The sequence below is a fragment of the Carcharhinus amblyrhynchos genome, chromosome 8 (genome assembly GCF_965287045.1).
Source record: "Carcharhinus amblyrhynchos chromosome 8, sCarAmb.v2.hapA, whole genome shotgun sequence".
NCBI lineage: Eukaryota > Metazoa > Chordata > Chondrichthyes > Carcharhiniformes > Carcharhinidae > Carcharhinus > Carcharhinus amblyrhynchos.
The window spans coordinates 71147078-71291256 of NC_137331.1; the positions used below are offsets into that span (position 1 = coordinate 71147078).

The 144179-nt window shown below is 42.1% G+C and overlaps 2 protein-coding genes, 2 non-coding genes and 1 pseudogene across 5 annotated transcripts in view; 1 reads left to right on the forward strand and 4 right to left on the reverse strand.

Moving 5' to 3' along the window:
* Nucleotides 1-25489: 25489 nt before the first annotated feature.
* On the reverse strand, nt 25490-112310 carry LOC145347037 (chloride channel protein C-like). Its single transcript, XM_080194941.1, has 16 exons — nt 112072-112310; nt 105925-106054; nt 104504-104584; nt 103695-103870; nt 92988-93080; nt 91359-91602; nt 89734-89928; nt 85374-85462; nt 79779-79918; nt 78715-78886; nt 74353-74524; nt 62476-62642; nt 39882-40061; nt 34251-34344; nt 30175-30267; nt 25490-25708 (listed from the first exon to the last, which is right to left on the reverse strand). The coding sequence occupies exons 1-16, from the start codon at nt 112308-112310 to the stop codon at nt 25490-25492; spliced, it is 2484 nt and encodes an 827-aa protein (XP_080051067.1).
* LOC145347166 (U2 spliceosomal RNA) lies at nt 69632-69830 on the reverse strand. Its single transcript, XR_013887812.1, has one exon. It is a non-coding gene; the product is annotated as a U2 spliceosomal RNA (small nuclear RNA).
* On the forward strand, nt 79941-83983 carry LOC145346919 (protein CDV3 homolog; annotated as a pseudogene).
* On the reverse strand, nt 110384-110575 carry LOC145347152 (U2 spliceosomal RNA). Its single transcript, XR_013887801.1, has one exon. It is a non-coding gene; the product is annotated as a U2 spliceosomal RNA (small nuclear RNA).
* Nucleotides 112311-131067: 18757 nt separating the features above from the next.
* ube2v2 (ubiquitin-conjugating enzyme E2 variant 2) overlaps nt 131068-144179 on the reverse strand; it is a 20846-nt gene continuing 7734 nt past the window's right edge. Inside the window, exons 1-4 of one of the 2 annotated variants that reach the window (XM_080194238.1) lie at nt 141358-141777; nt 138217-138356; nt 137227-137352; nt 131068-132365 (exon numbers count right to left, since the gene is read on the reverse strand). In XM_080194238.1, coding sequence (XP_080050364.1) covers nt 132219-132365; nt 137227-137352; nt 138217-138356; nt 141358-141457 — 513 coding nt within the window. In that variant the 5' untranslated portion in view covers nt 141458-141777 and the 3' untranslated portion in view covers nt 131068-132218. Of the gene's footprint in view, nt 132366-137226; nt 137353-138216; nt 138357-141357; nt 141778-144179 lie in introns of those variants that run through there. The other variant, XM_080194239.1, reaches the window with a different exon arrangement.

Below are 144179 nucleotides of genomic sequence, written 5' to 3' on the forward strand. Positions count from 1 at the left end.
AACACTGCATGCTGTGCAAAAACCATTAAACTTTCAATCATTGTCTTGTTAGACTGCGCTATCAAATTAAATGAAAGCCAAGTTTTTCAAACAAAAGCAGAGGATTTCATTTGAGCTCTCTAGCCAGCGCTCCGAAAGTTAGTGGCATTTACTACCAAATAAACCTATTGGACTTTAACCTGGTGTTGTAAGACTTCTTACTTCTTTCAAAACCTGACACTAAATTTGCTTATGACAAGGAGCATGCCACAGGGAAAATAAATCATTCTTCTCAGGGAAGAATGTATCCTTTAGACCAGATATTAGAGCAGGACTTCAATGGTGATCTGTGGGAAAGTGCCTGTCTTATTTATTCAGTTGGAGAATCAGGCAGCACTAATAGCGCTGAAGTCCTGGGGAAAGCCATTTCCTGGCAGCGTCTACACTGTTGCCCCATGGACAGAGACTGCAGTCACCTAACTGTAAAACCTCAGTGATGCTGTCATGTTGACACCAATGTTAAGAATTTTAAAAAAACCCAAGTTGCGTCCATTTCACCTGGTGTCCTTACAAAAAAATACAATGCATGCAACTAATTTTGGGGTGATAGAGTTTCCTGTAAAGAGTTCAGATAAATTTCAGTAGGAAGCATGGTATTTAAAATCTGAAAACTTTGTTTTCTTTAGAAATGAACAGCAGGCACAGTTTGCAAAGACGATGTGTGCAAGTGGCAGGATTACATCACCGAACCAACACACATCAGGCAGAAGAAGCTGGAACAGATATCTACGTTTGCTTATTTCCCAGATTAGATTCCCACAATTTTCCAGACTAAATTGTTTCATAAGTCTAAGCTGCCTCCCAGTGTGGTAAAACTAAACTACATCAGCCACATCACCCAACACCAACCTAACCTGCAGATCTTTATCTAAGCTAACTGTACTAATTCTCTCAAGCTCCTGCCAGGAATACTATCTGCTCTCCAATGAGTCACTGTTGCAGTTAAAAAGTCAGTTCAGATAGCTGAGCAAATGAGTACAGATGTTGAGAAACAAAGATTTCTCTTTTTAAGGCCACTCTAAACATTTGCCAGATATCAAATGTACAAAGCTCAGGGATACAGAAAAGGGATCACATTCTGAATGCCCAATCTGTGCTGGGATCTCAGCCAGGCTAGCAGTCAGGGACATTATTGGTCTCTCTAACTCTGATTGAGATACGTGAAAATTCAGGCAGCATTCCCATTCTTGATGGCTATCTGCTGTTCTCTGCTGGAAATTGCATGTGTGGATGTCACATGGACAGGATCATCTTTAGCTCTGCCCCTGTGGTCAAACAGTCTGTCAGCATTCATGGAGAATGGCCATTTGGACAAAGTATCTGAGGCCAGCACCAATGGAGCTATTGCACAGTAATACACATCAGCATCTTGTGGGAAGGGAGGAGGAGAGAAAATTACAGGGTGGGAAAATGCTTGAAATTATTTGTTCCTGCCATGCAAAACAGCAAAGAAATATAAACATAACTACTGCAAGAAGAATGAAAATCACAAGTAAGAAACTGACACATCTGGATCAATTTCAACTTGCAGTTTACATCCTCACTTAACCCTCATCCTACATTTAATAATTCCATTAAATACTGATGTCAGAATGAAGCAGACATTTTCTCACACCAGTAAGTCTAACCACCAATCCACACCTTTGCATATTCCCCTACTCCCCTTTATCTCACTTTGTTCCATCCCCTCATCTCCCATTTAAATTTTCACCTTCTACAGTTCACCTTACTACCATTAAAAAAATGCTCACTGAGATGTATTTTACTACTTTCATTCTTCAGCCTATGCCATCCTCTGTGATTACAGCCTCCATCACAACTCATCATGCCCTCTCTCCTCTGAGTTCATTGACTTAATCCCCTTAATATCATCTTCCATTAAAACTCCTCTCTCCATGTTCAAGGTCACCCCTCAAACTTGCCATCTCATGTGGCCTTGCTGCTCTCATTGTTTCAATCACAGCTAAGGATCATTTCTGAGCATTTCCTTGTATGACTCGCCATCAACATCCTCCCCTTCCTGACTAATCCCATTTCCTTCTATGTACACCCGTGAAAAATCTTCCTCAAAGCATTTAAACTGGCACTTTCAAATTTCCAACAGGCCCTTCATTCACTACATTTCTGCAGCTGCTGATCTGCGCAGTCACTTCGTCATTTTCTCAGCCTGACTTGCACCTTTGATGACCTAATCCCCAGTAAAACCATTGCTCTTGCTCATTCTGGCTGCCCCTCCTTAGGTGGAGATGCTGGCGTTGGACTGGGGTAAACACAGTAAGAATTCTCACAACACTGGGTTAAAGTCCAAAAGGTTTATTTGGTAGCAAATGCCACTAGCTTTCGGACCGCTGCTCGGGCTAAAGGCACAACCTCAGGCTAAAGGGACGATCCTTTTAAACAGAGATGAGGAGGAATTTCTTCAGCAAAAAAAATGGTAAATCTGTGGAACTCTTTGCCACAGAAGGCTGTGGAGGGAAGGTATTTGAGTGTCTTTAACACAGAGATAGGTAGGTTCTTGATTAATAAGGGGATCAGGGGTTATGGGGAAAAGGCAGGAAAATGGGGATGAGAAAAAAATCAGCCATGAATTAATGGCAGAGCAGACTTGATGGGCCGAGTGGCCTAATTCTGCTCCTATGTCTTATGATCTTATGGTCATCTGTCAAAACTGTTCACTATTCCTGGATCACTCTATGATGCAAAGATACTCCTTTTCCATGCTGCAAAGCCTTTTCTGATGGCCCGTTTCCCCGTGTTCTCCACCCTCACCTCCGACAACAACTGTGGGAATTTCATGGACTTCTTTGTCTGCTAATCTGCTACCTTTGCTACTTCCCTCCTTCCCCCTCACTCACCAGGTCAGGCATCTTAAGGTTTTCCTGCCATACCTTTAATCACTTTTCCCTATTTCCTCTCCTATTTCTACTGTATCTCCAAGTTCAGCTTGTCCATGAGACCCATCCCTTACTCCCTCGAGAGCTCCAAGTTTTTAAGTGTCCAGATCACCAACAACCTGTTCTGGTTTCCGCACCACCAACCCCCCCTCCGCACCGCCCCCCCCCACCCCCCCCACTCCATGCTGACACTATAGTTAAGAAAGCCCACTAATGCCTCTGCTTTCTCAGAAAACTAAGGAAATTTGGCATGTCACTATGACTGTCACCAATTTTTACAGATACACCATAGAAAGCATTCTTTCTGGTTATTTCACAGTTTGGTATGGCTCCTGCTATGCCCAAGGCCGCAATAAACTACAAAGGGTTGTGAATGTAGCCCAATCCATCACGCAACCCAGCCTCCCATCCATTGAACATAAGAACATAAGAAATAGGAGCAGGAGTAGGCCATCCAGCCCTTCGAGCCTGCCCCGCCAAATCCCCCATAACTACGGCCGTCCCATTCCTGCACGCCGCACTTATTTGCGCGTTAACATCCCGCCCCATCTCCAGATCATTATTCGGGGGCCTATAGACGACACCCACCAGCGTCTTCCTCCCTTTGCTGTTCCTAATCTCCACCCACAACGATTCCACCCTCTGCTCCTTGGCTCCAATATCATCCCTTGCTACCACCGTGATGCTATCCTTAATCAGCAGAGCTACGCCCCCTGCTTTTCCCTCCTGTCTATCCTTCCTAAACACTTGATAGCCCTGTACATTCAGCTCCCAGTCCCTGTCACCCTGCAGCCACGTCTCTGTAATGGCCACCAGATCGTATCCATTTGTGTCGATCTGCGCCATCAGCTCATCCACTTTATTCCGAATGCTTCGTGCATTCAGATAAAGTGCTTTCATCCCAGCCTTCACCTGGACCCTATTTGCCGCAACGCCACCAACTATACTCACGCCCCCTACTCCCTCTATTATTGGGACATCCTCGGCCTCTTCCCTTACATGTACACTCTCCTTAACTTTACACCTCGTAAGGTCACCTACCCTCACACCCTCCCCCCCCTAATTAGTTTAAAGCCCTGTCTACAGTCCTCTTTACTCGATTCGCCAGCACTCTGGTCCCAGCACGGTTCAGACCAACCCCATCCCTCCCGAACAGGTCCCACCTACCCCAATACTGGTGCCAATGCCCCATAAATTCAAACCCATTCCTCCCACACCAATCCCTGAGCCACCCATTCACTTCCTTAATCCTGTCAACCCTACGCCCATCTGCACACGGTTCAGGCAGTAGCCCAGAGATAACCACCTTGTCGGTTCTACTTTTTAATTCCATTCCCAGCTTTTCATACTCTCTCCCCAGATCCTCAGTCTGCATTTTGCTTACGTCGCCGGCACCCACATGTACCACAACGACCGGATTTTCACCCTCCCACTCCAGGTTCCTCTGTAGCCCAGCTGCGACATCCTGTACCCGAGCACCAGGCAGACAACTCTGTTTAAAATTCACACTGCCTCGGCCAGCATAATTAAGGACCCCGCGCATCCCAGACATTCTCTCTTCCACCTTCTTCTGTCAGGAGAAAGATACAAAAGTCTGAGGTCATGTACAAACCGACTCAAGAACAGCTTCTTCCCTGCTGCTGTCAGACTTTTGAATGGACTTACCTTATATTAAGTTGATCTTTCTCTACACCTTAGCTAAGACTGTAACACTACATTCTGCACTCTCTTGTTTCCTTCTCTATGATCTGTATGCTTTGTCTGTGAGGTTGCAAGAAACAATACTTTTCATTGTATGTTAATACATTTGACAATAGTAAATCGAATCAAATGGGGTGGCACGGTAGCACAGTGGTTAGCACTGCTGCTTCACAACTCCAGCGACCTGAGTCACTGGCTGTGTAGAGTTTGCACATTCTCCCTGTGTCTGTGTGGGTTTCCTCCCACAGTCCAAAGATGTGCGGGCTAGGTTGATTGGCCATTGTAAATTGCCCCTTAGTGTCCCGGGATGCATAGGTTAGAAGGATTAGTGGGTAAATATGGAGGGATATGGGGATAGGGTCTGGGGTGGGATTGTGATTGGTGCAAACTTGATGGGCTGAATGGCCTCTTGCTGCGCTGTAGAATTCTATGATTCTATGAAATCAAATTTTCCCACCAAACTGCTGGCTGTTCAACATATTCTTGGCTTCTATTTGATGTTAGCTGATATTGTTAATGGTTCTCTTGCCTCGGTACCACACCCTCTCTTTCATATCTAACATTGTCACTCACTTCTCAAAAAGCCTACCCTTAGTCCCTTGGTCCTTGCAGACTACCACAACATCTCTTTCCTCACTTTTGTCTCTAAAGTCCTTGAACATGTTATCACTTCTAAATCCGTATCCATCTTTCCCAGGATTCCATGTTTGAATCCACCCCGCCACAAGTCAGCTTTCTGCTTCTGCCACAGGACTGAAATGTGCCTTGTCAAAGAGTCAGAGAATTTCCTTTGCAACTGTGATTGTGATAAACTACCCTTCTTCATCCTTCTTAATTTTGCTACAGCCTTTGACACATCATCCTATACCAGTGTCTCTCCTGCGGCATGCAGTTGGACACAACTGCACTCACCTGGTTTCATTTTCATCTTTCAAGTTTTACTAAAGCATCACTTGCTCCCATATTGTTTATTCTTGTCGCCGCCACCCACCTTCCGCCCCACCATATGCTGCTCCTCTGTAATATCATCCAACATCAAGATCCAAAGTTACACTAACAACATTCAGCTCTTCCTCACGACCGTCTCTCATGACCCCTCTACTGTCACACAAGATTTCTCACACTGTGGGCAAGATTTTCTGACCACATTTGCCCCAATGCCGGAGAATCCTGTCCAAGGCTAATGAGTCATTGCATGGTCCATGTCCCACCCGCTATGATTCCCGTGGTGGCAGGACAAGAAAATTCGGGCTTGCACATCTGCAATCAAGTACTGGATGAATGGAAATCTTCTACAACTAAATATTGGCACATTAAACCACTTCTGTCCCTGCCATTGTCACAAACTGTCACATGTTCAAATGGCAGATGGTAGAATTTAAATTTAGTTCATTTTAATAAAAGAACATCTGTGTTGAAAGCTTGTCTCAGTAAGGTTGACCATGAAACTATAATCAATTGTTGCTAAAAATTCATTTGGCTCACTAGTGCCTTTGAGGGATGGAAATCTGCCATCCTTATCTGATCTGGCCTACATATGACTGCAGACCTATGGCCATGTGTTTGACTCTTAACTGTTCTCCATCATAATAATTTGGGCTACAAATGCTGGCCTTGCTTGGAGCTGCTTACATCACCTGATGAATAAAAACAATCTCCCTTTGTTAGGCACCGACTCTCTTTCCCTGGGAACTGTCTGAAACTGAACCAGGCTGTTCACAATCTTTGCATTGCATTTGACCCCAAGGTGAACTTCCAACCCATACCAGCACTATCACTAAAAGTGCCTGTTTAGAACACATAGAACATTACAGCACAGTACAGGCCCTTCGGCCCTCAATGTTGTGCCAAGCTATGTCCAATCCCAAGATCAAGCTATCTCATTGCGTACTTCCATAATATCCCCCAATTCCAACTCTGTCACAGCTCATCTGAGAGCTGAAACCTTCACCTATGTCTTTGTTACTGTGAGTATGCCAAAACTCTCTTGGCTGACTCCTCATTATATATGTGACATAAACTTGACTCCAAAGCTCCATTGGTCATATCCTAACTCATACAAGTCCCATTCACTCATCAAATTGAAGCTAAAGTTCATTTATTAGTCACAAATAGGCTTATATTAACATTGCAATGAAGTTACTGTGAGAATCCATTAGTCACCATACTCTGGCACTTGTTTGGGTACACTAAGGGAGAACTTAGCATGGCCAATGCACCTAACTGGCACATCTTTCAGACGAAACCAGGGCATCCGGAGGAAACCCACGCAGACAAGGGAAGAAGGTGCAGACTCCACACAGACAGTGACCCAAGCTGGGAATCGAACCAAGGTCCCTGGTGCTGTAAGGTTGCAGAGCCAACCACTGTGCCACCATGCCACCCCATCTGCCCTGAAGATATCTGCACAACTTCAGTCCTGGCCTTTTGTGCATCCCTGACTGAAATCACTTCACCATTGGTGGTCAGACGTTCAGCTGCCTCAGCCCTAAGTGCTACAATTCCCTCCTACACCTCTCCACCTCTCCACCTCTCTTTAGGACAGACCTTAAAACTTATCCATTTGACAAAGTTTTTGGGCATCTTATTATTATTCAGCAACAAATTTTGTATGTTAATACTCCTGTGAAGTGTCTTGTGATGATTTAGTATAATAAAGGTGGGTGGGGGGGGGGTGGGTGGAATGTTGGGGGGAAGGGGGGCGGGGTGGGGGATGATGATGATGATGGCATAGTGGTAATGTCGCTGGACAAGTAATACAAAGACCCAGAGCAGGTTAATGGTTTGAAGACATGTGTTCAAATCCCACCACGGCAGTTAGTGGAATTTGAATTTGGTTATTAAATCTGGCTAATCTCAGTAATAGTGAATATAAAACTCTCATTGATTGTCATTAAAAACAATCTGGTTCATCAATGTCCTTTAGGGAAGGAGATCTTCCACTCTTATCTGGCCTGTCCACATGGGACTCCAGACCCACAATGTTGTTGTGCTTTACAACCCTCTGAAGTGGCTTAGCAAGTGACGCAGTTCAATGGCAATTAGGGATCGGCAACAGATGCTGGCCTTTCTAGTGATGCCCACATCCCATGGAGGAATAAAAAAGGTACTAAATAAATATAAGCTGCTTTTGTAGTTGTAAAGAACAAGAATTACTCAGAGTAAAGGGACATGTATGCCAGATTTATCACAATAAGTGAATTATTTAATTCTAACATCAACATAGACAGGGAGACCAGAGGAAAACATTGGTCACTGATAGTGAGTAGTTTATCCAAGAAAACAACAATTTTTAATTAAGTTTTATTCAATGACTCAGATAGAAATAGGACAGCTTACATAGGCGTTGAGAAAGGGAGAATTCAAACAGGATTTCCGACAGGAAGCATTCTGCCCTGTGGTGGTGGTAGCAGGAAGGGTGTTGGGGAGGAGCGGGGAGCAGTGGCTGGGAGGCAGGAAAACCCGGCATGGAGGAAGATTCCATCCCAACATCAGAGACCTTTTTATGTGAAAGGGCAGCTAATGTCAGGGGAGTTTATGGAATCATCCATATGGGAGGATTGGGCCTGCTCCCATCATCTAGCACCATAAACATCCAGAGCCACTCCAACAAATCTAAAGTCCTATTGTCCGGCTACCCATAGCCTGGGCCCAGGCCCATCCCAACCCTGGTCCTGAGCAGACAGAACTACAGTCAGGAAGCTGAACATATGACCCTGAGGAGCAGAAGACAGATTGAGACCAATGTTGTAAAGGTTGTTTGATGCTAATGGAGAGTTCTGGAGGTTTGTATGGTTGAACATAAACCATTTATTGTTAATCCACAACTATGTACATATCTAAGATACTGACATGCCTGGATGCGGTCACCATGCTAGGTCTTCCCAGCCTCTACCCCACAGACCATCTACTATTCTGTGACTCACTACACCCCTATGTGGACGACGTTGTATTCCAGTCACATATTAAACTTTACTCTGCTCAACATCTTTATCCTCCATCCCCTCCAGGCCTCTATCCAAATACATTTACAAAACAATCTTTACTTGCAATCTGTGCCCCGCTCCCGCTCAAGTCTCTGACTTTATACATTCAGAATGGTTTGAAAATATGATCATTCTTCTAGATCTCATTCTGTCACATTTGTAGAAAGTGCTTTGAGTTGACTGTTGGTTTAATGTTGACGTTGTTGTATTCGGTGTGTTTCTGGTCCTTGGTTATTTCCATTTGATTCTTTTTGTATTCCTTGGAATTGTGTCTATCTTTATTATTAACATCAAGTCTGCTTTGTTTGGACTCTGTGTGTTTCTTCTGTTCCATCTGAAGGGAATCTGAACTCCATTCATTCTTGGGGTGGACATAAATTTTCCTTTTCCGTGAGGTCCATCATGTTATTCCTGGAAGTTGACATTTCAAAAATGGTCTCTTCTTTTCAACTTCACCCAACAACTCAATGGTTCTCAGTATGTTGAAGGCATTCTGTGCTTTTTCTTCTAGTTCCTTGAAGTTCAGTGTCAGAGTTACATTTTCTGATCCTCTTTGCTGTCTTTTCTTTCTCTGGGCAGTATTTTAATATTTTTTGTTTAAGTGCTGGGCGGACTTGAAACTGGGAGAGTTTCAGATCCATATTTTGGGTGTATTTTTAGCCCACACTCCCCCCGCACCCCCCCCCCCCCACCCGCCCCCACACACCCTCATACACACTCTGCATACAAAATTTTGAGCAAGACTGTTGCTCACTGCAGAAGCCTGTGGGTGGGGCTTAATGCACCCAAAAGTCTGGGGGCATTGCCCAGGTGTCAGGGTGGCACTGCCAGTCTGGCACTGCCCAAGATTCACCAGCCCCCCTTGTCCTTGGCCTCCCCAGGGGGCCTCAATGGCCTCCCATTCCACCAGCAAGGCCAAGTTGACTCCTCATGAGGACCATGTCTATTCTTCGCTGGTGAGAACCTTTCCCACTGAGGTCATAAAGGTGGGCGAGCCCAGACGATTGAGCGCCGGGCTTGCTAATGACATGTAAATGCTTCTGTAAATAAATTTCAATATATTAACCTGCCTCTCATCTATTTTTGGCAAGAGGCTGACCAAAAACAAGTGCAACATGATGGTAAAATCTGCAGTACAGCTTTGCACTTGTTCTTCATTTTGGTTTCACTGTTGGCCATTCTTGTCTCCAGCAAAATCTAAACTTGTTTCACTTCTGTCTTTGTGCTACCCATGATTTCATTATCCACTTGCAGCTACAAACATTCTATAACTTTTCCTTTCAATGGCTCCTCTTTTTTATTCAGTTGGTTCTTGAGCTCTTCAGTTTCTTTCTTGTACCTCTTGCCTTCCTCCTGAATTTCTGAATATTGCTGAATCTTTTCTCCAAACTAGTACTTCAGTCTGTTTAAGGTGACATCAAATTCATTTTGCTTTTCTCTGAAAATTTCCTGAGGAGCAAGCGTAGACCCAAAGGAATCTTCAACATTTTTTTCTTTTCTCTGCAAAGCTCAATTGCTTCATCTTTAATTTTATTGTATTTCAGCCAAGTTTCCTTAAGTTTCTTCTGCTGTTCTTCCACATTCTGCTGTTCACAAGTCTTCATCTTTTTATGCTGTTTGCAGTTGATCGTAAAGGACAATCAGCTGTTCTTTCAACTGTTTATTTTCTTGTTGCCCTCTTGCCAATCCACTTTGCACTTCAATGCATTACTTTGTTGCTACTGATAGCTCAAATGCTGTTTTTGTTGAAGTAGAATTCAACATCTTTTTAGCTCCTCATACTGCTCCAGGGCTATGTGTTGATTCTTCAAAGACTCTTTCATGGCAGTGACATCTTTGAGTATCTTCTCCAGCTGCTGTTGTGCTTTGCTGTACTTTTGGTTGTGTTCCTTCAACTTAGCTTTGATACAAATGTTTTTCTGTTAAATAGCTTAATTTTTCTTTTTGCAGGTTTTGTTTCCTTTGGGTTATCTCAAATAACTTTCTTTTATTCACAGCCAGCTCCACACTACCACCTGCTGTTGCAATTCGAGTAACGTGTCAGCCGTTTCAACAAACTCTATATTTGAGCGTTTTGACTACTTCTGCACTAAATTCTTCAGTTCATGCACATCATTATGCTGACATGGTCTGTGATTATCTTCTGGCTTGCATGATTTTGTCACCTCCTAGCCCTGGGGTATCAAGCCTCTCTCACCTGGACGTATTTTGTCACACTTGATCTGAAGTCTTCTGTCTCCCATTGTAGTTTATTGGGAGTGTTCTAGACATTCTTTTAAGGTCTGCACTCTCCATAGGAGTGATATTAAAATTTTTATCAAGGACTTTTAATACCTCACCAAAGATGGTTGAGAATTCATCTTTGTTTTAGGATACTTCATCTGCAATTACAACAACAATGGATTAATTTGCACTTCTTTTGATTTCTTAATACTGAGGTATTTCTGTAATCTAAGAATTTTCTTTTCCGAGACTCACAATTTTGGGTCTACTTTGGTCCTTGACTAAGTCTAGAAGTTTCAGCTTTAATTTTCTATCCATGGATTTTTTTTGTAACAGGTGAGTACCATTTTAATTTTTTTTTCAAGATTGGTCCACAGCAGTAGTTTTCTTTTCCTTTCTGTGCTTCTTCCCAAACTTTGTCAGTTTCAGTGCATTCATGGGCTTTTTCTTTCTCTTTTAAACCTTATTAACTGCGCCAGAAATTCCTGAACAGTGAGTGTGACACCTGTTTGATTCTTAAAGCAGAGAAATATCCTGGAAAGAGATTTTTTTTCTGCCTTTTTTAAAATTTCTTATTTCAATTCAGCTCAGCTTCGTTACATTGCAATACCAGCTGAGACCTTCACTGCAGCCCTCCTCCAGCTGCACTCTGGATGCACTGATCCTGATGGCTGTCTACTTTTAAAAGTACAGCTTTTTTATTGTATTTTCTTTGCTCACCCTACTGTGATTTGGCTTCGTCTCTTGACTCTGCTTTTATGTACGGTCTTCTTTTCATCTGCACAGTGGATTATTCTATATTTTCAGCCTTTTTTCCTTTTTATTTGACCATTGTGATTTGGCTATGTCCTTTGACTTTGCCTCCACATCCAATCAGGCCTGGCTTTTCATCTGCACAGTGAATTTGTTTGCTGCCTTTCAACCTTTTTCTCCTGTTTTGAATTTTGAACTAGCTAGGTTCCTTGACCCTGTGTTCAATCAGGTCTGCCAATGAACATCCTCATGTCCCAGTAGAGTCCTTCAATCTCCACATCTATAATGCAGTTTTTTATTTAGACACTTTCCAGCTGTGTCTTCAATTTATTTTTGGACAATCTCCAACTGTCTTCAATTTAGGCACACTGCTCTCAGGAACTAAAAAGCAGGACTTCTAGCATAGTAATCTCAGGGTTACTCCCCATGCCACATACTAGTGAGGCTTGGAACAGGGAGATAGTACAGTTGAACACATGGCTAAAGAGCTGGTGTCGGAGGGAGAGCTTTAGATATATGGATCACTGGGATGTTTTCTGGGGAAGGCTGGACCTGTAAAGGAGAAGAGGTTGCATCTGATCTGGAAGAGCGCCAATATCCTGGGCGGAAGGTTTGCCAATGCTGTTTGGGACTAGCGTGGCAGGGGAGTAAGAACCAGAACAGCAGGCCAATAAGTGTAGGGACTGGGGAATAAAGTGAGACTGAGATAAACATAACAGAGAGTAAGAGTAGGCAGAGGGATGCTGCGGGGCTCGGTGGGACTGGAGTTCTGGAGTGTATTTGTTTCAATGTATAACAGGTAAGGCAGATGAACTGAAAGCCTGAATTGCTGCATGGAATTACAATGGTGTTGCAATTACAGAACCATGGTCAAAGGAGGGACAGGACTAGCAGCTTAACATTCCAGGATATCGTCGATTTCGAAAGAACAGAAGGGGAAATAAAAGGACTATGGGTGTTGCATAGCTGATTAGAGAGCACATCACAGCTGCGTTGAGGTAGGACACATTGGAGGGATCTTGTAGGGAGGCATTACAGGTGGAACTCAGGAATAAGAAGAGTGAAATCACAATGTTGGGAGTGTACACAGGAGACAGAGGAGCAGGTGTGTAGTCAGGTACTGAAAAGGTTTGGTAAAAGCAGGGTAGTTGTGGTGGGTGACTTTAACTTCCCCCATATTGGCTAGGATTCCCTTACAACCAGGGGCTCGGATGGAAAGCAATTTGTTAGATGTGTCCAAGAGGGCTTTTGATACAGTATGTTAACAATCAACCAGGGAGGGAGCCATACTAGACTTGGTATTGGGGAATGAGCCAGGCCAGGTGATCAAGGTTTCAGTGGGGGAGGATTTTGGGATAGCCACCATAATTCCATAAAATTTCAGGTAGTCATGGATAAGAATAAGATGGCCCTTGGATGAGAGTGCTAAATTGGGCGAAAGCAAATTACATCCAAATTAGATGAGAACTGGTGAATTTAGATTGGGAGCAGCTGTTTGAGGGCAAATCCACATCTGGCATGTGGAAGGCTTTTAAAAGCCAGTTGATTGAAGTGCAGGACAAGAATGTCCCCGTAAAACTAAAGGGTAGAAATGGCAGGATTCAGGAACTATGGATGACAAGGGAAATTGTAAGCTTAGTCAAAAGGAAAAAGGAAGCTTATGATAGGTCTAGGCATCTAAAAACTGACAAAGTCCTTGAAAAGTATAGTGAAAATAGGAAGGAATTAAATGTGGAATTAGAGAGCTAAAAGGGGCCATAAAATGTCTTTAGCAAACAAGGTCAAGGAGAATCCCAAGGCTTCTTATGCATATATTAAGAGCAAGAGGGTAGCAACAGAAAGAGTAGGCCCACTCAAGGACAATGGAGGGAAGTTATATGTGGAGCCACAGGAAGTGAGTGAGAGCCTTAGTACTTTGTATCACTATTCTCTAAGGAGAAAGACATGAAGGATATTGAGGTCAGTAATAGATGTGTGAACACTCTGGAGAATGTCAATATACCGAAGGAGGTAGTGTTGAGTATTCTAAATTGCATTAAGGTAGGCAAGTCCCTGGGGCCAGACGGGATCTATCCCAGGTTACTTCAGGAGGCAAGGGAAGAAATAGTTGGGCCTTCACAAATATCTTCATATCCTCTTTGACCACAGATGAGGTTCCAGAGGACTGGAGAATAACCAATGTTGTTCCCTTGTTTAAGAAAGGAAGTGGGGATAATCCAGGAAATTATAAGTCAGTGTGCCTGACATAAGTGGTGAGGAAGCTTTTGGAGAATGTAACAAGATACAGGATATTTGCACATTTGGAAGAAAATGGACTAGTAAGTTTCAGGCAAAATGATTTTGTCTGGAGAAGGTCATGTCTCACCAACTTGATTGAGTTTTTTGAAGAGGTGACGAAGATAATTGATGAGGGAAGGGCTGTGGATGTAGTTTATATGGACTTTAGTAAAGTGTTTGACAAGGTCCCACATGGCAGATTGATACCAAAACTAAAATTACATGGGATTTGGGGTAGGCTGGCAAGAGAGGTACAGAATTGTAATGCATTTTGGTCATAGGACACAATAAGTAGCGGTGAAAGGATGCTTTCAGAATGGAGATCTGTAGCTAGTGGTGTTCCGCAAGGATCAGTGCTGGTACCTCTGTTGTTTGTCGCATATATAAATGATCTGCAGGAAAGTGTGGGAGGTCTGATTAATAAGTTTGTAAATGACACAAAGATTGGTGGAGTTGCCAATAGTGCCAGCGATTTTCAAAGGATACCACAGGATATATATAGATAGATTGGAGACATGGGCACAGAAATGGCAGATGGATTTTAATATGAACAAATGCGAGGTGAGGCATTTTGGGGGATCAAATTTAGGTGTGAATTCTAGGAACATTTACATACTGTAGGATCTGGGCATGTAAGTGCACAATTCCCTAAAAGTGGCAACATAGGTAATCAAGGTGATTAAGAAACCATATGTCATGTTGCAGCTAGACAAAACCTTGATTAGGCCACATTTGGAGTACTATGTGTAGTTCTGGGTACCACACCACCAGAATGACATTGAGGCTTTGGAGAGCGTGCAAAGGAGATTCACCAGGATGTTGCCTGGTCTTGAGAGCATTGGCAATGAGGAGAAGTTGAATAAACTAGGATTGTTTTCACTGGAAAGGCAGAAGCTGAGGGGAAACCTGATAGGGGTTGACAAAATTATGAGAGGCATAGACAGGGTGGAAAGCTGGGAGTCTTCTTCCAAGGGAGGAAGTGCAAGGGAAGTTTCTCATGCAGAGAGTGGTGAGTGCCTGGAACGTGCTGCCGGAGGAGGTGGTGGAAGCAGGCACATTAGTACCAATTAAGAGGTATCTGGATGGGCACATGAATAGTGAGGGAATAAAAGGATACTGACCGAGTAAGGACAGAAGTTTGTTTTGAGTTTAGTTAGGGCATCATGATTGGCACAGGCTTGGAGGGTCGAAGGGCCAGTTTGAGCTGTTCTTTTCTTTGTTTTTTTTTGTCATGGTTCAGTTACTCCATTTCTTTATGCTTTCAGATTCTGGGTTCCTTCTCCAACTTCTCTGGGGTTTCAAAGCCCATCCTTCACTGTCACCATATTGTAAAGATTGTTTGGTGTTTCACAGAGAGATCTGGAGCTTGTATGGTTGAACATATTCCATTGAGTGGAATGCAAAAGATCAACAAAGGAAGGAACAAAAATATAAAGAATAGAAGGAAAAAAGAATGGGAAGGAAAGAGAATCACAAGCCAGAAAATGATTTTTTAATTTTCATTACAAAGGACAGAATTCTCCCCCAAAAAATTTAAATGTTGAATTTGTGGGAAAACTGGAATAATTGATGCTTTTTTTTTCAGTGTGAGTCCACACTAGAATCTCCCACAGTCTGTGCACTGCAGAGGCCACCAGCGCAAATATTATTAAAGTTCAGGGGTTGGGGACCTATTCCTACCCAGGATGCTGACGGTTCCGGAAGTCCTGAACTGTCAGCCTCCTTTTGCTGACTAGCTCAATTGTTGGCCAGCTCGATTGCTGACCAGCCCAGGACCCCCACAGCGCTGCCTCCCCAATCCCCCCACAGCCTGATCATGGACACCCCCCCAACCATTTCTGGGCCAGCCTTGACAGCCCCCCTTCGGCAGACTGCATCAGAAATCCAGCACTGGGAAACGCTAGCACGGTGTGAATGTTTGCAGGAACCCCATGAATCACCCTGCACATGATTCTCTCAGCCACTGCGCTAATAAATCAATGCAGCAAGATGGGAGAATCGCCCCCAAAATATTTTGCAAGAGTTTTCGATCTATGGATACATAATTTTTTTTTAATTCATTTTATAGGTTGTGGGAATCACTGGCTAGGCCAGTATTCATTGCCTATCCTTGTGGTGGTGAGCTGCTCCCTTGAACCACTGCAGTTTCTGACGTGTAAGTACACTCCCAATGACAAGAAAGGCACTAAATCAGGATGGTGAGTGGTTTGGAGGGGAACCTTCAGGTGGTGGTGTTGTCAGACATCTGCTACTCTTGTCCTTCTAAATGGTGGGAAGAAGGACATCGCAGGGTCGACAAGGCTGGGTTTGCTGCTGTCATTTCCGGTGCCTACGTCAATGCTGGATGGTCTGTCCAGTTTCATTACGTTGTGTTTTCTTCACAGAAGTTGAATACAACTGAGTGGTTTGCTAAGCCATTTCAGAGGGCATTTAAGAGTCAGTCACATTGCTGTGGATCTAGTCACATGTAGGCCAGACCAGGACAGCAGGTTTCCTTCCCTAAAGGACATTAGTGAACCACATGGATTTTAATGACAATCGACAATGCTTTTAATGGTCATCATTAGACTTTTAATTCCAGATGTTTTATTGAGTTTAAATTCCACCACCTGTCATAGTGGGATTCAAACACAGGTCCCCAGAGCAGTGACCTGGGTCTTTGGATTATTAATTCCAGCAATAATACCACTGCGCTACTGTCTCCCCATAATATATAATATATTCTCTCTGGTTCTTTAAACAGCAATCGTTTTGTAACATAAGTGCCTATTTAAGCATTACAGAATGTGAATTTATTTTAAAGTGAGCAGAAGACCTAGAAGGTTTTAAAGCTAAGCTCCTGGGAATGAAGCTCCCTTGTCATTATTTGGGAACCAAGAGTTAAAAGGTTAATACAGTCCTAAGGTGGAATGTTCAGCACTCAGGTGCAGATTTTCCTCTGGTATCAACAGCTACTTTGAGGGGCAAATGTACTTAGCTATTGTTTCCCTTCCTGTCAGTGGATAGGACAGCTGCCCAGTCATGTTCTAGCAAGAAATCTGGCCATGTATAGTAAAGGGAGATGGTGAAGGGGCTGGGTAGTGGCTGGGTTTTAACAAGTGAAATTCCTTTTCCTCTGGCTATGTTCCTACTCCTAAAGATTGAAAAGTACTTCATTGGAGTCTTGGGTAACCAAGGACAAGATTGATTCCTAACCTGTTCTGAGGGTACCCAAGATTTTAGCAGTATATATTCTTTCTAATCAAAAAACTTGGAATCAAGGGTAAAGTTGATCTCTTGTATTTGTAAAAGGGAAAAACTGAAATAAGATGGTTAATTTTCTATTGTTCCCACAATTACATCATTCAGCTTCTTTGGTAGTAACTGATAACTGTAAGCATTTGTCTCACTGGAAATAATGTGTTGCACAGTGACAGCCATTATCAATGGGTAAAATTCTCTCAAACATTTGGTGGTAAACTCACCAGTAAGTCAATGGAATCTACCATGGGAAAAATTGCATGTAAGAGAGCAGTTCAGAAGTGTTCCACAATGTAATACATCTATTGAAAAAGATCTTTAAATAATGCCATATCAAGCCCTGTGCAGATAAAAAGGAGCAATGTTCAACTCCTATCAGTCGAATATTTTAACACGAACAGGACTGGCAATTTGATAAAAAAAACATACTTTAAAATCTAGCCAAGTTACCACCTCAGACAAATTTTGTGTGGCCCTCAATTTTGGTTACCAACTCCTTTGCTGGAAAAAGAACTAATGAATATATTTACATCACAGTCTGATGGCATCTTTAGGACCCAAATGATATTTCCGCATGAGTCAGCACTGCTTCTTACACCCACACACAAATCACAGGTGATAGTCACTTCAGAATTTCCAGTCTTTAACTTCTCTTGTATAAAACTGGTCCAGTTCAGTTCCTGGTCAATGGTAACTCCCAGGGTGTTGATAGTGGGAAATTCACAATGGCAATGCCTTGCCTCCCCAAGGGGAGTTGGTTAGAATCTCTCGTTGAAAAGGGTCATGCCTGGCACTTGTGTGGCATGATTGTCAATTTTCATGAATCAACCAATGCCTGAATTTAGCCAAATCTTGCTGCATATTGTTACATTTATGAGGTGTATAAGATTGTGATGTTTTGGGACTGTGTCTCTAATTTAAAGCAAAATGAAGGGAGTCATGTGACCTCATCTGAGTCTAACAGCAAGGATGGGTGGTTTGATTGTTAAATTAAGGGGAGCACAATGGCAGCAGCCAATGTGCTATCAGTGAGTAAACCGAACGTCTACAAAGTGTCAGAAAAGTGTTGAGAATGTTAAGGTGAAAAGTTTTAAACTGTCTATTTGCTTCTAAGATAAAAGAGAGTTGACTTTCAAGGGAACTATTCAGCATTACTACCTCAGTGCAACACCAATGTGATTCATATTGCCATGGAAATTGGCTTTGAGAACATAAACGTTATTGAGATATTCCTGAAAAGTCACAACACAGTTTTTCTGCCAGGGTGAGAGAGCAGCTAAAGGCCAAAAGTTAACATGTTTTGGTGAATAGAAATACAGGGGGGAGAGCTCAAGCTCAGACAGGAAAGACCAAAATGATTTATTGAGGGTGGAATATTTGCCTAGCTTTAGCTAGAGGGAAGTTTCAAGGAAAACTTGCACCATGAAAGAAAATTCTGAAGTTTAGAGTTTCCAAACTGGGCAAGGAAATTTCAGAAGTAAACCCTCGGAAGTTGCAAGTCATTTTGGACTGATTCTTGGAGCATTGAATATCTACTTAAAAGACAGTATTGTGTATACCTGATAGTAGACTTTTTGGTGATGTTAAAACTTAAAGTATAAGATACCTGTAAAAATAGTGTTTAGTCAACAGTGTTTTTAGTCTGCTTGTTATACTAATGTCTTAAAACATGGAATCTTGTGTCATCCATTCAGCTAATAACTGGAAATTTAAAGTTCTTTTTTAAGTTTACTGGTCTCTATGGGGATTGTAACAATATGGACATGGACAAATTCAGTATCTGAGGATGACACTAAACATTGTGCAATCATCAGCGAACATTCCCATTTCTGACCTTGTAATATAGGGAAGATCGTTGATGAAGCAGCTGAAGATGGTTCAGCCTCGAACTCTTTAGGAACTCTTGCAGGAATGTGCTACGACAGAGATGTTGAAATGTTAAAATATCTCTGATTCTTTAGACCAGTTTGCTTACTGCAATGTTTTACCCCAGTGCCCTTATTTGCAAGGAGGACAAACGACAAACACAAGTAAAGGTTCAACAAGTTTATTAACAATAACACTACTAACCCTTAAATTACCCACATAAAAAAGAGGATACCCCAAAATCAGATGTACTACCCGCAAAGATGGTTTGACTAAAACTGCAGGCTCGATTCTCTGAGTCCCTCTGGTCTGTCATCACGCAGGTGAGTCCCGATGGCAGCTTCTTCTCTGGTCAGCCTTCCGAATGGTCAAGGGTCACATCCTTCATCGAGTCTTCTCCAGTCTCCCCTCTGGTGTCTGAAAGTGTGATCCTTTATCCCCTGCCTGCTTGCCTTTCCAGAAACTTCTCTGGCTTCCAGCCAATGAGGTCCCAGGAGGGGTTCCAATACCCAGTGGGTTTCTTGATGTCTGCCTGACAGGACACCAGGGTCCGCCCCCAGGTGTCCATCTCCTTGCTGCTGCTTACATATAACCTGTTATCAGATTAAGCCAACTGCAGGAACTCTTGGTGACAGAAAGTCTGGCCTGACCTGGGCTTCTAACAATAGGCTGGTGCATTTCAATGGGGTGCAATGATCTCCTGCTAAGTATCAGTAGGAGGTTGATGAGTCAGGCCCAGACAAGGTTTGTGTATTGTACAACTAGCCTGCCTGAGGTTTGACTGTGTTTGATTTTTAATATGCCCAATTCTTTAATTTAGGATATCCAATTTTATATCCAATTTTATCAGCCATAAAACTAGGCCCTGCTTATGTTACAGAGATGATACACCTCCATCAATCACAGCCATCTTCCTTTATGCTAGCTACAGCCCTAACTCTAAAGAGTTTTTCTCGGTTCTTATATTTTGCCAGGGCTGCTTGATATCAGACTTGATCAACTGCTACCTTGATATCAAGAGTAATCTTTCTCACCTCACCTTATAAACTGAGAATCAGTGAATGGATTTTGAAGTGTGAGTGTGACTTAAAAGCACTGTTGATGATCAAGTGAAAGCTGATGGATTGGTAACTGACCAGATTAGGCTTGTCCTATTTGTTGTGGACAGAACATAGTTTGGAAATTTCCACAATGTTGTATAGGTGTTAGTATTGTAGCTGTCCTGGAACAGTTTGACTGGGGATATGTTCTAGTTCTTGAGCACAAGGCTATTGTTGAGATGTTGTCCACAGATTTTATAATATTAAGTGCCTTCCTCCTTTTATGTGGAATGAATCAAATTGGCTGAAGATTGGCACCTGTGATGCTGAGAACCTCAGGAGGAAGCTGAGATGGATTATCCATTCGACGCTTCTGGCTGAAAATATTTGCCTATGCTTCAGTTTTGTCCTTTGCACTTAAGTGCTGGGTATCCTGCTGTCATTGAAGATGGGGATATTTGTGGAGCCTCTTCCTCCAATGAGTTGCTTAATTGTCCACCACCATTCATAGCTGGATGTGGCAGAGCTGCAGCTTTCAAAAGATATTCAATTCTTTAGAGGGCTAATCTGCTCATTTCCTTTCAGTGACGTGTACCAGTGGCAAAATACTTTCCTGGAGTGATTTTTTTTTTAAATTTCAGATGTTTGCTGGTTCACTTTGAACATTCCTCCATTCAATGAATCTGACTTCACATTAGCAAATCAAGAAGTCAAATTTTCATTGCACAGTCTTGGGGCAAGGGGGGGCTTTCAGATGATCAGGGGTGGATTCACATCAGTCAAGTTGGGGCAAGTTGGGTCCAGTACAGGTGTTGGGGGAGGGTAAATCAGTTGGATGGGAGGGGTGATCAGAGGGTTAGTTGGGAGGTCAGGCAGATTGAGAGGGAAATCATGGGTGGCAAGGGGGATTAGGGGTTTGTCAGAATGTCAGTGTGAGCAATTGGATGATTAGTTGAGTAGTTAACTAAGAGTTAAACAAAGGCTTTTTGTGTTTAACTTTTCCTAGGTAACCATTCACTCAGTCCCACAGAACTGTTTGAAGTCTCGGACACTAACTCAGAGCCGGGGATATTTGTGGAGAGGAATTGCCCATCAGAAGTTGAAGCTTCCTGGGCATTTCCCACAGAGATCAGGATTTCGGGACTTCAGCAGGACTCCAACGCGCATCTTGGGTCACACATCCATCTCCAACGATCCAGAAAATGGAAAATCTGGGCCATTGATTCCTCCAATACAGTCCAGCAGTGTATGTGCCATATCATTGTGATTTGCTGCATACTTACATAAGAATATAAGAAATAGGAGCAGGAGTAGGCCATCTAGCCCTTCGAGTCCACCCTGCCATTCAATAAGATCATGGCTGATCTGAAGTGGATCAGTTCCACTTTCCCGCTTTCTCCCCATAACCCTTAATTCCCTTGTCTATCAGAAATCTATCTACCCGTGACTTAAATATATTCAACGAGATAGCCTCCACCACTTCAATGGGCAGAGAATTCCAGAGACTCTCCACCCTTTGATGAAGAAGTTCCTCCTCAACTCTGTTCTAAACTGCACCCTCCCCCACAATCTTGAGGCTATGCCCTCTAGTTCTGTTTTCCTTTCTAAGCAGGAAGACTCTCTCTACCTCTGCCTAACTTTGATTTGCAGCAGAGACAATACTGCCTAACTTTGATTTGCAGCAGAGACAATAAGTGGATCCATTATTGGGTCATGACCTTCAACAAGATGGCGAACATGCCACAGGTAAGACTAAAAATAATGAGGATGCGAGAGGCACTAACATCAACCTATACTGCCAGAGTTCTTTGGCAGTAACAAGTGGTTCACTGAACAATCCCTTTCCTACACACAACCTACATCTCTTCCATCCTTTCAGGCTGCCCAAGGACCTAGATTACAGGGATATTGTTAATACAGCAATATATTGCACACAAAATATTCAAAACAAGTCATCATTTTAATCATTTGCACAAATTCCTACCAACTCTCCCCCAAGAGCTAAATCCAAATTGCCTTTCTTAAGCAACAAAAGAAATATTTGTATTAATTCCTCACTATATTTTCACATAAAAATTAAGTACAATTTCATATTACTTTCAATTTTTATAATTTAACAAAAATGATATTAAATAAACTGAAGCATATTAATAAAAGTCAGTGGAAAACAACAAAGCAGATTATAAAGCATAGATGCTTCAGAATGAAACAAACTGTATATATTTAAAACTTGATTACCATTATGCATGGGTTTTGCTTTATATCTTTTACACATGGCTTGTCCAACATGCAGCCCATGGGCCATGTGTGATTCTCAAAGCCCCCATTGTGACCCCGGCGGCAGTTTTAAAAATGCTGGCAACTGAAGTGAAAGATACTGAAAACATTGCTATTCCAATCATAGGTCATTCCTCTCTTGTGTTTGCTGTCAACATGTGGAAGAGAAGCAACCTGGAGAAGTGGTATAGGTAAGAAAGAGAGCGGCTGCCGGGCCAGGGAGACAGCTGGCTACCATGACTGACCAAACTGGAGGCTGTGCCATGCCAGGCCAGGCCAGGTGTGGGGAGGAGACTGACTGCAGCGCCATGTCAGGCCAGGCCTGGGGAGGAGGCTGACTGCCACGCCATGTTGGGCCAGGCTAGAGGGAGGAGGCTGAACACCCTGCCAGAAGGAACTGGAGGCAATGGTGAGGACAGCCAAGGTAGCCGGGTGAGGATGAAGTGACTCATTGACTGGGGGCGTAGGAGACAGAGTGCTTTGGAAAGAGAGAGAGAGAATGAGCAGGCTTTTCCAGCCTCACCAGTCCTTCCAAAAATCAGTAGACTTTTGAGTGTGGCGCTGAATCCCACACAACAGGTTCCACAATGACAGGACCAGAACATCTCAGCCAATGTGTGGGAGAGAGTAAGAAAGAATTAATGTGTGGAAGAGAGAGTGTGTGTGTAAGAGAATGAGAGAGGCAGAAAGTGTGTGAGAGACAGATTGAGTGAATGTGGGATAGAGACTGTGGGACAGACAGAGAGTGATTGAGCAAGTGTGTGAGAGACAGAGCAAGTGATTGTGAAAATGTGTGCATGTCACTGGCTCACTCAGTCTCAGGATTCCTACTTGCCCTTGCTCCCATACAGCAACACACTATCACACCCTCTCACACAGTGGGTGTGGGTGAATGAATGAACATCAATAAATTAGAGTGAGCCAGTCAAGCAGAGTCTGCCCCTCTCACACTCTCATGGTGAGCTTTACTAATCATTCTTTTTAAATTATCAATTTATATGCGTGGAGGATGCAGAAAGTCTGCAGAGGGATCTGGATAGGCTGAGTAGTGGGCGAGGACCTGGCAGACGGAGTATAACATTAGCAAATGTGAGGTTATCCACTTTGGAAGAAATAATAGTAGGATGGATTATTATTTAAATGGTGAAAAGTTGCAGCGTGCTACTGTGCAGAGGGATCTGGGGGTCCTTGTGCATGAATCGCAAAAACTCATTCTTCAGGTGCAACAGGTGATCAAGAAGGTGAATGGAATGTTGGCCTTTATAGCGAGGGGGATAGAATATAAAAGCAGGGAGGTCTTGCTGCAACTGTACAAGGTACTGGTGAGGCCACAACTGGAGTAGTGTGTGCAATTTTGATCCCCTTATTTGTGAAAGGATATATTGGCCTTGGAGGGAGTACAGAGAATGTTCACCAGGCTCATACCGGAGGTGAGGGGGTTAGCTTATGAGGAGAGATTAAATAGACTGGGCCTGCACTCGTTGGAGTTTAGAAGGCTGAGGAGGGGGGATCTTATAGAGACTTACAAGATAATGAAGGGGCTAGATAGGGTAGAGGTACAGAGATTCTTCCTGCTTAGAAAAGAAACCAGAACTAGAGGGTGCAGCCTCAAAACACACAGGGGGTGGGGGGGGCAGGGGCGCGGGGTGCAGTTTAGAACAGAGTTGAGGAGGAACTTCTTCACTCAAAGGGTGGTGAATCTTTGGAATTCTCTGCCCATTGAAGTGGTGGAGGCTACCTCATTGAATATATTTAAATCATGGGTAGATAGATTTCTGATAGACAGGGGAATTAAGTGTTATGGGGAGAAAGCGGGAAAGTGGAACTGATCCACTTCAGATCAGCCATGATCTTATTGAATGGTGGGGCAGGCTCAAAGGGCTAGATGGCCTACACCTGCTCCTACTTCTTATGTTATGTTCTTATTGACTTGGCATTGCTTTATTTTTGAGAAAGTTGTTTCTCTTCTTCATACCACAACTTCATTTTGAAATTTATGTTCAGTGTTGAGTCAAACCATGGCCAGAATTTTCTGAGCGCCAAATTCTCCATCCTCACTTGCAGCAACAACAGCTGGAAAATTCCAGCCCTTATTTTTCCAAAATTTGCTTATAGGCTCCTTGATGAAATTTGCCCCCTCTTCCAAGTGAAAGAGTTCAACAAGCCTGTTTAAGCCATAGCAACATGTAAATTTAATAAATTAGAAAGGAAACATCACACTAAAATGTGCAGGATTCAGCTCGTTTCTGATTTTAGAAAGCTTTTTTTGATATCTAAGGCAAAATATTTCAATGTAAAATAATTTCTTGCACTAAAGCCTTGTTCAGTACTTATCCCAGATAATTGTACAACAATTATAGAAACTCTGAGGACTAAGAATGTGAGCACTGTCCAGGCTGTTTTCGTTTCCCCAAAAAACTTTAAACTCATTGCTAATCTGCAGCAAACCACATCATTATGTTCATTTATGAAAGTTGCAATCCACTGCAGTCAAGATAGGAGAAGCATAAATGTGAATTAATATGTGTAGGATGATGGCCATTAATTGAATTTATATAGTCAACACTTGTGAAAAGCTTTAACACACAGAAAATTGGTTCTTCTTTATGAGACTGGTAAAGAGACATCCCTTACTCATGACTATCTTCTGAAGAAGGTGATCTCCCTAAGTGACATCACTCCCTTGAGGGCAGCACAATAGCACAGTGGTTAGCACTGCTGCCTCACAACGCCAGGGATCCAGATTCAGTTCCAGCCTTAGGTTATTGTCTCTGTGGAGTGTGCATGCTCACTATGTCTGTGTGGGTTTCCTCCAGGTGTTCCAGTTTCCTCCCACACTCCAGAGATGTGTGGGTTAGGTGGATTGGCCATGCTAAATTGCCCCTGAATGTCAGGGGACTAACAGGGTAAATAGATGGGCTTAAGGGGATAGGGCCTGGGTGGGATTGTAGTTAGTGCAGACTCATTGGGCTGAATGGCCTCCTTCTGCGTTGTAGGATTCTATGATCTATGATTCTAAGGCAGTCTGGAGAATGCTGAAAATGGAGATTATTACAAAGCAAAATTGAAAAACAGAGGTTCAAAGCTGAGAGGATGTTCTATGAACAATTTATCATAAACAATTCATACATTTAGAGTTACTTCCCCCTCTTAATGACGATTATGGTCGACACAGATTTCCACCAGAAACTTTTTATCTTCTATCATTGTCTGACTCCAAATTCTCAGATTGAAGCAATTTCTCTTCAAGTCGGAATGCCATCAGATCTTTCCGTGTAATGATGCCAAGGACACAGTTTCTCAAATCAACAACAGTCAAGTGTCGGAGTCCCAGTGTTCGGAAAATGATATAAGTTCGTTGGAGAGAAAAATGAGCATGGACTGTCATTGCTGATTGGTTGATGTATGGTTTCTACAGACAATAGACAAAAGAGCTAAGGAAGGCTGACTAATAGCGGTTCTCAACAAAAGACAGGTATCTTCAGATAACATAAATTATCTAGACAATTTGTCAAACTGGAAACAATGGGTAATGGCAGCCTTAAAGAGGTGGTTCGTTGTATAATTGAATCCATGTGTAGATAATATCAAATCAAAGATTTCCAAAATCAGCACAGTTAAACAAAACAGTATATGAAGTCTATAAAGAATCCCATGTCCTTCAATTATGAGCCGTTCTAGCCTCCAAATTACAAAATGGTTATGGAGTCACTGGCAAAATTGCAAAAAAAGACTAGGATTACACCAGGACTGTGAGGTTAATTCAATCAATAAAGATTGATTTGGCTACAGTTCTCTCTGAAGAAGGAAGGCTGAGTGATTACCAAATAGAAATCTCCAGATTATGAAAGGATTTTAATAGGATCGCTGGCCAGCCTGGGAACCCCAAGTGCTGCTCCTCCAGCACCCCCATGACCTGATCGCAGCCCCCACAGCAACTGACGGGCCAGCCCTGACTCTCCCCTACTCCAGAACACCCCCCACCCCCTCTCCACCTCCATGGCCACAATTCTCCCATCACAATCCACAACTTTTCTGGCGAGTTAGACTGGGAGATGGGTGTCAGCGGACTTGAACAGGGATTTGCACATGAACCCAAAACATGCCCATCTCCCAGAGCCGGAGAACAGTTGACAGTCAGACCATGCTGGAAACTGGCAGGAAGGCAGGTAAGTTATTTGAATCTGTTTTTAATATGTTTTAAAAGTCTTTTAAATCTAATTATCGGGAATCTACCAGTCCCGGTTGAATCTCCCACCCGCAAAGAGTACTTCATTTTGGTGAGGTTTAGAGTAGCTCCCCACGTTCGGGGATCTAGCGGGAGACCCTGCTGGAATGAAGGGGGCAATCAGGATCCTCCAGGGAGTCAGACGCTGGGGGTGGTGTCCCTGGGCATGGGCACCCTGGCACTGCCAGCCTGTGTCCCCAACACTGCCCAAGGGGCAAAGTGCCCATGTCTGGGGGCACCCTGGCATTGCCCATTGGGCAGTACCAAGGGGATGGGACTTATTGTGGGCAGGGTGTAGGGGCAATCGGTGGGGGTGGTGGAGTCCTGCTTCCACTCTGCATGGTCTGGGATGGACGGAGGGCAGCAATTGGGGCAAGCTGGGGGGGGTGGTCTGCTGAGGGGGAGCCTGCCTCCCTGGGGTGGGGGGGGGAGGGAGTGGGGGGTGGAAATCTGACCCTCGTTAGGAAGGGGGTCAGTGGGGGAGGTCTGCTGGGGTGAGAGGCTGGGGGGAATCGCCACTGCTGTTCTCCTGCCAATTCAGCACTTTTGGGAGAATCGCAGCCAATGTGGGGAAAGCAGAACAATCCAGTTGCTATAAGTATAATGTGGTTACTAATATATCCAATAAAAAAGTTCAGGAAGGACTTCTTCTCAGAAAATAGTTAGAATGTACAGCTCAATATCAAGTAAACAGTTGAGATGAATAATAGATGCATTCAAGTGAAAATTAAATAAGCATGTGAAAGATAAAAAAAAATTGATGGATTTAGATGGAAGAGTGGGATGAGCCATAGACTAGATGAGACAAAAGACTTGTTTCACTGGTATAAATATATTGTAATGTGTTGTAATGATGCATACCATGAACAATTGAGCTAGGATGCCAATTTAGTGTTGCCTATGCATTGCCATGATCTCCATGTGCAACCAGTGATCCTCACATTGATCATTAGTTGCACCCAGCAGCAGGAGGAGGGACAATATCCTGAGTGTCTAGCACTACTTAAAATTAGTTAGCATCCCTTAAAGCTAAGTGCATTGTGATTGCTCAAGGTGCTGAAATCATTAGGAAGTTCTTTTCATGCACCCAACGAGTAAAACGAATTCAAATTAACTTAGGGACAAATTAAGAGGGGCAGCCCCCCAAAAAGGAAGGGGGGACAGCCAGAACAGGAACCAAAGTCCAAAGGAAACTTAAAACATTAAATCAAAATGTGATTATAAGGGTCTATAACACACGCCAGCCCCTGTGGTGCCCAGCGGGCACGGAAGGCGTCAACTGCACCTGTGGACATCGCATGCTCCCTCTCCAGGGACACCTGGCCACAAACGTAGCTGCGGTAGAGGGGCAGGCAGTCTGAGATCATTAGGAATGACTTTACAATCAACAATGACTAACTACGGGACTGTGCAGATGTTTGGACACCGCACTGAAAGTCTTTAATGAAGAATTGGAAAGAAGGAGATGTGTCTTGTATCCTCAGGGTCTTCCAAGCACTTGCTTATGAGGCACAGTCAAGAGATAGCCATAGATATCAATGTCAAGAGTATAACTCTAGGCATAGGGATAGAATGAAGGAAATAGTTCAGTTATGGGAATTGCTCCATAAGTGCCTTCTTTCTTCTGCTAAGCACATTTCTCCACCTCCTTCTCCAACTAGAAAAATCATCCAAAACACATAGAATTGCAGCTCCTGCCAACTAACTTGCAAGTAGTTGATGATCCCTTTAAATAATACTAGTGATAGGACTTTCATGTTATTTAACAACGTGTTAAGCTGTATGAGGGGATGTTCTGGAGAGAGGAACTCAAAATGTCAAATCAGTGTGGGACACTGATGATTGTCATGATCCGCCTGTTCTGCATGCTGCTGATGGACACTGGGTACATGTGTGTAAACACTTTTATAAAGATGCTATCTGTTGCATTTCCCATCAAAAGTGATGCGTGTGACAAAAATGCAATTTTCAATATTTCGGGGAGCTGTGTAACACCCAAATACTGGCATTACTGAGCCCAATTCCTTCACCTTAACGTAAGCAACCTAGGTTCAGCAGAACACTACAAAAATGTGTGATCAGAACTCCAGAAGTCCAATAAGATAGATCAAACATGAGGGATTTTTTCAAGCTTTCTGGAAAGCAATTAAATATAACTGGAGATTGCTACTTAATTGACATTATGCTTGTTAAAGCTAATTAAGATCCAAGATTCAGAATCAAAACATTAAGAAGTAATTATACATCAGCAGACACAAAAGAATTAAAAACTGTTGAAGTCCTGCATGTGTAGAAAGGGATAATTTGCCAACTAAACATCAGCCATAACGACTGAAAGCTTTTTTTCTCTTTTCTGTTGAATTGTGATAACTTTATGGATATAGGATGAATGAAAGCAGGATTAGAGTGGGCATAAGGAATATATTTTTCACCCAAAGGGAGATGGTCATCTGAAACTCACTGCCTAAGCTGATGGTTGAGGCTGAAATACACAACTCACTTAACAAGTACCTGGATCTGGATCTGCATCTGTAAGGTGGTGGAAAATGGAGATTAAAATGAGCAGCTAGTTTTTTTTTATCCGTTTGTTGGCTGGCACAGACACAATAGGCTGAACAGTCTCTTTCTACAGTGTAATCTTTCAATTGTTCCATGGTTTACAGTATTGTGCATTACTGAAGTAAAATCTTGAATGAGGAAAGCTAATAACAGAACAACTAACAGCAAAGAAAAATACTTATCAGTGAAAGGTTTACAACCAAAACTACGATTACATATGTATGTCATAATAGGCATGGGGAATGAAGTGACTAACTTTAAAAAGAGGTGAACTGATTTTTAATAAGTGAGGGTTTGAAGGGCTATGGTGTGTGGGCAGGAAAGTAGAGTTGAATATGAAATGAGATCAGCCACTATCGTATTAAATAGTGGAGCAGCCTCGAAGGGCTAAATTTCTTACTCCTGCTCCTACTTCTTATGTTGTGATTTATGTTAATATTCATAGCTGTAACATTTTCAGGAGGAAAAGAGGAATATGGTTGGGGAATGGTGGATAGGGGAGCTGTGGGAATGGTTACATTAATAAAGAATTCCATAACAGCCTTAGAAATAAGGATATCTAATGGATTATAACAATATTAAATCCTTATAAATAGAATTAAGAAATCAGTAGAGAAATTATACTGTGCTTAGTGTGTATTATAAACTCCAAAGAGTCGAAAGAAAATTGAGGGAGCAAACTGTAGACAGTTCAGAAAATATGAATGATAATAATATCAAAATGATTTACTATCACATAATAGACTGAAATAAAAGTGATGCACAGTCTTGTGGAGAAGGCAGGAATTTACTATAAACATGTTACATGTTCCTGAAAGAACTACATCAATTAGATTTTCAACATTAAATGAACAAAAGGATTAGAGTTTCATATTCAAGATAGTCTTCTGTTTGAAATATAACAAATAAAGGTAGGCTTTTAAACTTCACAAGACTATTCTGGACTAACAAAACCCATTACAAATCTACAGACAAATGATTCAGTTACTGTCTATGTAAAACCCTATTGCTCATACAAAAATATTCAGTAAATAATGACGTAGAGTCAACACACTGATAGCAGATTTTTGTACAATTGGCTCACTGCTTACCAGATTGACATAGTAGTCCTTGTATCTGTTGTCAGTTCTATACTTATTCAGGAGAAGATTTATCTTTGTTGTGTTCAGCAACTTAGCTGATATCTATTCATAAATTACAAAGAACAAGACTCAGAATTTTAAAAAAAAAGCTCAGATTTATATAGAGCTTTTAACACAGTAAAATATCCCAAGACATTTCACATGAGTACTGTCAAACAAAATTTGACATTGAGCCAGATAAAACTGTTTAGGACATGACCAAAGCTAAAGTTTTAAGAAGTGCCTTCAAGCCAGAAAGAGAGATGAAGAGGCTGAGAGATTTGAGGAGGAAACTCCAGAACTTAGGACCTTGGCTGTTGAAGACACAGTTGGAAAATGCACAAGAGGTCAGAATTGCATGAACGCAGGTACTTCAGAGAGCTGTAGGGATGAAGAAGGTTACAGAGATAGGACGAGGTAAGTTCTCTGTGGAATTTGAAAACAGAGATGGGAATTTTAAAACAATGCTGCTACTTATTTGGGAGCCATTGTAAGTCAGTGAACACATGAGTGATGGGTGAATGTGACACGGTGCTGGTTAGGACAAGGAGAACAGATTTTGAATATGTTTAAGGAGGGCAAAAGATCGGAGGTGAGCCAGGAGTGCATTGAAATAGTTCAGTCTAGAGGTTACAAAGGCATGAAAGAGGGTTTCAATAGCAGCTGCACTGAATCAGGGGCAGACTCTGGTGACGTTATGGAAGTGGAATTAGATGGTCCAAATGATGGGATGGTTATGAACTCAGAAGCTCATCTCAGGATCACGTATGATAACAAGGTTGCCATCAGACATTTGCCGGACAGACAGATTCAGTCAGTCACCAGGGAATAACATTTGTGGCAGGGACATTGGCTTTATTCTCCCCAATATTTAGTTGGAGGAATATTCTGCTCATCCAGTATTGGATGTTGGGCAAGCAGTCTGATCACTTAGAGGCTTTCAAAGAGTTGGAGAGCTGAGGGTGAGGTAAAGCTCATCAATGCACATGTAGAAACAAACACCAGGGGACTGATTTTGGCTACCAAGGCAGGCAGAGGAAGTTGGGAAATATCCCTACTCAGTGGATCCACCTCGGTAATAGAATTTTAAGCCTTTTAGCCCTGACCCCTCACATTCCCTCACCTCAACATCCACCCTCCAACTACCATCCTGGATCCTCACTCCCTCCATGCCAACAATACCAACTCCTGAATGTCATTCACTCCTATTGTCCCTCGTACCCCCAATATCATCTCAATACCAATTCATAACCTCCCCCCCACCTCATCAATGCCAACTCATGTCCCAGTGGTCCATTATACCTTCTAACTCCATAGTCACTCACCATGGAAAGACTGCAAGAGAAGTAAAAAAAAATTCTAACAATCTTATGCAGTTCTCACTCCTACATACTTGATAGTGAAAAACATCTCCCATTCATAAAGCCTAGTCAAAGCTTTTAAATCTCCTCAGTGGTTATTCTCTTATACAAACAAACTTCTATTTGGAATTTACATCAAGGTTAGCTAATCCTTTACTAAATTCTTTAAACTGTCAGTCAAACTTTGAACTCAAACTCCTGCTGAACTCTTTGGTCAGAACCTCCTTGCTCTCATGCTCTCCTATCTTTGACATTTGGTGAGTTCATGGAATCTGTAGCACATTCTTAACTATGGCATTGAATTTGTTGGTCCAGCAGCATAGGGCAGTAGTGCTGTTTCTTTATTTTCTTCCATACAACCACACAACTTAAATATAATTTAGAATTCAGCTGTAAGGTAACAACTTGTAGGTTGGTGCTGTATGGGGAAAGTTTAGAACATCAGAAATTCCAAGTGGCACATCAAGGCAAATATGTAAGACAGAAAATTGTTACAAGACTGTTTAAAAATCAAAAATAAATACATGTCTGACTACAATAATATATATGTGAACTATTCTTTCCTTAGATCAGTGAATAGTTTCTATATGTATGGAAATATGGAGAAAAAGCGCATACATTGGCCCTGTTCTGAATAGACAACCAGCACTGGAGAATGACTTGTCTACTTTGCCTGTCATCCTTTCATTGTAAAAAATCTCACAACACCAAGTTAAAGTCCAACAGGTTTATTTGGAATCACGAGTTTTCAGAGCATCGCGCCTTCATCAGGTGAGGGCAGGGCCATTCGGCCCTTCAAACCTGCACCAGCATTCAATATGATCACAGCTGATCATGGCAATCCTCACCACATTGCAGTTAATCTAAACATGTTGCTTGTAGTTCCCCTTATTTTGGGTTTCATAAAGCACTCACCTGATGAAGGAACAGCACTCCAAAATCTCATAATTCCAAATAAACCAGTTGGACTTTAACCTGCTGTTGTGAGACTTCTTATTTTGCCCACCCCAATCCAATCCTGGCATCTCCACATCCTCTCCATTATACACTCCCGCAGTCCTCATGCATGAGCCTCTCCTATACTAATAACAATGGCAGAATCCACTTAACTGGGAATATGAACAGGGTATGATAAATTCAGAGATCTGAAATGTCACTCCAGACATTTTTGCAACCTCGAGTCTTCTAAAGTGAAATATGAATGTGCAGCATGTGGTCTGTAGGTTCACTCCAGCTTTTAAATCCTGCAACAAGTTTCCTCCCTTCCCTCTTCCCAATAATTCATTCCCAGGTTACATGAGGGCTACAGTTTTAGTTGATGAAAATGAGCCAATCCTATGAATTTTGACAGGATAGAAGTTTAATTCATGAGTGGGCAGAAGTGTTGATCTGGTGGAATTATTGCAGCATAAACAACATTGCAGATTTTCAGCCCCACTATCTGCAGATACACAGTTTGAACACTGGGCATTGATATTTGAAACAAGAATCAGGATCACATTAAAATACAGAATACATACGGTATCCATTAGGTAATATTAGTGAGGGAATGGGCCTAATGCCCAAGGGTTGCTATCATGTTTCCTGTAGTTCATGTGTACAGATTAAATAAATAACTCTCTTGTGTTGGTCTACACACTACCCTTAATGGTAACCATCCTGTCTCATATCCTTCTAGCCATTTAGGTCAGAGTAATAAAAAGTATGTGATGTAAGTCACAGTTCAATGCAACTGTTAAGTCATTTAAGAATACAGTTATGGTTATGGACCCAATAATTTATCCTGCAGCATACGAGTTCAATTGCTATTGAAAACATGCTTAATTTTAAGAGCATTTCAATGCAGTAGCCTAGAAATTGCTATCAGCAGACCCCTTCATGCCACCAGCAGATTTGCAATAGTGCCTAGCCATTGTTATGATCGCTTCTCATCAGTTTTCACATTGAGGGAATTATGTGTCACTGAAGGCATATATGACTCTTGCTGTTTTATTCGGTTCTTGTGGAATTGTTCATTAGAGGTTTAGCGTGGCAAATTGTAATCTTCATGCCTCCAACTGTTCTTATAAAAAAAATGCTGTAGCTGAGACAAGCTGTTACCTGGGATGTTGAGGTTCAGATGCAAGCTGGGCATCTCTGTTGGAAATATGACGACAATTTTCAATCCTCCCAAGTACTTAGATTGATAAAGGGCACTGACAGTGAAGGGCTGCCAGGGATGTACAGTAACACAAAAGGTGTACAGTTCACCCCTATGGTTTATGCCAGCTAGCACATCTATAAAACTGGGAAGTATTATAGTTTAGGTTTCACCTGCAGCAGTATATTCCACACACCGCTCCTTTCCCCATAGCATCCCAAATTCCAAAGAAAACCCTGCACAATGGCTGAATGCATTCCCAACACAGTTCTGATGTCAGTGGGTAGCATTTGGACTATGTGATATTTTGCCACTTGTTGCCTGGAACAAGTGAGATATTGGCGAGCAAGATCTAAATGAGGAATAAAAATTAAGGCACCTAGAAGTTGAGTTCATAAGGCAAGTGGGCACTGGAGAAGATGAATATTATTACTTTCTATGATCATTCATAGAAACATAGAAAATAGGTGCAGGAGTTGGCCACTGGGGCCTTCAAGCCTGTACCACCATTCAATGTGATCACAGCTCATCAAGGCAATCCTTACCTCATTGTAGTTAATTTGAATATGTTGTCTGTAATTCCCCTCATTTTGGGTTTCAAAAAGCATTTCATTTTCCAAGATTCGACAAAGTTCCAACCTACTCCCAAAATAAATTAGAAGTAAAACTGAGAATTCAGCAGTTAGATGATGTTCATACAAACAGAAAATGCTTGAAATACATAGCAGGTCTATTGACATCTGTAAAGATATAAGATGGGTTAATGATTCTGGAGTAGATCTTGCAACAGAATTTGTGTATTTTTCTCACCAATTGAAGGAATATCATTAACGCAAAATGGAAGCTTCCTCAACACTCCCTTTATTTGCATGCAGTATTCACACCAATCACCCCTATATCAGGTACTGTAAAAGTTGCTAAAGAGTAAATCACCCCATGCCCTGCTGCAAGTGAGGGAACACCTTTACCCTGAGTCCTCATAACAGCAAACTGGATATACATGAGACCAGCTGTTAAGAACATAAAGGCCAGGTTTTCCCTTCCCACCATCCGGAGAACACATTCCTGCCAACACTGTCTGCCCCACAAATGATTTAAGGAGGAATTGTCTGCAGGCAGGACTACCAATATGATTGGCAGGCAGCTCTCCCATCCTGCCACAGTCCCCAGGGCTGTGGATTCCAGAAAGTGGTCATTTTTGGAAAGCTGAGGGCAGAGGTGTTAGGGAGGCCTGGTGAGATGGACACTGGAAGATTGGGTTGTTGGAGGGGAGGCCAGACAGAGGGTGGAGGTGGAAGGAGGTCCTGTGGTTACTCGACTTTGAGTGGGGCGTGGTACCCAAAGACAAAAGGGATCTGCGGATAGTGGCGCTCCCCATCTCCCAGCCACCCCAGCCCCTACATACTCCACTTCCTTCCTGTCGAAGGCCTAAACTGAAAATTTTTGGGCTTCCCCCATATCCTGGAATTCCTCCCACCAACCTGAAAATTGAGGCTGAACAGCAAACAGCCTTTAAGTGGTCAATAATTGACCAATTAAGGGCTTTAATTGGGGTAAAGAGAGGACCTTGCCCAAAGCATAAAATTGCTGAGAGATGGAGGTAGGTGGTAACCCAGTGGGTAGCCCATCTGACGAATTTTGCACTTACCTCCCATCTCCAAATCTGCCAGTGGGGAGCGTAAAATTCAGGCCAAGGACACCAAAGATGGAAGCAGATATTGGTCATATGGCCTTTTGAGACTTTTTCCACAAATCACATCTACATCAACTTCATATTCCCACCCTATTCTCATTTCCAATGATTCCCTTAGTGTCCAGAAACCTTCTGATACTAGGATTGCTGCTGCTAGTGCCTGAAGCTCTGCCTTTCTCTGCAGCTCCTCCTCAATGGGGCCCTGAAGCCTGGTGAATGAGGTGCATAGATGAGCTAGGTGGCCTCTCTCTTGGTGCAAGGTATTATTTGCAGACATCCTCAATTTGCCCTCACTCTTTTTTGGAGCAAATTCCATTGCCTCAATGATAACTTGACAACTGGCCCTCACACCTTATGCCCACTTCTGTTTTCAGTTGCCAGTGCCCATGTTGCTCCACTCTCCTGTGCAATCCAGTGGGAGACAGAACTGAGCTCGCCCTTGCTCTCCACTCCTTTCTGAAGCTCCACATTTAACATGATCCATTACTAAATTTAAAAAGCACCATATAATTGCAGTCAATGGGCCTATTCAGTAGCTTAATTACTTTCCCCCTTTGTTGATGTGCAAAGGCTACATCCATGTCATTGTGAAGTGTGGAAACAATGTGAAGATGTTGCATTTTGGACCTAATATTTTCTGTTCTGATTTTAAGCCACCACGTGCATCACCAATTCCAAACCTGTTCCAAATGGTGCTTTAAATTTCCAGCTGTTAACTCTGTTTCTCTGTCTACAGATACTCCGGATTGTTTATCGCATTTTCTTTTTATAATACATTATTTTAAAAATATGTTGAATTTTATCATAATGGAGAAATTTGACATTCTACAAATTTTCGATTTGCTTTTCAGAACCAGTGAGGATGCTTGGCTGTGTAATTATAAAGTTAGTTACACATCATTCAATAAGGTGTAGCTTTGCCAAGGTTTTTAACCATGAGATTAATAGCATAAAAATGGATGATTTTATCTATTCACAGATTACTTCAAGGTGTAGCCTGGGAGAACCTCAGTAGCGCCCCCACTGAAGCAGAGTAGAGTCACTGACAGCAAATATTGGATTTCTATTATATTCTGCGCATATGCCGACTTCTGAAGTTGCTGCCAGTTTGGGTGGAGTAATGACAACAAACACTGAGGGTTTCATGTTATTATCACAGCAAAATTCAGCCCATTGTTTTGTAGAGTGGTTTTGAATTGGCCCCCCTTCAAGCTCAGGCTGTGTCCTCTGGTTCGACTGTTCTGGACAAAGTGAAGTATATTATCATAGTCTACACTATCTTATTGCTTTAGAATCTTGAAAACTGCACTCATATTATTTCCTAATTTTCTTTTTCCTAAAAGAAAAGGAAGACATGCATTTATCTAGCACCTTTCTAAAGCATGTCTCAAAGAACTTTATAGCTAATTCAGTACTTTTTGAAGTGTCGTCACTCTAATGGCGTTGGAAACATGGCAATCTATGCACAGCAAACCCCCACAGATGGCAATGGGATAATGACTTGCTAATTCTTTTTATTATATTGATTGACTAGTAAATTTAGGCCAGGACATCAGGGATAACTTCCCTATTCTTCTTCAAAATAGTGTCATAGATCTTTTACAACCATCCCAAGTGAACAGATGTGACCTGGGTTCAAAGTCTCATCTGAAAGATGGCACCTCTGCCTGTGCAGTACTCCCTCAGGAATGCATTAGAGCTCAGAACATTGTAACTCAGAGGTGAAAGTCCTACCAACTGAGTCATGGCTGTCACTCTAACTGGACTCAAGTGAAAAAAGAACAAATCTGCAATATTCTAAAATGATTCATATTAATTCATTTTTATGAAAAGCAAATGAAAAATAAATTTTACAAAGGTGATTCAGCTTTAATTTTATGACAAAGAGCTAATGTTATTCAGCAAAGAATCCACAACCTAAATTTGTCTAAGAATATATTCAGTCAACCCACTTCCACAATGCCTTCATGATTTCTCAGTTAGTGATGTGGAATCAATACACAGACAAATGCCAACATTTGATAGAGCTACATTACTCCCCATGATGACTTTAGGGTTAGTATTTTATACCCCTGTTTCCCCCCCCAACTCCTTCCCCTCTCACCCTTTGGTGACAAGTTTGGAGATGGTGGTGGCATTTAATTAGTTAGGACGGTGGCATGTGGGGATTCCACCACATTCCCGACTCCAGCTCAATTAAGTCCATGGCAGGAAGGCCCGTGGGTGGCCTTCCTGCTTCTCTACCAACTGAGGCCTTTATGTAGCCAAGCAAAACCCATAAGGGCATTAGCCTGCTGCCACTGGTGTTAACTCAGTGGCTGTTGAGTGGTCTCACTATGCAGGGAGCATGACAAACAAACCTGTGCATGTTACTTATCGTTTTCCAGGGAGGGAGTTCTCATTTAAGGGAATTCAGTGCCTGAATGAGGCACGTGGCGTTGGGAAAGGGGGTCGTTAAGAACCAGCCCTTGCCCTTGCTGCTAATCCCCCTACATCCCTCTGCACCAGGATCTCCAACTCCATGAAGGCCCTTCCTCTATCATTTACCTCTAACCGGGGCCACTCTGCAATCCTGAGCATCAGGCTAAACATTGTTCCAATAGCAGCCACCACCTCCTCAGTGGCACTGCTGAGCAAAAGAGCTGTCAGCCTCTGATTTGTTGGGGGCTCTCAGGCAGGACTTCTTGCCCCCGTGGTCTTTGATCCCGAGTAAGGCCTACTAATGGCCTGATTGGCTCATATTTCAATGAGCCAGCTCAGAAGAAGAAAACATGGGTTTCTCACCAAGCATCCAGCTGGTAGCTGAGACCCCGCCACCTCCACAATATACCTCCCGCTAATTCTATATTTCATTTGTATCTGACTCTAGAAGAGGAGGAAAATCTTTGGAAGAGACTGATGACCTCCCTATTTAAATATTAAAGGTCCCGCAAACATTTCTTGAATAATGGGAGTTCTTCTGGTATCCTGGCTAGCGTTTAACCTTCAATAAATAGCAGCATTCATCTTACCAATGTTAGTTATTAGGGAATTGTTCAGACAGAATGACTGCTGTTTTCCCCGACTGAACAACAATCAACATACTTCTAAACAAAAAGGAATTTATTGTGAAAGTAATCTGAGACATTTAGATGACATAACAAGTGTTGCATGAATATGAACATCTCGATTTTTCCGACGGGAGAATCGTTCTCAAACTTCTTATGTGTCTCTTGATGACATTCACAGATGTTTGCAAGAAGGTTATTCACCTACTCTCCCAGCTAAAGTTAATAAATAGCAGAAAGAAATGAGGAGTAACATTAAGAAAGCATTTCAAAAATACAGAAACTGTTGTCAGATTGTCAGTAAGACCACATGGCTATGATAGAGTATCCACTGCTAGCTTATCTGTTCTTGTATCAACTGCACATTGATTATGACCAGTGTAACTACATAAATTAATATAGATTTTGTTTTCAAACACAGCTGGGAGTTTTGTGACCAGTGTCCCATAATGCATCTTAATTATTTGTTTTTTCTGCTTTATTTTTTTCTATTGGATTGTCTTACACCATTCTTGTCCAGCTGGCAAAGACCTCTGATATATTTCTAGAATTTTCAAACAAACAACATACCAAATACTGAGCAACAGCAAGGCGCTTTCTTATTTCAGAATAAGCAGAATGCAATTTCCATTTGTCCTCACACCCACTTGAGGAATTTTAAGCAAAATACTGAGAGCAAACTGGCCAGCATCTTACACACATACATATGTATAACATCAGTGAGAATGTGGTTTCTCACTTTGATTCAAAGGCTAAAGCTTTGGGTGGCACAATGGTTAGCACTGCTGCCTCACAGTGCTAGGGACCCAAGTTCAATCCCTGGCTTGGGTCAGTTCTCACCATGTCTGTGGGGTTTCTGCCACAGTCCAAAGATGTTCATGCTAGATTGATTGACCATGCTAAATTGTCCCTTAGTGTCAGGGGGACTAGCAGAGTAGATACATAGGGTTACAGGAATAGGGCCTGGGTGGGATTGTTGTAGGTGCAGGCTCGATGAGCCTCCTTCTGCACTGTGGGGATTCTAGTCTATTCTATAGGCAAAGTTCTGTGAAATATTTTGTTAACAATTAATGCCAACTACTATAAAAACTATTAGATGTGACTGTTTCCTGTGAATTCTTTTCATTTCATATCTTGTATGTAGCTCTGTTGTTCTAATATCACATGCATTTTTTAAATCAAAAGTTCCTTTGGGTAAGTATGAGTTAAATTAAAATCATTCTTTCCCAACCAATGTGGTTCGGATTTAGATTTGCTCATGCATCATTATAAAACTGTTTGTTTCAACACTCCTGACATGATGGTTACTACTACCAGCTGCTCAGTGGTTCTTTATTGTTCAAAGGTGCAAACCATCAGGCCAATACAATACATCAACATTCATTCATAACATTAAGTGACAACACCAGTGGGGTTCTAGCACATAAATTGTTCACCTGGTGATGCTTCCTATAAATACTTCCTCATGGGCTTGTTCTAGTTGATAAATAACAGGGAATCCACCATGGTTAGTCTCCAGAAGAAGTGCAGCCAGGGAAGAGACCTTTTCCCTCAGGTGAAGGACCTTTACTTGACGCTCCATGACATCTTTCGCTGTAAACAATTCTAAATTCAGCCTGTGAAAATGAAGAAGGAAGTCAGGTATAATTATGCAATCTTGCAATCATGAGAGTTTTCTCCCCCCACATGTGGCTATTGTCTATTAAAAGGAACCAGAAACCTGAAACCATCGGAATAGCTTAAATTCAGTCTGACTCCAGCACAAAGTAGGAGCATTTGTATTCTTTCAACTTATTTAGATAAAAGCATCTTTGTAACATTTGTAAGTAACTATCGACTAGCTTGGGTTTCAAATTATCCACGTACACGATGTAGGACATGAGCAGGAATTGCAAAAATGACAATGGCCCAGAGCTTCCAGTCAGTTTTGATGTTGAATACATTGATGCTGTCAGCAAATACTTACTTCTTATAATTTTCCAGCATGGCTTTCCAATACTGGTTGAAGCATTGAAGTATCAGCATGCTAGAGAAGATTGTCAGGTATAACAGGGGACAGTAGGAGGGAGAACACACCACCTTTTCACCACAGTAGTTGCCATACACAGGCAAGTTTTGAAAGGTCCAAGTCTGAGTGACTGAGTTAGTGAACAGGTAAGTGAGAGAGTGAGTGACTCCGTAAAGTGGGTGGGTGGGTGAGGTTGGTGAGGTGGTTTGTATTCAATTGGTTGGGAATGTCATTAGAAAATTGGGGAGGATTGGGGAGGGCTGGTAGAATCAGATCGGGGGGATAGTTGGGTAGTCAGGGATGGTGAATGGGAGAATCAGTTATGGTGCTCAGTTCAGTTACACTGAGTGTTACCAGTCACCCGCACACTTCACATTACATAAGAATCTGACTGGTCTTGCTTAGCCTAAAGTCAAGGACCTAGATCTTCTTTCCTATGATCATGGAGATGGGTGGAATATGCCTTTAAGGCATGGCATCACTAGAATGGAAATGTGTTGTGTGATACAGTCTTAGTTTCACTTCTGCTTTGAGCAGAGCACACACACCTCTGATGTCTTCAGGCTTTGTACATATGTATAACTGTTCGCATGCACTTAATCTTTAAAAAATTAAGCTAAGCATGTTTATCCAATCCCTTATGAGTGATTGTTTGCCTTTTGACTTGTAGAGTGAATTAGTCCAAGGTATTATGTTATTATAATAACACATCATGGTGGTCAGCTGTAGTAAAACATGTGAAAGCAAGTTGAACTACAGGTACAATATCACCCCCTCAGTGTCGCTAAGTTTGGGTTCTGCAAGGGTCGTTCAGCTCCCGACTTCATTACAGCCTTGGTTCAAACATGTACAAAAGAGGTGAACTCCAGAGGTGAGGTGAGAGTGACTGCCCTTGACATCAAGGTAACTGTCAACCTAGTGTGACATCGAGGAACCCTAGTGAAAATGAATCAATGTGAATCGGGGGAAACTTTCTGCTGGTTGGAGTCCTACCTGGCACAAAGTAAGATGGTTGTGATAGTTGGAGGTCAGTCATCTTAGTTCCAGGACATCACTGCAGGAGTTCCTCAGTGTAATGTCCTAAGCCCAACAATCTTCAGCTGCTTCATTAATGATCTTTCTTCCATCATAAGGTCAGAAGTGAGGATGTCCACTGATAACTGTACAATGTTCAGCACCATTTGTGACTTCTCAAATACTGAAGCAGTTCATGTCCAAATACAGTAAGACCTGGACAATATCCAGACTTGGATTGACAAGTGGCAAAAAATATTTTTCACACAAGTACCAGGCAATCACCATCTCCAACAAGAGAAAATCTAACATCATCCCTTGACATTCAATGGCATTACCATCACTGAATCCAACACTATCAACATCCTGGGGGTTACCATTGACTAGAAATTGAACTGGACTAGCCACATAAATACTTTCATTACAAGAGCAGGCAAAAGGCTAGGAATTTGTAGTGAGTAACTTACTCCCTTACTCCCGAAAATCTGTATACCATCCACAAGGCACAAGTCAGCTGTGTAATGGAATACTCTTCCCTTGTCTGGATGAATGCAGTTTCAACAATGCTCAAGAAGCTTGACACCATCCAGAACAAAGCAGCCTGCTTGATTGGTACCCTAACACAAATGTTCACTCCCTCCACCACTGGTGAATAATGACAACTATGTGTACCATCTACAAGATGTGCTGCAGCAACTTACCAAAGTTCATTAGGCACCATCTTCCAAACTCACAACCATTACCAACTAGAAGGACAAGAGCAGGTGAAATCTGGGAACATCAGTACCTGGAGGTCCCCTTCAAGTCAATCACCCATCCTGACTTGTAAATATATCACCATCCCTTTATTATCGCTAGGTGGAAATCCTGGAATTCCCTCCGTATCAGCACTAAGTGTGTACCTAGACCTCAGGGACTGTAATAGTTCAAGAAGGCAGTTCACTACCATTTTCACAAGGGAAATTCAGGATGGCCTAGCCAGCAATGTCCACATCCTGTGAATGCATTAAAAAAACAACACAGCAAACAGTCTCAGATTGTGCAACACGTCATGAGATGACCTTTGTTATTTTCCTCAGACTTGATCTGAAGATGCAGCAATGGAGTGTACTGAAAATGTAGTGTGAACATTGTGAAGACAAGTTTTGGAAACACATCAGCAAGCTAATGCTCAAATAAAGAGCTGGCAAGCAGATGAATCTCTTGTGGTGAGATTGCTGCTCATAGCCTGTCAGATCCTTGAATAGAACAACACATCACAAAGACCAGCACAAGGTTAGCTCAGTGGAGAAAGGTCAGTGACCAGGATGTGGCCCATATTGACACTGAGCAAGGGATAGTCAAACAAAACTAAAGGCAAAGAAAGTCATAAAAATCAGGCCAGAGAAGATCACATTATAAGAGGCAGCTTTGGGAGTTACTGAACAATGAACTGAATAAAAAGCAGGGACTCTATTACTCTATGGTATATTCCATCCACAACTTGCCTTCATGGTTGGAGCTACAGAAAAGCATGCAAAAGCTACTACAGCAACACACATCTGAGGCTGGTCCAGGAAAGGAAAGGTCAAAGGGATATTGTCAGAATGTCCACAGTTTGCTTTAGAAGGCAGCTGATCTACTAAGTAAATTCAAAATGTTTAAGTAGCGTACAAAGCTGTGACTTCCGGATTCAGGTGTATCTAAACAAGACACGGAAGCCCTAAAAATGTGCTTAGCAGTTGGGAATGGAAATATACACAGGCTGAACATGTTAAAAGGTAAGATGGGTATACAGGGATATAGGCCAAATACAGCCAATTGGGACTAGCTTAGTGGTTAAAAACTGGGCGGCATGGATGAGTTGGGCTGAAGGACCTGTTTCCATGCTGTAAACCTCTGTGACCTATAACAGATGGAGAGCTAAGGTTCCCCAAAAGATATGGACTACTTTGGAAGTCCATTTCAAAATCAACATAAATTTCCTTATTCATTGACAAGAGTTCAAGTCATTTCAACAGCAGCCTACAGAATCCACAGACCATTTCATCAACAAGTGCAGAGGAAAGTGAATGTACTGTGATTTTTCAAATGCCGACAAAGCAGGCAGAATTGTTGAGTTGGTAATTACATCCACTCCCATGGAAGCTTTCTAGAAAGATCTGCTAGACAGGCCCAAAACATACTGCATCAAAGAGTGACTCATGGAAGTGTGAAGCGATCCTCACAGATTACCAAAGTTTACAGACCTTAAGCACAAACCAATTGTCAGCACATTCACTAGAACACCTAAGCCTAGCAAGCCACATAGGAGGTGTGATCTTCTGCATGCACCAAGGAAATGCCCAGCTTTCCATCAATTCTGCAAGGCATTTGGCAGAAAGGGCCATTGACAGCAGCAGTGCACTAGAGTAAAGGCCGATGCAGCTGCAAAGAGCCATGCACTGATCTAAACAGATTATAAACGACAAGTACCTTCAAGCAATAAGAATGACTGTCACTACCCCATCAGAAACATATACATGAAGTGACTCATGAACCAGAAGATCATGATGATGATGTGCAAAGCAAGACATTGAGCAGTAAATACATGTTTCACACCATCAATCTACTGGAAAATATAAATGTCATCACATCAGAATCTTTGTGAGCTGATATTTTTCAACAACTTCATCAGTCACACATGAAGATAATATTGTTGAAAAAAGGCACATGTCAAAGCTTTTTATCTTGCATTCATGGCACTTTGCAAGAAGACCAATATAATGGGGAAGCAACAATTTATAAAGAAGCCTTGTGGTGCAATGGATAGTGTCCCTGCCTCTGAGCCAGAAGCTCTGGGTTTCAGTCCCACCCCAGGACTTTATGGCCAAGGAAGGTGCAGTCACAACATGGCCAACAGGTCAGTAGAAGCTGGTAAGATCAGGAGACTTCTGGTCCACCATGCTCGATGTGGAGTGGGGCCCCCCCAGACTATAAGCTTCTAGAGATAGGTCAGTGACCTGTTCCAAGAAAAGCCTTGCTGTGGGAACAGATGGAAGTTTGTCTTATTCACCAATAGGTGTGGGAAGAGAAGTAAACAACGAAAAGAGAATGCTGATTGGATGGCAAGTTAACTTGATGAGTTATGATGTTGATATATGTGTTGCCATGGAGAATGCAACAGTTGTTGGTAATTGACAGATAACTGCCAAGCATTGTTTGAAATTCAAACCAGACAGCTTGACCCTGATTGGTCATGACATTGCCCTGGAGAATTAATCAGTGAATGGCTGCCACTTATTTTTAGCTGAAATAGGTGCAATATGTGTCCAAGTTCTTCTAGCTGCAAAAAATAGGACCTTGTGTATCAATATATATAACTTTAAATATGATTCTGCATTTAGGCAACAATTGCTAAGAACTGTGCTGACAACCAATTCAAGATTGTTAGTCAGGTTTGATGCAATTACTTGTACTAGAAGATATTTATATATATGAGATATGTGAACTTCACAAGAGATATTGGAAATGATGAAGACACAAGCAAAAATAAAGCAATGTCAAGGCAATAAATTGATATTTTTAAAAAACTAGTAATTAATAAAAATGTTCATCAGTGAAAGTGTATGTGTCTGGCTCACTCCCCATCTGTATGCTCAGACTGAGAATTCTGAGACTGAGAGTAAGCCAGGCGCACACACAAACATGTTTGCTCATTCACTCTCTTCCATAACCACACATCGTTGCTTTCTCACCTACACACTCTCTCACTCCTTCAATCACTTTATCTATCTCCCACACATTCACTCTCTCTCTCTCTCACGCTGTCCCATACATTCATTCATTCTCTCTCTCTCTCACATACTCACTCCCACACTCTCACCCATTCTCTCCCTCACACACAAAAAAATCCCCTTCTCCACACCCACACACACTCTCACTCCTTCAATCATTCTCGCTCCCATATTCACACTCACACTCTCACTCCTAAACACTCACTCACTCTGTCACTCCTACACCCTCACCACCTCTCTCTCCTACACCCAAACTCCCTCTCTCTCTGTCTCCTGCATTCAGTCTCTCCAACACACTCATTCACTCTTTCTAAACACACACACTTACTCCCTCTCCCACTCACTGCACTATATTTTTCTCACCAGACCCAGGTCAGAAGTTCAGACAAGTTATGTGCAGTTCTTGGATAAATAAGGAATTGAACAGCAATCTGACAGTGATTGCCACTTTATGGAGTTTCTGGGCCAAAGGCTAATGGTTTTAATAGCAAGTGCACCATTATTGGAACATTATGACCCTAATTTGTTGCTAATTTTATCAGTTAAACAGTATCAAATGTATATAAAAACAAGGATTTCTCATTTTGTTTTCTGAATGAACTATAGCATTTACCTCCTGTACACCTTCTTTTACTGAGATCAATTATTCACAAATAGTATGTGAAGTTATATTTGGAATGATGAAACTTAATACATACACCTACTCTGGTGTCCTTTTTGTTCATAGGCTTTTACTTCTCATATTTTCATATTTTCTAAGAACTGTTTTTTAGTTGGCTGAAAATTCAACAATAATCTATTCAATTTTTCAGCTTGACATCAAGAATAAGCATAAAAATTAAATGTCAATTCAGAATTTTTTTGTCCTGCTTCATTCAGGTTCATGTATGGACTTCACTATCAGAAAAATGTTTATCGAGAAGTGGACTCACTTCTTATGATGACCAGTGACATAAGTAAATGTACAGAGCATGACCTGGTACTATCCCGCTTTGCAGTACATGGTGATTAGCTGGCCTAATGATGCCATTTTGCCAACAGAACTACCATTACAAGGCAGAAATAGAGACGATGTTTTGATAAAAGATGGATGTTTGCCTTGTGAACTTTATGTTGTTACTCCAACTAAAGTTCAAAACACTTTGACCTAGGAAATACATATCACTTATCCTGATGTAGTAAGAATCAATGGATTGGCTAGAAAGTACATGTGGTAACCTTCTCTACCTTGTAACACAGAAGATGCCATTCATGATCATCAAATCTGTCAGGTCAATTTACCTGTAATTCCTGAGGAAATTAGTACTTGGCAATGGCCAACAAAGTCATGGCAGCATATTCCTGTTGATTCTGTCTGGCTGAAGACGTGAAAATCTTTCCCTACTGAAAGTGGCTCCAATGTATTCAAGGTGTAAATGATTTTTCTCAATTCTTGAATAAGAATGGTGTATCTCATGTTACCTCTCCATCTGGACACTGGCAGTTCAAAGGAAAAATTGAAAGGACTATACATCTGAAGAAGGTGTTGCAAGATCCTTGCACCATGCATCAGCAATGCATTGCCTTTTCATTATCGTAAGGCACCTCACCTCAATGTCAGTATCACAGCTGCTGAGTTAGTCTGGGAGCAAGTTATGTTCTCATTTTGACCATTTCAAATCTGACTCAGGAACAAACTGGGTGGACAGTGTGGCAGTAAAGCAGGTTGGCATGTGGGTGAAGTGCTAGGGTAGCAAGTAAGCAAGGTGAATAGACATGTTGGGTGGTGAGTGGGTAGATGGATCATGGATCAGGTTGCTAGGAGTTGTCAGATCATGATCTAGATAAGTTTGGTCAGTGTGGGAGACATCTGGGAATGGGAGAGGGAGTCAAGGGGGAGCCTCTGATGCTCTGAAGATTGGAAGACCTGGGTAATGTTTTGTTAACCTTATAACAATATTTTACATAACAAAGGGCAGCATTGCCCTTTTAATCAATTGAAATAAACATTGAGAATTATTTTGGCTTACTAAAAACCTACATGTTTTCTGCATTGTTAATGCACACCAGTAACAATAGAGGCATTCAGGAAGAAATATGTGGTGAACCTTGTTTATCCGTTGTCTGGACTGAAAGCAATTTACTCTGGATGGTATTCATGTTAAATTAGCCTTACTATAAACTGATTTTATATTATCATGATGGGCCATTGAGCTTTGAATAAATAAGTTCAGCCCAAACTTTGCTGCAGTTGGTATTATTGTACCAATTGTGAATAAATGGCAAACTTGTTTCTTTTACATTACTGGCTTTGGTTATGAGAGGTATTTGATAGTTTACACAGTGGCTGCTTTTGTCTAGTTCACTGACATAGTTGAAGAAATTAGGATGTTTTCATACTGCTTGTTTATGGATGACTGAGAACTGTCTAGTGATGTTAGTCTTGGTGGTTTGTCTCTGCTTGCACTTAAGGTTTTAACAATTTTTACTCCAATTAAGTTAAACATTCTATACGCTGTGGGATTCAGCAACATAATTAGATGAAGCCTGCAATCCTGTTGTGGGTTTCAGCATTCAGTCTGAGTTGTACGTTCAAATAATTGGTAGCTTGACACATTGGCTGGATGTGAGAATGAGATTAAAAATCACACGGTGATTTTAAATGTGTTAACATAGTACATTCAAAGCATTATTAAAACATCAAGATTGCTGCTTGCTCATCTTAATGAAGAAAGTTATGGCAAAGGGATGGAACTCTTTCCATTTCAGATACCCTAGTGGCACCACCAAACACTCTCCAAATCAGATTAGGTTTGGCATAACTAGACAAGGGAGAAAGCTTCCTCTACTCATGCTTCAGCATAATTTCCAAAAACCAAATGTGAAAGGTCACCCCTTTCTACACATGACATTTTTTTCAATTCCCACATAAACCAGCCTGTACTATTTTGAACCAATTTCAAACCAGTTTCTAGTCTCTCAGAGTGAGATTGTCAATTAGTGCCAATTAAGGAATTGTTTGTACTGTAATTCCCATGCATTTAAATAGTTGATGGAAACTGAGCAACCTCATTTCTTCATTTCACACAGGTCCCTTTTGGGCCAACAAACAAAGGGAACTTTCATCAGTTTGAGCTGGACTTTAACTCTGATTGCAAGAGTCAAGGACTACCCAATATCCCCAGGTCCTTTATATTGCAAGAGATCAGTTTAAAAAAAACTGACAATAATTGGTGTTTTAATTAATTCTGTTACTGAAAAGTAGAAGCTTGGAGTTTTACTGTGGTTGTTATAACGCGGGTATGTGACATTTCAAATTTTACCCATTCCTACCTTGCAATATGAATAATCAATCTTGGAAAGACTAAAGTTATTGACTACATAATCCTTTAATGCAACCTATCACAATCTTGTTCAAGTGCATGAAAATATATATTTTCTATTGTAACAACAGGATGGAAAACAAAGGAAAGAAATGCAATGCGATCAATGTTTTCTGAAATTTGAATGAGGAAGTGTTGTTGTGGATTTCAGGAAGGGAGCCATGCTCCCTGCCTGGACAGAGAATTCAGAGGTGTAACTAGACAGCAGAATTAATAGGAAAGTGTATCTTGGTGCATTTTGGCTGCAATCGGCCCCCAGCTGTGATTTCACACTGCTTGACCGTTAACTGGGAAAGGCTCTGCACTACCGGGAGTTGATGAGAAGAAATTGCAAGCTGGGAGAAGTGAGGGTTCAGGCAGCACTCCCTGAGGGCTGCCAGCTGCTGTGGAGTTGCCTCAGGGAGCTGCAGTATTGTATGAATGAAATTAGCTCAAAGAAATGCTGCAAACTGTGCCAATACTGCAAATTGAAGCACTTGACAGCAGACCACCTATCGCCTCGCCTGCAAACATCTTCTTTCATTTAACTTAACACCGGACATTTAATCTTATCCTGGATGGAGTTAGTCTGGAAAATGTGAAGGTTGCCTGGACAATTGACTCTCACCAACATTAAAAGTGGGTAGGCCATATAAAATCAAAAGAACAAAGAACAAAGAATTGTTCACTGAGAATTGGCCCCTTAATGGGCTTAATTGCCCACTTAATTGTTGGTGGACATGCTCGGACTCCTCTGCGTGGCCATCGAAAGTAATGATGCATGCGAGTACAATGACACTGGAACACATGCCCCATGTCTTCTCATGTAGCTCCAGGTCAGGAGCACACTCACATATTCAACATAAAATTCTGGCATATGTTCGTTCCTCCCTCTTTTAGAAAGTGAGCTCTCTTCTTTATAGATGTTGCCAATCAATGCTCTGTTTCTTATGTGAAAGAAGACTAGCGGTGATTAATAAAATGTTGAGCCTGACTAGTAGCACGCATCAATGCATCAATATTTCAACAGCCATTTTCACAGACATTGATGCACATATCTGCTACCGCCATGTGAAACTAGTGCCACTATCTCTAAATTGATGTAGTGGCAGAACTCTACTACGTGCTGAAAGAACATTAGCGGCTCACACACAGCACGGGGCTAGCATAGTCAGGGACACAAGGGAAACTGCAAGCTTGCTACTTCCCACTTCCAGGCCCCATAAAATTGACTTCAATTAATATAATACCATATTGACAAAATTTAGTAGTGACTTGCATGAAAATTGTCAGTAATAATTAATCAAAAGCCACAATTTTAACTTGGACCTGGCAGGTTGAGTTTAACAATGTGCTGCCAACAGCTTGAGCCATTTTAACACTTGGCTCTCAATTAAATACACATGACAGACTGCCTCCCAATCCAGGCATGAATCATACAGCCTGTCAGACTCTCACATGCCACTTAAGAGTAAACCTTCTGAACAGCATTGAAAGAAGGAATGCACCTCTGAAAGTGAGGTTGTATCCCTGCTTGCTATATTACTGGGCAAGCTAATTTTGCTGGTCTTTCCCTGCACTGCAGCACCAGTCAGAAAGATACAGAGAGTGAACAAGTTGAGTAGAAGAACTGCCCGTATCCCCTCTCCCAGTCTCAGTCTCAAAAGTTTTAACTGATGAATTAGGGGAGGGAGTCCTCCTCTTCTCCATCACCTCTGTAAGTACCCCAAGAGTAAGAGTGGTCCAAGCCTGGACAATGACATTCCCTACACCCCCTCCTCCCAGTGTCATTACATATTCCTACCTCAATATTAATATTTTTAAGGCAGAGCTAGATAGATTCTTGATTAATAAGAGGGTGAAAGGTTATCGGGGTAGAAGTTACAACCAAATCAACCACGGTCTTATCGAATGGCCTATTCCTGCTCCTAATTCATATGTTTGTATGTTTGTATGTTCATATGTTCGTATTTAACCATTGACTGTCTTATCAGATTATGTGCACATAACTTACTTTTTCATAAAATGCAGACAGTTTATGAATACTATAACCAAAACTGAATCATAAATTCCATGAAGGCAGGTTCCAGTGTCTGTATGAATTGACTTGAAAAGGATAGGTTGGGAGTGGCAGTGGCAAATAAAGAATAATAATCAAACTTCACACTGTTGGCAGGGAAGGGAACCTCACCTACCCAGACCACATATTGGGAATCCAGGCATCCTTTCCGACAATTAATTTTAAATAGTTGGAAAATCACGCATCAAAATTTCTGATGCACAGTTCTTGTGGGTGCAGCTCCCTCAAAACTCTAAAGAGCCAGAATTCTGAGGTACTGTGCAGCTCAATTACTGTTGCTATTTCAAGGCACTGTTGGTATCAATGTGGCCTAAAATATTTCCCACATTAATTTTTCCATTGTAAAACTTAAACACCTTTCTACTCTATCTGTGAATTGAACAATTTGTACAGAGGAACTATGAATACTTGGGATACAGCCATAATTAAATACTGGCAAGTGGGTAGAAACCATTGGAGCCAAAAATGAAAAATAAAAACGTCTGGTTCTTTTGACAGATTTTGTGCAGAAATCAAATATTCCATTGTACTCATCAAGGGATCCTTTCATAGTGCTCTAATTTTCCCTGCCATTATACTATATATATGTCATTTGTTATTAATGTGTTTTTACAATGCTGAGAGTGAAATCTGTGTTGCACCATCCCAGGACAATTGCTATTATGAACTGTTAAATTCAACTACCACAAAAATCAAATGAGTCTGCAAATCAAGGAAATCATAATCAATGTTTCCATCCCCTGAAGCACAATTCTTCTGTCACTCAAAACTGTCATAAGAACATAAGAAATAGGAGCAGGAGTAGGCTAACCAGCCCCTCGAGCCTGCCCCGCCATTCAATAAGATCATGGCTGATCTGTCGTGGCTCAGTTCCACATTCCCGCCCTCTCCCCATAACCCTTAATCCCCTCTCTTATCAAAAACCCATCAACCCGCTTCTTAAAAATATTTAGCGAGGTAGCCTCCACCACTTCAACTGGCAGAGAATTCCAGAGATTCACCACCCTTTGAGTGAAGAAGTTCCTCTTCAACTCCGTTCTAAACCGCTCCCCCTTTATCTTGAGGCTGTGCCCCTTAGTCCTACTATCCTTTCTGAGCGGGAAGAGTCTCTCCACCTCTATCCTATCCATCCCATTCATCATCTTATACGTCTCAATGAGATCTCCCCTCATTCTTCCAAACTCTAACGAGTACAAGCCTAATTTATTCAGCCTCTCCTCATAGCTCAACCCCCTCAACTCCGGCATCAGCCTAGTAAACCTCCTCTGCACTCCCTCCAAGGCCAAAATATCCTTGCGTAAGTACGGCACCCAAAACTGCACACAGTACTCCAGCTGCGGTCTCACCAATGCCCTATACAGCCGCAGCAAGACCTCCCTACTTTTATATTCAATCCCCCTCGCTATGAAAGCCAGCATCCCATTCGCCTTCCTGACCACCTGCTGTACCTGCAAGCTGGGTTTTTGCGACTCATGCACAAGGACCTCGAGGTCCCTCTGCCATTATTACCCTCTCCTAAAAGTTCATTCATGTACCTTCCACTTACATTAGTTACTGTCATTACTATCCTATCTGCTATCTTCCTTTCTTCCCAAATATTATTGTACATTTTATCACCTCTCAATCTGTGCACCACTCTCTTGTAACTCATTGGTTCAGCTTCTGCCTTTTACAAAAGTGTTCCTTTGTGTTCCACATAAATACATCCTTTGTGACCGTGATCTTGAAACACAAGTCCTCCTCATCCTCCTCAACTTCACAGCTTTATACGTGGTGAGCACACCATCCTCTTTCAAATCCTCCCCAGTGACATGGTAACAGGTGCCAACACAAGAACAAGTTATAGCAGAACCTGCTCCTCTCCAATTGGTCTCTTCAACCATCAGCAAAATGAATGGATTGGATTTGCAGCATGTCCATCATCATACATAGGTGATAATCCCATCTTCATTTCCTGTTCCTTGATGACAATGCCTGCAGATATGTGGTCAGCTTCCATATCTACACTAATGACAACCAGCTCAATTTCCTTCACCCATAAATAGTCTCTGCAACGTCAGACTATTTGTTCAAAATTTAGTCCTTTTTAAAAATTATTTAATGGGATGTGGATGTCACTGTCAAAGCCAACATTTGTTGCTCGTCCCTAATTGCCCTTAAAAAGATGGTAGCTAGCTTATTGAACTGTTGCAGTTCCTCTGGTACAGGTACACCCACAGTGCTGTTTCTGAGGAAGTGCCAGGATTTCAACTCTGACGCTCCATGGTGGTGTATGGTTTCAAAGGAACTTCCAAATGGTGGTGTACTCATGCATTTGCTGTTATCTTTCTAGGTGGTGGTGGTCATAGGTTTGGAAGGAAACTTGGTGAGCTCCTGCAGTGCATCTTGCACTGAGTACATGAACTGCCACTGTGCGTCGGTGGTGGATGGAGTGAAAGTTTAAGATCGTGGATGGGGTGCTGTGGAAATGGAAAGTATTCCATCACATTCCTGACTTGTGCCTTGTAGATGGTGAACAGAACCTTTCTGTTCAAGGGTAACACCCAGTGTGTCGATAGTGGGAGATTCAGCTATAGTAATGCAATTGAATGTCAAGGAGAGATGGTTAGATTCTCTGTTGTTGAAGATGATCATTGTCCTGGCATTTGGTGTCACTTGAATGTTATTTGCTATTTATCAGCCCTAGACTGAATGCTGTCCAGGTCTTGCTGCGTGTGGACATGGACTGCTTCAGTATCTGAGGAATTATGAACGGTGCTGAATGTTATACAAACATTAAACAGCATCACCAATTCTGACTTTATGATGGAGGGGAGGTCATTTATGGAACATCTGAAGATGGTTGGGCCCAAGACACTACCCTGCAAAATTCCTGCAGCAATGTCATGGGATTGAAACGATTGGCTTCCAAGAATCACATCCATTTTCCTTTGTGCTCGGTATGTCTACATCCAGTGGAGAGTTTTCCCTTGAATCCCAATGAATTCAATTTTGCCAGGGATCCATGGTGCCACATTTAGTCAAATGCTAATTTGATGTCCAGGGCAGTCACCCTCACCTCCTTTCTTGAGTTCAGATCTTTCCTTATCTATGTTAAGACCAAGGATGGAATGAGATCAGGTCTGAGTGACCCCAGCAGAATGAAACTGAGTATCAGTGAGCAAGTTATCGCTGTGTCAGTGCCATATGATAGTAATTTATTTGTAAGATGCCTTTGAGTGATAACAGCATGGTAAAAAAGGTGTGTCATATGATCCAGTCGCTTATGAGCAGAACACAGCTCTATGCTGATGTCTTCATGTTTTCGATCCATTTTGTATCCTCAGGCAGTCCTTTAACAATCTGTACCTCTGTTCTGCCATTCATGCATTCTGATCATTTAATGGACACTTTTAGCACCTTCTCAGCCTTCTGTATCCTCATTTATATTCTCTTTCCAACCCTTGCCCCACACCGCTACCCCCCCACCCTCATAGTATAAACCTCCACTGATCCTCTTTGCTCTCAGCTCTGACGAAGAGTCCTCTAGATTTGAAACGTTGGCTCTGTTCTCTCCCCACAGACCTGCTGAGATTTTCCAGCATTTTCTGTTTTTGTTTCTATCGATGTATATCTGTTCTCACATGCCTATTTTAAATAAATGAACCTACAGCCTGTTTACATAATCCATTATGAGCGATAAGAACATGACGTGGTGTTCAGCAGTGGGCAAACAGCATGGCGGCAAGATTTAAGCACAGGTTCTGGCATGGTGAACAGTCTTAGATGGCATGATGTGACCTTTGACATTTAAGTCAAAACACAGTGAAAACCATAAGACCATAACAGCAGAATTAGGCCATTCGGCCCATCGAGTCTGCTCTGCCATTCAATCATGACTGATATTTCTCTCATCCCCATTCTTCTACATTTTCCCCATAACCTGTGATCCCCTTATTAATCAAGAACCTATCTATCTCTGTCTTAAAGACATTCAATGACCTGCCCTCCACAGCCTTCTGCAGCAAAGAGTGCCACAGATTCACTACTCTCTGGCTGAAGAAATTCCTCTTCATCTCCATTTTAAAGGACTGTTGCTTTAGCCTGAGGTTGTGAAGTTGCTACATTGGTGACTGTTGAAGGCGCAGTGTGCTGACTGAACAGATAAACCTTGAAGATATATTAAATAGAAAGCTGGTAAGCAAACAAACCCTTCGAGGAGAGATTGCAGTATATAACCTGGCAGTTCCATAAGCAGCACAGGGCATCGAGAGAACCAGCATCGGGTTAACTCTGTCAGGTAAGGTGAGTCACTGAGGCATGGCCAATCGACAGTAAGAGAGTCAAACAAAGGAAAAAACAAACAAAGCCATCATAGAAATGGGTCAGAGAAGGCCATGATTATAACAGATGGCTTTGGGAGTTGCTAAATAATAAATTAAATAAAACAAAGTGGCAGGTCAAATGAATTTTGTCAAAATGTCCACAAAATTGCCCAGTTTGAATTGGAATACAGCTGATGTACTATCTGAATTCAACATGTTTGAACAGCATACACAGCTGTGGTTTCTTGATTCAGGTGTGTCTGAACCAGACAAGCAATTCATAAGTATATGCCCAGCAAATGGGAATTGAGGGATAGACTGGCCAAATCCATCAGCAATAAAAGCACAAGAGCTAAAGGATGCCAAAAGATATGGGGTGGAATTCACTGGCCGTGTTCAGCCCAAGAATTCCCACCATGGATTTTATGGGGCAAATTTTCCCATTCCACCCACCATGGGAATTGTAGCAGGCGAGGGATGGACCATGAAAAGGTCCGTTGATCTCAGGCAGGATTTTCCAGTTTCACGGTGAGCGCAGCCAGAAAATCCTGCTCTGTATCTATCTGAGACAGCAGACAGGATCTCAGTTTAATATCTCAGTTGAAAACAATTCTAACAATGAGGTATTCACTCAATATTGCATTGAAGTTTCAGTTTAGATCATGGATTCAGAAGCAGAAGTGCTATCAAACTGAGTCAAGACAGATTAACTGTATTCCTGCAATTTTTCAATATGGACTGGAAATGGGTAATATGGAAAATACACTCTTGTATATCAACTTTAGGAAGAAAATCCACATTAGTGTGAATTTGAACAATAAAGAGACTGTCTTTGCCTTTTGGGAGAAGGTTAGGTTTTCAATCTATTCTGCATTCACACCAAAATCAAACAATGAAGAATTTATTAGTTGATGCGCTACTAGGAACTAACTCCCAGACGCATTTAGTTTTGGATTCACACCACTCATAATTCCACTGGTTTAAATCCAGTGTAAAAGAAAATAGAGCAGTGTGCAGACAGGGAATAATTTCAGATTGGTAGCTATAGTATCCGTTTGCAGCTGCCTTGTTTGTCCAGGCAGTTGCCCAACTGGCATGAACACTTGTTATGTTTCATAGTAGATTTGACATCCACAGAGATTTCTGAAGGAAACATTTCAGATGGATTTCCTTGTCATTTTCTTTTCCATTGGCAGCTTTATCTCACTCGATTGCCTTTAGATCTCTTCCTTCACTTCAAATGATACTTTTCTCAGATACTCATCTACTCAAACCTATGAGCACATTCTCCAGCGAGCTAAATCAATAAAGTGTCTCCTATTCCTGGGAGACACTGTTGCTGCTTTCCAAAAGCTCAAATAAACTGAGACACCCTGATTTCCTCAGATTGAGCTGTTCTCTCTTACATTTTAGGAAACCCTTTTATTTAAATCAGTTCTCTCCATGTGAAAATGTGTATAGTGAAGTTGGCTTGTGATTTGCAAGATGGAGTGAGCCATTACCCCTTGACATTCAATGGCATTACCATTGCTGAATCCTCCACTATCAACATCCAGGGAATTGCCATTGACCAGAAACTGAACTAGACTAGTCGTATAAAAGATGTGACTATCAGAACAGGTCAAAGGTTAGAAATTCTGTGGCAAGCAACTCACCGTCTGATTCCACAAAGTCTGCCCATCATCTACAAGGCACAAGTCAAGAATGTAATGCAATACACTCTTGCACTTATATGGATGAGTGCAGCTCCGGCAACACTCAAGAAGCTTATCACCATTCAGGACAAGGTAGTCCACTTGATTTCTAGCCCTTTCACAAACATTCAATCCTTCCACCACCAACAAACAGTGGCAACCATGTGTACCATCTACAAGATGCACTGCAAGAACTCACCAAGGTTCCTTAGGCAGCACTTTCCAAACCCATGACCACTACAAGCTAAAAAGGCAAAAGCAGCAGTTACCTGGGTACACCATCACCTGGAGATTCCCCTCCAAGTCACTCACCATCCTGATTTGGAAATATCATAAAAACCTTATGGTGCAGAAATAGGCTATTTGGCCCATCAAGTTTGCACCAACAACAATCCCACCTCAGCCGTATCCCTGTAAAACCATATATTTACCCCACTGACCTACGCATCCCAAGCCACTAAAGGGCAATTTAGACTAGATCAAAACTCAAATCTATTCTGGCAGTGGTGGGACTCAAACCCAAGCCTCCACAAAGACTGGAGCCTTAATCTAGCACCTTAGACCACTCAACCATGCTATCACACTTATAACACTTTTCCTTCATTGTCAGTGGATCAAAATCCTAGAATTCCCTTCCTATTATCACGGTAGATGTATCTTCACCTCAGGGACCGCAATGGTTCAAGAAGGCTGCTCACCACCACCACCTTCTCAAGGATCATTAGGGAAGGCCAATAAATGCTGGTCTAGCTGCATACCTTAAGTGAACAGAGAGTGGTTGGGTGTGGAATGCACTGCCTGCTGTGATAGTGGAGTCGGACACCTTAAGAACTTTCAAGCGGTTTTTGGATAGGCACATGGAACACACCAAAATGACAGGAAGTGGAATAGCTTGATCTTGAGTTCAGACATAGTTCCACACAACATTGAGGGCTGAGGGGCCTGTACTGTGCTGTACTGTTCTATGTACTATGTTCTATAAAAACACAAGAACATAAGAACTAGGAGCAGGAGTTGGCCATCTGGCCCCTTGGACCAGCTCCACCATTCATTAAGATCATGGCTGATCTCTTTGTCGACTCAGCTCCACTTACCTGCCCGCTCACCATAATCCCTGTTCAAAAGTTTATCTCTCCTTGCCTTATAAACATTCAATGAGGTAACCTCAACTGCTTCACTGGGCAGGGAATTTCACAGATTCACAACCTTTAGGGTGAAGAAGTTCCTCTTCAACTCAGTCCTAAATCTGCTCCCCCTTATTTTGAGGCTATGTCCCCTAGTCCTAGTTTCACCTGCCAGTGGAAACAACCTCCCTGCTTCTATTTTATCTATCCTTTTCATAACCTTATACGTTTCTATAAGATCCCGCCTCATTCTTCTGAATTCCAATGAGTGTAGCCCCAGCCTACTCAATCTCTCCTCATAAGCCAACTCTCTCAACTCCAGAATCAATCTAATGAATCTCCTCTGCAGCCCTTCCAGTGCTAGTATATCCTTTCTCAAGTAAGGAGACAAAACTCCATAGTAGTACTCCAGGTGTGGCCCCACCAGCACCTCATACAGCTGTGACGTAACTTTGCTGTTTTTAAACTCTATCCCTCTAACAATGAAGGGCAAAATTCCATTTGCTTTCTTAATTACCTGCTGCACCTGCAAACCAACTCTTTGTGATTCTTTCCCAAAGGCACCCAAGAAAAAAGCCTGATGCTCAGTGGAGCGCACAATTTATCTGTTCACAGTTGATGGAGCAATAACGTTGACAGCTTCATGCATACAATTATGACTGCACCAAAAGTTGCCTCCTTCAGTAAAATATTGTTTCATTCCAAAGCTCAGGACTGCATGCTGAGGAGCCAATTAAAGCTTGGGGCAACCACTGCACAATTGCAATGGAGAAAGGCCGCTGTCTAAGTCCTTTCAGTTATAGAACATAGAACAAAGAACATAGAACATTACAGCACAGTACAGGCCCTTTGGCTCTCGATGTTGTGCCAAGCTATGTCCGAACACAAAACCAAGCTATCCCACTTGCTATCATTCTGGTGTGCTCCATGTGCCTATCCAATAACTGCTTGAAAGTTCCTAAAGTGTCCGACTCCACTATTACAGCAGGCAGTGCATTCCACACCCCAACAACTATCTGAGTAAAGAACCTACCTCAGACATCCTTCCTATATCTCCCACCATGAACATTATAGTTATGCCCCCTAATAACAGCTACATCCACCCGAGGAAATAGTCTCTGCATGTCCACTCTATCTAGCCATCTTATCATCTTATAAATCTTTATTAAGTCGCCTCTCACCCTTCTCTGCTCTAAAGAGAAAAGCCCCAGCTCCCTCAACATTTCCTACTCTCCAAACCAGGCAGCATCCTGGTAAATCTCCTCTGCACTCTCTCCAATGTTTCCACATCCTTCTTATACTGAGGTGACCAGAACTGCACACAATATTCTAAATGTGTCTCACCAAGGTCCTGTATAGTTGCAGCATAACCCCACAACTCTTAAACTCAAACGTCCTGTTAATAAATACTAACACACTTTAAGCCTTCTTCACAGTTCTATCCACTTTTGTGGCAACCTTCAGACATTTGTGGATATGAACCCAAGATCTCTCTGTTCCTCCACATTCCTCAGAACCCTGCTGTTGACCCTGTAATCCGCATTCAAGTCTGTCCTACCAAAATGAATCACCTCGCACTTATCAGGGTTAAACTCCATCTGCCACTTTTCGGCTCAGCTCTGCATCCTATCAATGTCTCTTTGCAGCCTACAACAGCTCTCCACCTCATCTACTATTCCACCAATCTTGGTGTCATCAGCAAATTTACTTTCAGCCCCCTCTCCCAAGTCATTGATAAAAATCACAAATAGCAGAGAACCCTACACTAACCCCTGTGGTACACTGCTGGTAACTGGCCTCCAGTCTGAAAATTTTCCCTCCACCACCACCCTCTCTTCTATGAGATAGCCAGTTACTTATCTTATCCAATCAGCCAAATTTCCTTCTATCCCACACCTCCTTACTTTCTTCACGAGCCTACAATGGGGAACCTTATCAAACCATTACTAAAATCCATGTATACGACGTCAACTGCTCTACCTCCATCTACACGCTTAGTTATCTCCTCAAAGGATCCAATCAAATTTGAGAGGCAGGACTTACTCCTCACAAAACTGTGTTGACTATCCCAGATTAAGCTGCATCTTTCTAAATGGTCATAAATCCTATCTCTCACAAACTTTTCCATTAACTTACTGACCACCGAAGTAAGACGAACTGGCCTACAATTATCAGGGTCATTCCTATTTCCTTTCTTGAAGAGCGGAACACCATTTGCCACTCTCCAGTCTTCTGACAATCCCTGTGGACAGTGAGGACCCAAAGATCAAAGCTAAAGGCTCCGCAATCTCATCTCTTGCTTCCCAAAGTATCCTGGGATGTATCCCATGTGGCCCAGGGGACTTATCAACCCTTAGGTTTTTCAAAATTGCTAATACATCTTCCCTCAGATCATCTACCTCCTCCATCCTATCAGCCTGTATCACACCCTCATCCTCAAAAACATGGCCCCTCTAATAGTGCACCAAGAGATGTGGAATTGTATAGAACTTCCTCGGACTGTATGACTCATATTGAATGTGTATAGTGAATATTACATGTGTATAGAAGCACCTCAAAGTGCAAGTTAATCTGGGTAAACAACTTAAATATCATTGAACCATTTGTAATGACTATTTGATATGTTTGCAATGTTTCTTTGACGGTCTTGAAGCACCTCAAAATGCAACATGATCCATATAGAAAACTGGAATATTATTGTACTGCATGCTGGCCACTTTTGAAATGTTTGTAATGCTCTTCCAGATATTTTAGGAAAAAAGTATATTTTTGCAAAAAGAACTGTCGAATTAAAGTTTATTTATTAGTGTCACAAGTAGGCTTACATTGACCCTGCAATAAATCCCCTAGTCGCCATACTCTGATGCCTGATTGGGTACATTGAGGGAGAATTTAGCGTGGCCAATGCACCTAACTAGCACATCTTTCAAACTGTGGGAGGAAACTGCAGCACCCGGAGAAACCCACACAGAACAGGGAGAACATGCAGATTTCGCATGGACAGTGACCCAAGAGGAAATCAAAACTGGGTCCCTGGAGGTCTAAGGCAGCTGTGCTAACAACTATGCCACCATATCCAGCCACCAAGGTCTATCAATTTGATTAGAATACCGGCAACTCACCAGTGCTACTACCAATGCTGACTATTGCTGAGGCTGCAGCGCCATGCAGAGGGCATCTCAATGACCAAGCTACCTTGAAGAGACTTGAAGTAGGTTGATCTGGGTTCAGACAGGCCAGCCCAGAGTATCAGGGATGGGTGGGAGGGGCATCTTGAAGCACCAGGGGACTGGTTACATGAGGGTAGCTATTAGTAACTGGGGGACCACTCCAGAGTCATCTAGGAAGCATCAGGTTTCATTGGGTTGTTATCCCATTCAGTTGTGGTCTCTCCTGATGCCAGCGAAATGGCCTCGAAGGTGAAAATGGCTCCTTAATTTGTCATTGAGAAAACCCAACTGATTCCTGGCAGGCACACAGACTACCATCTTTCTCACCAATATAGTATGGTGGTGTGAAGATATCAGGCTCCCCTCTTGGTGCCTTCCTTTGCCATTCTTTTACCCTTTCATCCTAGCTCATCCCCAAAGGGTCTGAAAATTCAGCACACCAATGTTGGCACAAGAAACACCAAGCATTTCTAGCAACCGGTATGCAACTGAGGCAGTGTAAATATGAATGCCTTTTTTGGGTGTCGCTGGCTAATTTAATGCCCATCCCTAATAACCCTTGAGAAGGTGAACTGTCTTTTGGAACTGCTGCAGTGCTATTAGGAAAGATGTTCTAGGATTGTGACCCAGTGACAGTGTAGGAATGGCAATGTAGTTGCAAGTCAGAATGATAAGTGGTTTGGAGAGGATCTTGTAGATGGTGGTGTTTCTATGTATTTGCTGCCCTTGTCCTTCTTGTACTATAGGTCACGGGTTTGGAAAGTGCTGCCAAAGGAGCTTTGGTGAGTAGCTGTAGTGCATCTTGTAGATTGTACATTGTACATTGTACATTGTGCTGCCACTGCATCAGTGGTGAAGGGAGTGAATGTTTGTGGATGGGCTGCCAATCAATTGGGCTGATTTGACTTGGCTGATGTTAAGCTTTGACTGTTGTTGGCGTTCCCCTCACCCAAGTAAGTGGGGAGTACTCCATTACACTTCTGAATTGTGCTTTGCAGATGCTGGACAGGTTTTGGGAAGTCAGGAGGTGAGTTACTCATAGAATCATAGAAACCCCACAGTGCAGAAAGAGGCCATCTGACCCATCGAGTCTGCACCGACCACAATCCCACCCAGGCCCTATCCCCATTTCCCGACACATTCCCTAATCCCTCTAACCTATGCATCTCAGCTCATTAAGGGGCAATTTTAGCATGGCCAATCAATCTAACCTGCACATCTTTGGACTGTGGGAGGAAACCGGAGCACCCAGAGGAAACACACATAGACACGAGGAGAATGTGCAAACTCCACACAGACAATGACTCAAGCTGGGAATCGAACCCAGGTCCCTGGAGCTATGAAGCAGCAGTGCTAACCACTGTGCTACTGTGCCACTGCAAGGTTCCTAGCCTCTGACCTGCTCCTGCAGCCACAGTATCTATTTGGCTAGTCCAGTTAAGCTTCAGATGAATAGTAACCCCACTCAACAATGGTAAAACCACTGAAATTTTGTTCAGAGAAGATGCTGGAACTGTTGAATGGTTCAAAAGGTACTTACACTTTCTTCTGATATAAGACACGTGGCTCTGGCTCCAGGAATGGAATGCATTTTTGTTTCAATAAAGAACTGTACAACGAATGGTTGAAGAAATCTCCAGTCATTCTGGCCATCATGACAGCTACCATTATTGGCATTATCGACTGTACATCATTGGTTAGTTCCACCTATAAGAATATCGGAAATATCAGGTCAGATTTGAAAAAACTTACCATTAGTACAAACTCAATAATATACTATAATTAGGAAAGTTATATCTTAATTTAAAATTAGGTTTAGCAAGGATTTACTTTAAATGAGAACTTTACAGCTTTTCACCAACTCTTGAAAATCTCTACCTACCTTTAATGCCAAAAAGATCATCTTGCTATTGTTTTCATATGGATCACCTCAGTGAGTTCTTGACGAAGGCTTTCTTAACAATCTCTCTCTAAACCTGACGGATTGATGACTCTTAAAATCCATAGGCAACAACTTTGGTCTATACTCAGTTTATTTCTACACTTACCTTTGGGAGCAGAGAGCACTGGAACTGCACGGGACACTTTTCTGGGAGCAGAGGATAAAGAGAGTGCAAGGCTCAGGGATCTCACTTACCTTCAGGCAGCAGGGAGCACCGGATCTGTGAGGGACACTCTTCTGGAAGCAGAGGATAAAGGGAACATGAGGCTCAGGACCCTTCAAGGGACACTCTGCTCGGGGTGGAGGATAGAGGGAACTCGAGGCTCAGGACCTCAGAGAGAGTGAGGCTCAAGGTGCTCAGCCAAATCTTCATCCATGGCAGTGGGACTGGAGAATCCCAGCCATGAGTGAATTCAGAGAATTCCAACCAATATCTGACACCAAACCACATAAGGTCAGATTTGGTCAGATGACCAAAAGTTTGGACAAACAGGTAGGTTTTAAGGAGTATCTTAAAGGAAAAAAGTGAGTTAAAGAAGTAGAGAGGTGCCAGGAATGGATTCCAGAAATTGAAGTGTAGGCAATTGTATGCATGACCACCAATCATGGAGCAACAAAATACGGAATGCACAGAAGGTCAGCATTAAAGGAGCATTGATATCTTGGAGGGTTGTGAGCTGGAAAAGATTACAAAGATAGACAAGGGTTGATGGCATGGAGGGAGAACTTTAAATAAAGCTATTGCTTGATAGGGAATGGGACTTTCTTGGTGTTAAAACGGGAGCACAAAAGGTCTAGATGACCAACTTTACAAAGGAGAGAATGTGGGGCATCAGCCAGGAGTGTGTTACGCCACTCAGAATAAACAGTATTTCTTGACTATAGCATTAAGCTTTAGACACTACGCTTTACAGGATCAGTTCTGGATTTATTTAGTTTGGAGCAAGATTCTATAACAGTGGGATACAAAAGATGTTTTTTTACAGTAAAAGAATCCTTTGTTGAAAACTTTATTTTTTAAACATGTTTATAAACTGATGTTATTTATCAGAAACTGACCCTTTTTATAGTTTTCCATTTTGTTCAAGAGTTAGCTTATGTATTAAATACCCAAAATGGATTTTCCAAAGAACCAACTATTCGTCTGGATATTATTTGTGTGTATTTATTAACAACATAATTATACAGGATATCTCAGTTAATCTTAGTAATGGGTTCCTGCCCAAGAGTGGCTTAGTCCTTGAATTTATTCCATTCACTTCTTGTTACATGATGCTCACTTTAACTTCTGGTTCAAAGTGTACAACCTCTGCAGAACTGTTCATTATTTTTTCGTAATTCAAAATTTTAGGTAAAATATATGAAATATAATCTACATCCACATAGTAGTTTTTGGTGTGTGGTTTTCTCTGAACAAAAGAACAGTGTCAAATTTCTCAAGAAGTCTTCAGTTGTTTGGAATGGTTATGTTAAGATTTTGGCAAACGAGATGCCTGAACAAAGAGCTGAATTTGAAGATTTAGTCTTTAGCTTACTGCAACAGGAAGTTGTCTGGCTTTTGATCTGCCTTGTTTCTTTAGCCAGTGCAGTTGAAGTATTAATGCTATTACTGTGAGAAGCCTGCGAGGAGTTTTACTGAGCCCAGTTCACTTGAAATAATGATTTGACAGGTTCTTCACTTCAGTGCACAAAATATGTACCAGGTCTATGTTGCCTCAATTAGTAACATTTTACAAGATATCAAACTACTATATTTTCATACTACACAATGAAAAATTCTTTTGATTTATGTTTCTCAATCTTTATTCAGCATGTGAATCCACAGAAGAACCTGACAATAGACAGAAAAGTAATCCAGCAGTTGGAAGCTGGGGTTTCACTACTTATCCTTTTACTATATCTTCCTACTAGACAGTAGTTAATGAAAACTGGTTATTAAAAAACATCTGGGGGGGGGGTAGTTTTCCCGTCCCATCTGCCACAGGAATCAAAGCGGGCAGGGAGCTCACCATGCAAAGTTCCATTGACCTCGGGCGGGATTTTCCAGTTTGGGGCAAGCATGGCTGTAAAATCCCGCCCATAGTGTCAATATTTTCTACAAGACTTATTTTGGACGATATATTTATATTCAGGGGACGTGAGCATCATTGGCTAGATCAGCATTTATTGTCCATCCCTAATTGCCCTTAAGAAGGGCGCTGTGGGTGGCACAGTGGCACAATGGTTAGCACTGCTGCCTCACAGTGCCAGGGACCCGAGTTCGATTCCCAGCTTGGGTCACTGTCTGTGTGGAGTTTACATATTCTCCCCATGTCCGCGTGGGTTTCCTCTGGGTGCTCCGGTTTCCTCCCACAGTCCAAAGATGTGCGGGTTAGGTTGATTGACCATGCTAAATTACCACGCACCTGTGGTAAATTACCTGTGCCACTGTGCCATTCTTGGACAGGAGCTTGCAGGTTGTGGTGTTCCCTTGAACCTGCTGGCCTTGTCCTTTGAGGTGGTAAAGGTCATGGGTTTGGAAGGTGCTGTTGAAGGCGTCTTGGTGAATTGCTGCAGTGTACATTGTAGACGGTACACACTGCTGCCACTGTGGAGGGAATGAATGATTAAGGTGGCAGATGGGATGCCAATCAGGTACGCTGCTTTGTTTTGGAGGGTGTCAGCTTGAGTGTTGTAGGAGCTGCACTCATCCAGCCAAGTGGAGAGTATTCCATCATAATCCTGACTTGTGCTTTGTAAATGGTTGAAAGGCTAATGGAGTCAGCTGATGAGTTACTCGCTGCAGAATTCCCAGCCTCTGATCTGCTCTTGTAGCCACAGTAAAAACTTAAGAACAGGAGCATACCATTCAGCCCATCAAATCTGCTTTGCCATTCAATTAGATCATGGCTGATCATCTACCTCAACATCACTTTCCCACTCTATCTCCATGTCCCTTGGTGTCATTAGTCTCCAAGAACTTATTGAATCTGTTTTGAAGATGCTTAATGAATGAGTTTCCACAGTGCTCTGGTGTAGAGAAGTCCAAAGATTCACCACCGTCTGAGTGAAGAAGTTCATCCTCATCTCCGTCTTGAATGGCCTTACTCATATTCTGAGACTGTGTCCCCTGGGTTTTAGACTCACCAGTCAGGGGAAATACCTTGGGGACAATTCTCCCAGCCCACTATGCTGCTTTTGCAGTGCAGTGGGCCAGGAGACTTAAGCGGAGGCCGTTTCACAAGCTTCCCACTGGACACCACGGCCTCCGTGAATCTCCAAGCGACGGATTTCCGGCACTGTCAGCTCCGTGCCAAGAATTGGGATGGAGCTGCATAAATTATGCACTATAATATAATTTCCATTTATTAGCAGGTCTGGGACTGAAATGTCAGGCCCTCTAGCCTCCCCCCACCTCCCCCCCATCCCCCGACCAGGAGTGTTTCATTCCAGCATTTATTTCATTCCAGGTTTACATTAGCCCACCATTAACGGGGAGCTAGCAGCCCGTCCCCCTTGGAGTAAAGGGGAGGCCATTGAGGCCCCCCCAAGGAAGTGGGGTTGAGAGGGGTGCCCCGTGGACCTTGCCAGTTTGGCAGTGCCAGTTTGGCCCACACCCAGGGGCAAAATGCTAATGCCCAAGTGGGCATCTTAGTACTGCCCACAGGGAATCGAGCAGCGCCAAGGGGGTGGAGCCTAATGGGGGGCCTGATAGGAGCAGGGCCAGCGGGTGGGAGATTAGCAAGATTAGACAGTGGGAGATTAGATTCTATCTCCCCAGTGCCTTCTCATAGAACAATCTGATGAATCTAGAGTGGACTCCCTTTATGATAAGTACACCTTGAATAAGGGAACCAAAACTACACAATACTCCAATTGAGATCTCGCCAATACAACTGCAGCAAGACATCTTTACCCCTGTACTAAAATCCCTTTGAAATGAAGGGCAGCACATAATTTCTAATTGTTTGCTGCAACTACATGCTAACTTTTAGTGACTCATGAACAACGATACCCAGGTCTTTTGGATACCCATGTTTTTTCTGCTTCACATTTATTCACACTATATTCCATCTGCCTTGCTCTATACTAGGCTTTTCCAGCCTATTTGCATGGGGGAGCCACATTTCAATTTTTCTTTCATTCCCAATGAGCAAATTTTGGAACAATAAATTTTGACAGAGCATTAAACAGGAATTTCAAGAAAAAGTGATGAATGAAAACAAACAACTTGCTGAGCAAAAAAACTGTAAAAACAATAAATTAAAAATATGGATAGCCATTAGAGTGTGAAAGAGTAAGAGGTTGTGTGTGTTAAGTTCACTCTGAGTCCCACATGCCCACTCACTCATTCTCACCAACTTTGGTGATGCTGTGTGAGGATGAGGATGAATGGGAACCCTAAAACTGGGGGTGAGACACACACTCTCCACTCCCTGGCAAAACACACATAAACACACACTTAGAATTAATATTATAAGAATAGTCAGTCCTGTATTTGATTGGGTATTATTAATAAACATCAGGTCAGTCAGGTATTTGCATTGGATATTTACAGTAAAAATTATGTCAGTAATCCTTATGATTGGGTGTTCAACACATCAGTTTTAATATCTACCTATTGAATGGTTCCAGAATATTGTCTGTGTGTATACCACCCACACTATTCTCCGACTACACCATCATTCTCACCCACGTCCTCAACCTTACCTCCACATTCACCTTCACTCACCCACCTACCCTTACCTAGCCTGTGTCACTAAATTGAAGGAGAGTGGGTGCGAAGAGAGGGGGAGAGAGACCTGGAGTGAGGCTTAGTTCTGCCCAAATATAGGTGCACTTTGATGGCTGTGGGAAAGCACTGTGGGCCAGGGAAAGTGGGTGGAGTGGAGGAGAAAAGCTAGGGGAAATGAAGAGAACTGGGAGAAAGTGGCGAGAGCCAGGGGGAAAGTAGTGAGAGTTGGGGAAGTGGAGGAAAAGCAGGGAGCTGTGTGTGTGTGTGTTGGGGGGGGGTAGTGGCTCAAGAGCACTGGGAATGTGGCGAGAGCTGGGGAAATGAGGAGAGAGTGGGAAAAGTGGTGAGAGCCAGGGAAGTGGGGGTAGTATTGCTTTAAATACTAGTCATTGACTGTCAAATCTTTCAGCGTCAAATCTTTCAATGAATTTTTTCAATCCACCATAACCAACTTGCCGCTCATAGTACATCATTTCCTTTCTATCAGATTACAGTAGCCATTTTCCATTGAGTCCAGTTTTGCTAGGGCTCCTTGATGCCACACTCAGTCAAATACCGCCTTAATGTTAACAGCTGTCACTCACACCTTAGTAGTGTGCTAACCCTGTGAACATCCACTGTTAGTACAATTAGTAAGAAGTCTCATAACACCAGGTTAAAGTCCAACAGGTTTATTTGGTAGTAAACGCCACTAGCTTTCGGGGCTTTGACCCTTCGTCGAGTGAAACACCCACCAAACGAAGGGGCAAAGCCCCAAAAGCTAGTAGTGTTTACTACCAAATAAACCTGTTGGACTTTAGCCTGGTGTTGTGAGACTTCTTACTGTTTACCCCAGTCCAATGCCGGCATCTCCATGTCAGTACAATTAGTGTCAGAACCCTGGGTAAGAACCACAATAAAGGTTTCATCAGCTTTCTCTTCTAAAAAATTAAAGCCAATGTTAGCTTCTAATGTATACGTTGGAAAAATGTAGTGATTATAATGATAGTTGTCAGAAAAATTTAGTTCCTTGGGTAGCCTATTTTAATCATGTGGTTCACGTTCCACAGTGGGGTCATCTGAAAAATCTGCAGCAGATATTAAAAATTATAATGGTTAGCAATGAGTTACACAATAATGTCATTTACTTTGTCCATCATGACAATAATACTTCCTCTATTTTAAAGAATCAATGCACACTGGACCATATCTCCTAAATAAAGTCAGTTGTGATAAGCTACAGCTTTAACCAATTACACTGTTCTACAACCATTTATTTGCAATGATCTTCCACAGCTGTTGTAATATGACATGTGTTAGGATTGTACCAGTGCTTAGGAGATGGGGGGGTGGGGGGTGTGGGGGGGTGGGGTGTGAGTGGTGGTGGGAGAGTGGTGGTGGTTGCGGGGGAGCGGGGAAGGATGTGTGTGGAATCTGTAAAATCGCAGGGAGCCACATTGGGTCATCTCCCTAATATGGTCGCCACAGCATTTTATCAGCAAGACTGGACAGGGAGCAGCTCCATAGGGACGTGCAGCTTATTGTCATAACTAAAAGCCTGATTAGGATTCATCTTATGGTGTTGTCAGTGGTTTGCAAATGGTGGAGTGGCCCCTGCCACATGGGAAGGCCGCCAGTAGAGGCAGAGAGATCAAGGCACGAAGTGCTAAGAGGTGGCCATGAGCATGATGGCAACCCTCTCTGGCCACAAAAATCTCCCAGCAGAGGGATCCCCTCAGCACTCAGCTCCATGAGTTTTTTTTTACCTTCCAGGCCCGGTTCTCAAGGCCTGCAGAGACTTCAGAGATGCCTGGCCTCTGATTGGGTCAGCAGCATCAAGAGTCTCCTCATTTTCTGTAATTCAACACTGAGCCCATGGGCGGCCAATTAAGAGGTCATCTGTTTAAAAATAATCAAACAGGTCCCACTGCCAGCCAGTGCAGGCTCAGGGATTTTTTTAAAATCCAATTCAATCAAATCAAGCCCAATTCAGAGTCTCAACAAGTTGGGACATTCCTAATCCAAGCTGACAAGACAGGGCTCTCACCTCCTGTCTTGGGCTTGATCTACATGATCCAAGCTGGTTGGAGTAGGCATTGCACCTCCTCCAAGGCTTGATCTCATTTGCACCTTAGCCAAAAGGCCAAGATGCCATTTGTAAAAATTGCTTCAAATGAAGCTAAGATGTAACCTAATGACTTCAACCACGTACAGCGTGTCGATACTACGCTTGATCTTAGCCAAAAGGCCGAGAAGAGGTCGTCCATTTTGTTCTTTACTGTGATGCCAGAGGCCTGACACCTGCAGTAAAATTCAGAATGTTGCTTTCAAAAGTTGGAAACAAGCTCATATTGTCAGTAACACATCGCTGCATAGTTACTGTTTCAATGCATGCTAATTTCTGTCAGGAACACATTCAGATCTTCTTAAAAATGTGCCAAAATCTTAAAACTTTGGAAATCCTGACACCTGGTGGTAAAACTGAAAACATCAATGGGAAAACTTCCGTCATATTCCATAATGAACCAGTGGTTTGAGGGTTCTTCAGTCAGTAAGGAAGTCTCCTGCTATTTTCTGCCATTGGTGACGGTGTAAGGACAATGTGGGGTGATGGAACATTGGCAGAGAGTAAGAAAACATTATTCAGGTAAAGTTTATATTGAGATTTTCTGTTTGGGAAAATATCTCAGATTCAAATATGACACAATCTGATACTTCTATACTTGGTGTATGTTTTGCTTTATTCAAATTATCTAAAACATGCTGTGCTCAGCAAGACTGAAAGTAAGCCAGAGAGCAAGTCAGGGATAAAGATGATGGGAATTCTTTACATCATCTCTGCAGGGCAGATAATTTGTCAGTCATAGAATCCGTCAAATTTTAATTTCAATGAAATCAATACAATTAAAATCAGACAACCTCTACAATATTTGGGCCATCTTCTCCACTGGTCATCTGCGCAATCTTTCCTCGTCCTAATTTGAGCTCTTTTTAAAACTGATTTGAAAGTTTCTCAGGCAAAGAGAGATAAAGAAATAGAAAGCCAGAGAGAAAAAAAAGCACATCCAGGAACCAATTGCAAATCATGGAATTCAATGTTTTCACACCTCTATTAGAAACTCACAAATCAGAGCACTGTTACACCAAGAATCCTTTCTCTTCTTACCAAGCTGTCTGCCCTGTTCCCTCCCCTCACGGCAGACAGACACCTAAAAGGTAATTTTAACCTAACCTGGCAGCAGGGCTACTGATTCAATCATTTCGACTACCTATTTTACAACTTGCCCCATTTTAGTTTACATTGGCTGATAAAATATGCATTAGGCACAATGATGTAATCAGAGTCAAGTTACATATTTAAAAGTATCGGTAGCGCAAATTAAAAGAGGAATTTGTGGGAGAGAGCTAGACCTCAGCTGGTAATTTTCATGGGAAATTTACTATGCCCGCCCACCCAGTTTCCACCGATCAATGCAACTTGATGACAAGAATAGCAAAACCATGGCAGAATCAGAGGGTGAAAATTTATGAAAATGAAACCTAGCCACAATGCTTGGAGTTTCTTCCTACAAAATTGGCCTTCCATCACTCTGTAACATACAATCTTAAAAGCAATTTTTTAAGCAAACAGCTGGCTTTAACTTTGCTTTTCTATTGGCATTTCAGGTGTCTAATTGTCTCCTACTTGTAGTTTATAGCTGATTAAGATTTATTCATGTCTTTTTGGCTGGCCCATTGCCAAAGGTAATACCCAAACTTTATCACAGGCTTCAAAAGAAAAAAACTGAGAATAGACTGGACACTTCTTCAACTCAGGTTAATCCTGATATCAAGCCAGCCCGCACTTGCAAAATTCAAAACTTAGAGCAGGATTTTTCTCCCACTCCACAGCGTGTTTTGCAGTAGCAGGAGGCAGTGTGCACTTCCTGACGAAGGGATCTCGTAGTACTGTCATTGTCAATGGCACCTCCCGTTAAATGCATTACCACCAGGAAACCAATGGTGGTAGTGCGTCGTTGGTGGGACCTTAAGATCCCAACAGCGTGAATGGGAGCAAAATTTTGGCAACAGTGTCTAACATTAGGCGTAATAATACAATGGACAACATTTACTATCCAAACCTGATTGTGCTAAGAAATATACCTACGACCAATTTAAGATTATCAGCTGGGCTCACAGTGTGGCTCACTTACATGTGCAAGAAGCTACATATATTAATACAGAGCCTTGTTCTTTACAGACGGACAGAACATGTGCATAACTGCACCTATTTCAACTCAACAAAGTAAGTGACATCTAATCTCTGGTTCATTCCTCAGGACAGTGCCTGATCAATCCGTCAACCTGTCTGGTTTGAACTTAAACAAAACTGGTGCATTCTCCGTGGCAACACCTCTACCAATCAAAGTCTACTTGCCAACTAATCATCATTCTTTTCTCATGAAGTATAAATTGGTATACATTTGGTATTCTTGTGAATGTCCTGGTGAGTGTCAAATGAAAAGCTTCAACATGTGTTTTTTTTTCAGCAATATACAAATGTTATTTCTGTTCAGGTTATTTCAAGTTGCACTCCATTCTTAGCTGCAATGTATTTTATTAATGTTGTTTTATAGATTAACAGAATGATATGTTATTTAATTGGTCATTAACCAATTAGAATGAATATTATTGATCATTCCCTATTGTTTATCCATTTTACAACAGGCTTAAGTATAGAAATCTTTTGTGAGGTGTCTTAACAAATGATCTCTGGATCAAAAAGTTCAATAAACCCTGTCTTGTTACGCATGACTTCCCTTTCATAAACTCATTTTTGGCATGGCAGAATCATTGTTTCTGCCTTTATCTGAATTAAGCTGTTTTGCTGCTTCATTTAGAATGTTCATTATTTTCTTAAGGTGGATGTCACATTAACCCATTTAATCAGAATTGTACTTCTAAACTTCAAAAAATTGCAACAAATTGTTTAACTTACAAATATCTAATAGCTAATGAATTTCAAGGAATTTCAGCTACAGTTTCCCTAAATCTAACCTCCACTTCCAGAAAAGAAAATGGATTGGGGTTCAATTTTTAACTTTAGGAACAATTCCATTGAAATATGTATCTGTTTACAGGTGTAACCATATAAATTAAAATAGTATAAAAATCTTCCACTCATAAATTAGACCCATTATAATTTTCCTTGCTGATTCCTTGGCTTCACAAAACTGCTGGTTAAAGTCTTCTCCAGTAGCAGAGAGCTGTTAAGGCAGGTTACTGGACGGTACAGACAAGTTGGACCAAAGGGCCTGTTTCCATGCTGTAAACCCAGAAAATAGAGCCCATACTAGCATGGATGCCACTTTGATGGAAAAATCAGCAGCAGTAGGTGCACAGCAGTCCTCAGATCATACTGACCTTTGCTATCTCTAACACTTGAAAGTTGATCAAGGCCAGTCCACAATGTCTCATTCTAGTTCTATACTGACAAGCACCCTACAGGGATGTAGTTTCAAGCACCTAGTCACCTGAGTTCTAATTTTCAGCACAGGGAGGCAGTAGCCAGGGGTCACCATCTCTTACAAAGGACAGTGTACCTCTACCAAGTATTCCTGGTTTTAGCAGTTTCCTAAGAAAAACAATGGTAAGGAAACTGACCATTGCATCTATGAGGTCAGATAACGCTGATTCATATCTTGACTCCATCTTATTGATTCCATAATCCTTAATATCCTACTACCAATCTCAGTTTTGACACTTTCAATTGACCTAATCTTAACAGATTTTTGGTGGAGAGAGATCTAGATTTCCGCTACACTTGGTGTGATGAAATGTTTTCTGACGCTTCCTGGCAAAAATGAAACATTATTATTGCAGGGTCTGAAAGCATGACCCCAAGACTCCAGTGGTGGTGATTTTAATTCTTCACCTTGTTCTCACACTAACACTTTTGTCCTTGGCTTGTTGCACTTGTTACAGTGAGATGTGGATCATCACCTCATCTTTTGGTTACAGCTTTCTGAGCTCAATATGTGGCTCAACAATTTCAGACTATAATCTGGACACCGTTTTGTTTCCTTTGCATGTTTTTGATTTTTTTTCAGTCAGCAACACACGTGCTCTAGATGCATTTTGTTTCTTGTTTCTTTTCTTGCCCCATCAGCATTCTCTTTCACCCTCTTCTTTTGCTCTTGTGCAGCTAGTGCTATATTCCTCCCTAAATCTCAATTCGCTATCCCTGTCTATATTTGGCCACTCACCCCTTCCAGTTTTCAATTTCTTGTCACTTCTGCTCTGCAGCCTGAGAAGATTGTCATTGCCCTGCTCTCCATTTTACACAAGTGAATCAGGGAATAGCCATGAGGCAGTCGCAGAAATCTGTATGCTATGAAACTGGTCTATTCTTTTGTGAGCAAAGGAGGCACAGTGTTTTTTCGAGGATTGAAGCCAGCAGAACTCCAGATAAAGGAGAACGTGAATAGGGGCAGGACAGAAGAACAAGACAGTCAGATAGAGATCAGAAGCGGAACTAGAGGGAAATCTGACCCAATATCAAAGAAGAGCGAAATATAGTTGGTGTTGTCTAAGGTATCTATATCTGGCTAGCGATGTAAAAATCAAAAACAAAGCAACTACTGGCAAACGTATTGGAGGGGATTTTACAGCCTTGCTCATGCGAGACCAGAAATTCCCACCCAAGGTCAGCAGAGATTTCCGTTGTTGGGCCTCACCCGCTCCAATTCTGGGTGGGCGAGGTAGTAGAGTTTCAGCCATTGTATTTAATGAACATTTCTTACCATGATGGCAGTGAGAGAGATTGTCAGTCTGGAAACACCACAGAAATATGAGGCGGCTCCAATTACTGCAAAAAGGCCAGGGTCTATCCAGGCTTCATACTTGTCAGTTTGGATACCAAAAATCGACACCATTATGAGACCAATTATCCTGCCATACAATGCTCCAGTGTACCTAATGGAGAAAGATAATCAGTTCTAGGACATTTCATATAGATTTTCCTTTGAAAAAAAATCAATTTCATTTCAGATCTCAACTTCTATAGGTCCCCAGTTACATTTTGCTGGTGAAGATTTTCAAATCTTAAAGATTAAGAATGAAAAGTGAAAAACCTAATGTCTTCCTAATTTCCCATGTGGAAACTTACTGGACGAACAACAGGGGGGTTCAAATGTGAAATATTCCCTCAGAGGAAGGAAATGAATATGGTCCATGGATTTCTTATCGAGTCACACAGCAGAGGCCTGACAGCAAGCATTCCCTAGATAATCAATCTTGTAACTCAATATAATGCCCCTCTGCTGCTGTTTAGGCAACTCTTACTGAAACTATTATCCAAAGGAACAGAGTGTAGGCAAGAGGATAAATATTCTAACAATTGCCCTAGGTATTTCATAGAATGCCTGCAGTGCAGAAGGAGGCCCTTTGGCCCATCAGGCCTACATTGACAACAAAGCCATCCAGATCCTATCCCCATAACCCCATGCATTTATCCTGCTAATCCTTCTGACATTAAGGGGAAATATAGCAGGGCCAAATAACCCAATCTGCACATATTTGGAGTATGGGAGGAAACCAGAGTACCCGACGGAACCCCATGCAAACATGGGGATAATGTGCAAACTCCACACAGACAGTCACCCAAGGTTGGAATTAAACCTGGGTCCCTGGCGCTGTGAGGCAGCAGTGCTAACCATTGAGCCACTGTTTTACCTACCTCAGATTTCCTCACAGGAGAAAACAAACAATACCAGATTCGGACACAGATAAAGATAGGCTATATCAGATTGACACAGGAGACAGACTATGTCAGATTGACATAGATTAATATAAACTGTATCATAAACTGACACAGGCAAAGCCTGGTTATATTAGATTGACAAAGGTAAAGACAGGCTCCAGCAGTGATTGACAGAGGTAAAGACAGGCTTATTGATACAAGTAAAGACAGACTGTATCAGAGATTGACATAGCTACAGAGAAGATGCATCAATGATGTGTTACAGATAGGAGTGAGACAGGTAAACTGCACAGATTTCTTCTCAGCACCTGTCCGTGAGCAGGGGATGTTTTGACTTTTTTGAAGTATGTGGTTGTGTGTTTTCCTAAACCCTCAGTTTCTGGATCCAACTTACAAATAACCTCCAGCAAACTCACATTATGATTAATTCAGAAGATTAGTTTGTTTCACAATCAAAATCAGGGGAAGAGTGTTAGCAACTTCCCACTCCACCACACATACATGGTAAAGGGAGAATAGGAAAAAGAGTTCTATAACCATGGATAGTAATATCACAAGAATCACAGAAATTAATATTCGTACAAATAATTTCCTGAGTCAGGGGTCCAATGTGGAATTATTTCAAGCCAGAACACAGGTTCAGCTAGTTGAAGATAGAAGTTGTAGAGTTTGCTTTACAGTTGATGCCAGTACCACAAGGTAAAGTAGGTACATAGACACTGAATCAGTTCTACATGGAATCTTCCAGCAGGGACAGGCTTCGAGGAGCAGACTGCTGTTCTGTCTGGAGGTCTACTTCTTGGTAGTTCACAACTTGGATGTTAGGCTTGTGGGGCTAAAGACGTAGGGCAGAATTTTACAAGATTGATTCTAAGTGTATAGCTAGCATTAAAATGGAAGAGTTCTTGATCCATTTTTTGGGCGCGTTTTCACGCCCAATCGTATGCGCTTAAGTATCAAAAATACGGGCTAGACTGTCTCTAGCTGCTGCAGGCAGTGGGCTAGGCTTACTTTGCAAACCAGTCTGCACAGGGACCTCTGATTCTACACATGCACAATTGCAACAGCAGAGTCTGACAGATAGAAAGAGGGCTGTCAAGTCCCCTGCTGTTTCAGATAGCCTCACAAGATCTCCCCCCACCGCAATAACAGGGGCCTGCAGCTGATCATAAACCACACATCACCTGAGATCCAGCCTCCACCACCGCACCCCCCCCACACCCAGGCTGATCATGCCCCCTCCCTCAGATCTAATCCGATTGCAGAATGGCAGTGGGTCCACCCTCCCCCCAATCAATCATGTTGCAGAATTGGCTGCAGGTCCCTCTTCCCTTCCAGGCCCTGATCCCTTTGGGTCTTGTCCCCATAGGTCCCCTGGCACTGGCCAGTGGGCAGTGCCAAGGTGCCCAGAGGGCATTACCCAGTGCCAGGATGCACTGTCAGGTTGGCACTGCCCAGGGGGCAACCCCCCTTGCCCTCAGTGTCTATTGGTTCCATCAGCAAGAGTTTGATCTTGCCAAAAATGCAACTCTTGTAAAATCACAACAGCCAAGAAATTGCACGTGTTCCTGATTTCTCAGCTTTTGCAAGATTTTACTAGCCTGCTCTGACCATCGATAGGCGGGGCAAGCCAGTAATATCCCAGCCATAATCTTAAAACTGTCCAAAAGGGAATAAGCTTAAGTCATATGAATAGCTTAACAATTAGTTTCTATGCTTCTGGTCAGAATTTCATTGTCCCAGCTAATGGGGAAGACAAGATTAGTATTAACTCTGTTCTGATATAATGAGTTCCGATCTCTCTCTTTTGTGGTAGTTTAGGTTAGAGAGCCAGTTTGTCTGCACTTCCACCACTTTTGTTAAGGGGGCTGTACAATCAGGTCTGAGATTCCACAGGCTAAATGAGGAATTATTTTGTTCTTGTAATGCCTGGTGGTAGCTCCCAGAACATAGGGCTAACTCTGTGGTCATGTGACTTTTAGCAGCCAACTTATTTGGTTCAGATTAAAGTTTTTTTTTAATTGGCAAGAGAATAAAGTTCTGAATTTCTTTTCATTTTATGTGGAACCCAACACAGTAGACATTGGCTGATGCAGGATCAGAAACTGATACAGTTCAAGAAAGATTGGATCCAGAAACTGAGGGTTTAGGAAAACACACCACAACATACTTCAAGAACTGTAAAATGTAAAGACAGGCTAGATTAGAAATTGATGTAGCTAAAAACAGGCTGTATCAGAGATTGAGAGAGGATGTGCACCAGCTGAATCAAAGATTGATACAAGTAAAGACAGGTTGTAGCAGAGAATGACACAGGTCCAGACAGGCGGTATCAGCAATTGATGCAGCTAAATAAAGACTGTATTAGATATTGATACAGGTAAAGACAGGCTGTATCAGAGATTGCCATGGGTGCAGGAAGACATTAGAAGAAATTGATACAGGTAATTTCAAATTGTATCAAGATCGACAAAGGTAAAGATAAGTTTTATCAGAAATTAATGCAGGCTCATAAAGGATGTGTCATATATTGATGTAGATAAAGACAGGCTGTATCAGAAATTGACACAGGTAAAGACAGACTGCATTAATGATTGACACAACTAAAGGCAGGCTGGCTGTATCAGGGATTGACACAGGTAAAGGCAGGCTGTATCAGATTGACACAGGTAAAAACAGGCTGTATCAGGAATTGACACAGGTAAAGACAGGCTGTATCAGATTGACACAAGTAAGGACAGGCTGTATCAGATTTTCCAACCTGCACTATTTTAACAACAACATGAGCAGCAATAACAGGTTGCATTTTCTATAGCTGCTTTAATAATGTAAAAAATCCCAGAACTTGACAAGGGTGGTACCCAATAAAATTTGACACAAAGCCACATGATGGATTAGAGCAGACAGTCACAAGGTTGGTCAAAAATTGTCTTGTAGAGGGTTTACAGGGGAGGGAGAAAAGCTGAGAAGTTTATGGATGGAATTCCAGAGTTTTGGGCCTCAGTAGTTAAAGACGTGGTTGCCACCGGTGGAACAATTAAAATCAGAGATGCTGAATAGGAATTAGAGGAGTGCAAGGTATAACAGGGGGTTGTAGAACCAGAGAAGTAAGGCTGTGAAAGGATCTAAAAACAAGGTGAGACTTTTGCTTAACTGGAAACCAAAGTAGGATAGACAACACAGCAGTATTAGGTGAATGGGACTTAGTGTGAGTTAGGAAATGGGCGGAAGAGTTTTTGATTAGTTTATGTTTCAGGCAGTTGGAAGAGTTGAGTTTTTACTGACAACAAAGTAATAACTCAAAAATGTAGGTTGCTCAATCAATTATTTGTTGGCCTTATTAGACAGTGTGCTGGAAAGCATATCCCTAGTAAAGATTAACAGGAGTAAAATGACTTCTTACAGCATTGGTATGACAAGTCCACATGCCATAGCAGTACCAGCTGTCCAACAAGAAAATAGGTAGTAAATAATAAGGGCTGTGAAGAGAGCAGCATATCCAAATTCTTCATGTGTCCCTCTTCTGAAGAGATATACAATTCCATTATAGCCATTTTCAATCAGAAGTACAGCAGCTAAAGGCAGACACAACAGCACAATAGTTGAGAAAGACAAAGGCAAAATACTAAAATCTAAAATAAAACAACAAGAGTAACTTATATTTATCTAATGGCTTTAATATAATTGAACTTAATAAGCACAATAAAAACAGGAAGTGCTGTAAATACTCAACAAGTCAGGTACTATCTGTGGAGAGAAAAACAAAGTTGATGTTTCAAGGGTGAGCTCCTTTGATTTTCAAGTAATGAAGTATTTTTAAAGTGTAATTACTGTTGTAACATAGGGAAAGACTTCAGCCAATTTGTGCACAGCAGGATCCCATAAACAGCAATGAGGTGAATGACTAGAATTATGTGATTTTGATGGGATTGTTTAAGGGATAAACATTGGCCAAAACACTGGACAAAACTCCCTTCTCATCTTTGAATAGTCTTGTGGGATCTTTTATGTCCACCTTAGCGAGCTGTTGCTGACCTTTCTTTAAGGCCTCACCTCAAAATGCTGCACTCTGTCAGTACGGAGTTTGGAAGTATCAGCCTAGGTCTTAAAAGAAATATCAAAAACTGGAGAGGGAGGCAGAAAGAGGGGGAAATTTCTTATTAAACCAAAAACATGTAAACAATCAAAACTACTTTGAAAATAAAAGAAAATTGCCAGAATTCCCCAGCCATTCACGCCTATTCACATTCTAGTTAGCTCTAGAACGTAAGAAACTGTCCTGAAAACACTCTATGTACTCATAATGATTTAGTATCCAAAGACAAGTCTCTCACTTCCTGATCCCTAAAAACATCTCCACCATCTAAAAAGCTCTATATATGATGCAATATTCCCCACTCAGTTCACTGTCACTGAACTGAATATCTATCCCCTCCAAAATTCCAGGAAAGTTTCTTCCATCATTACCTTGATTGTAAGTGTGATTTGAATGCTTTACACCATCGGGTCCAATCCAGGTTGTTCCTAGTGGACAGTTGTATGAGTTAAAATGTTCTGTCTTACCCAATAGGTGAGTAAGTTCTGTTGAGATGTTGTAGTAAAATGATCTAGTTAACCATTGAGAGAAAAATGTCAATTAAGTTTCTCATGGTAAGTACAATAACTATTAAACAGGGGAAAGATAAAAAGAAATTTATAATACTGGCTAACTGGTGATTGAAAATGAAACTTACCACAAAAATGAGGGGGCTCAGAACTAAGTATAAGTTCCTCTCATGTGCTATGAATTCCACAATCAGTATTGAACTGACAACTCTGTTATAGTAATTCATAACATTTTAGAACGGATATGTATTTTGGACACTTAAATGAGAGCAATTTATAGTCCGTTCCCTATTCATTTATTTGTATCTCAAAAAAGAATTCAACTGTGAAAATGTCCAAGCACTTACGTACTCACACATGTGTCATTTGCAGCATAAACTCAAACAAATTATCAATATTCATGATTCACTTTCTAATTAAGAATATTTTGATTTAATTTATTTATGTTGATGTGAAGGGACCGCATATTTATACTGGTAATTTTTGACATGCGCCTCCAAGAAGTATCTTTATCGCTATGGTCTCCTTCTCTTCAAGTTTATAAAAACTGAGAAAATAGCATAAGTTCATTGTGAACAGATTTATTTTAAAACTGGCATGAAGTTATTGAAATCCAATAAATAGTAAAAGTCCCTTAAAAGACAAACAGAGTTCAGGCTAATTCATCCAATTTTCTAACTCAGTAGTACTCACCCTGTACTCACTTCCAATCATTTACAAATATAACAATACAGCAAATTACCTTCAAACTTTGAGTAAGCCAGGCTTGAACTCAACTCTCAAGTGACACATAAATGTTTAATTTCCTCTGGTAACAGACTTCATAAATTTGCCCCCACATATTGGTCCACAGGAAACCATTCTAGTAGCAGAGGTCATATTGCAACTTGAAATATTGACTAAGAGTTGTGGAGCCATTAATATAGTAATTCTTTCACTTAAGATTAGTAGGTACAACTTGAATTTAAATCAATTCTTTAATTTAGCAAGCGGAAGAGGACTAGACACTGAGAAGGAATGAGGAGAAAATGTTTGAAGAAGTACACTTTGAGGAAATCTTTGAAGCTAGTAAAAGACGAGCAGTCACTTAGGTCATTTTTAACTATGCATTCAGAGCCAGAGCATAATCTGTAATGGCATTCCTTCCTGCACCTTGATTTATTATTGTCACACATATTGGGATACAATGTAAAGTATTGTTTCTTACATGCTGTACAGACAAAACATAAGGTTCATACAGTACAAAGGCAACAAGGAAAGGAGAGGGTGCAAAATATAGTATTACATTTAAAGGTAGGGTGAAAGATCAACTTAATATATGATTGGACCATTCAAAAGTCTGATGGCAGCTGGGAAGAAGCTGTTCTTGAGTTGGTTGGTACGTGTTGTCAGACTTTTATATCTTCTTCCTGACAGATGAAGGTCAAAGAGAGTATGTCCAGGATGACAGGGGTACTTGATTATGGTGCCTGCTTTTTCTGAGGCAGTGGGAAGTGTTGACAAAAATCAATGGTTGGGAGGTTGATTTGTGTGATGGACTGGACTACATTCACAACCTTTTGCAGTTTCTTGCGGTCTTGGCCAGAATAGGAGCCATACCAAGTTGTGATACGGCTGGAAAGTATGCTCTCTGTGGTGCATCTGCAAAAATTGGTGAGAGTCACAATGTGCATGCTAAAATTTCCTGAGCCTTCTGAGAAAGTAGAGGCATTGGTGGGCTTTCTTAACTGCTTGACCAGGACAGGTTGTTGGTGATCTGGACACTTAGAAACTTGAAGTTCTCGACCATTTCCACTTCATTGCCTTTGATGCAGACAGAGGCATGTTCTCCACTGCATTCCCTAAAGTCGATGACTACCTTTCATTTTACTGACATTGAGGGAGATATTATTGTAATTTCATCAGATTCTCTATCTCTTTCCTGTACTCCATCTCATCATTGTTTGAAATCTGATCCACTATAGTGGTATCATCAGCAAACTTGAAAATGGAGTTGGAATGGAATTTCACCACACAGTCATAAGTGTATAAGGAGTATAGTAAGGGGCTGAGGATACAACCTTGAGGTCACTGGTGTTGAGATAATCATGGAGGAGGTGTCATTACCTATCCTAACTGATTACATACAGTTTATGGGTTAGGAAGTCTAGGATCCAATCACAGATGGAGGAGCCAAGCCCCAGGCCACAGAGTTTAGAGATAAGTTTCCAATTGCCACATGTATGCTGATGGCAGCCAGCTTCACCTCACCACCACATTGCATTTGAAGCATTTCAGAGAAGGTTCATGTGACTGATTCCTGGGATAAAGGGGTTAGCTTATAAGGAGCGGTTGAGCAGCATGGACCTATACCCATTGGAATTTAGAATAATGTGAGGTGATCAAATTAAAATATACTGAATGGAAACTCAGCTAAGAATCAAATAGGACACCACTGAATGAACAGTGAGGAGGAAAGGGCTCTGGTGGTTAATATTTTGGTGGTAGTCAGCCAAAGTAATTTCGATCATATCAATGGAAGCTGAATGAAGGATATTGTGCATTAAAAATGCACTACCTGGGGCTCTCACTTGGTTCAGAGGTAAAAGAATCAGTTTTGAACCATATAGTTCAGGTCACAGCAGAGGCAGACTTACAACGAAATATATGGTGTATAGGCACAGGGCTCCACAATAGGAGGGCTCCACACTGGCCTCTGATTGTGTGTGCATCAATCAGTCTTATAGCTCTGCATTTGCTGACAGGCATAAGAAATACAAATTATCCTATCAGTAGACAATGCAGAGCAACATCTAACTCTGATTAGTCAAAGCCCCTTAGAGTGCAGGACTCAATTAGATTGGATCACAGTATGAACTGGCAACATGAGAAGCTGGATGATGCAACTTCCAGCAAGATTTAAAGAGGCAATTCCAGCAACCCAGGCAGAAAAAAGGTATGGGCCATCCATTGCCAATGCCATCCCTGGTTTCCATGTCCCTGTCCAGCCTGCTCTGGAATGCTCTGGCCAGTTCCCAGTCCCTCGTGCACCACCATGTCTCCCTGACCCACCAAGCCAAGATGGCCATAAGTGTCTGGCTTCAGCCCTTCCAACTCCCAGCCCAGCACGGCTGAGCAGGTTGACAAGAGCCTCAATGATTTCTTTGCCAAAAGAGACAAGAAGTAGAAGACAAAACCAAAGTGGCTAAGGCGGTGCCTCCCACCGGGCTGGTCAAAGCCATAGTGTCGATTGAAGCCCCCGCCCCGGCCCTTGCCCTGGCCCCAGACCCACCCCTGCCCGCCACCACTGCTGCCACTGCTGTCTCATGTTGGCAGCAGTGACTTCTGCTGAAGCTGCACTGGTATCAGACCCCAGAGTGGCCAAGAAAGTGAAGAAGGAGAAAGAACAGGTGGTAAAGAGCAAGTGTGAAGATTCCCAACAGGAATGGGTCAGGGAGGATGAAAAATGGAAAGAGTTTGACTTGAACAAAAGGGAGTTGACCTGGAGTGGCTCATTGACCAGAGAGCCAGGGCTGAGTTGAAGCCAGAAACACTCAGCCATCTTGACTTAGTGACTCAGGGGGACAGGGTGGAGCAGGAGGGATCGGGAGCTGGCCAAAACCACCCAGAAGTTGATTACGGTGGCTTGAAAATCAATTTCTTACAAATCAGTGGTCAAAGAGAGAAAAAAGATGATGAGAAGAATCAAAGACAATCAGGGTGAAGATGGTGGAGAGCATCGGGTGTAGAGAAGGAAACAAGTCAGGCCCTGGGACAAGATTAATCCAGCACCAGCACTTGTCGTTGTGTTTGCAGAAACCCCAGAATCAAACCACCCTAGTGCTTATCAGCCTTCTGCAGCCAGATTGGGTATTGTGATAAGAACACAATCACAAGAACAACCAGAGATTTGCAATGATGTAGTTCCAGCCCTACAAGCCTTTGCAAAGCTTGTAGAAACCAGAAAAGATAAAGAAATGGAAAAGGCCTTTGAGATGGTGAAATATAAAAACAGAGCCAGAGAGGATAGTTCTAAAAGTCAGTCCATTCAGCTAGAACTTGGTAAGTTTGTTCTTGGGGAACAGTAAATGTTGGTGCCTATTTTACGGCTCTGCATTCCAGCCTAGGTAACTAACCTACATGAAACCTATCTGTTTTCACCTCACAACACCAGAAACATTTTTAATTGATCTGGTATAGACTTCTGCAAGCATATGAGGCATCTGCAAGCTTTCATGGGAATTTTAAGCTTAAAGCATAATAACTGTTATAATCTACTATGGACTGGAACTGATAAAGGATTGCTGATAAAGAGTGTCAGTCACTCTTGGAGCAATGTTTCTGGGTAAAGATTAGAACTGCAGCCATTAAGATTTCCAATTGTTTGTAGTCCTGCTTTCTATTTGAATGTTGAGCCTTTCAAAGGTGACGAGCTCCCAGACCAGTTCATGGCCACTTCTATCAACCAACACTGGCTTATGAAGGAAGGGGTGAGCAGGATCCCAATCAAAGAGGGCAGGGTCCAACTGACCCTCTTCATCCCACCAAGTGAGACCTGATTTTAAATTTATCATCAACTTTATTCTGAGTTTTCCTCATCTTGTGCTTTCTAATGCTATTGATATCTAAACACTGTGATATGCCTTAACACTGTGTGAATACAAAGTGCTGGGTCCAATCATTCCAAATAATATGTCTTTGCAGAATTGGACTCTCCTCTTTAACAAACATCCTCTAAAAGTTAAGGATCATAGTACTTTTGCCATAGAAAAGAATATTTAAATAATTATATTTAAAGTGAGAAATAATAGAATTTGAATTTGGAGATTTTACATTTTTAACACAGTATAAAATGTTTTCAAAACCCTGTTTGATTTTTCATCTTATATTGTAGCCTGGCTTGAATTTTTACACATGTGTGAGTGCCTACCAACACAAATTACAGCTTAGGAAGCTTTTTAAACAACGTATATATGATTACATCATCACATTTATCAAGTGTAAAATACTGATCTGAGTAGACAACTTCCATTAATTGTTGAGGGGATGAACATTTTCTAAAGTAAGACCAATGACAATTTAGCATTTGAAATGACGTCATTGATGTAGTGACGCAGTGTGACATCATTAGGGGTGTGGCATAATTGAGGACAGGCTGTGATGTCATTGGGATGGGATGCGGTGTGACTGGGGGCAGAGTGTGACATCATTGGGGGTGTGACATCATTGGTGATGGGATGCAATGTCATTGGGGTGGGTTATGATGTCATTGCGGAGGGGAGGGGGAACGATACAAAAATGAAGGTGAGCACAGGGCCCTACAAAGTGTAAGTCCAGCCAGCATTCACTGTCAAATCTCACATAAATAATGGCCACTTGGATGTAGTAACAATTCCGAGGAAATACCATCAAGGAACTAAAAGTTTCAAGAGTGGAGAGAAGATGGAAAGTTGCAAAGAGAAAAAAAAGTGTTCTTACCTGTTTTCTTGTTCACTGTGTATGTGGCCAGAGACCGATGTGCATGGGAAGAAGGAAGGCACATAGACAGTAACTGTAATAGTGATTAACTGAAAAATAGAGTATTCATGAGAGACCAAGTTTACAAGTGATTAATCTTTTCTTCCAATTTCAGGTATCTTTACTGGAAAAATATTAATGTAAAAGTTACATAAGAAAAATAAAGCTACCAATGGTAGAACTTCTGAGTGTTTTTATATGTGAGCTTTAAAAGCATGTTAAAAAGACAGTCCTTAATAAAGCTCTGCTGTCCAATTAAAATCCTCAAACTTCAAAGAAATAACCATGACATTTTTGTTCAATTTTCCTGATTCTGTCAGAGATATCTTTCAGTTTTAAGTTATTTGTATTTGTTAGTTCAGCTATGTAATTTTCTGTGTCTCGATTGAGACAGAGATTTTTACAATTTGATATAAACTGGATTCCAGCCATTGGGCTTGTACTTGCTGGAGTTTAGAAGCCTGAGAGGGGATCTGATTGAGGTATATAAAATTTTAAAAGTGATTGATAAAGTAAATGTGGACCAAATGTTTCCTCTCCTGGAGTAATCTAAAACCAGAGGTCTCAAGTATAGGTTAAGAGGTTCTTTCATGTAGGTAGATTTAACACTGAAATGAGGAGGAACTACTTCTCGCAGAGGGTGGTGAATTTGTGGAACTCCCTGCCCCATAGAGCAGTAGAGTTTGAATCGTTGCGCGTGATAGATATATTTCTAATTTTAAAAAGGGATAAGGATGTGTGGGGAACAGGTGGGGAGGTGGATTTGAGACCAGGGAGAGATCAGCCATGATCTGATTGAATGGCAGAGCAGGCTCAAAGGACTGAATTTGCCTAGAACATGAGAACTAGGAGCAGGAGTAGGCCATCTGGCCCCTCGAGCCTGCTCCGCCATTCAATAAGATCATGGCTCATCTTTTCATGGACTCAGCTCCACTAACCTGCCCGCTCACCATAACCCTTAATTCGTTTAGCATTCAAAAATTTATCTGTTCTGGCCTAATTCCGGCGTTCAGCCCCTAATTCCGGTGTTCTATGTTCATATGTTCCGTTACTAAAGAACATTGCTAACTAGTTACCAAAACTGTACAGAGATGGGTGCTCATTAATCCAGGAAACAGCCTGTGCCAGGCCTGAGGCTAAATGGAGATTATTTTTGTTAAAGTCATGGGATTTTCCAGTCCCTTTTGCAGGCAGGATCTTCCAGTCTGGCTGAAGCAGACCCCTTTGGCAGGTTTGTTGACGGCAGGGTGGGCGAGGGATGAACTGGCCATGGAGGATGATCTTACATTGCACCCTGCCAGCTGATGAGTGGGGCAAACTGGTAAACACAAGCAAGAGCCGAGAAATCAGGTTCATGCCTGATTTCTCACCTCTCATAATCTTGCTGGCACCAGATACCTGGTGAGGTCAGCCCCATGCCAGAAATTATTTAAATATATTTAAAACTGTTTGTACATTGATTTAATAAATCTGGGATGGAATCATGTGGGCTCACTTGCCTGTGTGACCTTTCCGGGAGAGGTTCTTTCTGGCAAGGATCACAGCTGGCCTCCAGCAACTGGGCCAATCATGATGGCCTTGCCAGTAGAATCAGAAATTATTGAGGCTCCCCAGGAATGTCGCAGGCAAAAGATGGACACTCCTTGGGCAATGCTAGCCTGGCAATGCCAGCCTGGCACCCTGGCACTGCCCACCAGACATGGGCAGTACCAAGGGCAGGGTCTGAAGTGGGGTACAGCCTACTGGGGGGAGGGAGGAGCAGACTGGGAGCGACTGGTCAGAGGGAACAGGGGGGCACTGCATTGAGATCAGTATGGGGAGGGAGGGGGACCCACTGCCGCTGTCACTCTGCATTGGGATCTATGGGGGAGGGAGATGGCCATGGGGAGTGTCAAGCAGCCAATCGTGGGGGGTGGGGTTCGGGCAGCTGAACATGAGGGGCTTGTGGAGAGAAGGGCGGATTGGTCTGGGCAGGTGGGGCCATGGGCCCAGTGGTAGCTGTTGGGTGTTTGCTGTGTTTTAGGCTGGGAGCCTGACTCGTAACAGCAGAGGCTGACTGACAGGTCTCTGCTATAGAAACCTGCACATGCGCAATGATGCCCTCTGTTGCTCTCAGCCAGTGTTCAGTGACTTAAGTTCCACCCTGTCCTTCTACAGACCAGGAACAATTTCTGCTGATTTTTCAGGAACTGAGTGGATAACAGATTTGAACTCACCCAAAAAATGGATCTGTAACTCACCCATTTTCCCACCCATCCTGGACTTAGAATTTTTTTGGTAAGATCATTCTTTTAGACTTTGGCAAGACTGGAAGATCCCGCCGGCAGCCACTGACCCACCACAGGAAAAGCTGCTTTGTGGGCTGGAAAATCCCAGTCGGAGCTCTTTGCTTGCAACATGAACAGGAGACATTTTTTCATATTTTTTCACAAGATGTGGGTGTCACTGGCTCGGGCAGTATTTGTTGCCCAACCCTACCTGCTCTCGAAAAGATAGTGGTGAGGTTCTTTCATGAACCACGGCATTCCATGTGGTGTAATTGCACCCTTAGTGCTGTCAGGAAGGGACTTCCAGGATTTTTCCCCAGTGACATTGAGGGAACGACAATATAGTTCCAAGTCAGGATGGTGAGTGGCTTGCAGAGGAACTTGTAGATTGTGGTGTTTCCATATATCAGCTAACATTGTTTTTCTAGATGGTAGGGGTTGTGGATTTGGAAGGAGCTATCAAAGCCGCCTTGGTGAGTTGCAACAATGCACCATGTAGTGTAGATGGTACACACTGCTGCCACTCCGCAATGGTGGTGGAGGGAGTGAATGTTTAAGGTTGTGGATTGGTGCCAAGCAAGCGAGCTGCTTTGTCCTGGATGGTATTGTATTTCCGCACTCACCCAGGACAGTATCCCATCATATTCCTGACTTGTAATTTGTAGATTGTGGACAGGCTTTAGGGAGTCAGGAGGTAAGTTACCTGCCACAGAAGTCCCACCATCTGACCTACTCTTGGAACCACATACACACTGGCACAGTAAGGATGTCACAATCATTTGTAAGGATTTCTACTATGCATTTATTTTCCTAGTGAGCTATCCCATCTAATCAGGACTGCATAGATTTGCAATCTTATCATTAGTAATTGCACACAGTTACTGAGAACTGCACAATAGATCTTACCTTGGAAATTACTATTCATGTGTTCCATGCAGAGATTGCTTGCTGTGAAGGGAATGCATTGATGTATCAATGGGATATTTGACACAGCAGTAGATTTAAAGGACTGCTGCTTTGCTGTATAGGGAATTCAACTTGTGCCTTACTTCAAATAAAGGATCACTGCTTTCAGAGTTTACAGTTTTAGCACCTCTACAAAAAAAGCACGCAATGTAATTTCTGAAATATGTTGTATAATTAGCATATTTCAGAAATTTTAGGGTTATGTTTGAGGATATGTAAAGGTGCAGTTTAACCCCTAAAACAGTCAGATCAGGGCAGCTGTTAATATTTTTAAAATTGTTAACTCAAAACTCCTAGCTGGCTCCAACCCACCCGGGTCTGAGTTTCACAGATGCAGGAGTAGTTGCAAATAAAGAACCCCCACCCAGGAAACGGGTTGGTAATTTGGAAGTCTGAATGTGAGAATGACAGCTTCTGATTTACCATGTTTTGCAGGTTTAACATTGGCCAACTGGGTTTGCCCAGCCTCAGAAGCCTAGCAACATTGACAAGGACAGATTCAGGGAGAAGGTTGAGTGCTTTGCAATTTGTTAGTGGACCCCTAAATTCCTCCTCCAGTACAAAGACCTCGCTGTCTGATTGGCAGCCAAACCAGTCAGTCAGACTGACTTTTGGGTAGTAAACCTGTCAAGGTGAAAAGACAGGCACTGTGGAGTTAAATTTCTAAAGTATGTAAGGGAAGTCAGACTTTTTGCCCAAAATCCTCACCCATATCCAGGCCTTAATTTCATTACCTCATGTTTTTCAGATAGTATAGATCTTTAATCCTTCATTTAAAATTTTAGATTTTTCCAACATGCATTCACACACATGTGCACAAACTCGATTTGGGTATGATACTTGATTTTTCTGATGATCTATTTCTATGTACAATTACTATGAATGACAGCTCAGTGGTACAGCGATAACTTGTATCAGAGTTTATGCTGCAGGTGCAGATATCAGCGCCACGAAATGGAGCAGTGCACCAGAAGATGGTGCGAAAGAGCAGAAATCAAACAGGAGGACGGACACAAGTGAATATAGGTTTGGGGACAATAAACTAATAGAATAACCTATGTTCAGCAGTAAAATCACAGAGAACTCACCAGAATCAGGATTGCCTCCATGAGCTTGCATACTTTTTGCACAATAGCATGTTTAATTAAGTTAAAGAATTTTGTTCGAAATTTGTTGACTCTCATGTTCATGGAGATGAACAATGCTCCCAGCAGACCTCCTATTATTCCCAGGATAATCGTTGGAATGAAGACCAAAACATTCATGTCAAGCAAGTATTTAACCTGGATGAACAGAAATCAAAAAGAAGAACAATATTTCAAAACTGAGAACCTTTCGCCCTTTCAGAACCACAGGCAGCATTCCAACATATAAAAAAGATACTCAAAAGATAACTCCGTTGATAAAGCAAAGATGAAGCTTAACTAAATGGACCAGGTCACCTTCAACCCCGATCAGTGCTGAGTTAGATAAATCTCACTCCAGTTGATGTCACAGGTGTCCTAATTGACCTCGGCATCGCTCAACTAGGCTGGGCAAATAAACCAGATTTACAATCCCCTAACTCCAACTGAATAGTGTTCCCTCCATAATCCAAGGACATCAGTGTCTGGAACCCCACGTTTAGCATGGTACTTGGATGAAAACTGACCAGCTGACTAGTGTTTGGGAAACCAGAAGAGAATCAGCACCTTAGTGAAGAAGAGAAAGGAGGGAAAAAAAATTCTTAAAAAAATCAAGAGAACGTTTTTGAAGAAAAGGTTGCTGCCATTAATTTCTTTGGGGCTCTCCTAATCAGCTGGCTCAGCTCCAGCAGAAACCCAATTTATCAGCTAATCTGGGGTGTCCAACTGGTGAGTTACAGCAGTCAATCAGGAGAATTGGCTGCTAAACAAGGAATTCCCCAGCATACATTTCTTTAAAAAAATTCAGTTTTCACTGAAACGCTTCAGAATTTTAAGTAACATGTTTTTGATTATTTATGACAGATAGATAGAACTCCAAGTTTTAGAATAACCAATCAATGAAAATTGGAAGAAAAATATAGATTTTAAGTAGATGGACACAGTTGCTATGGCAGTCATAAAAAGATTGCCTTGAGCTGAGATATTAAATGAAATGCAGAAAAAGTTTCTCATGAGTCAATTGTTGAACTGCGTTAGAAATATCAGTGAACTGTACAGAACTGCCTGAAATAGAAAGGCAATGGCTGCAATTTTGCCGAGTTGGGACTAAGTGCCCATGCCAGTAAGAAAGCCAGAGTATTTCCCACTGGCGCTACTAGTGATCTGCACTTGCAATTCAGAATATATCAATGAACCAGTTCTCCTCCTCCCATGTGTTTCACACTGATTTCCCAATGCCTGGTGCCTGTCTAGCTGCAAGCAGGATTTGGTTGTTAGTCCTTTTCAAGCAGGAGCAGTATTTCAGTGCTCTCTTCAGCAGCACTCTCAGTTCAGCCAGCGGTAGTAAAAGAGCCGACACTCTTTAAAGGTCTTCTGCAAATAGAACAATATCTACCCTCTGTGTGAAATAGATAACTTGCTGGCATGCTGCTTGATTCCATAGTGAACTTCAGTCTCTCTGTTTGAAATAAAAACAGCAAATTGCTGTGACGAGCATGAGCTGTCTCATTGTCTGGAAAATCCTCCAGCAATAAGCAGTTCATGCTAAATTAATAGAGTTCTGCCAACTGGTTCTCTGCTAAATGTACCCCAAACAAGATGCTCTCTTCAGCCTTGAAGAATCCAAAATGGCCCCGATAAACAAATCCATGGAAGGAAGAGGACAGGAGATCGGTGGTAAATGCAGCCATCAAACAACAGAAGAAAGTCTGCCAGGCTAGTTTGATATCCCAGAAAGAAGCCACCTCTTCAAATGTAAACAGAAGTCCACCCATAGGGGCACGGAATACAGAGGCAATGCCTGCTCCTGCCCCTGCAGTGATGAAGTTTCTCCTGAAATAGATACAATGCATTTTAAGCACTTCTTAAACAGGAATTTGAAAATTCATTGCATGTATTTGCAAATAAAGGAATGCGTCATTGATTAAGATATGTTAACATTTTCATAGTTTAAGATGTTGTAATTCTGATTCAAATAATATCAGAAAAGACACTCTCATTTACAAATACTTTTTGGGGTGGCACGGTGACACAATGGTTAGCACTGCTGCCTCACAGCGCCAGGGAGCCAGGTTCGATTCCCAGCTTAGGTCACTGCCTGTGTGGAGTTTGCATGTTCTCCCTGTGTCTGTGTGGGTTTCCTCCAGAAGCTCCAGTTTCCTCACACAGTCCAAAGGTGTGCGGATTAGATTTATTGGCCATGATAAATTGCCCCTTAGTGTCAGGGGACTAGCTAGGGTAAATGCATGGGACTGTGGGGAAAGGTCTTGGTGGGATTGTGGTCGGTGCAAACATGATGGGCCAAATGGCCTCCTTCTGCACTTGTAGGATTCTATGATACTTCCTTCAAAAAAAGGCAGGAAAAGTTGGGTGGCGTTAAACTCATCGATTTCACCAGACAATTCAAAATTCTAAACCATAAATATGGCAGACAAATGAACCAGCTGTGTGCTGCTAATATATGATGTAAAACCTGCTTTGGTGGTTCAGTGGAATCCATTTCAATGGGCAGAAATTTCCACTCCCTCCAGCAGCAGGAATTGAGGCGGGTGGGGAAGCAAGATTTGGCAGGAAACCAAAAATCAGTTTCCAACAATAGGAAGTTAGTTTGAAATTTTGTTCTCCTGACTTTCACAGCACTTTAAGGGTGGGTGCAATGACCTGCGGACCTATATTGGGAATTGGACGCTCATTAAAAGCCCAACACATTGGAATATTGTCCCTCCCTCCAAATTCAGTGGGAATTTAGTCTCATAACTGTACTGAAGTGGTGTGCGCCTGGTGAGGTGGACTTCATCCTGGACTTCTGCCTTCATTTCACACAGTCACTGAGAGACATCAGCTGCCTGCCACACACACTGTGCCAAGGCTGGGCACAGGAGAGGGGTGAGACCAAGCCAGGACCTGGGCTGCGGTGGCAGTTGGAGGTGGGGGAGGGAGTGGGGAGTGGGAGGTGGAGTCAAAGAGCAGATTGGAGGAGTGAATGGCTGACCCTGTGCCATTCAAATATGGCGCCCAGATATTAGAGCCCACAAGGTGACGGCGGTGTAGGCCATTTCCTGCCCATTCCGCCACAAGATTCGATATGCTCCTCACAGCTGCATAATTAATGAGCTGAGCGGCTCAAGATCAAGCATGTTCAGCCATTCCATTCTGCAGCAGAAGTCACTCCAACATTTGCTTCTGCCACCAGACATTCATCTTCAAAAATCAATTACCTGTCAGCGCAATTTCGAAATCTTGTGAAGAAAGGAAATTGCACTCCAAATGTGTCAGATTTAAACTGGCTTAGTCCACTTCCTAGAATTGAACTGCAAAGAAAACTTATTTACCATAAACATAGTTATTTACATTTTAACAAAAATTGAAAATAAGAGTATTGTTGCAATTTTTGAGTCCAACCCTGCCAATCACTCCCATACATCTTGCATCCCATACTATTCAGAATGGACCTCCCATTGTCCACTTTTTAGTTAAACTGTAACATGACTCCCGCTTTGTAACTTTGACCCCTTGCTCAGTACACCAGCTATTGAAATAGCAGCTTCCCAGCATGTGTTTTCTCCTGTCTTTATGGTATGCAGCATTCAGTCAAGACAAAGCATTACTCCAAACGAAGAAACTTGTTTATTTAACATTAAACCCATAAAAGAACAGAACACAGGTTTCATAGCGAGATCAGTTAATTTTCTACACTGAAGAATAATAAAGATGCAGCCTTGCTATGTCCCCAGGTATAAGTCTGTTTTCAAACTAAGCTATTGCAAAGCAAGCTGTGACACTGTCACCTGCTTTGTCTCTTAGAAGGAAAGAAAGTTCTTCGTCATAAAAACAGGAAGTGCTGGAAATGCTCTGCAGGACTGGTAGCATCTGTGGAGGGAGAAACAGTGTTAACGGGGGAAATTCTCCTGAACATGCCCACCACAAGAATCGTAGCAGGCAGGGAGTGGACCACGCAAAGGTCCCTTGACCTCGGGCAGGATTCTCCGGTTTTGCGGCAAGCACAGCCAGAAAATCCCACCCAACGTTTTGATGCTGCCAAAGCTGATGAGTATTTGCAGCACCTTCTATTTTTGTTTCCAGGATCCACGATATTTTGCTTTTATTTGAGAGTTCTCTTTTCCTTGCCTTAAGGCAGTGCATGGATCATATGGGGTCTAAATTCATGAATACCAGAAACAGGGTGGGATGCATTCAAGAGGGAATTAAGTGATTATTTGAATAGAAACAATGTGCAGGAGTTTAGAGAAAAGGCCAGGGAATGGCACTGAGCCACAATGCTCATTTGGAGAGCTGGTGCAGACATGATGGGCCAAAGGACCTCCTTGTGCACAGTATCAATTTTGTGATTCTGTGATTCATACAGCCAAGACACACCAAAATGAAGAGGCCTGAGAGGAACATCTAATTGTGTCTGAAGAGTCATCGTCTTAGTGAGTTGTGGGTACATTCCCGCAGTTCCCCAGTCAACCAACTTTGGCCAGCAGACACATCAACTGAAATCCAAATGTGAGTTCTAGTGAGCAGAGGCAATCAAGAGTTGAATTTCATCCCTTTCTCACTCCAAGACAGAGATATTGACAATTGGACAAACAATATGTGGAGACGGTGATAGAATGCCAGAGATACGACAAATCCTACAACACTTTACATTGTCACAGAGGAGATGGATATTGAATTTGTCAAACTACTAAAGGTGAGTACTGTGGCCAAACAGACTACCTAAGGTGGTGATTTACAAAGCTGGGATAATTGGCAGAAGTACAGAAACAGACAGGGTGCAGCTTAAAAGACAACTCAGATGACTGACTACACAGGGCATAGGCCATCTCAAAGACAATGGACATTTTCTGGTCAAACTGAATTGTTTACCAGACACAGGGGCGCTTTAACCCCTTACTTGGAAGGGAGATATGTGACCTACGTGTCGCCAGCACCTGTAGGCATGGCTAGTGGGTACACACCAAGAGATCAGTGTGTCAGCACCTGATTGGACTTTATCAATCAGGGTGATCAAGCCCTGATCAATTGTTTGGCAATAATCAAAAGACCGCCCAAAAGGGCACAAAACCAATGAGGCGTAAAAGATACTGCACAACAGAAGGATCTCTCTCTCTCTCTCCCATGAATGACAACAACAGTGACCACCACCAGCAATGACAAGCACAAAGACAGCCACCACACCGACAATGGAGGAAGACCAGAGCCAAGAGTATCAAACCAGACCAAAGGACCAGATTATTCTGGGGTCTATGGAGATCAGCACAGAGATAAAGACCAATATCTGCTAGTCACGAAAAGTTAAGTCAAGATCTAGTATTGAACTTGAATTTTAGTATTCTGCAAATAACTTAGTATTGATTGTGTGGATGATTAATATCAATTGTGTGTGAACAAATATACTGTTCTCACAAGAAGTCAACTCGCAATTCTTTGTCCACCATATAAGGGTTAAAAAAAACTGTGGCATGCACAACAGTACAGACAGATAACAAAGGTTATTATTCTACGATATGCAATACTAAAGAAGTTACTCAAATTTAAGGTAAACACAAACAGGTTAGATCTGAGGATCCTAATTCTAGCTAAGAACAAAATAATAATGTCTACACCAGTAGTCTGGCACAATTTGGTGGAAAGAGGAATTGTATTAGAGCCCAGCTAGGGAAGTACTGTAACACCATGGGGTCAAAAATTTGATAAGGTCGATTAGCATGCGCAAGGGTCACAGTGTGCAATTACTACCCTCACCCCACCACTTCCATTAATGATGATGATGCAGACAACACAGAAAGTTGGTCCTGCCTGCTCATTGGATTACAGAGTGGTTGCAGCCCAGAAAAAAGTTATTCAGTCCATTAAGTCTGTGCTAGCTCTCTGCAAAAGCAACTTAGCTTGTTTCACACCTAACCCTTTCCCCAGAGCTCTGCAAAAATTTTCCCATCAGGTTCTTATTCAATTCCCCTTCAAAAACTATGATTGAATCTACCTCCAACACAGCCTCAGGGAGTGCATTCCAGATCAATACCACTCACTGTATAACAAAGATTTTTCTTATGGCCCTTTGGTTTTTTTATCAGATCATTAAATCTGCGTCCTCAGATTCTCAATCTTCCTGCCAATGGAAACAGTTTCTCTGTATCTACTCTGTCTAGATCCCTCATGCTTTTAATATCCCTATCATACCTCTTTTTAACCTTCTGTTCTCTAAAGAGGGCAACCCCTGTCTCTCCAATCGCTCCACATACTGAAGTGTTTCATCCCTTGAACCATTCTTGTAAAAGATTTCTGCTCAATGATAGCTCCAAGGTGTTGAAAAATGGTAAGATTCTCTCATTTTGGGATGGTCATTGACTGGCACTTATGTGGTACAATTGTTACCATTTATCAGACCAAACCTGAATGATGTGGAGATGCCGGCTTTGGACTAGGGTAAAACAGAAAGAAATCCCACAACACCAGCTTAAAGTCCAAACAGGTTTATTTGTAGCAAAAGCTGCAAGCTTTCGGGACAGCCTGTCCCTTCGTCAGGCGGCTGGGAGTTCTCTGGGGGGTGTGTGGAATTCCCAGCCACCTGACGAAGGGACAGCCTGTCCCGAAAGCTTGCGGCTTTTGCTACAAATAAACCTGTTTGGACTTTAAGCTGGTGTTGTGGGATTTCTTTCTGTCAAACCTGAATGTCCAGGCTTTCCTGCATATGGAAGGACTGCTTAATTATTGTGAATAAAACTGAACACTGCAATCATCAGTGAAGGTTCCCACTTCAGATCTTATAACAGAGGCAATAATAAAGGAGTTGAAGATGTTTGGGTCTCAATACCCTGAAGTATATCCAACAGAGATATCCCAGGAATCAGCTGATTTAAAGTTTAAGTTCATTTATTAGTGTCACAAGTAGGCTTACATTAACATTGCAATGAAGTTGCTGTGAAAAGCCCCTTGTCACCACACTCTGGCACCTGTTTTGGTAAACAGAGGGAGAATTTACCTAACCAGTAGATCTTTCGGACTGTGGGAAGAAACTGCAGCACTCGGTGGAAACCCATACAAACAGGGGGAGAACATGCAAACTCCATACAGACCCAAAACAGGAATCAATCCCAGGTCCCTAGCGCTGTGAGGCAGCAGCCCTAACCACTGTATCACCATGCTGCCCCATAGACCTCCAACAACTACAATCATCTTTTTTTTGTGCAGAATGTGATTCCAGCCAGTGGAAAGATTTTACCCAATTCCCACTGAATTCAATTTTACAAGGGCTCCTTGACTACATGACAGCAGTCTGAGCTTTTAGGGCAACAATCAGATGTTGAGTGAAAGCTGCTTGTGCTGCAATGGAAGATGCGCTGTCAAACATTGCATCATAGCTTAGTCCACAAGTTTGCTAATGGTTATCACTTCACGGCAGAAAGGATTGTTTCCAAGCTCTGTGCAAAGTCCTGTGTTAGACTTCTTCATGCTCCTTGATATCAAACATAAGATTTCCCAATGCAGCAAGCAATTAGTTGTGCACACACATCAGCTTTCTTCTAAAGACTGCTCCATTGACATTCTCGTCTGACTCCTCTGCAACCAAATTTGTGTCAACTTTCATTGAATTGAGAATTGCCTATGGCTCATGATGCAGTTGATAGAATGCATGTTAAGATGCATTCACTGACCTGGATTACTTACGTATGATTACTGGACTTCTTGTAGTACTGTATCCAGATCTAGGAGGCTTGATTCAAGGCATTGACCTCCATAGCTAACTGCTTCCAGTGCCTTTTGAAGATGTGTCTGGAGCACCTCATAGCCCCTGTGATTTTTGGACATTTTTTTTTATTTTTATTTTTCTGCTGGTAATTGCTTCAGGGATGGCAGTTCAGGCAGTAAGCTGCATCTCCTGTGGGATGTATGTGGTGAGGGAATCTAGTAGTGTTTCAGGGGATTTTACTTGTAGGAAGTGTGTTAGATTGCAGCTTCTGGAGGAGCGTGTAAAGGAGCTGGAGGTGGAATTAGAGGAACTCTGCATAATTCGGGAGGCGGAGGTGGAAATCGATAGGAGTTATAAGGAGATAGTCACTCCTAGAAATGAGTCTTGGGTCACTGCCAGGAAGAGGGGAAAGAAGCAATCGGGGGGACAATCCCCTGGGGCTGTTCCCCTCCAAAATAGGTTTTCGGTCCTGGAGGCTACAGTTGAGGAGGAATCAACTGGGGAGAGACAAAGGGAGCAGGTCTCTGGGGGTGAGCCTAGTGTGAAAGCTCAGGTGGTTAGGGGCTGTAAAAGATTGGGCCTCATGATTGGGGACTCCACAGTTAAGGGGACGGATAGGAGAGTTGGAAGTAAAGGTAGGGACTCAGGGCTGGTGTGTTGCCTACCAGGGGCTGGGGTCCGGGATGTATCAGAAAGGGTATTCAGGACTCTTAAGGGAGAGGGAGATCAACCCCAAGTTATAGTTCATGTGGGGACACATGACATAGGGAGGTTAAGGGAAGGGGATATTAGGCAGAGATTTATGGAGTTGGGGTGGAAACTAAAGGCCAAGTCTGATAGAGTGGTTATCTCCGGACTCTTGCCTGTGCCACGGGATAGTTTAGAGATGAATAGAGAGAGGGAAAGTTTGAACTCATGGCTGAGGGGTTGGTGCAGGAGGGAGGGGTTCAGGTACTTGAGCAATTGGGGATCATTCTGGGGAAGGTGGGACCTCTATAAGAGGGATGGTCTACACCTGAATCAGAGGGGGACCAATATCCTGGGGGGTAAATTTGCTAAGGCTATGCAGGGAGGTTTAAACTGATTCGGAGGGGGGGTGGAATCCTGAGTAGAGGGGTTGAAAGTGAGGGGGGCATAGATGGGGACTGCAATGCACAGCATCGCAGGGGTGGGGTGGAGCAGGGTTTGAAATGCGTATACTTTAATGCGAAGAGTATTCGCAATAAAGTGGATGAACTTGCAGCGTGGATCAGTGCCTGGGACTTCGATGTTGTGGCCATTTCAGAGACATGGATAGAGCAGGGGCAGGAATGGTTGCTGCAGGTCCCGGGGTTCAAATGTTTTAGTCGGAGTAGAGAAGGAGGTAGAAGGGGGGGAGGGGTAGCATTATTGGTCAGGGACTGTATCACAGTGTCAGAGAGGAAGTTTGATGAGGACTTGTCTGTTGAGGTAGTATGGGCGGAGATTAGAAATAGGAGTGGAGAGGTCACCCTGTTGGGAGTCTTTTATAGACCTCCTAAAAGTTCCAGAGAGGTTGAGGAAAGGATTGCGGAGACGATCCTGGTTAGGAGTGAAAGTAATAGGGTAATTGTTATGGGGGATTTTAACTTTACTAATATTGATTGGAATTGTTATAGCTCTAGCTCGTTAGAGGGGTCAGTTTTTGTACAAAGCGTGCAGGAAGGTTTTTTGACTCAGTATGTAGATAGGCCAACTAGAGGTGAGGCTATATTGGATTTGGTGCTGGGAAATGAGCCAGACCAGGTGCTAGACTTGGAAGTTGGTGTGCATTTTGGTGATAGTGACCACAATTCGGTTACGTTCACCTTAGTGATGGAAAGGGATAGGCATGAACCTCGGGCCAGTGGTTTTAGCTGGGGGAAGGGTAATTATGAGGCTATTAGGAGAGAATTAGGAAGCATAGGTTGGACTAGGAGATTACAGGGACTGGGAACGTCCGAAATGTGGAGTTTTTTCAAGGAGCAGCTACTGCGAGTCCGTGATAGGTATGTCCCTGTCAGGCAAGGAGGAATTGGTAGGGCTAGGGAACCGTGCTGCACCAAAAAAGTTGATTCATTGGTTAAAAGGAAAAAGGAGGCTTACGTTCGGATGAGACGTGAGGGCTCGGGTAGTGCACTAGAAAACTTTAGATTGGCTAGGAGGGAGTTGAAGAGTGAGCTAAGAAGGGCTAAAAGAGGACATGAGAAGACTTTGGCTGATAGGGTTAAGGAGAATCCTAAGGCGTTCTATAGGTATGTCAAGAACAGAAGGTTGGTTAGGGCAAGATTAGGGCCAGTTATAGACAGCAGAGGGAAGTTATGTAGGGAACCGGAGGAGATTGGAGAGGCATTGAACCAATATTTCTCTTCGGTGTTCACGCAGGGGGACATGGATATAGCTGAGGAGGACACTGGGTTGCAGGGGAGTAGAATTGACAGTGTTACAGTTGATAAGGAGGATGTGCTGGATATTCTGGAGGGTCTGAAAATAGATAAGTCCCTGGTCCGGATGGGATTTACCCCAGGATTCTCTGGGAGGCAAGAGAAGTGATTGCAGAGCCTTTGGCTCTGATCTTCAGGTCGTCGTTGGCCTCTGGTATAGTACCGGAAGATTGGAGGTTAGCGAATGTTGTCCCATTGTTTAAGAAGGGGAACAGAGACTTCCCCGGGAATTATAGACCGGTGAGTCTCACTTCTGTTGTGGGCAAGGTTTTAGAAAAAATTATTAGGGATAGGATTTATAGTTATTTGGAGAGTAATGAATTGATTGGAGATAGTCAGCATGGTTTTGAGCGGGTAGGTCGGGCCTTACTAACCTTATTGAGTTTTTTGAGAAAGTGACCAAAGAGGTGGATGGGGGTAAGGCAGTGGACGTGGTGTATATGGATTTTAGTAAGGCGTTTGATAAGGTTCACCATGGTAGGCTTCTGCAGAAAATGCAGATGTATGGGATTGGGGGAGATCTAGGGAATTGGATCAGGAATTGGCTAGCGGATAGGAGACAGAGGGTGGTGGTTGATGGTAAATATTCATCATGGAGTTCGGTTACGAGTGGTGTGCCTCAGGGATCTGTTTTGGGGCCACTGCTGTTTGTAATTTTTATTAATGATCTGGATGAGAGTATAGTTGGGTGGATTAGTAAATTTGCTGATGACACCAAAGTCGGAGGTGTGGTAGATAGTGAGGAAGGGTGTCATAGTTTGCAGGAAGACTTAGACAGGTTGCAGAGCTGGGCCGAGAGGCGGCGGATGGAGTTTAATGCGGAGAAGTGTGAGGTAATTCACTTTGGTAGGAATAACAGATGTGTCGAGTATAGGGCTAACGGGAGGACTTTGAATAGTGTGGATGAAAAGAGGGATCTAGGTGTATGTGTACATAGATCCCTGAAAGTTGGGAATCAAGTAGATAAGGTTGTTAAGAAGGCATACGGTGTCTTGGCGTTTATTGGTAGGGGGATTGAATTTAGGAGTCGCAGCATCATGTTGCAACTGTACACAACTCTGGTGCGGCTGCACTTGGAGTACTATGTGCAGTTCTGGTTCCTACATTACAGGAAGGATGTGGAGGCTTTGGAGAGGGTGCAGAGGAGGTTTACCAGGATGTTGCCTGGTATGGAGGGGAGGTCCTATGAGGAGAGGCTGAGGGATTTGGGGTTGTTTTCGCTGGAAAGTAGGCGGCTAAGAGGGGATCTTATTGAAACATATAAGATGATTAGAGGTTTAGATAGGGTGGATAGTGATAGCCTTTTTCCTCTGATGGAGAAATCTAGCATGAGGGGGCATGGCTTTAAATTAAGGGGGGGTAGTTATAGGACGGATGTCAGGGGTAGGTTCTTTACCCAGAGGGTGGTGAGGGATTGGAATGCCCTGCCTGCTGCAGTTGTAAATGCGCCTAGTTTGGGGGCGTTTAAGAGATCCGTGGATAGGTTTATGGACGAAAAGGGATTGGTTTAGGTTAGTGGGTCATTGTTTTGTAACTGGTCAGTGCAACATCGTAGGCCGAAGGGCCTGTTCTGCGCTGTAATGTTCTATGTTCTATTCCTCCAACTTTCCAACTCGTCAACGAATGCCTCCATTGTATCTGGAACACTTGGAGCCTGTTCTGCCCAATGTTCTGTCATTCCTCACTGTATCCCAGTTCAGATTCACTCCCACTGCAGCCATGATCTACCCCACATCCACTCCCAACTTTAAGTGGTTCAGGGGAGTTTTAAATAGAGAAAGATAGCTTTAACTGGTGCCACCAAATTACAATTCTGGGCCCGTTGCAGTGACGGCACATGGAAATCATTCAAATATGCAAACAGCATCAAGTTGGGAGAATGCATCTGGAAATTCATTACTAGCCCCTCCCATCTCATACAGAACACAAAATCTCCACAGTTGAAAAATGCATCTTTGCAAAGGCAACGGAGAAAGCTCAATATCCTTGTATTTTTGATTTTTTGGACGCAATAGCATATTTGAGTGCAGAATTGTCTACATCAGTAAATATTAAGAACCAGAAGTATCTTTTATTGTTATTGTTCAAAACATGTGGCATGGAAATACCTCACTTTGTTGTGTGTATAATTTTACTTTTTCAGCTCATTTGTTTTGAATACAAGAAGACCAAGGTGAGAGATGTCAGTTATGGGAAATGTAATTTTTTTTTCACTTTTGGCATTCAGCATGGACAACCTGACTAAAGTAGAGCACTGCAGAGTACAAAGTTCACTTTACAATGTCCCAACAACATTCTTTAACTTCAATCTCCAGTGTGAATCTTTATAGCTCCCACACGAGCCATCTTTATGGTCCACCCTCACCAAATCTTGGCCCATTGAATCGAATGAACACGTTTAATATGCCATTATTTCCCAAACAACTGTGGTGTTATGACTTCCTCTGAAACTCAAAGTAGTTGCTTTGAGTGGATTTGCTAAACCATGTTAAAAATACTGCAAGTTTCAGATGAAATTTGAAAAGGCACAGGTTACAGATGACTAAAAATCACATTATCTACCAAACCAAGAGGTCAGACTCCTGTTGTACGCAGAGTGAATGTATGACTCAGTGACATGGGAAGTTTTGCACTAATTTGTAAACTCCAGTAGGACTCATTGGCAACCGCCAAAATGTAGATAGCGAAGAGAGATTTTTATCTTATCTGGCTGCTTTAGGAAAATGTTTTGTTTTTAATTGCATGTGCTAGCAATCTATGATCATCAATCTGCTTGTGTCTGTCTTACTTCTCCCAGCCCCCTCCACCCCAGTATCCTTTCCCTGTCCGCATGCGTACTTTGAAACATGGGGCAGGATTTTCCCTCCATTAGGCCCCCACTATCACAGCCAAATGAGGGACAAAAGCCTGCCTGTACTTCAGGAATAGTCAACAAACTGACATTCTCCCCAAATTGGCCATGGCTTCCCATTCAATCAAGGTGGCCCTCCAGTGGTGAACAAGTAGCTTGCTGTCTTTTCAGGTAAGTGAGGGAGAGGACATTCCAGGATGAAGGCACCATCTGTAACTTTTTTAACTTTCAATAAACAAATGCTTTCAGCAATCAGGCTACTAAGACACCTTCACAGCTTGGCCTGTAGTAGCTGTGACTGAAACCAGGCAGGTAGCGGGTTTTAAGTCTGCCTATGGAGCTAGTCACATGGTCTGCTGCAGACTGGACGGCTGCCCCCAAAGAGCTATACTGTTGCCAATGTTTCCCAGGACCCTGAGGCCAACTGGAATTTTCCATTCAGAAAATGGCTCGGGGATGGAATGGAGCAAGGAGACTGGCATGCCAGTCAGCAGCAGAAATTCCCAGCTCTGCACTTGCCCCCATTGGGACCGAAAAATTCAAAATCAGTATCAGACACTAACATATCAATTATTCTCGGTAGATATATGTAAAGTTCTCAACCTTCTTAAATGTTTCCTGGTCTTTTATTTAACCTGATTACTATAATCTACCCCCTGTTTTTTCTGGACTTTTATAATAGGTTGTTACATCTCTATTTCTGGGAGTATTTGACACAGATTCTAGGAACCTGAATTGCAACTGGGATTTAGACATTTTGTGTTCCCTCCCAGCTATCAAAAAGAAGAAACATACAAATTCAGAATCATTTGGAAAATGACATCGATAATAATTAGTTACAGTCCTATGATCAATTGTTGAACCTGGTGCAATTATACATTCTCATTGTCTCAATCTCAATAACTTCACACTTTAATCTCAGCGATGAACTGCTTACCCCATATGAATCATTGGTCCTTCTGGTCCACAAAAGAGCCCAGAGGCTACAGCTAAAATGCAAGACACCAAGGTCCCAATCAGTGTTTTTATGTGAAAGATACCTTGAACTGAGGCACCATTCAAAAATCCAATCACCTCTGGCAGGCCGCTTGGCATACCTGAGGGGCAGAAGATCTGGGAATACCAAAGAAATAATGTCAATCTGCATGAATTATAGAGGAACCCATCAATGATGCACAAGCGTGATTTTAGCCCAAGTTTTTTATTCTAGTTATTAAAAATGTTCTGAGGCAGCGCTGGCATCAGAATATAAAATAATGTTGGCCAAATTACTATACTATGCTTCCTGTACTGCTGCATATTCCAGGGTCTTTTTAAATCCTTGCAGTGTTCATTTTTTAAATGGTACACTAAAAGCTTACAATGAACTTAAGGCTTGCCATCATGATCCTCTGATGACAAGAAGACAGTCTAGCTTTAATAAAATCAAAGTAACTTGATAGGCATAAGACCATGAGAAAATTATTTGAGTATGTTCTTCAGTGCTATGCATTATGCAGACCACTTGCAACTGGTCTTCCCCTCACCTCAGTATTGCATGTGCTGTTCCATGTGCCCCTATCCACAATATTTCCCCATTCTCTTCTCCTAGCATGCCACAAGAGTTAAATTTAATGGAATTATCAGCAACCAACATGATCTGTTATCATGTAATACGCAGCTTTGTTCATTTTTCATAACTGCATGGTTCCAATTATTAAAGACCTTGTGGTTGTTGTGAGAGAGTTACGTCACAGGGTTTCTTACCAGCACTGCTCCAGCTGAGAGTGTGACCATCACCAATCCAATTCCAACTAGCCAGACCCAAGTGAGGAAAAACTGACTATTCTGTGTAGAGAAAAAGCACAAATTTTTCAAAATATCCTATCAGATATCAATCATTGATTTTTTTTTAATTGAGCTGATGGAAAGGACACAGCTATGGCAGCTCCATGTTGATACACCATCAAAAACACAGCTTTGCTGCCAATTCTGCACTATGGTTAGATTAGACTATTTCATTATGGCACGAAACAGAGTCTCTCCAGTGGGCAAGAATTACAACATGAGACACTCCAGTCACTACACCTCTCACAATTCAACTCAGTTGGAGGTAGCCCATTTATTTCCCCTTGACTAGAAATGCATGACATGAGAAGAGTACAGAGAGGGAACAGCAAATGCATCCCAATGCATTCCATACATAGAAAAATAAAATGTGGGCCAGAATTCTCCCACCCTGGGATTAAATCCCATGGTGGGGCGAGGACATGGGAGTGTTTCCCTCTGCGAAGGTTGACAGGAAAACATGCCAAATCTTCCAGCCCTGACCTCACGAAGTATGCAACTAGAGGTTTCAAGCCATATTCTGTGGCAGGGCAAACCTGATGGCATATCATCCACCATTGGATCCAGGCCCCATATTGAAAATGTGTGCGACCTCACTAATCCATTATTGAGAAAAGAGGGTAGACCTCCTGAAAATGAAGATAGGCCTCCTGAGAAAGCAGGCAGATCTCCAGGACTGTTCTGAGACTGGAAGATGGGTTTCCTCCAGACATCAAATGTGGAAAATCTACCTGTAGATGCTGTGGTGTTCTGGGATCCATGGTTTCCGATAGCCTCTATTCTAAACTCCGTAGGCAACCCCAGACATTGTTCATGTGCATACCACATTGTTCCAGGCTGGTTTAGCACAAGTATCATACCTTGCCGGCATTGTGGAGAATCAGGTTTGGGGGAGGTCAGGCTTTCATCTGCATCCCAGTAACAGGACGTCGTTTCATCACCAGCCTCCAATGAATTTTCCAATCTCCCATGGCGGGTATCAACAGAAGACCCCATGGGAAATACACATCAGCATAATATCAATTTCTGGGCCTCCCGCTGATCTTCCCCCCACAACCCATCCCACTCCCCTCTCCCTCCTACCCCTCTCCCAACCTACCACTGAACCTAACAGTGGGGGCACAAGGGAATTCCACCTATGGCATTCTAGGATTTAAAAACATTTTAAACAGGAAAGAAGTAACTTTAACTGAAAAATTAAATTGAAAAGAGGTCATTGTGCATTTCCAGCTTTATAATTACATAATTTCCAAACTAATAGAATAATTTTGATGAGTAGAAAATGGGAAGAAATTCTGAAGCAAATTCACTTACACCAACCATTTTGTTTCTGTAATTACCTGCATATAATGCAGAATGAGCTTCCATTTCAATTTGGTAAGAGTGTCAATCGCCTGATGTACAAAAAATCCCAGGATCCCAACTGCTATTCCAATGAGTCCCATCATAAGCCAATAATCCCAGTCTAACCTGGAAGAGAGTAACAGCATTAGTGCTTTTCCTATTAACTCCAGAAGAAAATTAGGAAGTTAGACCACAAAGCCCCTCGCAACTGTTTCAACATTCAAATAAGTCACTGATGATTTGCTCTTCAACTCCATTTACCTACCTTTGTTCCATGTCTCTTGATATCCCCAACGAGCAAAAACATATCGATCTTAGATTTGAACACTGGAACAGGAGTAGGTTTAGTCCCACAAGCCTGTTCCATTATTTAATGTGTAGGTTGGTGCTGCCACCTAGTGTATGGTTGAGCATCTGCTGCCTTGCTGGCTGCCTCTGAACTCAGCAGGCAGCTCAGCAATCAATGCTAACATCACTTGCTGCAGCCTACCTTCTGTTCTTAAAGTCAGTGTATCCCTCATAAAAGGAAGCTGCATTGAATTGCAGAAGGCCATTCCTGAAGACTATTACTGCAATTCAAAACAAGAAAAATGAAACACCATCCAGAGAAAGGCCTCAAGATTCATGATTGCATGCTGGAGGCCCTAGCAGTGCAGATAGACAGGAGGAGAGACGCCATGTTATTATGGGGCCTACCATCAGAAGAGATTGGAGGCAGGTGGCCAGGGAGGTCAATTCTACGCATTTGGCAGCAGTGCCACAAGAAGACTAATTACTCATGGGTGTAGTCAAGATCAGTGATTGTGTCTTCAATGCAATCTCTTATTCACTATTCCACCAGCTACTTGTGGTTCTCAATGTACTGCATGCTTCATCATTCAACCAGTCCTTGGCACTCAGGATTCATGCAATACAAGCAGATACTTCACCTCATACTCACACACTTTCCAAAGGTGCCAGCCTCACATCTAGCACTCACTGCTTTGATACAACATCAACTATTTGGCTAGTGAAGGCATATCACACAAGAATTAACATTCTCCCATCTGTCAGGACAAAGTAGCATACTTTGGAAGGGAGCAGAGCAGCACATATAGTGGACAAGGATGGCTACATTTCCTATGTTCTACAGAGGGGATGGTTCTGGGTATCATGGGGCCAGTAATGACAGAGCCTGTGGAATCTGGCATTGCTGAGATCATTTAGGATAATGATGTGTCCTACCTTGTGCCCCTTCATAATCCTCAGCTCACTCTTATCTTGCCATCTGGCGTGATGAGATCACAATGGAACTCTTCCAACCCATCCCAAATTTCTCCTTCTGGTTTTCTGCATGTAGACACATAATACTGCCACAAGCCCATCCTGGAGTTTCAGAAGAAGAGCAATCAAAAGCAAAAGAAGCCCCATAAGTTAATCTGAAACTATGGTTTCTGATGATGCATCTTACAAGATGAATACTTGATCATTGGTAAGTGGCATGTAAATTTGTTGAATGGTCCAAGTCCAGCAAATAGGCATCTCTTCAGCAAATTGGGCTATGTCCATTGTTCCATTGCTTCTAGCACTCAAAAGGATGCCCACAAGAGTGCCTTCTTAATGTGATGTTCTACACAAACATTAGGGTGATTAATTTCCGTAGCAGAGTTGCCCAACAAGTCTGAAACAAGAAGCGAAACGCCTCTAATGCATACAGTTCTGGAATTAATGGAGGGGCAATGGAGAATAAGCAACCACTCAGTGGAGGTGCTTTGGTCACTTAAATATGTTTTTAAAATTATTTTGTGGAATATGAACAGCACTGATAAGGCCAGCATTTGTTGCTCGACTTTAATTGTCCTTGAGAAGATGAGGGGGCCTACCTGCCTGAACAGCTCATGTTGTGTACATGCTCCCACATACTGTAAGGAAGGTAGTTCCAAGATTTTCACACAGCGACAATCAAGAAATGGCAACATAATTCTAAATCAGGGTGCTGAGTGGTTTGGAGTGAAACTTGCAGGTAGTGGTGCTCCCATGACTCTGCTGCCCTTTTCCTTCTAGATGGCAGAAGTCATGGGATTAGAAGTTGAATGAGCCTTAGCGAGTTGCTGCAGTGCTTCTTGTATATTCTACGCACTGCTGCCACTGTGCATTGGTTGTGTGTGGAGTGAATGTTTAAGGTGGTGGGTGAAGTGCCAACCTAGTGAGCTGCTTTGTCCCAGATGGTGTCAAGCATCTTCAGTGTTGTTGGAGCTGCACTTAGACAAATGGAGATTATTCCATTACATTCCTAGCTTGTGCTTTGTAGATGGTGAACCAGCTTTGGGGAGTCAGGAGGTGACTCACCTCAGAATTCCCAGTTTCTGACCAGCCCTTATATCCAAAGTATTTATATGGCTGATCCAGTTAAATTTCTAATCAGAAATGCATTGATGTTGATGGTGGGAATGCAACAATGGCAATGCTGTTGAATGTCATGAAGAGATGGTTGGATTTTCTTTTGTTGGAGATGGTCCTTGCCTGGCAATTGTATGGGTGAATGTTTGCTTGCCACTTGTCAGTCCAAGCCTGAATGTTGCCCAGGTCTTTCTGCATATGGAGACAGACTACTTCAGTATCAGAGAAGTCATGAATGATATTGAATATTGTACAACTTTATGATGGAGGAAAAGTCATTGCTGAAGATAGTTGCTCATAGGACATGACCTGAAACAACTTCTGCAGCAATGTCCTGGGACAGAGATGTTTAGCCTCCAACATCTATCACCATTTTCCTTTGTGCTAGGCAAATCTCCAATGAGTGGAGGGTTTGTCCCCAGTTCCAATTGATTTCACTTTTGCTAGGGCTCCTTGATCCCTCACTCAGTCAAATGCTGCCTTGATGTCAAAGGCAGTCACTTTCATCTCACCTCTTGAGTTCAGTTTGATGTCCATGCTTGGAACAAGACTGTAATGAGGTCAAGAGCTTAGTGACCCTGATGAAACCGAAACTGAGCATCAGTAAGCAGGTCATTTCTAACTAAATACTGTTTTTTTAGCACTCTCTATTACACTTTCCATCACTTCGCTGATGATTGAGAGTAGACTGATAGGGCAGTAATTGAAGGGGCTGGATTTGTCCTGCTTTTTGTGGACAGGGCTTATCTCCACATTGTTGGGTAGATGCCAGTGTTGTAGCTCTATAGAACAGCTTGGCTAGGTGCACAGCCTCATGGATGTCCCATTTTGAATTTCTAGATCTGTTCTGAATCCATCTGGTTAGCACAGTGGTAGTGCCTCACAATACAATAGAGAGTATCCTCAATGTGAACTCCAACACCTAGAATACCCTCAGTTTAATGATGGCAAGCCTGGCATTAAAGGCACATCAATTCCATAATCTGCTGTCAGTACATAAGAACATAAGAACATAAGAACATAAGAAATAGGAGCAGGAGTAGGCCATCTGGCCCTTCGAGCCTGCCCCGCCATTCAATAAGATCATGGCTGATCTGTCGTGGCTCAGTTCCACTTTCCCGCCCTCTCCCCATAACCCTTAATCCCCTCTCTTATCAAAAACCCATCAACCCGATTCTTAAAAATATTTAGCGAGGCAGCCTCCACCACTTCAACGGGCAGAGAATTCCAGAGATTCACCACCCTTTGAGTGAAGAAGTTCCTCCTCAACTCCGTTCTGAACCGCCCCCCCTTTATCTTGAGGCTGTGCCCCCTAGTCCTACTGTCTTTTTTGAGCGGGAAGAGTCTTTCCACCTCTATCCTATCCATCCCATTCATCATCTTATACGTCTCAATGAGATCTCCCCTCATTCTTCTAAACTCTAACGAGTACAAGCCTAGTTTATTCAGCCTCTCCTCATAGCTCAACCCCCTCAACTCCGGTATCAGCCTAGTAAACCTCCTCTGCACTCCCTCCAAGGCCAAAATATCCTTGCGCAGGTTTGAAGGGCCAAATGGCATACTCCTGCTCCTATTTTCTATGTTTTTATGATCTAGGATCAAATACTAACCTCCCCCTTCCCCCACATACACATCAAAACTGCCTCCAATAGGCTGAATATAAAAACATTGTACAGGTGTCTATATCTCATAAATGTGTTGTGTCAGCTCACTCCAGCAATATTGCAAGGCATCCAGATAATGACATGGAACTCCTCCCTGACTGTGACTGATTGATTGTTCCAGGTTGTGTGCCTGTAGCAAAGTAAGGGTATCCCCTGCTAACATCAAAGAAAGCTTCTCTGAAAGATCTACCAATCTCTGTGGCAAGAGCTTTCTCTTTTGAATTAAGTAGATTATAGTGTTGTTTAATGGGGATTCTCAGCGATGAGCTGCAATGATATTATCAAACTTTTTTTTATTTTACTTTATTCCAATCAAGTCAAATTAAAGCCAATTCAGAGTCCCAACAAGTTGGGACATTCCCGATCCAAGCTGACAAGACAGGGCTCTCGCCTCCTGTCTTGGGCTTGATCTACATGATCCAAGCTGATTGGAGTAGGTGTAGCTCCTCCTCCAAGGCTTGATCTTATTTGCATCTTAGCCAAAAGGCCGAGATGCTGCTTGAAAAAATTGCTTCAAATGAAGCTGAAATGTAACCTAATGACTTCAACCAAGTACAGCATGTCGATACTACACTTGATCTTAGCCAAAAGGCCGAGAAGCGATGCAGAAAGCATTGCTTTATTTTTCATTATCAAACTATCTAAGCAGCCAATCACTTTAAAAAATTCTCACTGACAGCCAACCAGGAAATGAAAGCCACCAAGAAGCAAATCACTTCTTAAATACTTTACAGAGAGCAAGATTGGGACATACATATGAAATTATGGATGTAGGTGAAATACCATAAACAAACCTTTAAAAAATATTTAATTATGTAAAAAAGCCTGATGTAAAAACTCTGATAATTAATTATAATGGACATTTAACAACAGTCGACATATTTCTTTCGGGCCAAATCAATTGTTTAGCTGTATTTATTCCTCAGACCTCTATTAAAACCCCAATTACATCTTACTAAGGCATAACTTTTTAGAGGGTTTCTTACAGCAATGTGAGAGTAAAACCGAATTTCTTAACAGAAATAATGATTTAACTGATTACCAGCTCTGCAAGGTGACAGGAAGAGGAAATATCCACAGTGCAGCCTGTGATGGAGCAATGAATTCAGCACTGATTTGCCCTTGTGCTAAATCAAGAATACTACCTCATATGTATATGCCACGTTGAAAGTAATAAAGTGTCCCAAGGTATTTCAGAGAGGTAATAACATCAAATACTGACAGTTTCCCATCAAAAACTCACAAATTCCAAGACATTGCGACCTGTAAAACCATACGCTCATGTTATTCCTTTATTAAATATTTGCACTTAAAGTAATTATATTCTGAATTAAATTAAACATTCATATGTGAAATAATATTTGTCCCCCAACTTATTCGCCCTTTTCTTTTCTGGAATCAGTGACTATGACTGAAATTCAATCAAACATCCCCTCTGAGTCTAATCCTCTCCTCAGTCAATACAAGACACATATACATTGCCCAATAGACTCCAACATCTGGTGTTAGAAGGCAAGCTGATTCATGTGTTCCGAATCCATGATGCAGTTAACCGTGGCTCAGTTGGGAATACTCTTGCTTCTGAATCACAAGAGTTCTGGGCTCAAATCCTACTCTGGTGGCTTGAGCAAAAAAATCAAGGCTGATAGTCCAGTGCAGTTCTGAGGGAGTCCTCAACTGTCTATGTACTGTCTTTCAAGGCCTCAATTTGCTGCTTTGATGGATATAAAAGATTCCATTGCACTTATCCCCACACCGACCAATATTTATTTCTCAATCAACCATATAAGAGAACATATTATCTGCTTATCATCATTTAACACATTGCTGTTTGTGGGAGATTGCTATGTGCAAACTGACTCCACATTTCTCATGACAGTGGTTGCATTTCAAAAGTACTTCATTACCTGTAAAGAGCCTTGAAATATCTGGTGGTCATGAAAAACCTGGTGTAATTGTAAATTTTTCCTTTTTTACTGGAGGTAACACTTTCAAATGGACCCTTGAGTAGATTGTTTCTTAACTGTAATGCATTCTTAAAATATAAATCACTGTAGAAATGAAAATATCTAAATCATAGACAGGAATTGTGCCACTTACCTGTAGGGCATTTTTCGTAGCCATTTTTTATAAATGTCGCTGTGAGAAGGTAGATAATCAAGGCTCTCATGCGATGCTAAACTCTCTCGATCTTTTTGAGTGTATTTGACACTAATTAAATTGTCCCCGCCATTTCGGTTTTGAACACGATGTTTACCTATCACAGGTCTGCATTCTTGCAACAAGGGATGATCCTCAGAATCCCTCCATTTCTTCATAGATTTGAACAGTGAAGTCATTTAGCTCCAGTCGCTTTCAGGCTCAGGTAGCAGCAGCTTCAAAAGTTCAATAAATTTGAGACAACAAAGCGCTCACCACCCACAAAGGCTCCAGAAGAGAAATGATCATGTGCTTTTGTCAATCTTGTGATGAAGAGAGCTGGCTGGCAAATGCTTCCAGTAACCTGTTTTATCCAGGTTTATTTATTGTCAGGAGATGTTGAGTCAACAGAGTTACAACTCTCCTCGTAGCTTATGTTATATATTTTAAAAAATCACAGTCTATCTATTTTGCCTCTATCATCCATGTTGTTGCATGATGTGAAAATTGTGCAGTTGACTGACTAGTATTTTTAAAATTATCTTACAAGATGTGGGCCTCAGTGGCAAGGCCAACATTTGTTGCCCATCTCTAACTGCCCTTGAACTGAGTGGCTTGTTAGCCCATGTCAGAGGGCAGGTAAGACATTATCATGGATCTGGAGTCACATCCTGGCCAGAACAAGTAAAGATAGCAGATTTCGTTCCCTAAAGGCAATGAGTTCTTTAGATAGCTTTGTATGATAATTTAATAGTTACTATTATTGAGTCTAGCTTTCAATTCCATTGAATATTAATTCCATCAGTTCCCATGTCAGAGCTAACCCACGTCCTCAAAGCATTAGTTAGGATCTCTGGATTAGTAGCCCAGTGACATTACTACGACACCACAACCTCAAACATTTTACAACAGACCCAGATTTTACACAGAGAACACTAATGTGCTAAGTCTAATTGCACCAGATCTGGTTACATTTGTGCATGGACTGCTTCAATATCTGAGGAGTTGGGAATGTTACTGAACATTGTGCAGTCATCGGCGAAATCCCCTCTTTTGACCTTATGACAGAAGTAAGTTCATTGATGAAGCAGCTGAACATGATTGGGCCTAGGACACTACCCTGAGGAACACCTGCAGTAACATCATGGAGCGATTATCCTTTGTCCCTGAAATTTTAACTCTTTCTGGCTATGATAAGGTCCAATTTGCCATGTTGAACAGTTCGCTGGATGGTTCAGAAAGTGCAAAAGAACTCTGAAAATTATGCACAGTTTTGGGCTGCTTAGTCGAGGAGCGATCCTGCTGCATTGGAGGGTGCTCAGAGGATGTTCACCAAATTGATACCAGAGATGAGGGGTTTGACTTACAAAGAGAGATTGGCATTTTAGCCCTATACTCCCTGGAGTTTGGAAGAATGAGAGAAGATCTAATTGAGGTGTACAAGCTGATATGGGGGATTGATAAAGTAAATGTAGAGAGGATGTTTTCTCTGGTAGGGCAACCTAGAACAAGAGGTCAAAATTTTAGGATAAGGGATCAAACAGGTTTAAAACAGAGATGAGGAGAAATCACTTCTCTCAAAGGGTCATAGTCTGGAATTCACTACCCCAGAGACAGATAGGTGCTGGGACATTGAATAAATTTAAAACGTGGACAGATTTTTAATTAGTAAGAGTTTGAAGGGCTGTGGTGAATGGGCAGGTAAGTGGAGTTGAGGCCACAGTGAGATCAGCTTTGATCATATTAAATGGCAAAGCAGATTCGAGGAGCTAAGTTGCTTACTCCTGCTCCTAGTTCTTGTGATTCTTGTGCTTTTCCTGTGATGCTGCAATCCAAGGGGAACCATAAACCCAATACTAGGAGGCCTTTGAGAAGCATGTTATTCACTCAAGAATCCAGCACCGCTCACTTCCAAGTTCAACAACTGTTCACAACTCCTCTGTAATAGTATTTCCACTAAATCTGCAACAGCAGGTGAATTGTAAAGAGCAACTCACTTGCAAGTTGGATGGTGAAGCCTTTAGGTAACGCCGATGAGCAGGGTCCCTCATGCAGCTATATATTCAGCAGTGTGTACTTCAGAGAGAAGAGTTACAGGAAAAGCAAGGATGAAAATGACATGTTGGGCATCAAATCAATGTTGCATACTGACTGGCATCACGATCTGCCGAGTCTGCATTCTGCAAATGCACACATGGGACCCTCATGTTATTGTCCACAATAACACACAACTGACATCAACAATGCTGGGCATGGTTAGAAGTAGTGACCCCTGCCATCCTTTTTCATCTCAAGAACTTCCATACAGTCAGAACCTGCATCTCTCGACTTTTATTTCATTGATCTCGGTAGGAACTGTTATGTGCAAATTGGTTGTCACATTTCTTACAGTACAACTGTGATTACATTTGAAAGGTATTACATTGGCTATAAAGCAGTTTGAGATGCTCAGAGATTGCGTGAGATGTTATACAAATAAAAGTTCTTTCTTTATGACTTGGGAGCTTCCCAGTCTCAATGACTCAGTGCCATACAACATTGAGCTATCAAAGGATACTTTGGTTGAATTTTATATTGTGAGCTCATGTCTATAAGGAACACAATTTACTTAGAATCTATACATCTGAAAGAGAGGGGAGGTTTTGATCTCATCAGCTTCAGCTGGATTTAAACTTAAGTCTGAAAGTTCACAAGGAAATGTGCGATCCTGGCTGTGAATTTTACCTATGTAGCAGAATCTCCAGTTGTGATAGAGTGCTATCCTAATGTTACACTGCCCAACCAGTGCTGCAAAGCCAGGACAATTTCAAACATAAGAACATAAGAAATAGGAGCAGGAGTAGGCCAACTAGCCCTTCGAGCCTGCCCCGCCATTCAATAAGATCATGGCTGATCTGTCTTGGCTCAGTTCCACATTCCCGCCCTCTCCCCATAACCCTTAATCCCCTCTCTTATCAAAAATCCATCAACCCGCGTCTTAAAAATATTTAGCAAGGTAGCCTCCACCACTTCAACGGGCAGAGAATTCCAGAGATTCACCACCCTTTGAGTGAAGAAGTTCCTCCTCAACTCCGTTCTAAACCGCCCCCCTTTATCTTGAGGCTGTGCCCCCTAGTCCTACTATCCTTTCTGAGCAGGAAGAGTCTCTCCACCTCTATCCTATCCATCCCATTCATCATCTTATACGTCTCAATGAGATCTCCCCTCATTCTTCTAAACTCTAACGAGTACAAGCCTAATTTATTCAGCCTCTCCTCATAGCTCAACACCCTCAACTCCGGCATCAGCCTAGTAAACCTTCTCTGCACTCCCTCCAAGGCCAAAATATCCTTGCGTAAGTAAGGCGCCCAAAACTGCACACAGTACTCCAGGTGCGGCCTCGCCAACGCCCTATACAGCCGCAGCAAGACCTCCCTACTTTTATATTCAATCCCCCTCGCTATGAAGGCCAGCATCCCATTCACCTTCCTGACCACCTGCTGCACCTGCAAGCTGGGTTTTTGCGACTCATGCACAAGGACCCCGAGGTCCCTCTGCACCGTCGCCTGCTGCAGTTTTTCTCCACGTAAGTAATAATCCTTCCTACCATTATTCCTACCAAAGTGGACCACCTCGTACTTGCCAACATTAAATTCCATTTGCCATTTCCTGGCCCATTCGCCCAGCCTATCTAGATCCTCCTGTAGACTCTCCCCACCCTCCACACAATTTGCCTTTCCACCAATTTTGGTGTCATCAGCAAATTTCGACACCCTACACTCGGTTCCCTCCTCCAGATCATCTATATAAATGGTAAATAGCTGAGGCCCCAGCACCGACCCCTGGGGCACTCCACTAGTCACCATCCGCCAATCCGAATAGCACCCATTGACCCCCCACTCTCTGCCTCCTATTTGACAACCAGTCCTCTATCCACGCTAACACCCTACCCCCAACTCCATGCCCCCTTACCTTCTGCAATAACCTCTTGTGAGGTACCTTGTCAAACGCCTTCTGAAAATCAAGAAAGACCACATCCACCGGCTCTCCTCTATCCACCGCCCTAGACACATCCTCATAGAACTCCAGTAAATTTGTCAGACACAACTTCCCTTTAACGAAACCGTGCTGCGTCTGCTCTATCAAGCAGCTCCCCTTAAGATGCCTCGCTATTTCCTCCTTGATGACGGATTCTAACATTTTACCTACAACAGACATTAAACTAATAGGCCTATAATTCCCCGCCTTTTGCCTGGCACCCTTCTTAAACAACAGCGTAACATTAGCCGTTTTCCAATCTTCCGGCACTTCCCCGGAATCCAGCGACGTTTGGAAAATAACCACCAAGGCATCCACTATCACCTCCGCCATTTCTTTCAGGACCCTCGGATGCATTCCATCCGGTCCTGGGGACTTGTCCACAATCAGTCCCTCCAGTCTGCCGAGCACCACCTCTCTAGTAACAGTAATGTCATCGAGACCCTCCAGTCCTACCACCTTTCCATCTCTAACATCCGGCAAATTATTCACGTCCTCCTCCGTGAAGACCGAAACAAAAAAGTTATTCAAGACCTCAGCCATTTCCCCATCCCCTACCACTAAGTCCCCCTTCTCATCCTCTAAGGGACCAACGTTCACCCTAGCCAGCCTCTTCCTTTTTATATATTTATAAAAACTCTTGCTATCCTTTTTTATATTAAGCGCTCGCCCAGCTTCATAGTTTCTCCTACCCTCCTTTATCAACTTCTTTGTCAATCTTTGTTGACATTTAAACCTCTCCCAATCCTCTTCTCGCCCACTACTCTTAGCTACTCTAAACGCCTCTGCTTTTAATTTAACACTTTCCTTCACCTCCGTCGTTATCCACGGCTTATTACCTCTCCTCCTACTGTCCTTTTTGACCATCGGAATAAATTTCTGCTGAGCACCAAGAAAGATCTCCTTAAAGATCCTCCACTGCTCCTCAGCAGACCTACCTTCCAACGCGCTCCCCCAGTCCACATTCGCCAATTCTTCTCTCATCCTACCGTACTCCCCTCTGTTCAAACAAAGGACGCGCGTCCGGGAACCCACTTTGTCCTCCTCCATCTGCACCAGAAACTCCACCATACAATGATCACTCTCCCCAAGAGGATCCTTCACCGCAAGTTCCCTAATTCTACCCGCCTCATTACATAGCACCAGATCCAAGATAGCTCGCTCCCTCATCGGCTCCAATACACACTGTTCCAGGAAACTATCCCGGCAGCATTCCAAGAACTCCTCCTCGAGCCCACCACGTCCAACATGGGTCGACCAATCAATATGCAGATTGAAATCCCCCATAACTATGGCCGTTCCATTCCTGCACGCCGCACTTATTTGCACGTTAACAGCCCGCCCCACCTCCAGATCATTATTCGGGGGCCTATAGACAACATCCACCAGCGTCTTCCTCCCTTTGCTGTTCCTAATCTCTACCCACAACGATTCCACGTTCTGCTCCTTGGCTCCAATATCATCCCTTGCTACCACCCTGATGCTATCCTTAATCAGCAGAGCTACGCCCCCCCCTTTTCCCTCCCGCCTATCCTTCCTAAACACTTGATACCCCTGGACATTCAGCTCCCAGTCCCTGTCACCTTGCAGCCGTGACATCACTGTTCAAACAAGTGCTAAGTTGCAAATGGGCCCTGCATTGTGCTTCTTAAAGGACCAGACTCCCAAATTGCAGGTAATTTATTTTTAAAACTTCTGCTTTTGAAAAGTTTCTGGAAGAAGATTGGAATGTTTTGGAGATGCTGCAGCGAGTCCCTGGAATTATTGCATCCTGGTGGAAAGGAGCTTAGATCCGGTTTCTGCTGCCATTAGCTGAATAGTGTTCCCAAACATTTACCACCTTTGTTTGTCAAAAGATTTCCTAATTTCAGTCCTGAAATATCTTGCTCTAAACATTTGGCCATGCTCCTTAATCTAAAACTCCCCAACTATACATTTCCTTTCTATCTGCCCTATCTGCTTTACATACCATCATGACAACTTTGATCAAATTATACCTTGATCTTTTTAAATTCCATTAGCATAACCCTAGTTTGTGTAAGTTATCCTTATAGTCCCCTGCAGTAAAATGCATCTGTTATCTCACTTTTCAGTGAGTAGGCAAACACTCCATTTACACCTACTGGCCTGATTGCAACCCAATCATGTCCAGATGACTCACCAAACTGATTCTACCTCTACACTAGCCTCCATGATATGTGCAGTGTCTATACCTGAGCTCGTGGCTGAGAGTGTCAGATGATTACTGCTACTGATCTCTCGACTGTGTGTTGCAGTGGGCAGATACCAGTTCTTAGGTGTTTGGGAACAGGAAATCAGAGAGGAAGTTTGGGGCAAGGGGAGGTTGGATAAAGTGGGGAACAGGAGGCCCCATAGTCACCTCAATAGCAAGATGAGGATGAGCTCAGAGTTAAGAAATTGCATAAAACAGGAATATACTGTAATCTTGAATGTCATGATCCCGAGAGTCTTCACCTTGGCAGGAGATGCAGGTGGGTATCCTTGTCCCTTACTGATTGTGCTTTACACTCTGCAATTGCTATATTGTCCTGCAAGAGGGAAAGTAGAAGATGAATGATTTAAGAGGTGTTGTGTTTGGGGGATGTACATACTATTGTTGAATCACTGGAGGCAAATAAAGGCAGCAAGAGGTGAGTATCGAAGTGTCAAAAAATGCTGATGGGTGAGCAATGAAAGTGTAGTGCATTGAGCAGTGTGACAGGTTGAGACTGTGTTGAGTAGGTAACATCATCAGAAGATGCATTCACTGATTTTGACTACCTTAGTGAAGTATTTAGACTACTTATGGTATGGCTGGGTTGAGACCGCAGGAATTGATCTCCCTGGCCCCCTGTGGAACTATGATGCCTCTCCTCCTGCCACCTCCATCATTAATGCCTACAATGCTGCATCTGTCACCCTGTTATTCCATTTTCAATGTTTCAGATTTCAACAATATCAATCACTGCAGCATCCCTTTAAGAGAGGCAGACTGCTATTAAGAAGCTGTTACTTTACATTTGAAAGGAGCTTCCACATGCATTTTTCATCCATCAGCGTCCTTTCTCTGGGAGTCAGTTATTTTTCTGTTCTTTCCCATTTTGTGATGGCACAGATTGTGGCTTTCTTGGTATTAGTGCTGGATTCCACCAAGTCCACTCAGTCAGCACTGCTGCCTCACAGCACGAGAGACCCAGGTTGAGTCACTGTGTGGAGCCTGCATGTTCTTCCCGCATCTGTGTGGGTTTCCTCCAGGTGCTCCAGTTTCCTCCCACAGGCCAAAAGATGTGCTGATTGGGTGCATTGGCCAAATTCTCTCTCAGTGTACCCAAACAGGCACTGGAGTGTGGCGACTAGGGGATTTTCATTGCTGTAATGTAAGCCTACTTGTGACTAACAAATAAACTTTATTTTAAATATAGACAGAAGAGCTGAATCAAGATGTGAGATGAGAGTGACTGTCCTTGAAACCAAGGCAGCATTCTATTGTGTAACACTAAAGGAGCACTAGCAAAAATGAAGTTAGTGGGAATCAGAGGGTAACTCTTTATTGATTGGAGTCATACCAAACACAAAGGAAAATGATTGTGGTTGTTGGAGGTTAATCATCTCAGTTCCAGGACATCATTGCAGGACTTAACACCCCATCCACAAGCATTCACCCCCTCCATCACAGTGTCAGCATCTACCATCTGCAGATGATTGCAGGAACTCACCAAGGCTCCTTAGGCAGCACCTCCAAAACACAATGTAGCAATTCTGAGTCAGGTTTCACCAAAATAAATGTCTATGAAATAAGTTATATTGCGACAATCTTAACAGAGAATTGTTAAACCTGCTGGGGATTAAACTTCAAGATATTCATAACAGTATCACAAAGCAGAGTAATAATTTTAATTAAAATGTGTTATTATCGTTGGAACAAAAGCTGACTTAATTTCACATCCTTTAATTTATTTTGCATGCCCTAAGCGTCAGATCCATTGGATTGATTTCACTATACCTTTGTTGAAATAGGGTCTTCCTCAGCCTGTTACTATACTACTAGTCATAAACTTATTGTATCCACAACATTGATTTGTTGTATGACCACAAACATTACTGTACAAAGTTAAAACAACAAACAACTGGACTTTATTTTTTACATGTACATACAGAATAGGACTATTTTTACTTGAAAAAATGTATTAAATTGTGTCTCTTCCAAATGGTTACAATTCACACCAAACAGTGTGACATGCAACTACAAATTATAAAACACATTGGGCCATAACTTTCAACTAGTGTCAGAAAGTGATGGCTTACTCAAATTACAAGATTTCAAAGTACACTTATCTGCTCTAGAAAATTGCACTGAAACCTCAGAAAAAGTAGGGCTAGTGGGTTCAGGGGTGAGGACAGAGGATGGGTGGGAAGGTCAGAAATTGGGATAGGCATCAGAGTGAATGTGAGGTTGAGGTTGGGGCTGGGGCTTTGGAATTCGGGATGTGAGTCAGAAGTGGGGTTGTCAGCTGTTGGGGGTTGAGCATCAGGGAGGCAGTAAGGAAGGTTGGGATGTCGGGTTGGGTCAGGGAGTCCATCCAGATCAGGGTTCGGGTCGGGGATGGGGGTGGGTTTCAGCTCGAGGGATAGTCCAGCCAAGTCGGGTCAGGGATGAGAATTAGACGCACAAATTGAGGGAGGGGCGGTCCATGTGGATAGAATACTGTGTGCTTGTGGTTAGTTGGGGCGGTGTGGTGGGAGAGTTGTGGGTGTCGGCAGAATGGGGGAGGTCCTGTTCAGGGATCAGTCCGAGTATTTAAAATACGTACCCAGAAATTAGAAGTGGTTTTATTTCTTCCATCTTTTTCTGAGCAGCTTATCAACATAACCCTGACAGACCTATCCAAAGTTGGCAATTTAAATCACTTTGTCTCATTGTTCTCAGCACAGCATTGTCCGGGAAAGGTGAGCACTTCTGGACAATTTGCATGTAAACCTTTACTTGGAATGTTCAGAAAGAGATTCCACAAAGCATCTTTGGGATTACTTCCACCAACACCCCCCCCCCCCAACCAAATCCAATGTTGCACAATTATGCATTAGATATAATCCAATTTCCAAGAAAGCACACTGAAGGTACATGAAAAAAGATAGTTAATGAGCAAGTAGTACATTAAATTAGAGAATTCTGTAAGTTCAACGTCTTCTAAATGAAGAAATTTGTCATCTCAGTTCCAAATGGCCTACCCCATTTCCTGAAATTGCGACCTCTTGTTCTAGATCCCTAAGCCAGACGAAACAATATTCCTGCATCCAATCTGTCAAACTCTATCAAAATTTCCCTTCTCTTCTTCTAAATTCCAATGAATACAGGACCAGTCAACCCAGTCACTCCTCACATGACAATCCTGCCATCCCTGGAATCAGTCTGGTGAACCTTCATTGCACTCTCTATGGCAAGCATAGCCTTTTTTTGATAAGGAGACCAATACTGCACAAAATATTCCAGGTGTGGTCTCACCAAGCTCTTGTATAGCTGCAGTAAGACAACTTTGCTCCTGTAAGCAAGTCCTCTTGCAATGAAGGCCAACATATCATTTGCCTTCCTAATTGCTTGCTGTACCTGCATGTTTGCTTTCAGTGACTAGTGTACCTGCTTTAATTTTGCACATTAATCTCTTATGTGGGACATTATCAAAAATGTTCTGAAAATCCAAATATACCACATCCACTGATTCACTTTTACATCTTCTACTAGTTACATCCTCAAGAAACATGATTTCCCTTTCATAAATCCATGTTGACTTCACCTAACCCTGTTGATATTTTCTAAATGTCCTGTTGTCACATTCTTTATAATATAGTAGCAATAGCATTATAACTGCATTTTCCCTGATATTAGGCTAACCAGTCTATAATTCCGTTTTCATCCTCCCGCTTTTTAAATAGCAGAGTTACATTTGCCATCTTCCAATCTGCTAGGACTGTTCCAGAATCCACAGAATTTTGGAAGATGATAACCAATGTAGCTACTATTTCCACGGCTGCTTCATTAGTGCCCTGGGATGCAGATTATCAGATCCTGGGGAATTATTAACTTTCAATCCCACACTTTTTTTAGTGATACTAATTTCCTTCAATACCTCCTTCTCACTAGACTCTTGGTTACTTAGCATTTATGGGAAGTTATTTGTGTCTTCCTCTGTGAAGTCAGAACTGAAGTAATTGGTTAATTACGCCGCCATTTCTTTGTTCTATATTATCAATTCTCCAGTTTTGGATTGTAAAGAGTCTACATTTGTCTTCAGTAATCTTTTTCTTTTTACATACTTACACAAGTTTTTACAGTCTGCCTTTACGTTAATTGCAAGTTTACTCTAGTTTTCCTCTCTTAATCAATTTCTTGTTCCTCCTTTGCGGAATTTTGAACTGCTCTCAATCCCAGACTCAGCCAAATCCAGATACTTAATATCTTTAAGCAGTAGGCAAACAATTGGATTTTCTTTTCCCAGGTAGATATGTAACTTTGTTGCTCCTTCTCAAACATGATTCTCTACTGAAGAGAAATGAGATCTTTATAGTGTTTCTCACAAATACTTGTCATTGATTATGATGAGAGCTATTATGGACAACATGCAGAAAGAACATGTCTCCTTCAAAACAACAAATACCAATTGATTTCATCCTATTCTTTCAGTGTTACCTTTCCTACCTCAAAATTGTCTTGGATAACTGTTTCCAATGTGACCACGAAGTAGAGACATGAATCTTATATATCCTATCAATTCAGCCAACAGTGTGAGCTAAAATTGTACAAAACAAAGCTAAAATGTTACAAAACAAATCCTAAAAATAATGATAATTAACAATTCATCCATTTCATTCAGTAAACTGTAACAAAACTTTAATCGGTTAATCAGATTGAACCAAAACCAAATTCTAATCCTACTTACATAAAACACTCAAGTGGAGTGTTTTACACTGGCTTTTGAGAGGATATATTAAAAGTCTCCTTGTGCATATTCTTAGCAGTTTAATGTGTTAAAAATTGGGGAATGTTTAGATTAAAAGAACAAAATCAAAGGAGGGAATTAATTAGACTCAGGCTGCTGAAGAAATGAGATGCAAATTAGCCTCAATGGGTAATGAGAAAAGGAAATTGACACGTACTTACCCAAAGCAAATCCCACAGGAGATTAAAATCAAAGGGAAATAAATGGTATAACTGTAGAGGCCTAACTACAAAAGACAGGAAGACAAGGAGAGAGACAGCTAAACATCAGAGCAGCAGCAAGTTGCAGCTATAATCTCCAGAGAGTAGCAGCCATTTCCCATCATTGCTGAACCATAAGACTATTTCCCAAATGTGGCCAACTTAACCTGGTTGTGGTAATCATGTGTTTTTCTTCTAAATTAATAAATATTCTTTATAAATTGTTCACAGAATGATTGGATTGTTTCCTCTCTGGATTGTGCATCAATCTTCACATAAAATGAAAGAAACACATATACCACTGCAAACCAATGTTCCAACTTACCATCCTGGGTTTTAGGATATCCTCTTATTTAATATTGGCATGGTTTGTAATATATGCCTCCGTTCAAAATAGACAAGTGGTGGAGGCAGCAGACGGAATGCAAGATAGCCATCCCATCATCTCCACAGATGTATTTATGTTTATGTACGTGTGGCGACTGCAAGTGTGTTCTCATTAGCAATAACATCCTTCACTCAGTGTCCTGGCAAACATTTATCCCTCAAATAACATCACCAAATACAGACTGACCGGTCATTGATCACGAGTTTGCGGGACCTTGCTGTGTCCAATTAGATGATCACGATTTCTTAAATAATCATAGTTACATTTCTAAAATAACTCATGAGTTACAATATGGTTTGGATCATCCAGAGGACATAAAAGGTTCTATATAAATCCAAGTCATGTTTGACCATCTCCATTAGTGGTTCCCAATTCAACAGAGCCTCAAATTCAATGTTTTAATCTTTGTGTTCAGTTCCTCCTAGGAACTCACCTGTCTATTTTTAAACCTCCCACAATCCTTAGACAACTCTGCTTTTCTAGCCTTTTGTGCATCGTGAATTTTTGTTCCAAAATCACAAACAGTGTCATCAGCTATCCTAAGGCACAGAATTCCTTTCCCAAGACAATCCACAAGATCTCTCTTTACTGAGGCTTTGCTTACAAGGCCCAATGTTTCAAATGTGGCTTGGTGTCAGATATAAATAGCTGATGTTTCTGTGAAGTGCCTTGGGGTGTTTTGCTACATTAATACTGTTATAACTCCAAGTTCGTGCTTGCATAACAACCCTATTCATATTGTATATACTAAATCCAATGCCATACACCATTCTCACAAGTGTAGACATGTGGTTGGTCCTCTTCCATCCATGAAAGTTTTTAATTAACTCTGCTAGTATTACAACAGGTTGCAAAAAGGCCACAGATGTATCATGTCATGGATAGATGTGAGAAAGACCTTCCTTTCAACAGGGTGCAGTCACAGGCAATTGAATGGACAATTCAATTTTTAAGTGTAGCAGCAACGTTCAAGGGCGTAAGATACTATGGTTTCAGGTGATATTTAGAAACATTTTGTACAAAGCAACAAAATAAGTCTTCTACTTGAATTGCACAAATGTTCTCCAGTCTTGCATTTTTCTTGCACTCGAGGACCATCCATATCTATCAAATGAACAAATCATACAGCATGAGCCAATATGGTAACAGCTGTCAGTCTTGAGATCAACGTTTTAAGATTCATTCATGAGATATTGGCATCTCTGGTTAGTCAACATTTATTGCCAATCCCTAATTTCCCTTGAGGTGGTGGTGACTACTAAATGGGTTGCTGGGCATCAGAAGGTTTTTAAGAGTCAACACATTGTTTTGGGTCTACAGTGAAACGTAGACAGACAAGGGAAGAACAGATGATTTCCTTCCCTAAAGGATATTAGCAAATCAGATGGATTGTTACAATGGTTTTGTGGCCATCATTAAATTCCAGATTTAGCAATTAGATCAGAAGCCCTACAGTTTAGAAGGAGACCATTCAGCCCATCGAGTCTGCATTGACCACAATCCCACCCAGGCCCTATTCCTGTAAATCCACATTTACCCTGCTAATGTCCCTGACACTTAAGGGTCAATTTATCATGGCCAATCAACCTACCCTACACATCTTGGAAGGAAACCAGAGCACCCGGAGGAAATCCACGCAGACTCAAAGAATATGCAAACTCCACACAGTGACTGCGGCCAGAATTGAACCCAGGTCCCTGGTGCTGTGAGGCAGCAGTGCTAACCATTGTGCCACCTCATTTAAGTTCCACCATCTATCTTGATGGGATTTGAACATGCGTCCCTCGAGCATTAAATTGGGCCTCTGGATTACTAGTCCAGTGATTAGGAGATGCCAGTGTTTGACTGAGGTAAATACAGTAAGAAGTCTCACAACACCAGGTTAAAGTCCAACAGATTTATTTGGTAGCACAAGCGACTAGCTTTTGAAGTGCTGCTCCTACTTCAGGTGAGTGGGATTTCAGTTCACAAACAAACAGGGCATATAAAGACACAAACTCAATTTACAAAATAATGATTGGAATGCGAGTCTTTACAGGTAATCAAATCTTAAAGGTACAATGCGAGCAGAGAGGGGGTTAAGCACAGGTTTCTGAACTGAAATCCTACTCACCTGATGAAGGAGCAGTGCTCCAAAAACTAGTGGCTTGTGCTACCAAATAAATCTGTTGGACTTTAACCTGGTGTTGTGAGACTTCTTACTGTGCTTATCCCAGTCAAATGCCGGTATCTCCACATCTTGGCTACCATTGACACCGCAAACTGCCGGCTCCAAGTCGAGAGGGTCTCCAAGATGATCACGCATATCGACACAGATGTCAAGTTTCTACAAAGATGCAAGAAAGCAGACAACATACTGAAAAGACTACAGATCACAAACCCATTCAAGTCAACATATAACACAGACTACGCTGAGACACTTTGGCATTGCATCTCTCTCACATTCCTCAACCACCTCATACACCAACTCTACAGCAAACGCCATACCCTGGAAACCAAGATACAGTCCATATTCTCAACTTGCACTCAGGACGCAGACCAGCTACGAAAAACTGCTAAGCAGACGAGACAAAGGAACTACGTCATCTACATGCACACCAAGAACAGGAAACTTAAATTCGGCATCGCCATCAGCAGCAATGAAGCCTCCCCCAGTACCACAGTAAAAAAAAGTACCATTGCAGGGAAGTCCATTGTCAACTTGTCGCACTATATACTTCAACCAGATGAAATCAAAGCTCTCACCCGAGGGCTGTTTTTGCCCCACCACCAAAAAAGACTCCATCAGTTGTCTCGCAGCAGACACAGAGAAATTCATCAGGCGAGTGAGGCTGCGGGAGTTCTTCCACAAACCCAAAGAGGCCAACAGCGAACACAATGAGGCAGCCAATGAACCAGAATAGTCAGAGAGATCCATGGTGCAGCAACCAAAGAGGAAAGAGTTGAATTGACTCCTCCAGAAGGCCACTGCCCTCGATTTGATATATATGCCCAAGCCGTCAGGGGGTGCGTCAATGCCAGGTTCATCAGCTGCACTCAGAAGACAGTCCCCAAACATCACCCAAGTACACGCAAGCTCAAGCTCATCCGCGCTTTCAAGGCCAACTGCAACATTGTCATCAAACCAGCAGATAAAGGAGGGGCCATCACCATACTGAACAGAACAGATTACTGCAAAGTGTACTGACAACTGAACAATAAGGAACATTACAGACAGTTACCCACAGATCCAACCAAACAACACACCCATCAACTCAACAGACTGATCAAGACATTTGATCCGGACCTTCAGAGCACCCTCCATGCTCTCATCCCACGTACTCCCCCATTGGAGATCTCTACTGCCTCCCAAAGATATACAAGGCAAACACACCCGTCCATCATATCGGACAATGGGACCCTGTGCAAGAACCTCTCCCGCTCTGTTGAGGGCATCCTTAAACGCATTGTACGAAGAACCCCCAGCTTTTGTCGCGACACTACCGACTTCCTATAGAAACTCAGCACACATGGAGCAGTTGAACCAGGAGCACTCTTCGCCACAAGGGATGTTTTGGCACTCTACACCAGCATCCTCCACGACAATGGCACTGTTGCAACTGCCAATCTCTAGATGCAATTTTTCAACTCATCCACTTCATCCTGGACCACCACATGTTCACCTTCAACAACCAGTTCTTCACCCAGACATACGGAACAGTCATGGGGACCAAATTTGCACCTCAATATGCCAACACCTTCATGCACAGGTTCAAACAAGACCTCACACCACACAGGACCTTCATTTCTTCCTTTGCGCTCATGGTGAACAATCACTGAACCAACTATGTGACATCAACAAGTTCCACCCCGCCATCAGACTCACCATGGACTACTCTCCAGAACCGGTTGTAGTCTTGGACACATGCATCTCCATCAAGGACGTCACCTCAGCACTTCATTGTACCGCAAGCCCACGGATAACCTCACAATGCTCCACTTCTCCAGCTTCCACCCTAAACACATTAAAGAAGCCATGCCCTATGGACAAGCTCTCTGTATACACAGGATCTGCTCAAATGAGGAGGATCGCAACAGACACCTCCAGACGCTGAAAGATGCCCTCATAAGAACAGGATATAGCGCTCAACTTGACAGTTCCTCATGTCACAGCAAAAAACTGCACCGATCTCCTCAGAAGACAAACATGGGACATGGCAGACAGAGTACCCTTCATCATCCAGTACTTCCCCAGAACAGAGAAACTATGACATCTTCTCCAGAGCCTTCATTGATGAAGATGAACATTTCGTCAAGGCCATCCCCACACCCCCACTTCTTTCTCGTCTTCAGACAACCGCACAACCCCAAACAGACTACTGTCCACAGCAAATTACCCAGCCTTCAGAACAGTGACCACAACACCACACAACCCTCCCACAGCAACCTCTACAAGATATGTCGGATCATCGACACAAGTACCATCCTCCAGGTACACGGTACATACACTTGCAACTTGACCAATGTTGTCTGCCTGATACGCTGCAGGAAATGATGTTCCGAGGCATGGTACATTGGGGAGACCGTACAGACACTACGACAACGGGTGAATAAACACTGCTTGACAATCACCAGGCAAGAGTGTTCTCTTCCTGTTGAGAAACACTTCAGTAGTCACGGGCATTCGGCCTCTTCTTCAGGTAAATATTTTCCAAGGCTGCCTTCATAACACATGTCAACGCAGAGTCACTGAGCAGAGACTGATAGCCAAGTTCTGCACACAAAGGTCTTGGGTTCACGTTACTATCTGTAACCCCCATGACTTGCCTGGGCTTGCAAAATCTCACTGATTGTCCTAGAACATTGAAAAACTACAGCACAAACAGGCCCTTCGGCCCACAAGTTGCACCGAATATGTCCCTACCTACTAGGCTTACCTATAACCCTCTATCTAAGTCCCATGTACTTATCCAAAAGTCTCTTAAAAGATCCTATTGAATCTGCCTCCACCACCACCGCCAGCAGCCAATTCCATGCACCCACCACCCTCTGAGCGAAAAACTTACCCCAACATCTCCTCTGTACCTACTCCCCAGCACCCTAAACCTATGTCCTCTTGTGACAGCCATTTCAGCCCTGGGAAAAAGCCTCTGAGAATCCACCCAATCAATACCTCTCAACATCTTATACGCCTCTATCAGGTCATCTCTCATCCTTCGTCTCTCCAAGGAGAAATGACCGAGCTCTCTCAACCTATTCTCATAAGGCAAGCCACCCAATCCAGGCAACATCCTTGTAAATCTCCTCTGCACCTTTTCTACGGCTTCCACATCCTTCCTGTAATGAGTCAACCAGAACTGAGCACTACTCCAAGTGGGGTCTGACCAGGGTCGTATACAGCTGGAGCATTATCTCCCAACTCCTAAACTCAACTCCTCAATTGATGAAGGCCAGTACACCACACACCTTCTTAACCACATTCTCTACTTGCGAAGCTGATTTGTGCGTCCTACAAACCCGGACCCCCAAGATCCTTCTGATCTTCCACACTGCTAAGAATCTTACCCTTATTATATTCCATCATCTCATTTCACCTGCCAAAATGAATCACCACACACTTATCTGGGTTGAAGTCCATCTGCCACTTCTCCGCCCAGTCTTGCATCCTATCTATGTCTTTGCAACTTCTGACATCCCTCCAAACTATCCACATCTCCAACCTGTGTGTCACCAGCAAACTTACTGACCCATCCCTCCACTCCCTCATTCAGGTCATTTTTGAGTGGAGACAATACACATCTCTTTAACCTGTGCTTAACCCTCTCTCCACTCATTTCGTACCTTTAAGACTTAATTACCTGTAAAGACTTGCATTCCAATCATTATTTTGTAAATTGAGTTTGTGTCTTTATATGCCCTGTTTGTTTGTGAACTGAAATCCCACTCACCTGAAGTAGGAGCAGTACTTCAAAAGCTAGTGGCTCGTGCTACCAAATAAACCTGCTGGACTTTAACCTGGTGTTGTGAGACTTCTGCGCTTACTAGTCCAATGACATACACTGCACGGCCACAAACAAAACCTTGATTTTAACACTGAACAGGTCTGGTCTCCATGTCAATCTTTTTTAAAAATGGCACAGAAAATGCAAAATAGATTTATATCAGAATTGAACCCAACAAGAAAGATCGAATACTTTGGAAGCAATTCTTTGAAAAGAAAGTGGGGGAGGGGTGAATAGATCTGGCAAGATCTTTTCATAAGTTGCTGCCATTTGGGGCAAGGCCAGAATTAGTATTGTAAAAGTCACAAATAAATCAATAGGGAATTTAGGCAACTTCTTTACCCAGAGAGATTTGAATACTGAACAAGGAATGGCAAAAATGATTTAAAGGAGAGAAAGGAACAGGATATTTTGATGGGACTCAGAGGGTAGGAGTAAGCCAATGTGCAGCATAAACACCTGCATGGATATGTTGGGCCAAATGGCGTACTTATGTTCTGTAAATACAATGTATGTAATGAAGTTGCTCAAATACAGAAATATTTTTAAAGTTTTTAAAGTTTAATCAGTGTCACAAGTAGGATTACATTAACATTGCAATGAAGTTACTGTGAAAAATCCCCAAATCGCCACATTCCAGTGTCTGTTTGGGTTTGAGGGGGAATTTTAGCATAGCCAATGCACCTAACCAGCACATCTTTCGGATTGTGGAAGGAAACTGGAGCACCCGGAGGAAACCCATGCAGATGTGGGGGGGAACGCACAGGCTCCTCACAGTGACCCAAGCCCAGAATCGAACCCGGGTTTTTAACGCCGTAAGACACCTCGTGTCACCTTGCTGCCTCCAACCACCTATTTGGCCTTGCTGCTGTTTCTGGAATCTGCATTCCAAACTTAGTTGCCAGTGCAGTTTTTTTCCCAAAAGCATCACTCTTGGTATTGCTAGCAAGGCCTGCACTTAATGTCCAAATTTTAATTGCATTTGAGAAGGTGACTATACTTCAAGCTAATTTATCACTGTAAAGCATTTTTGGATAGAGTATATTCAAGTCATTTAATTATTGGTCAGCCCTAAACTTACTGACTAGCAAAGATATGATCCTTAGAATAATTCCCACCAGTTCTGAGGCAGGTACATTGCAGTACAAGTCAGTCCTAAAAGCCTCCCTTGACATATCAGTGTGCAAATATTTTGCATGTAGTACTATACCAGGTCAGTCTAAATCTCTGGTCAATGATGTATTTTCTGAGAAGCTGGTCAACATGACAAGACGACAAAATAATAGATCAAGTTCTGAAGTACATTCTTTTAAGAGTAAAATCAAAACTACTAGTGGCAAAATCACCAAGGTCGGTTAAAAAAAAGATGAAGACCATTTTGAACTTTACTGTTTATTAAATGAATACACCCACCTTAAGTTTTTTCATAAACTTGAATGGGAAACAGTCTTTATCAATTACAGCAAATTTGTGAGATACTCTCACGAGACAAAGTAAACTTCAGATAGTTATACTCTACCTGATTATCTTTTGACAGGATCATTAGCAGCTTTTAGTCAAACATTTATCATTATTCTATGGCATTCTAAAAGGGAAAATTTGACAGCCAAGTGTATCAGCCAAGTCATTTTGCCCTCCAGAAAGAAAACGCTTTTGAAAAGTGAGGATTAAGTTTTTTATTGAAATCAATAAAAAATTCCTAAGCTGTGACCACCTGAATGATTTTACCACTAATTTTTTTTTAAATGCATTTGGTGAAACAATAATTATCCAATTCAGAGACGGAAACGAAGAGCATCTCGCTGTATCTTATTCACATCTTCAAGACTAGCTTTAATTTTAGGAAGTCCTAACTACACACCGATATTCTTTTCTCGCAAATTCTAAATGCGTGTTTTGGTAGAACCAGACTGTAAACAAACGCAATATTACTTGATACACAAGAGCTGCTGAACAAAAAGTCATTTTCATAAATACAAATATTAAAACAATCCTCAACACACTGACATTACAATTAATCTGCACCACGATGCAGCAAAATAATGAGCAAAAACTTCCAACAATTCTTATTGAATGAGTTTAGTTTGCATAACATACACAACAACCTAAAATTTTCTTTTAATACAGCTCTTTTTCATCGAGAAGTTTCAGAGCATGCCATTATATACACCAACTACTGCCTTTATTAACCAATAATCTTGTGTAACATATATATCTGCTATAATCAGGCAATAAATGTCTTGGTTTCACTCCCTCATCTTTACCCCTCCCCCCCATCCAAGTAAAAGCCAAGATTCCAAATGGCTTTTAGATCACCGATATCATCATTGCCTTGATAAGAGAAAATAAGTTACTCTGCACCACTATTGGATTTATCGTGGCTCGAAACATTATTGTGGGCATACATTTCAAGATTTACAGATATCCGGGTCATTTTTTTTGTGGGCATTTAGTATTGAGGAATATTGACAAGACATGAATAGGAAGTGAGGTTTTTGAGAGAGAGAAAGTTTTGGATCCATTAAAATTAATTGCTGTAAGTTTGTCCTTCAGGGGGCTGTGAAATCTTCACATTCTCTTTGCATGTCATCATACGTCGTAGGTCTTGAAGTACAGCCTTAATACTATAGGAATTTTGCCACTTAGATAGAACTGGTATGCTACGTGAATCCACCTGCAAGGGGAAAAAAAAGTCATGTAAAATGCGCGAGTACAATTCTAAGTTTTCTTTTTAAAAAAACGTGGAGATGCCGGTGTTGGACAGTAAGAAGTCTCACAAGACCAGGTTAAAATCCAGCAGGTTTATTTGGCATCGCAAGCTTTTGGAGTGCTGCCCCTTCATCAGGTGACCTGATGTCATCTGATGAAGGGGGCAGCCAAATAAGCTACAAATAAACCTGTTGGACTTTAACCAGGTGTTGAGAAACTTCTTACGGGTCTTTTAAATTAGCCAACCATCAATCATGCACAAGATCACTGTTCAAGGTAAAGTATCCTAGAGTCAGCAAATTTAAATTTATCCTTGACAGCTGTGACAAGATTTTCAACAACGAAAGCTTGCCAGAGTTCTGTAACTGCTTTAACCAACGGAAGTGACGACTGGGGGATGGGAAGTGAAATTATAAACTGTGTGGGGATCACAAAATCTTCAGTATTTTAAAATCTAGTTCCAGGTATTTTTTCTGAATTAGGATTCTAAAAGGAAAATTTTCTGATCAAATATTCATAAATTTAGCTAAAATTAATTAAAATTTCTATTGAAAATACATTCCTATTTTAGTTCTGCCAACTGTCAAAACTTCAAAATTAAATCTTACTACACAGAATTAACATCCACCATGTTGTCTGCTGTGACATATTCAAATAAGCTTCTGTAATTATTCCAAATCCTTACTGTAGATACCCAATTTCTGAAATTGTCAGCATGAGAAGTAATTTAAACTTGTGTACTACACTCAAAACTTGTTCACAGATTACCATAAGGTAGATTAATCAAGGAATTGCAATTTATCAATAGGGTGCAAAATCAATATCATTTGATCCAAATTTTAATCCTAATATTAGGTTCACACTGGTGATCTTTCCTCAGAGGAACGTGATTTGATGAGAATGCGGAAATCAAAATGATGCAGCAACATACAGAATCATGGAATGGGTACAGCATGAGAGGTTATTGTACCCGTTGTGTCTGTAAGAACTCAGCTGGTCACACCAACCATCCTGCACCCCGTTTTCCATCTCCACCTCCACTAACTCCCACATTTTGTTTCCATAGGTGCTTATCAATTCACTTTTGAAAACCACAAATGAGTTGGCCTCTAACATATGCAGGCAGTGCATTCCAGATCCTAACCACATGCTGTGTAAAAAAAGTTCTTCTTCATGCCGCCATTACTTCATTTGCCAAAAACTTTAGAGTCCCCTCTATGAGGGGATAATAGAAAGTTTCTCTCTATCTGTTCTGTTTAGATCTTTCATGATGTCGAAAACTTCTACCACATTTCTTCTAAATCTAAGGAGAACAAACCCAGCTTCTCAAATTTATTTGCACAAATAAATAATCTCAGAAACCATTCTAGAAACAGAAAATAGGAGCGTTAGGAGTATGCCATTCGGCCCTTCGAGCCTTCTCTGCTATTCAACATGACCATGACTGATCCTATATCTCAATGCCATTCTCCAGCATTCTCCCTATATTTTCATCTTGAAGCTTTCACACATTGCCTAAAATACCAGTGCCCTGAAGTGGAGACAACATAACAGCCTTGTTTTTATCCTCTACATTTTGATTTATGAAGCTCAGATCCCATATGCCTTTTAAACATTTACTCAATGTGTTCCACCATCTTCAATGATCTGTGTACATACAATCCTAGATCTCTTCTGTTCCTGCACTCCCTTTAGAATTATACTCTTGCTTTGCTGCATTCTTCTGAGCAAAATGTATTAACTTCACACTTCTCTGCATAAATTTAATCTGCTCATTCCATTTCATTTCTTTCATTCCATCAGCCTCTGTCCTCTTAAAGTCTATCACTAACCTTATCACAGTTCACAGCACCTTCAAAGTTTTGTGTCACCTGCAAATTTTGAAATTATGTCCTGTACGTCCAAATCAGGTCATTAATACATATTATACAAAGCCCAGTGGATTGTAATGCGAGATGGCAGAAGTTTGTCTTTTCAAATCCCAAAATAATGTGCTACTAATTACAATTATACCAACGAGACAAACAGGAAGCGAAATGGAAAAGACAAATTTGCTTCCTTGTACTACTTCCTCTGTGACTGTGCATTAGCTCCCCATTTTCCTGATTACCCAAAAACATGCATAACAATATCAGTGAATGAATTATTAGTTTTCCAAAAATAACTTCTGCAATTGTTTTCTGTGCATCAGCATTCCCCTACCCCAAAATACTTGGTGATATAATGCTGGAAAGACAAACTTATAGAATATTGATTTCTCAAAATCTCATCTACTTCACACACATTTTTGATGTGTAGTGATTTATGTAGATAAATGCTGATGCACCACAATATCCCAAGCATCAATAAATCAAATTACCAATAACCTTTTTTGGTGCTGTAGACTGAGAGAAGAATATTAGTCAGGAACAAGAACCTGATTTTCACATATAGTTGGATTCTTAAATATTTACCCGGATCCTTGTTTGGACAATCCACACAGATATGGCAAATCTAACATTGCAGCACTTTCAGCATACTGCAGTGGAATGCCAGCTTGATTATTTATTCAATTACTGGAATGAGGGTTGAATCTAAATCAGATGCAAACACTTCCATTTGAACCAAGGTGATATTTAATGGGGGGTAGGGGGTGGCTGCTGGAAGGATGTAAGAAATACAACAAAAGCAAAGAATTATACAGCATCACCCAGCACATAATATCACTGCTATTCCACTCAAAGTTGAATCACTGGGCACTACCGAATACTTAAAAAGTTTGTCAAATTAGTTGGGAAGAACTCAGGAGTCAGTCAGAATTGTTACAGTGCAGGCCATTCAGCCCATCCTGTCTGCACCAGCTCTCAGTGGGCATTTCACCTAGCTTCGCCCCATAACCCTATACGTTGATCGTTTTCAAATAATCATCTACGTTCCATTTTGGATGTCTGGATTGAACCTGCCTCATGATGTGGCGATGTCACTCACCTGACAAAGGGACAAACCCCGAAAGCTTGTGGATTTGCTATTCCTGTTGTAGGTAAAATATTAGAATCCGTCATCAAGGAGGAAATAGCGAGGCATCTTGAGGGGAATTGCTTGACAGAGCAGACGCAGCACGGTTTCGTTAAGGGGAAGTCGTGTCTGACAAATTTATTGGAGTTTTATGAGGATGTGTCGAGGGTGGTGGATAGAGGAGAGCCGGTGGATGTGGTCTTTCTTGATTTTCAGAAGGCATTTGACAAGGTACCTCACAAGAGGTTATTGCAGAAGGTAAGGGGGCATGGAGTTGGGGGTAGGGTGTTAGCATGGATAGAGGATTGGTTGTCAAATAGGAGGCAGAGAATGGGGGTTAATGGGTGCTATTCGGATTGGCGGTTGGTGACTAGTGGAGTGCCCCAGGGGTCGGTGCTGGGGCCTCAGCTATTTACCATTTACATAGATGATCTGGAGGAGGGAACCGAGTGTATGGTGTAAAAATTTGCTGATGACACCAAGATTGGTGGAACGGCAAATTGCGCAGAGGGTGTGGAGAGTCTGCAAAAGGATCTAGATAGGCTGGGCGAATGGGCCAGGAACTGGCAAATGAAACTTAATGTTGGCAAGTGCGAGGTGGTCCACTTTGGTAGGAATAATGGTAGGAAGGACTATTACTTACGTGGCGAAAAACTGCAGCAGGCGACGGTGCAGAGGGACCTCGGGGTCCTTGTGCATGAGTCGCAAAAACCCAGCCAGCAGGTGGTCAGGAAGGCTAATGGGATGCTGGCCTTCATAGCGAGGGGGATTGAATATAAAAGTAGGAGGTCTTGCTGCGGCTGTATAGGGCACTGGTGAGGCCGCAGCTGGAGTACTGTGTGCAGTTTTGGTCGCCGCACTTACGCAAGGATGTTTTGGCCTTGGAGGGAGTGCACAGGACGTTTACTAGGCTGATACCGGAGTGGAGGGGGTTGAGCTATGAGGAGAGGCTGAATAAACTAGGCTTGTACTCATTAGAGTTTAGAAGAATGAGGGGAGGTCTCATTGAGATGTATAAGATGATGAATGGGATGGATAGGATAGAGGTGGAGAGACTCTTCCCGCTCAGAAAGGACAGTAGGACTAGGGGGCACAGTCTCAAGATAAAGGGGGGGGCGGTTTAGAACGGAGTTGAGGAGGAACTCCTTCACTCAAAGGGTGGTGAATCTCTGGAATTCTCTGCCCGTTGAGGTGGTGGAGGCTGCCTCGCTAAATATTTTTAAGACGCGGGTTGATGGGTTTTTGATAAGCGAGGGGATTAAGGGTTATGAGGAGAGGGCGGGAATGTGGAACTGAGCCACGACAGATCAGCCATGATCTTACTGAATGGCGGGGCAGGCTCGAAGACCTACTCCTGCTCCTATTTCTTATGTTCTTATGCTCTTACTATCAAATAAACCTGTTGGACTTTAACCTGGTGTTGAGAGACTTCTTACTGTGTTGAACCTGCCTCCACAACAATATCAAGCATTACATTCCAGACTCTAACCACCACCTGCTCTGTGAAAAATGTTTTTTTCTCATCATTTTTGCTTGTTTCACCAACTTACCCTAAATCTGCACCCTCTGGTTCTCGATGCTTCCAACAATGGCAACTGTTTCACCCTATTTAAAGTCAATCTCACTTTCCCTTATGTACTCTAAACAGCTGATCTTTAAAACTGATAAACATACATGTTAATCACCTACATAAATTCTTGGTGCATCATAAGCAAAACTCAATTAAAGGTAAAAAGAAGAGGCAAGTCAGAAGTCAGGAGAAAAGGGAAAGGCAAAAGATGAAAACATCTTAGACTACCAACATGCCAATCACCAGATAATAATTTACTCACCAGTCCATTGGAATTATTTATTCCATTCATATTTATTTTTGTTACAAATCTAACAGTTGGAGCTACATCTGGATATTTACTTCCACACTCTATTTTCAGGCTGTATATTCGGTTTTCAAAACAAGTCTGAAAAAAGAACATTAAAAGTTGTAATATTTCATATGACAGATGCTAAAATAACAGTGCAGACATACAAAGCATGATCCTGAAAGGCTTTTGCATCAAGTTTCAACTGCATCTGAATGCAATTCAAAAAGCAAGACAGTAGGTTATAACTGCTCATTTGGAACCCGCTTCAAACTTCACACTGACAACCCATACCAACAAACCTGAGTAACAAAAGGAGCAAGAATCAAGGACTCTAATCTTCCTTTTATCATTAGTTTACCCATTAGATCTTTCTTTCCCCTATATGAAGAAATAGCTCAGCAGTACTGATGGACTACTTAATGCAAGTAAAGATAGTTTGACAGATAACAGACAGCCTTACAGATTCAAGCAACTTGGATGCTTTCCTGTTGCTGTGGTGAATCAAAACCCCATACCCAGCATCAATGCTCCAGCATTTACAAGAAAGCTACCTGAGAACATGTCGATCTACCATAAAACACAAAAAAGGCATCCTGTGTGAAAAAAAAATGGTTTTTCAGGGCAAGGACAAACTTCCTTCAGCATGTCCTTCACTTCACGGGCCCCAAAGACTTCTATAAAACAGCAAATATATATCTTGAACTTTCTACCCATTGGCTTAAGATATCAATACAACACAAGCATTAAGATATGACATAGCATGACCATACAATCACTTTTTGCAGTTCACAGGTATTTTGGAAAGGGTCCCTTTTAATAATTACAGCAAAATTGGTGGCAACACAGGAAAGTGGAAAAACATGAATAATTTTCTCTTCAAGGTATAGCACAAAGACAGAACATCTGCACAATAGCATTTTGTATGTTCAAATCTCTACATTAATTTGCTAATTTACTGACCCTGGGTGGCCCAATAATCATTCCTGTCCATCGTGTGAGTGTCATGTCTTCATCATCCTCGAGACCCCAGCTCACAGTCCCATCACCTACACCTTTCTGGCCTTCTTCAAGCTCTTCCAGCAAACAAAAATTGCGAGGAACTGTCCAACATATTAAAAAATTAGTTAGTTGTTGCACGATAAGCCAACATCAAGATCTGCGACCGAAGAAAATTCCATCGTAAGACCAGAACTGTCTTCCCTTTTACATCAAATTAAAAATATCCTTCAAATACAACAGGACAAACTATGCAATTCAAGTTTGGTCTGCAAATTTTAACCAAATAAAAGTGTTTACAATTGGCTTAATGAAAATTGAATTTCAACTATTAATATAAAAAGGAATTCTTGCTTTATTTTATCTATCTTTTGTTGCTGAATGTGTTGACATTGTTCCATAAAATATACAAATATAGAAAGTACTCCCAGCAATACGTACTAAGAATTTGTAATAAATCTTACAGAACCTAAAAATCTAGTAGTTTCATGAGATGTTCTATTAAGTAATAACCACTGAAACCCATTTCAGTCTGAGAGTGTAATACTTAGGAGGCATGACCTATCACAGAAAGATAATTTTCAGGGTGGATTTCACATAATCCCACACATATTACTAAAATGGTGTGTTTTCTCTGCTTACCGTGGGTGGTGTTTTGCGCCCTCAACAATGACTCCATCCCTGTTCACAACCTTTGTCTAGTATTTGCCCCTTAGCTACCAATCACATTCATACCATGTCTAATACCAGCTTTATCCAGATCTGTATCATCCAAATCTACCATGCCTCAGTTTATCTGCTGATAAAACCCTCATCCATGCCTTTGTTACCACAAGATTGGACTACCATTCTGTTATCTATATTTGTGGGCAGCACAATGGTTAGCCATTGCATTGCTTCACAATGCTAAGGATCTGGTTCAATTCCTGGCTTGGGTCACTGTCTTTGCAGAGTCTGCACATTCTCCCCTTGTCTGCGTGGGTTTCCTCTGGGTACACCAGTTTCGTCCTACAATCTGGAAGACATGCTGGTTGGATATATTGGCCATGTTATATTCTCCTCAGTGTACTCAAACAAGCACCTAACTGTGGCAACCAGAGGATTTTCACAGTAACTTCATTGTAGTGTTAATGTAAGCCTACTTGTGACACTACCAAATAAACTATTCCAATGGGCCCCTCCTGAACACACTCATTCTCAAGTTTACAGAAGGTAGGTCATCCAAAGGTCTAATACCTGTGTCTTTACTTAGACCAAGTCCCATTTGCCCATCAGCCTTGCGCTCACTGACTTAGAATCACAGAAACCCTGTAGTGCAGTAGGTGGTCATTTGGCCCATTGAACCTGCATCAACAACAATCCCACTCAGGCCAATGCCCGCAACACCACATATTTGCCCTCCTAATTCCCCTGACAACCCCCTAACACTAACAAGCAATTTAGCACAGCCAATCAACCTAACAAACATATTTTTGCGCTGTGGGAAGAAACTAGAGCACCTGGAGAAAATCTATGCAGCATCACTCAAGCCAGTAATCGAACCCAGGTCCCTGGTGCTGTGAGGCAGTAGTGCTAAATATTGTGCCCCGTGCCAACTAACACTGAGTGCACTGGGTTAAGCAACACCTCAATTTTAATAACATATTATCCTTATTTTCAAATTCCTCCATGCCCTCATTGGTCCCTGTGTATGATGTCCTCCAACCACACTATCCCCAGAGACATCCATGTTCTTTATTCTAGCCTCCTGGATATCTTTAATTTTATTGCTCCTTCAGCTGATACAGCCTAAACTCTCCAATTCCCTAAGCCACTATCTCTCTACCTTTATTCTCCTTTTAAAGCAGTCCTTAAAACCTACTAATTTGAACAAGCTTTTGACTTAATATTGCTTCAAATGACTGTTAAATTTTGTTTTATAACACCACTTGGGACATTTTATTACATTAACCACTATACAAGTTCTATTAATCAGGTGTCATTAGCTTGACTTCGCCTTTCTGAAGCGGCAAAGGTTTCCTTAAGAAAAAAGGCCGCCCCACTTTCTCTTAGTTAGGGAACCACACCCTATGGTTTGCAACTTTGTAGTCAAATAAAGAAAACTTCAAATTTTGAAGCTTGGAATGTTATTACACTTCTGGACAATCTCAAGAGCAACTATCTAGAAAACAGAACTGCAATCGTATCACTTGAGCTATCAAGATTGCAAACTGCCCTCGGTGACACCTGCCTTCCTGGGGAGGGGCAACTGATGAAACAACAGGGGGAATATACCTTGTAATGGAAAGACTAACAGTGACCTCCATGCCCACAGAGTTGGTTTTTGCCATCTGGAATGGAATCTTGGATGCATTCCCAGAACTTAAAACTCTTCACACTTCAGCTGCAGCTCAGCCATAACCAATATGCGACCGTCATCAGCACTTATGTCTCAACCCTCGACTCCAACGAAGTAGTAAGGGTTGGCCATTAAAAGCCCCCAGAGGAGTGGTATGGTCATGTGAGAGACAAACAGGAAAGCTCTCATTTAAGAAACAATGAAATATTAATGCATATATGAATTAATATTTGTTTCTTAAATATCAATGAGCTAAAACTGCTATAAACTCATTTTAGAAACTAAATAAAGTTGTTTAAATTTGAATAAAGATGATATTGGAACGCCTGTCAGCCAGGAAGTTTACAGTCTGGATTTTGGGGTTATAATGATGGTGAAACCGGCAGCAGTCACTATCATTATGTTGAAATTGACAGCAACCTTTGCAATCCACACATTCACGGTTAAACACGGACATCTAGTCATCGTTTTTAGTGATCTCCAATCACCCACAGGATGTAACTTCCCCTTGTGCTACTTTTGCTGTGAAAATCCTTAAAAAAAAGTTAAGACCTGTTGAATAAAGTGTAAGTGGGTATTTAATAGCATGGTGGTGGTGTGTTACACTTCAATCATGGGGTCCAAGAAGCATGCATGTTATAGCCCAGAGCTATAGATAGTGATGGTAACGGCTCCAGCTTTCTATTATATGGCTGACCAGGAATCTCTCTTGTTCTTACAACTGTGCATTGGCATGTGCAGGAAGGATTTGCAGATTAATTCTGAACCTGTTTGGCCATCCAGTCCTGGAGTGGGACTTGAACTCAAAGCATCTGATTCATAGGCAGAGATGCTATCCCACTGTGCCACAAAATACCTGTACAGCATACAAAGTTGTAATTACTGAACATACCTGGTCCTCAAAAACTAGTTTCACATTTGTGAACAATGGTCTAAGATGCATGGCAGCACACTAACCCAAAGGGCCAGTCGTAAAAGTCTGTTAATGATATTCCAGTTACGCCATTAATCTAAATTTAATTTTCTGAAAGATCATAAACAATGCTTGTTTCTTTCTGGTTTGCTGTCGGGAAGAATTATTCAGTGCAGTTCCAGACTTTGCCTGCTTGATAACATCACAGTTACCGAACATCAGGGCTCCGCTATTGCTGCCAGAATTAAAATAACATCGGGAAAGGTGAAATCCACACCAGAGTTCACCAGATCTTTGCAGATGGAATGAGTTGACAATAAGAAAACTGTGAAATCAGGGGCAATGACCTCTTGTTAGTACCAGAAAAGGTGGTTCTTTCTCCATGGAAACGGCCTGATCTGAGTATTTCTAGCGTTTATTTCGATGTCAAATTTCCATAATCTACAGTATTCAGTTTTTCTCTTCAATACAAATGTCTATACATTCCTGAGCATCTTTCCTGTTTCAAAGTTTAGGGCAATCATGTATATATTACTGGCACTTCATTGATCAAGTTAATCATGAAAATTTCCTCCAAGCTTCCCATGCTTCACAGTAAATCCAAGGTTGGACCTGAAGCCTTGCCCTAACTTAATTATCTCATTCTATTATCCTTAACACTTGGCCTGAAATTTGATGTAATCAAGTATTGCCTCGGTGGACCATCCTCCCTGGAATTCTATGCTGGAGATACTGCCTAAAATCTCCTCCATAAACACAAAAATAATTCATGTCGTTTGTTATTCCTTGATTATTTGGGATTTTTTCTATGCCCATTTATTTTATCCATATAGTGGGTAACACTGCTGCCACACAGCACCAGGGACATAGTTCATGTTCCGGCCTTGGATGACTGTGTGGAATTTGCAGTATCTGCATGGTTTCATCCAGTTTTCTCCCACAGTCCAAAGATGTGCAAATTAGATAGATTGGCCATGCTAGATTGCCCTTTTGTGCTCAGGCATGCATAGATTAGGTGGATTAGCCACGGCAAGTGTGCAGGGTTACGGGGAGAGGCCAGGGCCTAGTGGGATGCTCTTTCAGAGAGTCAGTGCAGATTCAATAAGCTGAATGGCCTCTTTCTGCACAGCAGGGATTCAATGGTTCTATGCTTCCTGCAAAGATATACTATAAAAATGTTTGCAAATTCTTTTAATTTGCCTAATTTTTCTACTTTTGAGGAAGTTATGGAGCCACATTGTTTTTTAATATTCATTTCAGTCAAAGCTTAATCCTTCTTTCCAGATAGCAGTGGAGTTCCAAGCACCACAGTCATTTTGGAACTCTAAAGGCAGACTGATCAGCCAGAGACGATATGGTTTCTGTCCTTGCACAGTGCCCATATATCTGTAAGGAATGTGTCATCTGCAGTAGAATTCCAGGTTACATCTTCTGTCCCTAGCCTGTAGAAACCAAATCTCGTAACACACCTCGCTGCCTCCCAAGCCAAAATCAAAATAACAGACTGTTTTATCCTGGAATATTCATAGTTTGTAATTTTCATAAGAGTTGCACGAGCCTGCCCTTTATTCAACATTGCCTATATCAACCAACTGTACAACCTCCGCTCATGTTTTGACAGTTTTACAAGAGTGATGTTTTACAAGAGCATTCAAAGGCAGTTCTAACTGCTCAATATTTCTGTTGGAATTAAAATATGCCAAGAGTCTGTAATTCAAGACAACTCTGCAGTGAGAAGCAAAACAAACCACAACTCCTTTAAATCAGGTGTTTTGCTTGTATACACACACTTCTCAATCCCTATTTAGTGTCAAAATGACAAACACAGGCTACATGCACAGCTAAAGCAGGAGGCGTGAAGGCAAATTAGTGCAACATGGGTACTCTATTAAAACGGAGTTAAGAAGCATCACTAGAGCAGAGTAAAAGATTTCGATCCCTCAGATGCAAAAAAAGGCGAAGTTATAATAGAGAATAAGGAAATTGCAGAGATATTAAACAAATACTTGTATCTGTCTTCATGATAGGAGATGAAACAAAACTGGATGTAGTAAAGGACCAAGGTGAAAATTAGGAATTTAAAGGGCATCTGTGCCAGCTGTGGAAGTGACTGCTACTCACGAATTGGCCTCTACAACCACAACAAACAGAGTTCAATACACAAGTAGGAAGTGGCACCTTCCATTATCACTCAAGATGGACAGATGCCAATCATAACAGCAATAATAGTATCAAGAAATAGTACTAGAGAAATTAACAAGACTAAAAGCCAACAAAACCCCTGAACTCGCTGGTCTGTACCATAACATTTTAAAAGAGATGGCCACAGATGGTGGTTGCATTGGTTTTAAATTTCCAGAATTCCCTACCTTCTACAAGAGCGGTGGTCTTCAACATCAATCACTACAATAGTTTATATTACACTTTTAATCTAATAACACATTCCAGGGCATTCACAGGGCCATTACATCACATGGCCAAAACCCATCAGGGAGGTAGATTTTAAGGAGTGTCTTCAGAGGAAAATAAGATTGAAAAATGCAGTGAGGGAATTCCACATCTTAGGGCCTAGGCAATTAATTGACTAAAATCAGGAATGCTCAAAAGGATGATTTGTGGGTCTGAAAGAGATTAGAAATAGAGAAGGCCAAGCGCCATAAAAGGAACTTAAAGCCA

Bases quoted from the DNA above. Each gene is read 5' to 3' on its own strand.
- LOC145347037 (XM_080194941.1), bottom strand. From the start codon at position 112,310: ATGACTTCACTGTTCAAATCTATGAAGAAATGGAGGGATTCTGAGGAT. The intron at 91,603-92,987 runs GTAATTGATTTT...TATCTATTTCAG, and splicing joins TTTCGAAATTGCGCTGACAG to GAGAAACTTCATCACTGCAG. The intron at 85,463-89,733 runs GTGAGTTCTCTG...TCTATTTTTCAG, and splicing joins TGGAGGCAATCCTGATTCTG to TTAATCACTATTACAGTTAC.